Source organism: Cryptomeria japonica, chromosome 7 (assembly GCF_030272615.1).
Source record: "Cryptomeria japonica chromosome 7, Sugi_1.0, whole genome shotgun sequence".
In the NCBI taxonomy this organism is placed as follows: domain Eukaryota; kingdom Viridiplantae; phylum Streptophyta; class Pinopsida; order Cupressales; family Cupressaceae; genus Cryptomeria; species Cryptomeria japonica.
The window spans coordinates 166,459,420-166,603,598 of record NC_081411.1 but is presented as its reverse complement, the minus strand read 5'-3'; the positions used below and the strand labels follow the sequence as shown (position 1 = coordinate 166,603,598).

General features: G+C 38.2%; 1 protein-coding gene across 3 annotated transcripts; it reads left to right on the top strand.

The window, feature by feature from the left end:
* Positions 1–58,244: 58,244 nt before the first annotated feature.
* LOC131068805 (oleosin) lies at positions 58,245–139,631 on the top strand. 3 transcript variants are annotated; one of them, XM_059207989.1, is made up of 2 exons: positions 58,245–58,866; positions 92,539–93,833. In XM_059207989.1, exon 2 carries the CDS (start codon positions 92,659–92,661, stop codon positions 93,382–93,384), a length of 726 nt encoding a protein of 241 aa, XP_059063972.1. In that variant the 5' UTR covers positions 58,245–58,866; positions 92,539–92,658; the 3' UTR covers positions 93,385–93,833. The 3 variants fall into 3 exon arrangements, 2 of the variants coding, with proteins under 2 accessions (XP_059063972.1, XP_057860060.1); XR_009112070.2 differs by lacking the exon at positions 92,539–93,833 and adding an exon at positions 139,498–139,631 and having other exon boundaries at positions 58,292–58,866; XM_058004077.2 differs by lacking the exon at positions 92,539–93,833 and having other exon boundaries at positions 58,292–60,008.
* Positions 139,632–144,179: the final 4,548 nt, after the last annotated feature.

Sequence of the window (144,179 nt, the reverse complement as noted above, 5' to 3'; positions counted from 1 at the left end):
TTGAGGTTGTTGGATTGTCTTTGTCTTTGTGTTTTAATTGATCATTAATGGTATCTTGTTCTTATTTATACCAACATGTATTGCATATTCCTAAATCTCTTATCTATGTCCATAGTAGTCCTTTAACATCTATGTCTCTTCTTACAAGATTTCTAACTTTGGCACTAGTTTGAAAGTTCATAGTGGCAGAGCCTCTTGACTATGTGATTGCTTGATGAGATTGATGAAACTATCATTTTCACTTTTATTACACAATCCTCTACTTAATATCTATCTAGAGCCTCTATGTGCCTTTCATTTGATCCCTATCCACTTCTATCTATTTTATTCCAAACGTTATAGCATTACCCTTATATATTCATTGTCCCTTTGTCTTTTTGGTATCTCTATCTTTTACTTTAAAGGGGTCTTGTAGATTCACACACAAACTTTCATATACATTGGATGACATGATAATAGTATTAGGTATCATTTCCTTGAAATATTGATAAATTTGATTGAAATGCCAACAAAGATGACTAAGACATAGTGGTTGGAAAGAAAACTCACGATTCAAGCTCCTCAATGCCAAGAATGGATTCACTTTCCCAACCACTCTTCCTACTGACCCTAATGCTAAGAAGGAATATAAGCACAATGCCAAAGCAAATCATGCAATCCTCAGTGGACTATCAAACACATAGTTTGTCAAAGTCATGCACTGCACATCCACCAAAAAAACATGGGACAAGCTGCAAAGGATATATGAATGAGATGTTAAGGTAAAATAAACCAAATTGCAAAATCTTAGAGCTCAATTTGATGGTTTGAAAATGAAAGAGGAAGAGAAAATAGTTGATTATCTACAAATGGTAGATGAGACTGTCAATGCAATAAGAGGTCTTGGAGAAGACACTCCAAATGCAGTCATAGTAAAAAAGGTGATAAGATCACTTATATCTAAGTGTGACACTAAGGTCTCTGCTATTGAAGAAGCTAAATATTTAAAGACTCTCTCCATGGATGAGCTATTTGGTTTCTTTTCAGCTTATGAAATGAGAACAATGAGTGGTGAAACTTCAAAGAGAGAGGATTCCTTCAATACTACCAAGAAAGGGAAGGAGTTAGATACTAGTGCAAAAGAAGATGACTCCGATACTACTGAAGCTAACTTTGTTAGGGAGCTCAAGAAAGGATCAGGGAAATACAAAGGTAAACTTCCATTTAAATGTTTCAATTGTGGTAAGATTGGACATTTTGCTGCTAAATATCCATATGGAGAAAAGGGAGACGATGAGAATCAAAATGTGAAGAGCTCTGGTAAAGGAAAGGTGAAGAAATCTTTTAAACCAAGGAGAAGAAATTTTAGAAGGGAGAGCAACCTCTACACAATGGAAAGTGATGTCATTGATGAAGAAAGTGTGTTTGATGAGTGTTGCAGTGAGGATGAAAGAGAAGTCAACATGTTTATGGCACAAGAGGATTTGGATAAAGAACATATGAGTAGGGATGATGAAGAGGAATTTGAAGCTAAGGTATATCTTGAGGGTGAACTTGTGAGTGCACTTGAAGAACTCAGAAAGGTGAGGAAAGAATACAAAATGTGTAGGAATGTTACTTCTTAGGAACAAGACCGTTTGAATAAGTGTATTGAGGAATCTAAGAAAAACATTAAAAATATAAGAACGCAATTGGAATAAGCCAAGAGAATTCTTTAAGTGACAAAATAAGATTTAGAGGCCAAAGAAAATGAATGCCAAAATTTGAAGCAAGAAATTGTGAGTCTTAGAAAAGAGCTTGAGAGATGCAATGATGAGCTCAAGGTGAGAATCACGTATGAGGGCAACACCAACATATTGGATAAGATGTTGAACAAGAAAAAACACTCCAAGGATATCGAAGGTGTTGGATATGATATTGGTAAATGTTCTACAAGTAAGGACTCATCAAGAAAAAAAAATACACTTTACCTCTTCAAATGAAAATGACAAAGGACAAACTTTCACTGTCAGCAAGCCCACTGAGAAGAAGATATATGATGTTGCTATAAAGAGAAAACATGCTAACCCAAAACAAAAAGCCAAAGTGGATGATAGAGGCTTCTTAAAGGTCAAGGACATGAGGAAGAGCTCAAAAATACCTAGTTATGTTGCTTCAAGGAGACCAATGAGGAACAACTTCAACAATTATTGGTATGTACCTAAATTCCATGGCTACTGTTACAAATGTAATACTTATGGTCATAAAATTGTAGAATGTAGGCTTATGCATAGGTATCCTAGTTTTGAAAGTAGAAATCCTTTTACTGCATTTAGAGATGTAAATGCCATTTTCTATCACTGTAATGGGATTGATCATAGAAGTCACGAGTGTAAGAGAAAGTTTTTTCATTCATATAGTAGTTATCCCATTTCATCCTTCAATAGAAATGTAAGATGTTATTATTGTCAAAACCTTGGTCATATTACCAAACATTGCAAATTAAGAACTGTCAAACATAAAAAGACAACTGCAGTTGAACCAAAAGCTACATCAAATCATATTAATACAACAGAGAAAAGAAATGAACACAAACAAAGATGGGCAGAAAAGAAGAATGATCAAAAGGAATCAGGTCTAATAGTTTAAACAACCTTGCATGTTGAAAGAAAAAATCTCTAGGTTCTAGATAGTGGTTATTCCAATCGTATGACTGGAGATAAGAAAAAATTCACTAAGTTTGAGGATTGGAATGGAGGCTTGGTGAGGTTTGAAGACAATTATTCCATTAAAGATTGAAGAGGATAAAATCGTGAAAGGTGAGATTAGATGGTTAGAAATCCAAAGAAACATTCAAAATGCAAACAAAACCATTTTATACCTTGCAAGCTATCATCTCCCTCGAATTGAGCTTGATGAAGTGAAGGCCCCCCTTGATGATGCTCCACTTGATGTGCTCCTTTGATTGATTTGGATGTGGATTGCTCTCCATGTGCTCAACAAGATAGGTCGGATCAATATTTGGATTGGATTGTGATAGATAGATGATGATTTGGATTAGAAGAGGATGAGGGAAGAAATAGGCAACATGACAATGCATGAGAAGTGGATTATTTGTGAGGAGAATAGGCTCCAATTTATAGATTGGAGAAGGTCAATGGAGGGCCAAGATTGATTTGATCATGAAGGGTTGAGATTGATTTGAGATAGAAGGCATGGATGAAGGGTGCCTTTGGAAAATAAACAGGAATAAAAATTCCTTGAGAAAAGGGGGGAAAGGAAATTTGAATTCAAAATGAGGAATTAAAAATTCCAAAATAAGGATGCTTTGAGGGATTCAAAGAAATTTGAATTTCTTTGAGAGACTCAATGTTGATGTGACATGAGTGGGAATTAAAAATTGAGGGATAATGATAAGCATGATTATGAGAGATTCTAGAAGGATTAATTAGGTTGAGTGGGATTAGAAAAAGTGATTTGTAGGAATCACATGACTAGAATTAATTAACTGAGTGGGGTTTAGAGGAAATAATTATTGAGATGACTTTAGAAGAATAGGGGAATAATTAATTTATTTGATAAATTAATTATTGGATAATAGTGATAGAATTAATTAAATTAGATTTAATTAATACTGAGAAGAATAAGGATAACACAATTAAGTCAATTAATTGTGTTGATAGGCTTAAATTAATTAAATATTAATTTTAGGTGTCTACAAAGATAAAAGGTAAAGGTACATTGAATATAGATGGTAATATGAAAGCTCACAATGTGTATTATATGGAGGGACTAAAACATAACCTGCTAAGTGTGAGCCAAATGTGTGATAGCAGATACGAGTTTACTTTTGACTCAAAAGGCCGTGAAATCAGAAAAGAGAGCAATGGACAATTAGTTGTAGAGGGAAAAAGAACTGATGGAAATGTATATAATTTGAAGGAATGTTTTGAATCTCATTGCATGATGGGTCAAGTTTATGAAAGTTGGCTATGGAATAGGAGGTTAGGACACATTAATTTTGACAACTTGGCTAAGGTGAGTAATAAAGGGTATGTACGTAAGACACATACCTCAGATTATCAAGCCAACTAATACCTTATATGATGAATGCCAAAGAGGAAAGAAAACCAAGGTGATTTCAAAGCAAATAAGTACTCAACAACAAGACCTTAAGAACTTATGCATATTGACTTGTGTGGTCCAACCGAAACAAGAGCTCTCAATGGTGAGAAATACTTTATGTTGCTCATTGGCGGCTTCTCAAGAATGACATGGGTTACCTTCCTTCAAGACAAGTCACAAGCCTTTGAAAGATTTAAAATATTTAGAAAAATGGTTGAAAGAGAGAGAGTGGTTACAAGTTGAAATGCCTCTGATCAAACTGAGGGGGAGAATTCACATCAAATGAATTTGAAGGCTATTGTGAAAGGCATGGAATCAAAAGACAATATCCATCTCTTAGGACACCACGACAAATGGTATTGTGGAGAGAAAGGATACAATTGTCAAGGAGATGGCTAGAACCATGCTAAATGAATCAAATTTACTTGATGTATATTAGAAAGAGGTAGTCCACACTATCATATACACACTAAACAAGGTGCAACTAAGAGTTAATAGAAAAATGACTCCCTATGAACTTTGGTATGACAAGAAGCCCTCAATAAAATACTTCAACATGTTTGGAAGTAAATGTTTCATAAAAAGAGATGAAGTTGTTTTGGGTAGATTTGAGTCAAGATGTGATGAAGTTATCTTCTTAGGGTACTCAACTCACAACAAGGCCTACGAATGTTTCAAAAAGAGGTTGAATAAAGTGATTGAAAGTCTACATGTGAGAGTGGATGAGGATTTGCATAAAGGAAAGTAAAACACAATAAATCATATTGAAGAACCATATGTAGAAGATGAAGAGCAATCTGAAAATAAAGAAGAAGTGCCTAGTAAGGAACCAAATAGGTATGTACAAAAGAACCACCCTAAAGGTCAGATTATTGGCAACAAGAATGAAGGTGTGCAAACAAGAGAAGACATGCAAGGAACAATGAGAAAGTAATTTTTTTCCTCATGACTGAGATGAAACCAAGGAATTATGATAAAGCTAGCAAGAGTGAGAAGTGGATAGAGGCTATGGAGGAAGAGTTGTTGTAGATTGAGAAAAACAAAACCTGGAAACTTGTACCAAGACTAGCAGACAAAAATGTCATTGGAACTAAATGGGTGTATAGAAAAAAAATTAATGAAGAAGGTAAGGCCATAAGAAACAAATCAAGGCTTGTATGCAAGGGGTATGCCCAAGTTGAGGGGATTGATTTTGAAGAAATATTTGCTCAAATTGTAAGACTTGAAGCAATCAAAATCTTTTTAACATTTTCAGAATATAAGGGATATAAAGTATATCGAATGAATGTCAATTATGCCTTCTTAAATAGAAATCTTGAGGTATACATAGAGAAACCTGAAGGATTTCAGCTACATGAGGAACAGAACTTTGTATGTAGATTGAAGAAAGCATTGTATGGTCTAAAGAAGGCTCCAAGAGCATTATTTTCGAGGTTGGATAAGTATCTACATCAACAAGGTTTCAAAAAGGGGTGTGTTGATAACAACTTGTATATAAAAATTGATGGCAATCTTATGATCATAGTGGTTGTATATGTAGATGACATCATCTTTGGGGGCAACAAGGATGCTCTATGCAAGCAGTTTGTTGATCAAATGCAATCCGAGTTTGAGATGTCCATGCTTGGTGAGCTATCACACTTTCTTGGTTTTCAAATATCATAGTTGAACAAAGGTATGCTCATCTCTCAAACCAAGTATGCTAAGGATATGTTGAAGAAATTCCAAATGGAAGATAACAAGCATGTTAGTACCCCCATGGTTACATGATGCAAACTAAGTAAAGATGATGAGCCGCCCAATGTAGATTAGACTTTGTATAGATCCATGATTGGAAGCCTATTGTATCTCTTAGCCTCAAGGTCGGATATAGTTCAGGCAGCGTGCATGGTTTCAAACAACTCCTAAGCAATCACATGTCAGTGTTGTAAGGAGAATCTTCAAGTATCTGCAAGGGACACTCGATTATGGCATATGATATCCAAATAATGGTGAGCTCACTCTACAAGCCTACACTGATGCTAGTTGGGTTGGTTGTATTGATGATAGAAAAAGTACCGGTGGTGGAGCCTTCTTCCTTGGAAATAGGTTGGTTTCATGGCATAGCAAGAAGAAAGAGTCGATATCCTTATCCATTGCTGAAGTTGAATATATAGCAGTTGCAACATGTTGTTCTCAAGTATTATGGATGAAGCAAATACTTAAAGATATTCAGGTAGAATTTTCAGACACTATTTTTATTATGTGTGACAACTCAAGTGCTATCAATATTTCAAAAAATCCAATTATGCACTCAAGGACTAAGCACATTTCCATTAAATATCACTTCTTGAGGGAAAAGGTTGTTGATAAGGAAGTGAGAGTTGAATATGTATGGGTAGGAGAGTGGGTTGTAGATATATTTACCAAGCCATTGCCCAAAGATATATTTGAATATCTCATACTCAAATTGGGTGTTGTCCCACCTTCCTTCGACACTTGAGCGTTTTATTAGGATTGTGGTTCAAGGGGAGCATATTGTTTTATTATTTTCATTCTTGAACCTCATGCTTGTTCTCAAGGGGAGATCTGAATTTTTTATAAGCACTATTGGTACTACTTTTTATATTGTAATAATGGTTCATCTTGCTCAGCTCTATAGTGTCACAAGTGCAAAAAGCATGTTCCCATTAGAATCAAGCCCAACAGAGCCTATAATGAAAATCAGTATGTTATCACAGGGGGAGAGAGATATCAGACCCTTTGCCATTGTTGTCAAAGGGGGAGAAGAAGTTTGCGTGTGTTGACATCAATGCCAAAGGGGGGGATTGTTGGCAGATGTTGTCATTGTTGTCAACTAGGTCAAGCAATTGCAGGTTGCAGAAGTATTAATATGCATGTGTTGTAGAGGTAAAAATGGTTTGGGCTCACACTTTACATAGACTTCACAATCTGTTGGATCCATCACTTTTATGTTGCAGATTGAAAAATCCTTATGTTTACCAGTGTTTGCGATTTTGCTAGTCAGGTTTTTGGTTGACCCAACTCCTCGCGATTTAGTGAAATGGTAGATTTGTGACCGCAAGAAGAGGATTATTGTTTTAACCATTTCACAGTCAACATTTTTGTTAACCTAACTCTTGTGCAAAATCACGAAATGCTTTTATGTCTGTCGGGCCCAATTCCCTCATGCCTTTGCAAGTATTCACATGTTTCAGATGGCGATCGCTCATTGGTCCTGTTGGTCCACCTTGGTAGTGATGTGTTGACTGCGTGTGGGCCCTCCTCTTTTTATGCGCTCAAATTTTTTTGCCATTTCACAGCTAAATAGTTCAAAAGGTGACTATGGCCCGCGACACTGTGAAAAGAGAAATGTGACCATGAAGAAAACAAAAGATTTTTTGGTGAGGGTTTAATGGCTGTTCTCTCCATTTCTCGACAGTGACCACCAAATATAGTAAACCATATGTGAAATGGAAATGAATGTTGTGTTTTCACTGGATCACAGGTCAAACCTTCCTGTTGACCCGACTTGCTACAAAACTGTGAAAGGCTTAAGGCTTTCGCCATTATGCAAAGATGACTGCCAAAATAATTTAGCTGCTAGAGATTGAGCGAAGGGTTTTAGGCTGGTATGACCTTTAAACCTCTTAGCGATAAAACCCTACTTGTGGGTTTTGACCAAATGTGAAGATTTTAGCGACACGTCTACATGTCGATAGGAAAAATAATCCATGTGGTGGTTGACCATGTTTGATCAGATGATTTAGATGACAAATATTAAGGCACACAATCATTCAGATGTTCAAAAGACAATTCAAATATGTAGATGTCGGTGTTCATAATGCACTTAAATTAGGTGGTTGTCAATCCAATTAAACTAGGTCGAGAAAGGATGGAGAATGCATTAATGACATCCATGTTGTAGATAATTGTGTGGCTCGAGATGATCAACAGAGAGAATATTAGATCTTATGGGTAGATGAAGATTACTAATTTTTGTAATCTGAGTACAGAGAATGATCAAGAGACAGGTAGGATGTATTTAATATGGGTGGCCAATCTGAGAACATTTTAAGGACAGAGAATAAAATCTTCAGTGGTGATGATCTCTAAGATGTAAAAAGAAAAAAATATTTTAAATTCTAATTGGAGGGAAAATGTTGTTGTTGATTGAACAAAGGAGATGTTATGAGATTTGACAAGGGCAGTTGAGGTAGTTGAATTGGCAGAGATAATGTGTATAGTAAATATACAGAGGTGTGTATTTAGAGGAGTGAAGAATGTTGAAAAAGAGATAGTTGTAGAGTAGACAAGAGTGAATTTAGTAGAGTGAGAGATAGAGTGCATTCAACAGAGGTAGAGAATTAAGAAAATCAAGAAAAGAAGAAGTGTAGAAGATGGAGAAGGACAGAGAGGAGACTTCAAGCAGAGAAATTGAAGTCTACAACAATAAAAAGACTAATTTGTAAAGATTAGAAAGCAAAATAGAAACATTCAAGAGCAGCAATGCATGTGTGTCCATTAGAGTCCAAGGGTTACAAAATTCATTTCATTTGTAACAAGGTTATTCATTGTAATTGTTTATTGTAGTCACATAAATCTGTCCACTTAATTAAATGAATACTTAGTATTTATTTGATTATTTAACCATCACTTAATAATTAATTAAATTAATATTTAATTAATTCATCTTAACCCTCTTCTCCTATTAATTAAATAAATCATTCAATTTATTTGATTTAATTCACTTAACCAAATTCAGACCATTAATTAAATAAATAAATCATATTTATTTAATTAAATATTCTCTCACATTTAAATAAATTAATATTTATTTAAATCCCCCAAAATCCCACCTCTCACATTTAAATAAATTAACATTTATTTAAATCACCTTTATCCTCTACCCACTTGCATTTTCCTACAAATGCAAGTTGCACAATTATTTTAAATAAATAATTTATTTAAATCACCTTTATCCTCCACCCACTTGTATTTTCCTACAAAAGCAAGTTGCACAACTATTTTAAATAAATTATTTATTTAAACTCCTATTTATCCTCACCCACTTGAAACCTTTAATGGTTTCCCTTAAAGTCTTCAAACTTGATGGCTTTAAAGTCTTCAAACTTGATGGCTTCCTTCTATAGTCTTCTTAAGCCTTTAATGGTTTCCCTTAAAGTCTTCAAACTTAATGGCTTCCCTTAAAGTCTTCTTAAGACTTTAATGGTTTTCCTTAAAGTCTTCAAGCCTTTAATGGTTTCCCTCAAAGTCTTCAAGCATTTTAATGCTTTATCTTCCTTTTTCTCATTTAAATAAATTAATATTTATTTGAATATTTATCCAAATGCAAATTACACCATTTAATTGAAATAAATGATTTTATTTTAATTCAAAATACCAAAATTCCTCCCACTTGCATTTTCCTACAAAATCCACTTGCATGCCTAAAACCCCTTCTAGATTCTTCTAAACCTTTCCTAATTAACCTAATCCATCCCCTAAATATTGTCACATTCCTAAGCAAATTGGAGTCACTTCTCAAAGACTCCAAAGTCTTTAAAAAGCAATTAATGCTTTGTGTATTCAACAAATTAACCTCTAAAGTCTTCCAAACCACTTATGGCTCTTACATGACCATTAATGGTTAATTCCACTTGCACCCATGGTTAAGGACTTTGACCCCTAACTTAACCCTCATGTAACCCATGTGTCTCTTCAAAGCATTTATTTCTTTGACTAGGGTAACCATCATGTCCCCTCAAGCATTTAATGCTCCTTATCACTCCTCTCAAGCCTCCTCATGGTGACACTTGTCAACATGGGATTGGGTTGAAAGTCTCATAGAGATTGAATATCTTTCAATCCTAACCCTTGTTAAGATTACTCAATCTTAACCCTTCATTTCCCCATTTCTTCTATAAATAGAACCCTTCTCCTCAAGCAAAGGAGGAAGCATTAGAGTATTGTTGTTATACTGGCATTAGCATAGAGCTTTCTCATAGCATCACTATCTACACTTGCATAGCATTTGCTTATCATATTCAACCATCTTGAATCTCCATATGGCATCCATGGCTAGTGCTAAAAGCTGAGAGCTACACTCATTTGGGACTTGGAGAGGAGAGGAACAAGGGAGGAGCAACTATGAGCATCTTGATTAGCTATTTTATTATATGTTTAGATGCTTTCTATTTTATGCTTAATATCTCTCTTGATATGCCTGTTTAGGATAATCTTTTGTTGCTAACACTAATGTTTGTTTCTTGTGCCTCTGTGTGTGTTGCCATCAAATAGATTTTCTAATCCTTTTTGCAGAGCATCATTTGGTGAGCCTGACGTGAATCCAAACACCAAAAAGATCAACTTTTTTTTTTTAACCAATAACATGTTTGAATGTTGAAAATGTCACACAGGTTGCACTTTTGACACTGTTTTGGTGCGTTTGACATTATTTTGGCGCTATTCACCCTGTTTCAGTGCTTTTGCCTTCTCTGTCTTTCCCTTTCTTTTAGTGCGTTTGTGTTAAATAGCGCCTCTGTTCAAACGCAGACTAGCGCTATTGTAACAGAACGTTGTACAAATCACCTTGTAACCAAAAAAAAAAAACTAAAAAAAAAATTAGGCTTGTAGAAGCCCACCAAATAGGCAGATTTTACTAACTATTTTTCTCTTTTGTGTAGATTTAAATTAGATTAAAAAGTAGATTTATATTTTTTTACTAACTTGTTTTTTAAGTTGGTTTTAAAAATGAATTCACTTTTTATTTTGGTTTAAAATTAACTTCACATTTCAAATTTGGGCTTTTAAAAAAGAATCACACATTTGTTTGGGGCTCTTAAAAAGAATTTCATTGTTCCAAGGTAAAAAGAACCACAAACTTATACAAAACAACTTTATTTCTTGCAAGTTAGGAAACAAACTTCGTTTTGGTGCTTAAAATCAACAAAACAAAATTTATTTTCTTGCATCAACTTAAAAGAAATTTACAATCAACACTTTGTTTTGGGCGATCTAAAAAGAACAAGCCATTTTTCCTTCAAGCTCAAAAACAATTTTACTTCAAGCAAGACGTGTTTTCAATTCAGTTGACTAGGATTTCAAAGTTCCTAGTTTACAAAATATTTTGCCTTTGAAGTTAAAAAGAACACCATGACTGTTGGAGCAACATCTCCAAATAGTTAGATCACATTGCAATGACAGATTAAAAAGAACAAGTGAATTTTGTGTTTGGCACACTTGTGCAAAAGAGTCAGTCGAGTGGTCCTACCTCTAACACACACTATCCTCTCCCTTGGCTTTCGTGGTCCTAGGTGCAAGAGAAAAGTGTTAGTAACACTCAAAATTTTATCTTTTAAGAGAGGCCTGCCAAGGGATCGATACTCTTGGGAATGACCTCGAGCGGTAAATCCTTCGAGCCGCTATAGAAATCAGGTGAGAGCGAAAGCTGTAGCCTTGGGTATAGCTGTTCCTACAGTGTAACTAGCCGAAAGGAAAAATGGGCCCCACCACCAGTTACAAGGCTCTTAAGTGAGTCACTGCAGAATGAACTTATGTCCAAAAACATCGAACATGACTAAACACCTTTAAGTAGTAGCCCACCCGTTCTATTGATTGAGGATATTTGCGATATAATTTAGTGCAAGAGCATAGATGGTTTTGCTCCCAAGATACTCACCATACATATTTCCTTGAGTAGAAACATAGCTTTTTGAAAAGTCAATTGTGGCTTGATAAAAGTGGTGACTCCCCCATCATAGGGATCATCTATTTGTTATGCTCGTGCAAGACTTAGTATATCACATCCTTACCTGCCACGGCAGGATTCATAAGGTATGTAGTACCAAAGTCGAAGAAATATCAAGATGTGGGCTAAATTTATCACAACTGGCCATTTGACCTTAGGGATAAAAAGTGTTTGAAGTGTGTTCGTTTTAGTCAAGACCAAGTGCAAATTGAGCCGACTTCAGGCTTTGGAAATACACCTTAAAATACATCTAAAGGAAGGGTTATATAAAAGTCCAAGGATTGGGTTGATCTAGACCCATACTCATTTGTGCCTTTGGGGCAACATTCTTGTGTTTGTGTGCTTGCTTTGTTTTCTTGTCAAAGAAAAATCAGAAAATCACTTCCCAAAAACAAAGTATTCATCCAACCAAACATCTGTCAAAACAACCAAAAACATCAAAAAACAAGGTACAAACAACAAAAAGTCAAATTTTATGACCATTCTTCACATCTTGCAAAAGAAGAAGCGTCATCAGAATATCAACTTGAAAAGAAGACCATTGAGCTCAAAGGCTTTGATCAAAAGGAGGAAATTCTTCTATATAAATAGACAAATCTTTGTCTCACATAGAGTCTTTCTGCGTCACATGCGTCTCTACCTTCAAGGAAAAACAAACGAATTTGATTCCGAATCATTGAACCGCAGAGCTTTTATGCAATATAGAGCTCTGAGTTATCACAAAAACCAAGGAGGAAAGATTAATCCCAACTTCTTCCCAAATGTCTGTATCACATACAACACAGCTCGAGAAATACCACCAACACTCGAAAGGGAAGAGATAGAGTTTGTCCCATTTGTAACACAAAGTTTTTATTGAAGTTGAAAAAATTTTCATCCATCATCTCACTCATACATCATCACTTCATCATCAATCTGTCCCAACTCTCAAAACATTAAGAGGTTCTTGTCCCAAGTTCTCTTTTAGATATTGCTTGAAATCAAACACATCACATCACTTTTTAGATTGTTTCTACATCTAGGATAAGCTCATCCTAAGAGACACATCTACGCAGGTTAAAACTAGTTCATGAGTGAATCCTCTCATTACTAGGTAGTTAAATCTGTAACACATCTCAGATTTCTCTACACCTTATCACATCAAAACTTATCAAACAAACAAGCAATTCAAAGAAGGAATTTCGGTTACATCCACCTTAAAGGTGCTAGAGATCCACGTGCAACACAATTCACCAACCATCAATCTCTCATTTCAACAAAAACTCATCATCATTTTCACACAACTTCAACAAAAAAACTTATAAACAAAATGGCCCAAACCCGATCACAGTCCAGGCAACGAGAAATAGAAATAGAAGAAGAAGAAGAAGAAAATCTCAATGAATTTCAAGAAGCATTCGGTGGAAATACGAATGATGAAAACCCAAGTACTCCCACTCTCGCAACAATAGAAAGGGCTCAGCATAACCCTCTCTTTAATAGACTGTTTGACGAAATACTCAGGAGCAATGCGGATGCTCACTTCTTAAGACTCGCTCAAGAAGGAGCAAAACTCCCCTCTGACTTTGATCTTGCCCAATTAAGACAAGCATCAGAAAGACAAAGTCGCCATGAAGAGGAAAGAGGTAGAGATCCCATCAGATATAACATTCCTCGAGGTAACCCACCACCTCCTCCTCCAAATGAAATGGAGGTGTTGCAGCAACAAGTCGAGAATCTCGCCCAACAGCTTCATAGTGGTCTCAAGACTAACCAATTCTCACTCAATGACATTTGTCCCTATCCTTTTGATAGGAATCTTTATATGCCACCCTTTCCACGAGTATTCGAAACACCCAAATTTGAAAAATATAGAGGAAAGGGGGATCCCCGCGATCATGTCCGAGAATTTCATTATGCTTGTCTCGAAGTAGCATATGAAGACACATACCTAATGCGCCTTTTTCCTCAAAGCTTGGGAGGAACAACCACATCATGGTTTTCCCGACTACCAGGTGGCATTAGAACATTTGAGGAACTTATCCAAAAATTCCTCGCTCATTACTCTCATAACATTGAATGTGACATCACCATGGCTATTCTGTGCAACACCAAACAAAAACCAGGTGAACTATTCTCAGTATTCCTGCAACGATGGCGCCAAATGTCTAGCAGACGTTCTCTTCAGTTACCTGAACGAGAACTAGTGGAAATATTCATTTCCAACTTAAACGAAGAAATGGAATTTCACCTGGATGTCAAAGACACAGACTCTTTTAATGATATGATCACCAAGGGTTTAAAATGTGAACGGGCATTCATCAAGAATGGACTCATCAAAAATTTTAATGAACCAAAAGATGGTCCTCACCCGCGCTTCAATAGTGATAAACCAAGCTTCTGGAATAAAAACAAGAATATCATCAACGATGGGGTTGTGGATGCCCGGACTATCCAAAACGCACAACCTGTGGTTCGGTTTGCAGGACAAAATCCTCCACCTCAAAACAACACAAATGTTCTTTCTAGTCAAGGTCGCATCACATCTCACAATGAACCTAGACCTCATCAGCAAAAACAGAAACGCACATACACTCCCTTAGGGGAACCCATTGAAACAATATTGCGACAACTCATTTCTCAAAATTTGGTCACTCTACCTAAACTATCAAACTATGAGCCTCAGGTCAAACCGGCATGGTGGAGAGATACTGAACACTGTGAATTCCATCAAGGAAGAGGACACAAGACAAGTAATTGTCACCGATTAAAAGATCTTATTCAGGATCTTATTGATCGAGGAGAAATTGAAATTGAAGGACATGACCCAAAACAACCAATAATGACATCTGATGTTCAAAAATCCACTTCCATCACAAGATCAAAGGGGTCCTTCCACTTCCAGGCGTGGCACTGATACCACTGATTATACATAGGCTGCATATAATTACACTGTAAATCATCTGTATGATGCCAATGAACAAGTTGCAACTATAACCTTCAAAAATCCCAACTCGAATTGCAATGTTGTTACGCGTCGCGGCAAAGTTACCATAAAGGCAGCTCCACAAGGCACCACCTCCATCCCAAAGCAGTACAATCTTGTGGAACAATTAGACAAAACCCCTGCGCTTATATCCATTTTAGAGCTTTTGCGTCTATCGCCATCTCATAAAACTATCTTGGATCAAGCACTCCAAGAGGCGTCAGTCCCTGCAAACCTGAATACAGACCAATTTCAAGCAATGGTTGGAAGTCTAAAGTCATCACCTTGTCTCACTTTTTCCGAAAGTGACAACTCTTCCTTCCAGCAACCTCATAACACTTTGCTACACATTGAAGGCTTTATCAACCAACACAGGATCAAGCGAGTCTTGATCGATAATGGAGCAAGCCTGAACATTTGTACACTACAGTTGGTCACAGCATTGGGATATGCAGTAGAATCAGTGGATCCTCGTAAGAAGATCACAATCAAATCCTATGACGATGCAGAGCGTTCATCCAAAGGAGTTGTGGTACTACCAATCCGCGTGGGCCTTGTGGTAAAGCACATCATCTGTCAAGTTCTGGACCTTCCTCTGCCATACAATCTATTATTAGGGAGACCTTGGATACATGCCATGCAAACCATTCCATCTACCTACCATCAATGTATCAAGTTCCCACATAACGGTGTAGAGATCACAATTCTGGGCAATGCAAACCCCTTTGCATTTTGCCATAATATCAACCATCAACCAGAGATTACTGTTCCTAATAATAGAGAAGCCAGTTCCTCCACATCATATATAAGTCCAGCCTCTCTTGCCAGTTCAAACACCACTATACCCAAGTAAGAAAAGCTTAAGATGAAAATAGCAGAGGAAGGTCCTGGGGAATACAACTTGAGTCAACTCTTTTGTGAAGGACAAATGCCCACTTCTCCTCGAACACATGGTAAACCACAGCAATTACTCTAGCAACCACTGATCACGTCAGCATGTGCTTTGACGCCTTTCATCCTTGGAAAGAGTCAAGAGGAAGAAACCCAAGATGAGGACCTAGCGGAATGGATCTATAAAGATCCCATCACCACTGATATACCGCAAGTTAAGCTTCCTACAGAACAGTATGGCAAAGGTCTCCTCATTATGCAAAGAATGGGATATGATGGTCAGAGTGCTTTGGGATATTGCAAACAAGGACGACATGAACCTCTGCTGCCAGAATTAAAGCCCAAAGGTAATACAGGCCTAGGCTTTGAAAAAGAAATCTTTCCTAAAATCAAATTCAAAGGAAAACCCAGCAAACCATTATGTCAGCCTACTGCAAAAAGGACACCTTTCATCATCAAAGCAGCATCAAGCACCATCACAACTTCCCCATCGAGGCTCAGAATCCCAACACAACCATCACCAATGTCACTCATCCCACCAAACGAACCAATAATCCCATCAGCAACACCATTAGCAGCAGCAGCTGTATCAGAACCCGCAGCAGCATCTATGGCACCAGCAGTTCCAGCAGAAGCAACTGAGTCAACACTACCAATACTCCCCGTATTGGATTCCTTAATCCCCATCGGCCTTCCTGCAGCACCAATCACTACAAAGGTACATCAACCAATCACACCTGCAATATTTAACTCCAAAGACATCCCAGTATGGTATAGTAATCGGATGCTAGAAAGTGACTCAAAGACCGACTCACATGAGTGGGAATTTGATTCTGTAAAGCTTAACACTTCAGATGAGGAAGACACATCACCGCCTCCACCACGCAAAGACATCCCTATTTACGGAGAAGCACAGATAAAGACCACTTGGGTTCCTGAACTGGAAACATCTTCCACAGACCCTACGTCTCATCCTACGCCTGATTCTGATAGGGAGAGTACCATTAACGACCTTCACCATAACGTCTTAACCCTCACTGATACATCTAATGCACTTAACCTAATCGATGAAGTAATGCCCATTATCCACCCTAAACTCATTGAATGGAACCAACCAAATCCCCCATGTCTTGACTTCTTCCAAAACGATGAGGCTATCATTGACTTTTTGGAATTAAGGGATAACCTACCAAGCGGGGATCACAAAGCTGGATTCGCCATTGAACTTAATAGCGCAGCATACTTCGGGGCGGATGCCAAACCTTTCAGCTGCAAAAATATAACAATAAAACATGGATCTTCCAGTGAAAACCACACTATGGCACTGTTTGATCCGACAAAAGTAAAAAGAAAGAGCGTATCCAATGGTGAAAACCTCTCTGAGGCGCTTGAGGATGAAGGGTTTGACATTCTCCCTGATAGTACACAACAGGAATGATCAACGATTCTCATCGAGGAAACCAAAGAATATAATGTGGGGACTCCTGAAAATTCTCACTTCGTACATCTGGCATCTCTTCTCACTCCAGAGGAACAACCTAAATTTATAGAGTTCTTTCAATAGCGTCAGATCAACTTTGCATGGTCATATGCAGACATGCCTGGGCTTGATCCTGATTTAGTCATGCATCACCTTACCGTAGCAGACGGAGCCAAACCTGTCAAGCAAAAGCTTTGTAAGATGCATCCTCATATTGCAGTACTAGTCAAAACAGAACTCAAGAAACTCCTAGATGTTGGTTTCATTAGACCAATTGATTATGCAGAATGGATCTCCAACATTGTTCCTGTTGGCAAACCAAAAGGGGGCATCTGCATTTGTACTGACTTTAGAGATCTGAATAAGGCCTGTCCTAAGGATGACTTCCCCCTTCCAAATATTGACATCATAGTGGATCTGACAGCGGGACATGCCATGCTTTCACTTATGGATGGCTTTTCAGGATACAATCAAATAAAGATCGCACTACAAGATCAACATAAGACAGCCTTCACATGTCCATGGGGCACATATTGCTGGAATGTAATGCCCTTCGGTCTAAAGAATGTAGGAGCAACCTATCAAAGAGAAATGACCACCATCTTCCATGACATAATGCATACCATGATGGAAGATTATGTTGATGACTTACTAGAAAAATCACTCACCAGAGAAGGGCATCTCCACATCTTAGATAAAATCTTTGATAGACTGGAACAATACCATGTTCGACTCAACCCAAAGAAATGTGTCTTTGGAGTGACCTCCGGGAAACTTCTAGGATACATTGTCTCAAGCAAAGGTATTGAGGTCGACCCAGCAAAGGTAAAAGCAATCATGGACATGCCACCTCCAAAGAATATCAGTCAGCTAAGGACATTACAAGGACGGCTCCAATCTATCCAAAGATTCATTGCACAATTGGCTGATAAGTGTCACCCATTCACACACCTGCTACACAAGAACATCCGCTTTCAGTGGGATGCCCGATGCCAACAAGCATTTCAGACACTTAAAGACTATCTCATGAATCCACCATTGCTGATGCCACCAGATCCAAGTAGACCATTGTTACTCTATATCTCAGCAACAAGTACAACATTGGGTGTACTACTGGCACAACATAATGCAGAAGGAAAAGAGTGTGCTATTTACTACATCTCTCGCACACTGGTGGGCTATGAACTCAATTACACACCTATTGAGCGAGCTTGCTTAGCAGTAATCTTAGCAGCCACTAAACTGAGGCACTATCTGTTAACACATAAGGTACAACTCATTGCAAAGATTGATCCACTCAAGTATTTACTCAGCAAAGCAGCATTGACAGGCCGCTTGGCCAAATGGGTGATGATTCTAAGTGAATTTGACATCGAGTATGTGGACCGTAAAGCTATCAAAGGTCAAGTCATTGCAGATCAGTTGGCCGATGCACCTCTCATAGGTGATCATCCTCTCATTTCCAATTTTCCAGATGAAGAGATATTCATGATCACAACAACACAACCATGGAAACTTTACTTTGATGGCTCATACACTAGGCATGGCTCGGGGGCAGGCATTCTGTTTATCACACCCCAAGGTGACAGCATCCCAAAGTCTTACAGGCTCACATTTCCATGCACCAACAACATCGTAGAGTATGAGGCCTTGATTACAGGACTCAGGCTAGCCGTACAATGGAAATTACAAGAACTACAAGTATATGGCGACTCACAACTGGTCATTCGACAAGCAACTGATGAATATCAGACCAAAGATGATAAACTCATGCCATATAAGCAAATGGTGGACACTCTAAAGACATCATTTACTACTATCACTTTTGAGCAGATACCAAGAGGTCAGAATCGAACTGCTAACGCTATGGCTACCATCACATCTCTCCTAGATCTTCCACAAAATTCAACACGCTACGAGTTCTTGGTAGAACAGCTTTGGATCCCCGCTTATGATATCCTTGAATCCGAGATGATATGTCGCCTTGTCGGTTCTGAATCCCCATGGTACGATGAGTTCTACACCTATCTCCGCGATCACACCCTTCCTCCCAACCAATCAAATAACCAATGTAAAACTTTCATTCGCCAAACTGCTCGATATACCATTATTGCCGAAACCCTATATCGACGCGGTCTTGATGGTACTCTCCTTCGATGTCTAGAACAAGATGAGATAACAAAGGCTTTGGAAGAGGTACATGAAGGAATTTGCGTGACTCACTCAAGTGGTCCGTCACTAGCCAAGAAACTCCTGCGCAATGGATACTATTGGCCATCTATGGAAAAAGACTCATACTACTTTGTCAGAAAGTGCAAGAAATGCCAAGTTCATGGCGACCTGATACATGCACCGACACAGGAACTGCAACCAATCACGACACCATGGCCTTTTTGTCAATGGGGTCTTGACCTTGTGGGTAAGATCCATCCATCTTCATCCAATGGCCACAAATTCATTATTACTGCCACCGAATATTTCACAAAGTGGATCGAAGCTGTTCCACTTACCCAAGTCACCGGCAAGCAGATCGCCTCATTCATCCTCAACTACATCATCTATCGGTATGGTGTGCCCATGTCCATCATCACAGATAACGGTCTTCCTTTCAAAAATCAGGATGTCCGTGAACTTTATGAGAAATTTCATATCCAACATCGCTTTTCCACCCCCTATTACCCACAAGGCAATGGTCAGGCCGAAGCATCCAATAAAAACATATTAAGAATCCTAAAGAAGATAGTCAATGATGTCGGCCGTGATTGGCATGTTCAACTGAATCCAGCACTATGGGCATATCGAACTAGCATTCGGACCCCTACAGGTGCAACTCCTTATTCATTAGTCTATGGTGCCGAAGCTATCTTACCTATTGAGGTGGAGATACCATCACTACGGGTTTCCTTGCATAATCTAATAGATGATGAAGCCTACAGAGTATCCCGTCTTCAGGACTTAGAGTTAGTAGATGAGAAGCGACAAGCTGCATACAACCATCTCAAAGCCTATCAGCAGCGCATGAGCAGAAGCTACAATCACCGAGTTAGACCTCGTACATTTGAGGTAGGTGATCTTGTTCTACGAGAGAATCCTCGCAATCAACCAAACAGAGAACATCAGGGCAAGTTTGAATCAAATTGGCTAGGCCCATATGTTGTCACTGCTGTATTTGGGTCCGGGGCATATCAGTTGGCTACATCAGAAGGAGAACCGCTCGCAGATCCAATCAACAGCATGCACCTCAAACGGTTTTATACCTAAGCTGTACAGAGCATCAGGCTCCCCTGCATACCGGAAAATACCAAAAACATTCAAAAATGTCTCACAAAAATCAAAAAAAAAAAAACATTCAAAAATGTCTCACAAAATCCACAAACATTCAAAACAATTCAAAAATCCAAAAACATTCAAAAATGTCTCACAAAAATCCAAAAACATTCAAAAATGTCTCACAAAATCCAAAAACATCAAAAAACATCAAAAATAAAACAAAAACATGGCAACATGTTGTACATACTCATCCGCACAGATACCAAAACAAACATTGACATAATACTCACACAATGACCATTTATCAATCAAACCACACAATCAACATCAACACTCAAAAACTGTCTTCAACAAGGATGCATCCTTCCTTACCAAAACAAAGACAAAAGTGACGTTTTCTTTGACAAGAAAATTATGTTAAGCTATCAAATACTTGGTTGATTTGTGAGTACAATCATTCGTTTATCTGTATCGGGATCTTTCAGCATTGTTTTGTATCGTTTGCGCATTATTCCGATGAAGTTCTGGGGCATGTACTAATGGTGTCTACGTGGGAAGTTCACTAAGCTATGTGATCATAGGCAAAAATACAGTCATAGATCACTACGGCTTGCTGACTACAGCGTATACCTCAACCATATGAGCATGAACCATTACCAAGGATCCATATTCTTTATTCTTTATGTATCTATTGTTTGTTTGCAGGTACAATTCTCTTTCTTTGGTTCCTCCTACCTCATCCAAACTGGATAAAGGTTTTTATCTCTTAGTACGGTATGCACTTGTCTCAAGATATGATCAGTCTAAGATCAAGGAGGACGTTCCAAGTCATGCATGAAAGGAGATAATCCTTATCTGTTCCACAAGCAATACTCAGGTCAACTTGATCCATTATATCAAGTTGCTTGTATTAACTTGCTATATAAAATCCATGTAAGAAATACTCTGGTCATCTTGAATCTTTATGTCAAGTTGCTTGTATTTTCTTACAACATTTTAAAGCTCAATGATGAAAAAAGCACCATGGATCGTCATTCCATCTCATCTGTATATATTGCATTTCGTTGCATTCCACCCATCCATACATTCATAATAGCTGCATATCATGCATACATAGTCATAATAATGCATACTCTATTTTACTCATCTTCTTCCATAGGACTCGGTCCTAGTCCTCCATATCTTCTATCTAACATCGAATCCCCCCTCACCCTCCCTATCTTGATCATCAACATCATCCTCATCCCTTCATCGCTTCCCATCCTCACTCATCCACAAAATTAAGCCAGTTACTTTGTCTACACAGATACATCGACTCCCACACACCTAGACTATCAACAGATACTCTAATCAAGTATCTTCGAGTCTCAACAGGTAATCGATCATGGTAATCCTAGACTACATCAGGCATTTATCATAATGACCTAGTCTCAATGGGGCTGCCATGATTCCCCACAACCATCCATCACACGCACACACTATCAATTGATCAACCACTCAAACACAATCACATCGGACAATTACATCAATTGTCTACGTCTCAATGAGTATTTTGCTTCATATACCTTGACTTCATCGGGCAATTACATCAATTGTCTAAGTCACATCAGGTCACTTTGATTCACTTACTCAAACTTTATCATGTCCAAGCGACCAATTGACATCAACTGTCACGCTTTGACTTGACCGGGGCAATTAAACCGATTGCACCAGATTGTCCAACCAATTTTGATCAATTGTATAGCATCCATCCAAACCCCACACTACATCTGCTATGTATCTCTTGCATGACCTCAGGGTACTCGCTGGCTTGTTATTTCTTCATAGTCACTCCATTTTCTCTCATTCTTTCATCATTAGTTCTAATTTCTTCTATTCTACCTCCCCTCCACTTTTCATTCTTTTTCGAGAGATTGCCCGATTTTTCAAAAAAAATTCAGCCCATCTCTCGAGGGGGCATACCACCCATTAAATTTACATTTTGAGGCATTTCTTCACACCTATTTTTCTTTCTTTGAAACGATGCGATAAACTGCACCATCTCAAAGAGGGGCAAATGTAGTCACATAAATCGGTCCACTTAATTAAATGAATACTTAGTATTTATTTGATTATTTAACCATCAATTAATATTTAATTAATTCATCTTAACCCTCTTCTCCTATTAATTAAATAAATCATTCAATTTATTTGATTTAATTCACTTAACCAAATTCAGACCATTAATTAAATAAATAAATCATATTTATTTAATTAAATATTCTCTCACATTTAAATAAATTAATATTTATTTAAATCCCCCAAAATCCCACCTCTCACATTTAAATAAATTAACATTTATTTAAATCACCTTTATCCTCTACCCACTTGCATTTTCCTACAAATGCAAGTTGCACAATTATTTTAAATAAATAATTTATTTAAATCACCTTTATCCTCCACCCACTTGTATTTTCCTACAAAAGCAAGTTGCACAACTATTTTAAATAAATTATTTATTTAAAATCCTATTTATCCTCACCCACTTGAAACCTTTAATGGTTTCCCTTAAAGTCTTCAAACTTGATGGCTTTAAAGTCTTCAAACTTGATGGCTTCCTTCTATAGTCTTCTTAAGCCTTTAATGGTTTCCCTTAAAGTCTTCAAACTTAATGGCTTCCCTTAAAGTCTTCTTAAGACTTTAATGGTTTTCCTTAAAGTCTTCAAGCCTTTAATGGTTTCCCTCAAAGTCTTCAAGCATTTTAATGCTTTATCTTCCTTTTTCTCATTTAAATAAATTAATATTTATTTGAATATTTATCCAAATGCAAATTACACCATTTAATTGAAATAAATGATTTTATTTTAATTGAAAATACCAAAATTCCTCCCACTTGCATTTTCCTACAAAATCCACTTGCATGCCTAAAACCCCTTCTAGATTCTTCTAAACCTTTCCTAATTAACCTAATCCATCCCCTAAATATTGTCACATTCCTAAGAAAATTGGAGTCACTTCTCAAAGACTCCAAAGTCTTTGAAAAGCAATTAATGTTTTGTGTGTTCAACAAATTAACCTCTAAAGTCTTCCAAACCACGTATGGCTCTTACATGACTATTAATGGTTAATTCCACTTGCACCCATGGTTAAGGACTTTGACCCCTAACTTAACCCTCATGTAACCCATGTGTCTCTTCAAAGCATTTATTTCTTTGACTAGGGTAACCATCATGTCCCCTCAAGCATTTAATGCTCCTTATCACTCCTCTCAAGCCTCCTCATGGTGACACTTGTCAACATGGGATTGGGTTGAAAGTCTCACAGGGATTGAATATCTTTCAATCCTAACCCTTGTTAAGATTACTCAATCCTAACCCTTCATTTCCCCATTTCTTCTATAAATAGAACTCTTCTCCTCAAGCAAAGGAGGAAGCATTAGAGTATTGTTGTTATACTGGCATTAGCATAGAGCTTTCTCATAGCATCACTATCTACACTTGCATAGCATTTGTTTATCATATTCAACCATCTTGAATCTCCATATGGCATCCATGGCTAGTGCTAAAAGCTGAGAGCTACACTCATTTGGGACTTGGAGAGGAGAAGAACAAGGGAGGAGCAACTATGAGCATCTTGATTAGCTATTTTATTATATGTTTATATGCTTTCTATTTTATGCTTAATATCTCTCTTGATATGCCTGTTTAGGATAATCTTTTGTTGCTAACACTAATGTTTGTTTCTTGTGCCTGTATGTGTGTTGCCATCAAACAGATTTTCTAATCCTTTTTGCAGAGCATCATTTATTATTGAGTCATTGTAATTCTCTAAGTGGGTGCTCAGAGCAGGGGTAGGTGCTCAAAATTTAGGGGTTGGTGCCCAAAAAAATATTGTAATCAAATTATCATTTGTGATTGGATTGGAGCAGTAGACTTCAGCGGCTATTCTCATCGAGGTTTTTCCCACATTGGGTTTTCCTCATAAATCCCTGTGTTATATGATCTGTTCTTGTGTGTGTGTGTGTGCTCTTAATCTATTTGTATTCTTATTTGTGTTTGCACACCTTGATTGAAAATTTTAGAATATCACTGATTCAACCCCCCCCCCCCCCCTCTCAATGATCACTTGTGTTCTTTAGTTGAAATCTGCAATATGATTTTTTTTAATATAGTTCTCACTTGCAATGATCTTCTTATAGGTTTACCTGGTCAATTTTTAAATAAAAAATTAATTTTATTTTATTTGGAATATTTTTGGGTGATGTTAAATTCTTGTAGTTTTGGAATTCATATAAAAGAAATTAGAGCTTTAACATTGAAAATAATAATCTACCCGTTACATTGAAGGTATGAAATTTTGCCAACTGACCAATATTTACATGGTCTTTTAAAATGGAGAAATACGGTCTAAATTAGTATCGTGCGGTGTATTTATGAATGCTATTACAATTTAGCATTGAGCTGCAATTATTGCATATGCCACTTATTGTTAGTTGAATTAAACATATGAATAGTATAGTATAGGACTAGTATTAAATAAATTTAAAAAATGTAAAATTGAATATTGAATCTATTGAAATCAATAATAGACAAGAAAAACAATATTTTAAAATTATTTAAAATAAAAATTAAACATAAATATTAGAATTTTTATTCAAATTTTTTAAATCTATTTAGTGGTTAAACAAATAGAAAAACATAATTCAATGAATGCAATAGTATCCTGCCTCGACAGGAACTAATAAACTTCTTATTTGAATTAACATAGTCAAAAGTTGAAATAATGACAACACAATTTAAAATGAGTCTTTAAATGTTATAATAAATTGTCATTTTTAAATGTTTGATTTTTTATTTAAGAATTAGTGGAATTTACAAATATTTTTGGAGAAACTATTGAATTGTAATTGTTATGTTCTCTTTAATCACCACTTGGTAGTTTAATAACCAAGTTTAATACAAACTTGCAAGGATTGTACAAGAAAGTGTATAATAGATGTGGGACTTAGATGTATGTTGATGTAATTCTTTAATGCCACTACAATAAATAATTGTCAATAATTTGTAGCATGTAGTTTTGCATATTTTCAAGTGAATGAACGAGGGTATTTAAGCATTGAGACTACTATTCTATGGATGAGTGATAATCACACCAATATTGGATAATGTCATGATTGGAACTCATACTAGAATCCACAACTTTTTGATTAGTCATTGTATTACAAAAGATATAATCAAAATAGACTCAAAACACAAGGTTAAAAGGACTGCATGTGCTATATTTACTGGTTTGTTTATACCTCACTTAAGTGTGTATGAAAAAATATTTGAATCTACTCATAGTATAGAATTCATTTCCATAAAAACAAAATAGAAAACACAAAAAAAAAACATGTGATAAGTACAATGTTTCAAATTTAAAATAGACACTAACTTAAACTCGTTTGAAAAATATTAAATGTCTCAAAAATTAATAGTAAGGAAGAAGAAATATAAGATGTTTTTCTAAATATGTAAACCATTGAAGATCTAACTAAGAATAAAAAATTTAACCAAAGAAAATTATTAATGTTTCCACAGACTTAAAAAAATTATAATTCACAAAATACAACATTAGTTACACATGTATATTGCTTTAATTGGTTGTATAATAATGATATAAAGAGTGGGGGATGAGAAACATATAATAATGATATAAGACATGCAATTATGTTACAATACATCATATAATTATGAATATAGGTATAATAAGGTACAAGAAATATGTCCTTAATGCTTTCTAATAGAAAGAAAATGACAAAATAGTGATAGACATAAATGCTAGATAAGGTTTATGTAAACATAAATAAGATTTAAAAGATATGAGCATGGAAAGGATCATAAGATATATAACTATGATAAGGTTAAATATCATAAAATAAAATTTATAAGTGTGATAACTACAAAGAAACATGTAAATTCTATAAACACGTAGAATAAGATGTTTAAACATGATAGACATCATAAGCATATAATATAATAAGAACAATAGGAAACATATTAATAATTCTAAATTATACAACATATGAATATGTTGAGGAGATATATCATCGAAACTATAAGTGGTAAACAGGAAACATAAGGACATATTAGAACAAACACATATATAAAGAGCACAGGATCTAGATAATGATCATAAGAGAATAGGGGAACGAAATATTTAGAAGATGGGAAATAATAAAACCATATAAAAATATAACATGGGTAACGTAGGAACTAAATGGAATGATTATATAACATAAGAGGTTAAAGAAACACATAAAAACCATATGATATGTGATCCCAAGTGGAGAAATCCATTCAATTACATGATGTAGAAGGTGAAATTAGAATGGGAAAAACAAAACAAACATGAGATAAACCAAAGGTCAAAGTGTAAGAGCATATGAAAAAATAAAAATTAAATGTAATATGTATATAAATAAATCATGGAAATGCTAGAAGATACCATATAATATTATTAGCAAGATCATTATACAAGATCTCATCCTCATCCTAATATATTTCTTTATCATGAATTGCATGGATTCCTTCTTGATAGGTAGTATTTTTCTGAACGAATTGGTTAGAGGAATAGTTGTAATAATGGAAAAGTTCTTCTTCATTCATTTTCTTTATTTATTTAGAGATGGCCTCATAGATATAATTTATATTTGTTGAATCATTATGTTTTTTAGTTGGTAATAATGAATAAATAACACATTTAGCTAGATGACATTTATCTTTTTATATATATTTCACTTATTCTTTTCTTGATTACTTTCAGTATATAACTAACTTTTGACATGGTGGATTGAGTTGAACATCTTCCCTATGGTTAGGTAAAGGTTGGATGAATAGGATCAAGTCAACATTTATCGTCTTTGAGGAGGAAATGGTTTGGGAAGCAAGTTCATGAGCCTTGGCATGACATCTTCGTCAACATTCTCTTGCACTATGATTTCTCTTAGTTGGACTTGAAACTTGTGAAGGTTGAGGGTCAATTGACATAGGATTCTTTACTTCCCTTGTAGGAGGGGAAATGAAAGAAACCTCACTAGGATGAGAGATACAAGATGTTGAGTGTTTTCCTTTATACGATGTAGGGGGTGGGACCACAAAATATAGAGGAGGAATATGAGTAGGAAGAAATCTAGGTCTAAGATGAGGAGGAATATACAGAGGTAAGGATTTCTAGGTTTACTCAAGGCTGATATCATCTCATTTTTTATTTTTTTTGATAGCATAGGAAATGAATATTTGTTCAAGGATTCAAAGGTGCAGGTTGTTGAGGCCAAAAGTAATCAAGGGTGAAATTTCCACGTCTTGTTGTGGGTTGATAATTTTGGGTATTTAATACACTCAAGACACAAGTATTGTGTGAGTGTATTTGATACAGTTAGACATTTATTATTGTTTGAATTCACTTTTTTCTCAACTACAAGCTGGGAGAGATTGAGAAGAATTAAAAAGAAAATTCTCCAAACTCAACAAATCAAACTTTAGGTCAAGCGTTCGCTCAATATAAAGAAGGTTGTCATAACATTGGGCTTAAGGTCTTCTTTTCATGATTGCTAATATCATTGCCAATAAAACTTAAAATTAATTTTGTATTGCCTCTACTACAAATGCTCTCACAATCTTCCTAAAATATTTATATGTAAAATCACTCTTATTAAACTAATTTAATTCCACACAACAAAATATTTCTACAATACATATTCATCCCCGATAAACTTAAATTTAAGCCAATAGACATTCATTTACACATCTAATGATTGAATTCTACATATAATTAAAAGGATTGTCATTCCCTTACAATACCCATTTCTTTATTTTTATGTCTATAATTGACTATCAACTAGCAATTGTGCCATGGTGTGCAATAGGTACGCCAAATAGGTATGCAAGGTCGATTAGAGATAAATTTGGTTTGTTTATTGCATCAATTTGTGCAATACATGAGTTCAATGGGAGAGAGAGAGGGGGGGGTGGGGAGGGTAAGGAGATATAGAGGAAGATGAAGATGGAGATGGAGAATAGGGATGTGGAGAGAAGGGGATAGAGAGGAGAGGGGATAAAGATGAAAGAGATAAATATATAGAGAGGGAGATATAGAAAGATAAGATACAGATAATATGTGAGGGTAGAGAGATCGAGAGATAATAAGAGTTCATCACTAATAGACTCATGTTATGTTTGCAACAGTTAGAGAGGAGAAATAGAGAGATATAGAGAGATAAAGAGGGGTAAAGAGAAAGAGAGAGGAGGTTAGAAGATAGAGATAGAGAGGGAGGATGATAGGGAGATACAAAGAGAGAGAGGATAGAGGGATAGATAGAAATGGAATAAATAAATATATATAGAGGGAGAGATCAAAAGATAAAAATAGAGATAGGAAGTGATGTAAAGAGAGGGGTAGAAAAAGGGAAAGATATAGGGATAGAGAGAGATGAAGAGATAACAGGATAGAAATAGAGTGAGATAGAAGGGCAAAGACGCCCATGAAGAGGGATATATGTAGAGAGGAAGACATGTTTCGAGATAGAGGGATAGAGATGAAGATCAAGTACAATAGGATAATGAAGATAAATAGAAAGAGGTAGAGAGATATATATAGGGAGATAGAGATATGAGAAGAAAAAGAGAGATATTAAATGGTGTACCAATTATACAATGTATGCACAAAATAGACCAATTTTTTTCCTAATTTACCCTCCACGCCTCTTAAGCATACCCATTTCATACCAAAGTATAATTATTATGGCAAGAGAAGTCTATAATGACCTTATTATTCCATGTACATAAAAACACTTATTTCGACATGCATTTAACTATTTCACATCTAAAGGCATTAGGTGGTGTTAGAATCACATTGGCAGAGAAGCAGGAGAGTGGAATAGTACCGCTAGTGGAAGGTGATTAGACGTGATTAAGTCAAACATAATAAGTAGAAGTGAAAGAGTCATGTGTTGTGTTTAAGCGAACCGTGGAAGGAGCGTTGTTGGGTGGGTATCAACTATTGGCCACAAAGGATGCTCACAAATTTGTGAATGCCGAGGAGTTTATCCCTAGGAAGTTTCTTAGAGAAGAAGGTAAAAATCTATTGGAGCGTGTATTGAACATGATTGGCAATCGTTGTAGACAAGTCATCCTCAAGATGTAGACCTTATCATGCATTCACATATGTTTGTACTTGTGGTTAATGGTATCATTCACCTTAAATAAAAAAATTATGTACGCCAAAAAAGTATGGAAGGTCAAATTGTGGTTAATGGTATCATTCGCATATGTTTGTACTTGTGGTTAATGGTACGCCGAAAAAATATGGAAGGTCAATTAAGAAAAAAATTGGTCTAATTATTGCATACATTGTGTACAGTGATAGATTCAAATAAACTATGCATCCAATTATACAAAACCAAACATAAATAAAATAAAATGTTTGAATCAAGAAGATAATTAGACTCCATTACCAACAAGATCATGTTATGTTTGTAATAAGGAGAGATGGAAAGAGAATCAGAAGGAAAGATAAACATAGGAAGACATAGAGAAGATGGAGTTGAAGAAGAGGGATATGGAGATAAAGGGATGGGGATGTAAAGAGAGTGAGGAGAGGGATAGATAGAGATGGAAGATGTACATATTTTGACAAGGAGAGAGAGAGAGGGAGAAAACAATAGGAGATATAGAAAGATAAAGATAAGAAGTGATATATATATAGTGAGAGAGGTAGAGAGATATAAAAGTAGAGATAGATGGATAGATAATGATAGATAGATATATAGAGGGAGATATGAAAGAAGAAGTATGGAGGGATAGAGATAGAGAGGCACGATATGTAGATATAGAGGTATAGGAAGAGGGAGTGTGTGTGTGTGTGTGTGTGTATGTGAGAGAGAGAGAGAGTGAAGCAGGGAGAGGTGAAAGGGACAAAATGAAGGAGACAGACAAAAAGAGAGAGAAGGGGGGAGAGTGAGATTGATAAAGAATAGAGAAAGAGAGAATAAGATATATATTATATTTATTTAATTTTTATTATAGAACTAGGTAATGTATAATAATAAATTTAACTTTAATATTATTTTAAAATAAATTTAATAATTTGCATTACATAAATATAATTAATCATTTTGATTGTGTTATTATATAATAATAAATATAAATTTTGAAATATTATAAATTAATTAAATTTTAATTAATATAATAATATAGAAATATATAATATTAATATTTTTTTAAAAATTTGGTTTTACAATTTGGAAGACAACAAATCTTTTTGACCTTGTATGAAAGAGCTAGTCCTTTCTCTTAAAAGTAAATACAACAATCCACATGTAGATCAAACAAGAAAATCCAAGTTAAGATTGTTACAAGAATAAAGACAATTCTCAAATACCAAACAAAAAAATAGGAAAAGTGCAAATCATCAAAAGAAAAGGAAACAACCTAGGTACATGAACGTAGAGTATCTAGGAAATAACCTAGGTACTTAATTTTAATATTTTTTTTTATATAAAGGGATAAAAACTTTATTGAAAATCAGACACAAGAATTACAAAGAGACCCAAGGCCCCAAGGCCCTAGAAAAGAACCACAAGCCCAACCCAAACTCAGCCAATTTCATACCCATCCATGTCCTCAGCAAGAATCTTCTACAAGTCTTGACAATAATCTAGGGAAAGGTGTTCCCACCCTTCAACTTTCCAATCACTACCATGTTCCAAGGCCCACTTAGCCAAACAATCTGCCACTCTATTCCACTCACGAGGAATATGGATGAAAGACACCTGCTCCATAGCCGAGCTAATATGAAGAATCTGACGAATAATCTCTGCCAACTGCCAATGAACCCCACTCACCTTCTGCTCTGTCAACAAGTTCACCACAATTTGTGAGTCTGATTCACAGATAACCTTTCTTCGACCCAACTCCCAGGCATGCTCCAAGGCATAGAGAATAGAAAATCCCTCCATAAATTTATTAGAATGCCACCCTTTATGAACCGAAAATAAGAGGACCACCTCCCCCATACAATTCCTACCAACACCACCAATCCCAGCAGGGCCTGGGTTACCCCTAGAGGAGCCATCGGTATTGATTTTGATAAGCTCATCTTGAGGAGGTATCCATCTCCCTGTCCTTTGAACCTTCTTCAAAGTACGTCTACCTCTCCTAACACAAGTTGAGGCAGGGAACAATTCTTGCAGCCCCAACCTACTCACAATATCCACCTCGTCTCTATTCAGAGGAAAATGCAGCTCACATTTAGTTTCCATCGTCTCCCTGATCATAACTATGATTATATTCTACACTTGTTGAACCATCAATCTAACCTCACGAAAGATCCTCTTGTTCCTCTCGAGCCAGATCTGCCATAGTATGAAGATGGGCCCAATGTACCAGACAGTCTAGAGAAAGGAGGAGAAGATAGGAGGTCCGCCCAAACTGCTCCAAAACTCCACCAGTGAATCCACTTGAACACAAGGATGCTTCCACACCCCCACCAATAGTGCCAAATAAGCATAGAGAAGGGGCATCTGAAGAACAGATGTGAGGAGTCTTCCTCCCCATTACCACACAAGGCACAAATGGAAGGCCCCAAAAATCCTCGCTTGTGGATATTGTCCCAGGTTAGGCATCTGTTCAAAGCCAAAGTCTAAGCGAAGCAGTTGCACTTTGGCCAAGAAAGATTATTCCACACCTGTTTCCACTAGGGAACCTCTCTTCCCTCAAGTCTTTGGTTCAACAGAACTCGATATCCACTAGCACTAGTAAAGAAGCCCTTAGGATTTGGAAATCAAGCAAGTCCATCCCTACCCTTGAAAGAACTACAGTGTCTGAAGAGGGAAAAATAGATTTGAAGGTCAAATGATCAAAACATAATGAAATAAACATGCAGAATGCTAAAATATCATTAAAAGACCATTTCACCTTGCTATTTTACCTTCTCCTTTGGATTGAGCTTGATGAAGTGAAGGCACCCCTTGATAATGCTCCACTTGATGTGCTCCTTTGATTGTTGGATGTGGATGGCTCTCCAATGTTGTGCACAAATGGATTGGATTTGAAAAATGATAAGGATGAGATGATCAAGTTGCCAAGATGATTTCTCGGGCTCAAAAGGGCAGCATAAACTTACTGGATTTCAAGATGTTTTGAATGAAGGGATGGAGCCCTATTTTATAGGAAGAGGAGAGGAAAATAGATGGCTAGGATGAATTCGAGATGAAGGGCTAAGATTTACTTGTGAGCTCACACAAGGTCCAAGAGAGGGTGTAGAGACCAAGAAATATGCCTTAAAGGCATTTCGTATCTCCACACTCCACAAGATGCATTGGAGGAATTAAAAATTCTCCAAAAAAGGATATCATGGGGATTGGAGGAATAAAAAGGAATTAAAAATTCCTTGGGAGAGGGGATGCCTAGAGGAATGTGTGATTTTGAAAATCTTACATTCATCTAGGAAAAGAGCATTTAAAGCTAGTGGCTGGATGAAAAGGACAAAGAGTTGACTTTGTGGCTAATCATGATGATTAACCATTAACGACTCATTAGGAGGGGGATTAGAGGAAATGTTAGGTGGGATTAATATTTGTAGAAGAATTTGACTAGGAGAGAGAATGAGTGGATGGAATAAAAAATTAGAAGAATAATGTTAAGTGAGTTTAGGGAGTTTCTAGAAGAATGAATTAAGAAGATGATTTGTAGGAATCATGTAGGTTAACTAATTAATTGAAATTAATTAGCTAAGAGGAAGATTTGTGAGGATTTGGTTTTTTTAGAAGAATAAAGAAAGGGATTGATTTATTAAATAAATCAATCATATGTTATAGTGACAATATTAATTATATTTAATTAATATTGAGAGGAATTTGAATTAACATAATTAATTAATTAATTATGCGAGGAATAATTAAAATAATTATTTTTAAGTGTCTACATTTTGCCCCTCTTTGAAGCGAGGTGTGATGACACATTGATTCAAAGAATAATCTTATTTTGATGTTGATATTGGTTTGATAGGATGCCCTGGCTCTTGATTGATAGATTATTGTATGGTGATGCCCCCTCGGGAGATCAATTGAGGTATTTGATCTTTGGAGTTTTTCCGAAATTGATATCCAGATAGATTTGATTTGATTTGATTGATAAGATCTAGATTCAGTCTGGTTTCAAGAAGAATTCATTCTGTATAAGACAAAGATGATCAAAGTGTCTAGTTTCAAGAAGGATACATCCTGTATAAGACATGACTGATCACAACATCTGGTTTCAGGAAGGATTCATCCTGTATAAGACATGATCAGATCACAACGTCTGGTTTCAAGAAGGATTCATCTTGTATAAGACATGATCGGAGTGTCTGGTTTCAGGAAGGATACATCCTATATAAGACATGACTGATCACAACGTCTGGTTTCAGGAAGGATTCATCTTGTATAAGACATGATCAGATCACAACGTCTGGTTTCAGGAAGGATTCATCTTGTATAAGACATGATCAGATCACAACGTCTGGTTTCAGGAAGGATTCATCTTGTATAAGACATGATCAAAGCATCTGGTTTCAGGAAGGATACATCCTGTATAAGACATGAATCAGGATCAGAATTGATTATGTGAGGAAAAAAAAATAGAGGAAGAAAAATTAAGGTGGAAGGGATAGATGAGGAACAAATATGAAGCAGTCGTGAGGTATTTGGAAAGAAGAATACGAGATGCGAGACCGCGGAGGAAAATGGGGGCAATTGAGAACTCCATGGGATTATTGAGTTTAGGATTTGATGGAATGATGGTGAGATTTTGTGCACAACAAATGTGGAGAGCCAACCTAGTTTGATGTTGCCCTGAGTGACTTGCACCATTGATTATAGAAATCAGGATGCCATGAGAAACGCAGGGCGTGGACTGACTCTGTAAACAAACGGGAATTTCTTGCATACAACAATGTGAGTGTTAAGAAACACTAATACAGAGTTGTGGGTTCGTGCAAGGAAACCCTCAAACACACTGATACCTCTTGTACACGAGAAGGTAAGTGTTGATAAACACTAGTACCATGTCGCCGATTTATACAAGAAGGATCCAAAACATGTCATACTATGAAATATGCCCCAGTATGCACCTATCATAATGTACCTCGATATGGAAGAACCCAAGAAGTTGTAAATAGTGGCAGTCGTAGGGCAAAAGATGCAAGCCTATATGAAAAGATCTAACAAAATCTAACAAATCTCTTCCTTGTGACCACATGATACCTCTTGCCAAGAGTAGAACTAGGATGGACTTGGGATTGTTTCTCAAGACTTCTTGAAGCTTACACACAGAGGCATAAAATCTCAGTTTCAATGGGACATTCCTTGTTCATGACTCAGGTGAAGACTTCATCATCATACGCATGTTTTATTGGGAGGCGGAAAAGAAGGAATGTTGTGCATGGGTGGGCTGGATGGCAAATGATTTGTAGTATCGACATGATAGAAAGTGGATCTAGTTATTTACCTTGGTGTCTGCATAGAGGTTTTCACCAAGGTACTTGTCCATAGCACCACCAAGTGGTTTTCACTAATGGACGAATTGTTTTTTCTTTCTTTTTCTTTCTTTTTTAATTTTTTTCTGTCATAAGGTGCCTGTTTGCCAGGTTTTCACCAAAGTGATGATTTTTTCAGGATCTTTTTCTCATTTTTTTTTAAAAAAATTTTTCTTGATTTTTTTTTTTTTTTGACAATTTAAGACTTTCTGAGGACTAAGCATAAAATCTTTTGAGGTGCATGATATTCATTGGATCATCCAAAGGATCGCCTTCAGGAGTAGCCAACTGATAAGCTCTTGATCCACATTTCGCTGTGATTACATATGGTCCAAGCCAATTAGGCTCGAACTTGCCTTTCTTTTCTCTTTCTTGTAGATTTTTTTGATTTTCCATGAGGACAAGATCACCAACTTGGAATTCTCGGGTTCCGACTTTTTTATGATAACTCATGCGCAGACGGTTTTGATATACCCGAAGATGATTCAAGGCCTTGAGGTGCCTTTCATCTAACAATTCTAGCTCTTGTAAGTGGGCAATTTTGTATTCTTCCTCTGGTAGGATGTTTTGTAGCGATACCCTTAGAGAGGGGATCTCGATCTCAAGGGGAAGTGGCTTTGGAACCACATACTAGGGAATAAGAAGTGGCACCTGTGGGGGTGCGGATGGAGGTGCGGTAGGCCCACAATGTAGGATGGATTTGGAGGTGCCAATCATAACTTGATTCATTGACTATCTTTTTGAGGATTTTTATTAGGGTTTTATTAGAAGCCTCAGCTTGGCCATTGCCTTGGGGGTAATATGGAGTGGAGAAGCAGTGTTGGATGTTGAATTTTTGACAGAGTTCTTTGACATCCTGGTTCTTAAAATGTTTACCATTAACTGTGATGATAACTTTTGGGATGCCATATCGGCAGATTAGGTAGTTCAGGATGAATTTGGATATTTGCTTGCCGGTGGTGAAAGTAAGAGGGATAGCCTCTACCCACTTGGTGAAGTATTCGGTGGCGGTGATAATGAATTTATGTCCATTGGAAGATGAAGGGTGGATTTTCCCAATGAGATCGAGCCCCCACTGTGAGAAGGGCCATGGTGTAATGAATGGCTGCAATTCTTGTGACGATGCATGAATCTTGTCGCCATGCTGCTGGCAAGGGATGCATTTCTTCACATAATTGTATGCATCTTCTTCCATTTTAGGCCAATAGTATCCTATTCTCAAAAGTTTTTTAGCCAATGTGAGTCCACTTGAGTGTGCTCCATAGATACCCTCATGTACTTCGCGTAATGCCCATTCTGCTTCTTGTTTATCTAAACACCTTAGGAGAGAACCATCAAAATGCCTTTTGAACAAGGTGTCTACAAGGATGGTGTAATGGGCACATTGGCGGATGAAGGTTTGCTGTTGGGTTTTGGTGAGGTGTGGGGGAATGGTGTTGTCTTTGAGGAAAGCGAAGGTTTCTTGGTACCAAGGGGACTCAGGACCAATGAGAACACACACCATTTCAGACTCTGGTAGGTTGTATGCCGGTATAAACAATTGCTTGACCAAGAACTCACATTTCTGATTGTGTGCTGGCATTTGAGGAGAGAGCCAATGGTGGCCATTGTATCTACAGCCATGTTGTTTGTTCGTGGGATTTGGTCAAACTTGATTGCTGTGAAATGTTGCTTAAGATCTTCAACCATGGTACGGTAGGGAAGGAGTTTATCATCTTTTGTCTAGTATTCATCATTGACTTGTTTTATGGTGAGTTGGGAATCGCCATAAACTTGTAATTCCTTTATTTTTCAGTGGATAGCCAAACGTAAACCTATGATGAGGGTCTCGTATCCTGCTATGTTATTGGTACATACGAAGGCTATCTTGTATGATTTGGGGATGCCATCTCCTTGAGGTGTGACCAATAATATTCCTGCCCCTGATCCATTTTGAGTGTAAGAGCCATCAAAATACAATTTCCATGTGGAGGATGTGGTAACAGTCATAATGAACTCATCTAGTAATTCTATGAGAAGAGGATGGTCGCCTAGAAGTGGAGCTTCAGCCAACTGATCTGCAATGACTTGTCCCTTGATTGCCTTTCTGTCCACATATTCAATGTCAAACTCGCTTAAGAGCATGACCCATTTGGTGGTTCTACCAGTGAGAGTAGCTTTGGACAAGAGATATTTAAGTGGATCAATTTTAGCAATTAATTTTGTCTTATTATTTAGCATATAGTGTTGTAGTTTCTGTGTGCTGAACACTAATGCCAAACATGCTCTTTCAATGGGGGTTTAATTGAGTTCATATCCTACCAACGTCCAACTGACGTAGTAAATGGCGTGTTCCTTCCCTTGATCATTTGTTTGCGCCAATAATGCCCCCAATGCCACTGCAGTAGCACATGTATATAAAATAAGGGGTTTTCCAAGAGTAGGAGGCATCAATACGGGAGGTGATGCTAGATATTCTTTTAATTTCTCAAAGGCCTTTTGACATAGGCAATCCCATTTAAATTTTGTGTCTTTACGCAACAGGTGTGCAAATGGATGGCACTTGTCTGCTAGCTGTGAAATGAAACGCCTAACAAACTGGAGTTTTCCCTTGAGACTGCGCAGTTGTCTGAGAGTTTTTGGTGGAGGCATTTCTATAATAGCTTTTACCTTTGCGGGATCAACCTCGATGCCTCTGCGGGAAACAATGAATCCCAGTAGTTTTCCCGATGTAATGCCAAACACACACTTTTTGGGATTTAGGCGCAGCTTGTATTTTTCCAATCTTTCGAAGATCTGTTTTAGAATGGGGATGTGTTCTTGTCTTGTCTTGGATTTTCCTAGCAGATCATCCATGTAGTCCTCCATAATTTTGTGCAGGAGGTCATGAAAAATTGTTGTCATTGCCTGTTGATACGTAGCTCCAGCATTTTTAAGGCCAAAAGGCATGACCCGATAACGGAAGGTACCCCATGGTGTTGTGAATGCAGTTTTATGTTGATCCTCATCTGCTATCCTGATTTGGTTGTATCCAGAAAACCCATCCATTAGCGATAACATTTCATGTCCTGTTGTAAGGTCCACAATCATGTCTATATTGGGGAGCGGGAAATCATCTTTAGGACAAGCTATATTTACATCTCGGAAATCTGTGTAGATGCAGATGCCCCCAGCAGGTTTGCCGACAAGTACAATGTTGGAGACCCATTCAGCATAATCTATTGGTTTCATAAATTATGCGTCTAACAACTTTTGGAGTTCCGCCTTGACCAAGAGTGCAATATGTGGGTGCATTTTGCGCAATTTTTGTTTTACAGGTTTTGAATCTTGGTGGATGGCGAGATTGTGAACCACCAAGGCAGGGTCCAACCCTGGCATATTGGAATAGGACCATGCAAAATTGATTTTTACCTCTGTAAGGAAGTTGATGAAGTCTTGTTTCTTGATTTCTGTGAGGGATTTGGCAATGAGCACATTTTTCAGAATGACCTCGGTGCCCATGTTGATGTTGTCTATTTCTTCTATCAAGAAATTTGATTTGTCCTGTGGAAGGTAACCAATGGTAGGGAGGTCAAATCCCTCATCGTCAAGTGTCTTTTCTAGGTTTTCACTTTCAGATACGCCCTTTGTTTTTATTTCTTGTTCATCCAAAGGCGCCTCAGGGAGGTTTTCACCTAGGGAATCATATCTTTTTCTTTTATTATCTTTTTTGTGGCTAAGGGCATTGACTTGACTACCAAAGTATCCCTTTTCGTGTAGTTGAATACCCTCGATTCTACTACAATCTTCCATAGTTTGCGTTGTTAAGAGAGCAATGAGAGCATTATCGTCAGCGCAAATATCTAAAGTCGGTTTGTCTCGTTGGCCCCAATCAATGAGTTCAAGATGGACAAGATGTAGCTCATGTGAAGTGGGAGGGGTTACAGGGGTGATGGTATTGATGTAAGCATCCAAGAAGATATCTTTCTCATATTCATAAGGCATTTCGTGGAATTCCTCTTCGTTAGTGCTTTCGATATCCGAAGAAGGACTAGAAGGGGCACCAGTGATAGTAATTTAAGGCACCGGGGTGTACCCCAAGCCTCTATTGTATCTGTAGGAGATAGGATTTATGGGTGTTTTTCTTCCTTTCTCCTCTAGTCCTAGGCCGTGTCCTTTGTAACCCATTTTTTCAACTATGGCAGATGCTTTTGGGTACATTTCTTTGGATATTCTTGTTGGATCTTCATCTTCTTCCCGGTACAACCATGAAGAGATATCTGCTTCGAGGCTCTCATTATCAAGTGGGCCCCATTGCTGAAAGGTGGTGTTTTGGCATTGCATGACTGGTTTTGGGTCCTTTTTTATCTCTTTTGGTTTGCCAAATGACTTAGGAGAGAGAGGGAGGTTGGCTATTAATAAAATATCCTCCAATTTGTATTCTCCATAGCCATTGTCCAAGATCTTGATTTGATTATCTGGTTGGGATGATGTGGAGGCAACATTTGATGTGTCAGATGGAGGCATTGGCGAGGGTCTATTTAGTGGGCAATGATACAGATGCTCCCCCTCTAATAGTTTGCAATATTGAAAAGGTTGGGGATCACCTTTGATAGTGATCTCTCTTCCGTTATAGGAGAATTTGATGCATTGGTGATAGGTGGAGGGTACAGCCTGCAAGGAATGAATCCATAGCCTCCCGAAGAGAATGTTATAGGGGAGGTCAAGATCTAGTATTTGGCAAGGGATTTCAATTATAATGGGGCCCACTTGAAGATGTAAGGTGACCACGCCCTTTAAAATTCTTTCAGCATCATCATATGCCTTTATTGTGATCCTTCCTGATGTGTCTATCAGATCCTCAGAAAGTCCCAATTGTTTTATTAATTTGTATGTACACAGATTAAGCCCAGATCCACCATCTATTAGGATACGTTTGACCTTGTGCTTGTGGATAAGAGCTTCAATGTGCAAAGGTTTGTTATGGTCTTCATCTGCGGGAGCATCTTTGGAGTTAAATACAATGTGCTGCTAGGCAGCAAGGTTTCCAATGAGGGCTTGGAATTGGGTGGTGTTGATGCTATCTGGAACGCGTGATTGGAGAAGGGCTTATTCCAAAATTTCTTTATGGACTAGGGAGGTCTTAAGAAGTTCCAAAATGGAGATCTGCGCGGGTGTCTTCCCAAGTTGATCAAGGAGGTCATATCAGCGGGTGGAAGACATGGGTGGGGGGTTTGGTGGGGGAGGAACTCCTTGGATGGTGACTCTTCCTCGGCGTGTAGTTGCATTGCAGTCATTTTGGAAATGGGAGGTGGAAGGCATGGTGCCTTGAATGACTATCCTAGTAGGATTTGGTCTGCTTTGGGAAGAAGGAGAATTGACTCCTTGGATGGTTATGACATTGACATGATTGTCTGCAAGTTCAATGTGACCTACAAAAAATCAAAACCAGTTATGTGATTAGCGTAGTCATAACCCATTGCGTTAAATGATGAGCCTTTTCCTTTATCATGCTTCGGGAAGGGTTCCTAGTACATTTTGAGTTTGTCATTGTTATTACCAGGTTTTGTATTTGCTATCTCAATCTCACCTCTATCAATAAGATCTTGTATGTAGATCTTCAGTTTCATACACTTTCGTGTATCATGTCCCTTGATACGATGGTATTATACCATCTTGGTTTAGGTTGATTGGGGTCAAATGAGCGAGTGATTGGAAAAACCACTATACCTGCTTGGACAAGTTTTTGAAACACCACTTCAATAGGCTCAGCCAGAGCAGTGAAATCTCTTGGAGTCATGTTATTCGAACGGGGTGGTCGTCCCTGGATTGAGACATTGTTGTGAGGTTTTTGGGATTGATTTTGGTTGTTGAATTGATGATTGTTGGTGGTGGATTTTGGGGGAGCGGCCACAGTTTGGACCCACTTTGCATCAGTTATACCATCATTGACCACATTTTTGTTTTTGGACCAGAATTTTGGCTTGTCGTTATAATAAGAGGAAGAACTTTGTGTTGATTTCTGGTAATGTTTCAAGGTTCCTTCCTCCAACAAGACACATTCGAGGGCGAGACCCTTATCTGTCAATTTTTGGAAGGATTTGATACATTGAGATATTAAAGGTCTTGAAAGTTCAGGCACCAAGTTCTTTTGGAATAGCTCAATTTGATGTTGTTCTAGCATGTCCCACTGGAATTTCTTGATAAGATGTCGCCATCTTTGTAGGAAATTGGCGAAGGTTTCTCTGGGCATTTGTTTTGTATTACATAAGTCCATCATAGATAAATCATTACCCATGTTGTATGCATAGTGGGCCACAAATTTTTCTACCAAGTCTGGAAAAGAGACAATGGAACCTCGTGGTAAAGATGAGAACCATGCCAAGGTGTCTCCTATGAGACTCTTGTGAAAGAGTCTACGAAGATAAAGGTCACTATAGGAGACTTCTTGGCATAAGATGTGGAATTCTCGGACATGGTTGTGGGGATCTCCTTTGCCTTCATACTTGGTGAATTTAAGGATCTCAAATCCCGGGGGATATGGTGCAACTGATATAGACGAGTCGTAAGGACAAGGGAAAAACTCTTCGAATGAGTAATTTTTTCTTTTATTAGTCCTTTGTTTCATGTCTTTGATGATATTCTTCATGTCTTGAATTTCCTTGATGAGGTCTTGTTGTGGACTTTGATATTGATGAATTGTATTTGCCCCAAGAATTGGATGAACCAAAGAAGGTGCACCACCACCAATATATTGATATGATGAGGAGGTGGGAACGTGGGATGTGATGACCGATGTTGCTGGGGTTTAAGGGACAGTTGGTTGCGGTCCGCCAACTTTTGTGATGGGATTGAATACGGCCTGGATAAAATTTGCGACATTGTTGGGAGGAAGGGAAGTTTGTGGAATAGAAATTTGTGGTTGAATAGAAGGAGGTGGTATAGAAGTTTGTTGGAGAATGAATGAGATCGGATTTGATAGTGGTATGGATGGTAAGGAGGAAGAAGGTGGGATGGAGACCATGGTGGGAGGTACCGCTTGTGGCATTGATTGAGCCTGGATGATTGATGGGGCTGCAATTGATTGAGTTTGAATAGTAGGTGCAGCACTTTGTGTGGGAGCGAGGTCTCCTTGTGGTTGTTGGGTGAGAGCGGATCTATTAAATTCAGGCGGAAGTTGAGCTCCATGTTCAAGAAGAGTTTTTAGAAGTGCAGTAGGATTGTGTTTAATAAACTTTTCCATCATCTCTTGGTTATAAGAATCCGCTAGGAAAGTTTGCACTTCTGGACAAAGTTCATCTTGGTTAACCATGTCAAGATTTTGACTTTGATCTTGATTGCTAGGTTGCCCACTTTATGTATGATCTTGCATGGGATCTTCATATAGAACATCAATATCCGACATGCCATATTGTTGTTCAACCATCTTTTTCTTTTGGGATCGAGTTGCGACCATACACGATATTTGTGATGAAAGGACTTAAGAAATTTATGATGAAAGGACTTAGGAAATTTGAGGATGATTGATGGAGGAGGTATAGTAGTGATGGTTTAGAAGAAATTTGATGACTAGGTTGTCTTTGGTATGAACATGAAGGATCGATTCGAATGACAAGTTGTATGAAGGGATACGACCACCCTGATTTGGATGATAGTTGGTGTTTCAAAGGACAAACTTGAATGTTGATGGAGATGACGGACTCTTAGCTTCTCTCTGAGGCTTATGAAAAATGGGACAGACAGAGTTTTGACGCAATTTTGGACTTTGTGTGGGTAATGACTTGGACAATTGTTTGTGTCTTGACAAATGTTTTTGCAAAGTGTTTGGGGATAGTGATGTGTTTTTAGTCTACTCTTGGCAAGTATGTATCAAACAAAGCAAACACAGTGATCAAATGCATATTATATCAAAGACACTCATGCTCATATACAACATTCTTAAGGCTGGCAAGGACAATAGTCATTGAATCCCAATTGGTTTCCCATCTACGCTTACCTAGAGTGGACACTTAGATGCTTGACCCCACTGGCTCCCCTCCACGGCACTCACTTCTCGGGGCAGCCAAGCATCAATTCCCATGAAAACTCCTCATGGCGAACTTTGTGTCTCTACTAAGGGTCGTAAGAATATGGGCCGCTTCAGAGGTCCGACCTCCTGCACCAATGACTAGAAGGTTTTTGGCCACTATGAACAAGGTATTTAGTAAGTCTTCCCGGTAGGAGCTACCCTTCGAAGTTGCGCAAGCACAATTGAGGCCTATAGCCCAACGAAGCACCAAGAACATAGTAGTCACACAAGCGTGATTAAGATCTCTAGGATCCTACTAAGCACCCAATGTGAGAGTGAACTCTCATATAGCCCCAACCATTAACCCTTTCGTAGTCAATGACCTATTTATTATAGTGAGTTGGGAACCCCAGGTCCAAGTGTACTCACTTGGGTCGTTCCCCTCCTACCTTCTCAAAGAGCAAGTTGGGAGGGCAGGCCCGCTAGAGATAAACACACAATCAAACAAGAAAAGGTTGGAGGGTTTGGATTTATGATCATCTAGTAAGACGAGAGCATAATTTCCTACCTTTACGCTTTTCTTAAAGACACATAAGACAATGGTTCATTCCATTTTAATTAATATCTAGGTGCCTAGTTTAAATAAATGCACAAGATTTAGTTGGATCAGCTAGGCAACCTGCAAAACAACTTGATTAGTAGTTTTGAAAAATGGAGTCTTCAACAAGCGTCCTGCAAAACAACTTGATTAGTAGTTTGAAAAAAATGGAGTCTTCAACAAGCGACCTGCAAAACAATTTGATTAGTTTGGAAAAATAGAGTCTTCAACAAGCGTCCTGCAAAAAACAACAAAATGACAAAAATATTAATTTTTTTTATTTTTTGGGAATGAATAGAAAAACATGAATAAAAACTTTTTTACTAATGACAAATGTGGATTTGAAGAAAGCTTTGATGGGTAAATGGGGTTTGACTAGGTTTTTGCCACTTTCCAAGGGATAGGCAAGTGAAAAATGGGGATTTTGGAGGAGAGATGAAGGAATGAGAAAATTTGTCAAAGAGGGGCAAAGAAGCAAAAGTTGGAGATGGATAATATGGGAAAAATTTGGAGATGATTGGATAAAAGGGGAAGAAGTTATGGCAAACCCTAAAAATAGCGAAATATGGGATTTAGGCTTCAAAAAGTGGATTTTTGGGATAAGGCCCCCAAGGAAGAAAATGTGGAAAATGGCAATGTGGAGAATCTGGTGGAGTTTGGAGGAAAATGGAGTCAAGATAAAGAAGATATGGTGAAAAAACAGAAAAATTTAACCGTAGATTTAACAAAGCAGACAGAAACCCTAGATTTAACAGAGCAGAAACCCTAAATTTAACAGAATAAAAAAAATGTCAAAGGTCTGGATTTCTGATTGTCTAGATAGACGAGCATAATCTCCTACTTTCACACTTTCCTGTGGTCAGACAGATTATATTTAAATAGAGCAGATAACAGGAAATGAAAAAAAAATTAAAAAAATGCAGACTATAGTTAGCGCCTAAAACTTTCAGACAGATTAACAGAGCAGACAGTAGCACTAAACAAATAGAAAAGTGTCAAAGGTCCGGATTTCTGATTGTCTAGATAGAGAAGAGCATACTCTCCTATTTTCACATTTTCCTACGGTCAGAGCATATGGTCGCGCTAAACAGAATAGAAAAGTGAAAGATCTGGATTTCTGATTGTCTATATAGACAAGAGCATACTCTCCTACTTTCACACAGATTATAATTAAACAGAGCAAATAACAGAGCGGATAATAGGAATTCAAGTTCCCACAAAAACGCTCGTGCTAATCGCAAAGCTATCATACTGAAACTGAAACTGAAACTGAAAAAGAACAGAAACAAAAACGAAACAGAAACAGAAAAGAAGCTGTTGCGTAGAAATACAGAGCCGCTATTCTGGAACCTGCAAAAAAAAGATTTTTTTTTCTGCAGTCGCGCTATTCTGGAACTTGCCTCTCACAACTCACAAAAACCTTAAAAAAAAAAACATTAGTTCTTAGGGACGTGGGTCCCACCAAACGTGCCAAAATGAAGAGGGGAAAACAAATTTGAAGGTCAAATGATCAAAACATAACGAAATAAACATGTAGAATGCTAAAATATCATTAAAAGACCATTTCACCTTGCTATTTTACCTTCTCCTTCGGATTGAGCTTGATGAAGTGAAGGCACCCCTTGATAATGCTCCACTTGATGTACTCCTTTGATTGATGGATGTGGATGACTCTCCAATGTTGTGCACAAATGGAATGGATTTGAAAAATGATAAGGATAAGATGATCAAGTTGCCAAGATGATTTCCTGGGCTCAAAAGGGCAGCATAAACTTACTGGATTTCAAGATGTTTTGAATGAAGGGATGGAGCCCTATTTTATAGGAAGAGGAGAGGGAAATGGATGGCTAGGATGAATTCGAGATGAAGGGTTAAGATTTACTTGTGAGCTCACACAAGGTCCAAGAGAGGGTGTGGAGACCAAGAAATATGCCTTAAAGACATTTCGTATCTCCACACTCCACAAGATGCATTGGAGGAATTAAAAATTCCTTGGGAGAGGGGATGCCTAGAGGAATGTGTGATTTCAAAAATCTTACATTCACCTAGGAAAAGAGTATTTAAAGCTAGTGGCTGGATGAAAAGGACAAAGAGTTGACTTTGTGGCTAATCATGATGATTAACCATTAACGACTCATTAGGAGGGGGATTAGAGGAAATGTTAGGTGGGATTAATATTTGTAGGAGAATTTGACCAGGAGAGAGAATGAGTGGAGGGAATAAAAAATTAGAAGAATAATGTTAAGTGAGTTTAGGGAGTTTCTAGAAGAATGAATTAAGAAGATGATTTGTAGGAATCATGTAGGTTAACTAATTAATTGAAATTAATTAGCTAAGAGGAAGATTTGTGAGGATTTGATTTTTTTAGAAGAATAAAGAAAGGGATTGATTTAATCAATCATATGCTATAGTGACAATATTAATTATATTTAATTAATATTGAGAGGAATTTGAATTAACATAATTAATTAATTAATTATGCGAGGAATAATTAAAATAATTATTTTTAAGTGTCTACAGTGTCTATTCGTCAGAATGCCATACAACTCTGCACACTCTTCCTCCATTCCAGCAACCAACCACTCATTAGGGGCCTTCCATCTCTCCATCTCCAGCCGCCCACACCTATACACAGCCTTGAAGTCACTCACCCTAGACCACCCCGCCTCCAAAAACCTTTGGCAGAGATTCCCAAGGTTGGGAAACTGATCCAGGATGGGGGGTAACCATCCCAAGAGTCATTCCAGAATAGGACCTCTTCCCCACTCCTGCAAATCCAAAAGAGACCTTCCTTGATAAGACAAGCCCCCTTCTTAAGAGTTTTCCAAATCGTTGAACCTTTACCATCAAGCGGATATCTTGGAATTTCCTCCATTGGGATCCTGTGCATATATTTGTAGCCAAAATCCTAGCCCAACCATGATCCTGCTCAACACACCACCTCCAATATAATTTAGCCATCAAAGCCTCCCCAAATAAAATAAACTGCCTTAAACCAAGCCCCCCTGATTGCTTCGAGCTACACACCAACTCTCAATTGACAAGACACCATTTGGAGGAGGAGAGGCTACCTGCCCATAAGAATTGTGTAGCCAGAGAGTCCAATCCCTTCAAGAACCACTTAGGAGCCACTTGAAGCATACATCAATTAGTCGGAAGAGCCTAAACCACCGACTGAATCAGCTGAACCCTCCCAGCAAAGCATAACCATCTATTAGTCTAGTGATCAACCTTCGTGCGAAATTTATCCAAGATACCCTGCTAGGATTTCTTAGGAGGGTTACCAGGAGAAATAGGAATACCCAAATAAGTCAAGAGCAAAGAGCCAACTTGGAATCTCAGGATAAGAGAAATCCTCCTTTAAATAGAACTAGGAGTATTGAAAAAGAGGATATAAGATTTATCCTCATTAATCATCTAGCTCAAAGCTACAAGATAAACATCCAAAACCTTTCTCAAATTAGTGGCCTCTCTGATCCGAGCAAGACCCATCAGGTCCGTGTCATCAATGTACTACAAGTGAGACTATGGTTGCAAGTCATTACCCCAACTTTATCCCTGAATAAATCCCCGACCCACATTATGTTTGATCAACCTCCCTAGGCCCTCACCTAGAAGAATGAATAGGTATGAGGATAGGGGGTCCTCCTGGCGAAGACCCCTAGATGCACCGAACAGCTCGATATGATCTCCATTGATTAGCACCGAGAAAGATGTAGACATTACACAGCTCATTACCCATTGGATCCATTCATCAACAAAGCCAAACGCCCTGAGAATCTTCTGCAGGAAGGACCAATGAACTCTATCATAAGCCTTAGTCAAATCAAACTTAATAAACATAGCTTTTTCCTTGGAAATTACCATAGAGTGAATAGTCTCCGTAGCAATGACCACCCCGTCCAAGATTTGGCGCCCTTCCACAAACCCACTCTGCTCCTCAGAGTGTACATAGCAGTGTCGAAGACTAGCCTCCCTTGTCTCCACCACTCTGCAACAAGAGTCTGCAAAGAAGGATCCTGAAGCCACATAAGTTGGAATTTGAATGAAGGAGAGGGATCGACCTGAGCAGAAGAAGGAACCAACTTGATGGGCCAGTGATCGGATCCTCTCCAGTCTAGAATCTCCGAGCTTGTGGACCACTCCCCATCAATCCAAAAACTAGAAACCAGAAAATGATCCAGCCTTTCCGCAATCCAATACTCCCCTATCCTCCTATTGTTCTAGGTGAGCAGACCATTACCAGGCTTAATGTCAACAAGATGCAACGAAGCTATATTATCTCAAAAAAGGAAAGACGAAGGTTTTAACCGCATAACACCCCCTTCTTCTCACTCAACTCAAGGATGGCATTGAAATCGCCCACCATAATCGAAGGATGAAAGGGGACCAACCTCTACATACCAGAGATATGGGACCATAAATTTTTCTTACCCTAAAGATCAGTGGGGGCATAGATGTTAGTAACCAAGATATATTCCCTAGTCTCAAGACTAGAGACAACCCTGGACAACGAAGATCTGGAGGCCACCCACTAGTCAAGATGAATCCTTAGAGGGTTCCAAAGACAGGCCACCCCTCTCGAGGAGCCCATAGCCCCAATACACTGACACTGGCATCTCCCCCAAATCTTTGGCACTAGATCCATCATACTTTCCACAGAAAGTTTTGTCTCCTGCAAAAATAGGATATCAGGAGCATGGCTCCTTATTAACTCCCGAACAACTTTTTGTCTAGGGCCACTGTTCAAGCCCCTCACATTCCATGATAAAATAATCATTTAGGGGGATTGGAAAAATGAGAATCCAGAGTCTTTACTAACCCCGACTCAACCAAATTCTCCCCCATCAATTTGATCTTCTCTAAGTCCTTTTTTCTGCTAGCCTTTGAACTCTTCTCTGATGATCCTTTCTTAATGTCCTTCTGGTGGATACCCAAATGTACTCCCAACTTGTTACTTTTGGCCCCAATAGATTCCAATTTTTGAGCTGAAGGAGAGCCCTCCCACCCAGCCAACTCCACTACAATACTAGGTATGGACCCCAATTGAGCTACACCTAGCTGATCCATCTCCATTTGCTAGCTCCCAACAATTTGCAAAGCCTGGGTCGAGTCCCAAATCACACTATCATTGGCCAACCCTAGAGCACCCTGATCCAAAGGAGTAAGCCCAGGGTTCACCTCCTATTGGGTGAGGTCGTCCAGGGCTTCAAACCTGTTGCAAGTATCCTCTTCCTGTCTCTCCTATAAGGGCCTCTTTCGTCCCTGATTCCTGTTCTTTGTCTTAACTGGGACAAAACCATCAGTACCCACAGCTTCCCCAGTCATGGTGGTTTTTCCTTTATCAACCCCATATGTGTTACAGGTTGGCTATTGAGATTGGCGCACCATCAGTTTATACCTAGGACACTTGTGTTGCAAGTGACCGTACTCATGACATAGGCGACATCGGAAAGGTAAAGTCTAATAATCCAGTTGCTGAACCTGGGAATAAGAACCCGCACACATAACAATAGCATCTAGAAAAGGCTTACTAAGATCAATCTCAACATAGATGCGAGTGAAGGTCATTACCCTTCTCCCCAGGATTTGCGAGGATACTCCAACTGGCCTCCCAAGCACTGAAGCGAGCATCTGTAGCACATCCTCCCGACAACATTCCACTGGAAGTCATGGTAAGCGGACCCACACTGGGACCCTATTTGGGAGTTCCTCTGAAGGGTTGAACCCTGCATGCCAAGGTTTGATAAACAATCTAACCTGGTTGTAAAAATATGGCCCTCCTTTAAAAACCCTACTTCGGTCCTCCATGCAATTGAAGGTAACCATAAAGTAGTTGTTTGCCAGTAACATAATCTCCATCTCCCCTTCCAGAGCCCAGTTTTCCAAAAATTGTAGAGAGACCCTCATCCCCCAAAACTTGCAATATAACAAATGTTTGGAAAAGTAATCAACATCTTTATGATGAATACTAAGAGGGGGGGTGAATTAGTATGCCAAAAATTACTGTACTTAAACACTTTACTAGACTACCAGTAAACCAGTAAAACAATTTAGCAAACAAACTGGTTAGCACACATGCAAACCAAATAGCAAATAATGCATTCACCCACAGAAGCACAAACACCATAACACAAGAGATTTTGACGTGGAAACCCAAATGGGAAAAACCATGGTGAGATGAAACTCACAAGTAACTATCTGCAGAATAGGAACTAGTTTGGTTAAAGTCAGACCAGTTAAGGTCATACAATGTTCTTTACCAGAACAGATCCTGTTAGGAATATCAATCTCTGTTAGGAGATAAGTCCGGTTAAAGACTACCTTGCTAGAGGATTTTAGATCCACAAATGTGAACCACCTTGTTAGAGGATTTACAAAAGGCTTTTTGGGCCTACCCGGTTAAGGGCTTCACACTTGTCGAAGATGTGAGTAATCAACAAGTGAGTGATCTATCAAATAGCACGGATTGTTTGGTTAGATCCTTGATAGCTCGTTTCTAATGCATTCCGGCATTACTTCAGTCTTCAACACATTCACATTCTACCTCTTCACGCAGGCCTTAACTTCTCTTCTATATTCACACTGACAAAAACACATCAACCACCTTAAACCCTAGCAACCACCTAAAACCCTAGACATGATGTCCTTATCAAGGAATTTAATTTCATGTCGGTCCAATAGGATTACAATGCAATTTCCTAGGTTCAATGCATCTAGACATATTTGGTAACACGACACAAAAAGCACCGCCAGAGTGTCGGCACCGCCAAACAATCGGTGGATGGTAACTCATCACAAAATGTCGGTTGGTAACTCATCACAGAGTATTACCGATTCATACAGAATATCTATTTAAGTAAAAACCGGTTGCCGGTTTGACAAAATGAAGACTGGGAAATATGAGTTGTGCCGCTTCATTCCTTCGTACCGCTTGAGATCCTCGAACCGCTTGGGGTCTTCATACCACTTCTGATCGGTAAACACTTTCTGCAAAACACCGATAGTCTAAAGACTATAATACATCATACCGGTTGGAACAAATATCGGTTGAGCTTTAACTAATACATATAAAGAGTAATCTCAAATCAAGTGTGTGTCCATCAATGACAATCACAACATCAATCATCAAAAATGCACATAGAGAGATAGAGGAAGGGGGAGAGAAATAAATAGAGAGATAAAATGAGGTATATGGAGAGATAAAAATAGAGAGATAGGGATGTACATAGGGAGTGATAGAGAGGAAGAGATAGAGATATATAGATGAAGAGGGAGATGGAGAGATATAAAGAGATAAATATTGAGACACCTCCCACCCCTTGCAGCCACCACTCCACCTACCCCCGCAGCCCTGGCGCCAACCCTTCCCACAACAACACCCTCGTCTGCAGCCTCCACCCTCACGCCGCCACACTAGCATGCAGGCCCTCCTACGAGATAGGGCTATGATGCCCTAGCCCACGCTCGGCTCCCTCCACGTGCAACGCCGCAATCAGGTTTTTCGCCAATTCTCTTCAGGCAAACTCAGTACTTAATTTTAATTGAGTATTACTTTAGAGTGATAATAAAAATTTTATTTGAGCATTACTAACAAAGTAATAAAATGGAAAAATTGTCCCCTAAGAAAATATTTTGCACTATATGCTACTAAAGAATCACTCTATATAGATGAGGTATTAAACTTCTTCACTATTTCTTTGGACTCCAAACACATGCATGTTAATTCAATGGAGCTTATATATTATTCAATACAAAACATAACAAATGGCATTGGACTTATAAATATTTGTCATATGTGAAGGCTTGAAATGATGTCATTGTCGATATTTTTATGCATAAAAGGCATGGAAGGTCAAATAACTAGAAAATATTGGTCTCTTTTTAAATACGTAATTTGTATATACGTGAGATCATTTGATAGGCATATGGAAAATGATATTTTTCGTGCAACTAAAGTCTCAATGGAGAAGTGATAGAGTGATATACATGAAGAGATTGTGAAACATAGAGGGAGAGGGAGGGGGAGAGGGAGGGATAGTTAGATAGATAAAGGATGAGATAAATTGATTAAGAGATAGAGATATAAGGATATAGAGAGAGAGAATTGTAGAAGTGGAGATATACAAAGAGGTGGATAAATAGGGAGAAATGGAGATAGAAAAAGGGAGATAGAAAGAAAGAGGAGGGAGAGAGAGGGAGATAGAAAGAAAGAGATAGAGATATATGGGGTGACAAATAGAGAGATAGAGATAAATGGGATGAGAAAGAGAGAGAGTTAGAGATACATGATAAGAAAAGGGAGAGAAAAGTGGAGATAGAGAGATAGAGGAAGAGATGGGTAGAGGGAGAGAAAGAAGAGGAGGGGAGAGGGAGAGATAGCTCAATATATAAAGAGAGAGAGGGAGAGAGAAAGAAAGAGATAGAGATATATGGGGTGACAAAGAGAGAGATAGAGATAAATGGGATGAGAAAGAGAGAGAGTTAGAGATACATGATAAGAAAAGGGAGAGAAAAGTGGAGATAGAGAGATAGAGGAAGATATGGATAGAGGGAGAGAAAGAAGAGGAGGGGAGAGGGAGAGATAGCTCAATTTATAAAGAGAGAGAGGGAAAGATGGATATATATATATATATATATATATATATAGAGAGAGAGAGAGAGAGAGAGGTGGAGAGATAGAGGAAGGGGGAGAGAAATAAATAGAGAGATAAAAAGAGGTATATGGAGAGATAAAAGTAAATTGATAGGGATGTACATAGGGAGTGATAGAGAGGAAGAGATAGAGATATATAGATGAAGAGGGAGATGGAGAGATATGAAGAGATAAATATTTAGACACCTCCCACCCCCCGCAACCACCACTCCACCTACCCCCACAGCCACGACGCCAACCCTTCCCACAACAACACCCCCGTCTATAGCCTCCACCCTCACGCCACCGCACCAGCATGTAGGCCCTCCTACGAGATAGGGCTGCGATGCCCTAGCCCGCGCTCGGCTCCCTCCACGCGTAGCGCCACCATTAGGTTTTTTGCCAATTCTCTTAAGGCAAACTCAATACTTAATTTTAATTGAGTATTACTTTACAGTGATAATAAAATTTTTATTTGAGCATTACTAACAAAGTAATAAAATGGAAAAAATGTCCCCTAAGAAAATATTTTGCACTATATGCTACTAAAGAATCACTCTATATAGATGAGGTATTAAAATTCTTCACTATTTCTTTGGACTCCAAACACATGCATGTTAATTCAATGGAGCTTATATATTATTCAATTCAAAACATAACAAATGGCATTGGACTTATAAATATTTGTCGTATGTGAAGTCTTGAAATGATATCATTGTCGATATTTGTATGCATAAAAGGCATGGAAGGTTAAATAACTAGAAAATCTTGGTCTCTTTTTAAATACGTAATTTGTATATACGTGAGATCATTTGATAGGCATATGGAAAATGATATTTTTCATGCAACTAAAGTCTCAATGGAGAAGTGATAGAGTGATATATATGAAGAGATTGTGAAACATAGAGGGAGAGGGAGGGGGAGAGGGAGGGATAGTTAGATAGATAAAGGATGAGATAAAGTGATTGAGAGATAGAGATATAAGGAGATATATAGAGAGAATTGTAGAAGTGGAGATATACAAAGAGGTGGATAAATAGGGAGAAATGGAGATAGAAAAAGGGAGATAGAAAGAAAGAGGAGGGAGAGAGAGAGAGGGAGAGAGAAATAAAGAGATAGAGATATATGGGGTGACAAAGAGAGAGATAGAGATAAATGGGATGAGAAAGAGAGAGAGTTAGAGATACATGATAAGAAAAGGGAGAGAAAAGTGGAGATAGAGAGATAGAGGAAGAGATGGGTAGAGGGAGAGAAAGAAGAGGAGGTGAGAGGGAGAGATAGCTCAATATATAAAGAGAGAGAGGGAGAGAGAAAGAAAGAGATAGAGATATATGGGGTGACAAAGAGAGAGATAGAGATAAATGGGATGAGAAAGAGAGAGAGTTAGAGATACATGATAAGAAAAGGGAGAGAAAAGTGGAGATAGAGAGATAGAGGAAGATATGGGTAGAGGGAGAGAAAGAAGAGTAGGGGAGAGGGAGAGATAGCTCAATATATAAAGAGAGAGAGGGAAAGCTGGATATATATATAGAGAGAGAGAGAGAGGTAGGGAGAAAGAGGAAGATAGAGGTAAAGATGAAGGTGGAGAGACAGAGGAAGGGGGAGATAAATAAATAGAGAGATAAAAAGAGGTATATGGAGAGATAAAAATAGAGAGATAGGGATGTACATAGGGAGTGATAGAGAGGAAGAGATAGAGATATATAGATGAAGAGGGAGATGGAGAGATATAAAGAGATAAATATTTAGACACCTCCCACCCCCTGCAACCACCACTCCACCTACCCTTGCAACCCCGATGCCAACCCTTCCCACAACAACACCCCTGTTTGCAGCCTCCACCCTCACGCCACCGCACCAGCATGTAGGCCCTCCTACGAGATAGGGCTATGATGACCTAGCCCATGCTCGACTCCCTCCACGCACAACGCCACAATCAGGTTTTTCGCCAATTCTCTTCAGGCAAACTTAGTACTTAATTTTAATTGAGTATTACTTTAGAGTGATAATAAATTTTTTATTTGAGCATTACTAACAAAGTAATAAAATGGAAAAATTTTCCCCTAAGAAAATATTTTGCACTATATGCTACTAAAGAATCACTCTATATAGATGAGGTATTAAACTTCTTCACTATTTCTTTGGACTCCAAACACATGCATGTTAATTCAATGGAGCTTATATATTATTCAATTCAAAACATAACAAATGGCATTGGACTTAAAAATATTTGTCATATGTGAAGGCTTGAAATGATGTCATTGCCAATATTTGTATGCATAAAAGGCATGGAAGGTAAAATACCTAGAAAATCTTGGTCTCTTTTTAAATACGTAATTTGTATATATGTGAGATCATTTGATAAGCATATAGAAAATGATATTTTTCATGCAACTAAAGTCTCAATGGAGAAGTGATAGAGAGATATAAAGAGTGATATACATGAAGAGATTGTGAAACATAGAGGGAGAGGGAGGGGGAGAGGGAGGGATAGTTAGATAGATAAAGGATGAGATAAAGTGATTGAGAGATAGAGATATAAGGAGATATATAGAGAGAATTGTAGAAGTAGAGATATACAAAGAGGTGGATAAATAGGGAGAAATGGAGATAGAAAAGTAGAGATAGCAAGAAAGAGGAGGGAGAGAGAGGGAGAGAGAAAGAAAGAGATAGAGATATATGGGGTGACAAAGAGATAGATAGAGATAAATGGGATGAGAAAGAGACAGAGTTAGAGATACATGATAAGAAAAGGGAGAGAAAAGTGGAGATAGGGAGATAGAGGAAGAGATGGGTAGAGGAAGAGAAAGAAGAGGAGGGGAGAGGGAGAGATAGGTCAATATATAAAGAGAGAGAGATAAAGATGGATATATATATGTAGAGAGGGAGGGAGAAAGAGGTAAAGATGAAGGTGGAGAGACAGAGGAAGGGGGAGATAAATAAATAGAGAGATAAAAAGAGGTGTATGGAGAGATACAAATAAAGAGATAGCGATGTACATAGGGAGTGATAGAGAGGAAGAGATAGAGATATATAGATGAAGAGGGAGATGGAGAGATATAAATAGATAAATATTTAGATACAGTGATAGAGAGATAGAGATATAAGGACATATAGAGAGAGGATGATATGAAGAGAGGTATATAGAGATAGGAAAAAATATAGAGAGAGGAGGATAAGTAGAGAGGGAAGAGAAAGCGAGAGATTGAGATATATGGGAAGAAAAAGAGAGAGGGAGGTAGAGATGGAGACTTATAGATGGGGATAGATAAAGAGGGAGCAAGGGATGGGAGAGAGAGAGAGAGAGAGAGAGAGAGAGAGAGAGAGAGAGAGAGAGAGAGAGAGAGAGAGAGAGAGAGAGAGAGAGAGAGAGAGAGAGAGAATGAGAGAGAGCTTAATATATAGAGAGGGAGAGGGAGAGGAGAGATATATATAGATGGAAAGAGATAGGGAAAGATATAGAGATATATAGAGATAGATGGAGAGATATACACAAAGAAATATATAGATTAAAAGAGATAGAGAAAAGTGAGAGGGAGTGATAAAGAGAAAAGGAGATATATTGATAGATAACGAGGGGTTTGAAGAGAGATATAGATTACAAGTAGAGAGATATAGATAGAAAGAGAGAGGGGAATAAACAGATAGATATATAGAGTAGAAGAGATGGAGTAAAGAGGGGGAGGTCAAATAGAGATAAATAGAGTGGAGAGGAGATGCAAAGAGGGAGTGATAGGGAGAGAGAGGTAGAGATGGAAGTAGAGAGGGAGAGGGAGAAATAAAGATATAAAGAGAGAGAGATAGAAAGATATGATATTTTAAGTGATATATAAAGAGGGGTAGAGTGAGGGATATATAGAGTGGAAAAGTATGAGAGATAAAGGAGGTGATAAAGAAAAGTAACAAAGAAAGAGAGAGGGAGAGAGATAAAGAAAGGTGAGAGAGATAGGTAGAGAGAAAAGGGAGTGTGTGTGAGTGAGAAGGATAGAGAGAGAGATATGGAGGAAGAAACAATTTGTGTATGTGAGAGAGAGTGAGAGAGAGAGACAATTCTCTCCTTAATTTGTCCAAATATGTGTCTCCATTAAAATAAGTTACAACTTGAAATTGATTTTTATTTTGGAAACACAAACATGTCACACAGAAATGTAGTACTTAATTATTGATATTTTAGAAATTTGAACTACGAATCTCCATCTTGAAATGTTCATTAGACCTTACAAATATATTGAAAGATATATATGAGTAAGACAATATTACAACTTAAAAAATAGATTGTATATGTATAAATATATAAGTAAGAAGGTATCACACCTTAAAAATAGATTGAAAGATATATATATATATAAGTAAGAAGGTAAGTGTGATTGTAGAACTGAGATAGTCACATATAAGGCTATGTAATAGATTATTTTGGTATTAAGAGATGAAATTATCCATTTTCCTCTTAAAAAAATGATTTTTGCATAAATTTTTCACATGCTATTTGAGACATTTCATAAATTTCACATGCTATTTGAGAAACTAAATATATTCCATAAAAGAAACACAAAATATTTTGATGCAATGTATGAGATTTGTATTGGATTCAATTGTTTAAAGGATTTTTGCATTAACATTTTAGGGCACTCTATGTAAACCATCAAATTGTTTAGCATTTAGCTTTTTATTTCCTTTCTTTGTTCATTTCCCTTTTATTTTCTCCTTTTCAATTATTCCCCCCTTTTAACTATTACTTCTAACCTTTTTCTATTTCTTTTAATTTATGGTTTTCTTTTTCTTATTTCTTTTATTTCCATTGACTTTGAACTTTGTGCTCCTCATCTTTCCATGTCATCTATTTAATCAAACTAAGTCTACTTACTTTCATTTTTCTCATGTAGTTTCTCTCTTACATCGTGATGATGGTTCATGTAGTGTGACGAGAAATTGCAAAAATCATTTACACAGTTGAATCCAAAAAATTTCATAATATCGTATTTATAATAATAAATAAAGCGACATACAGTAAATGACATTAAAGATAATTATAATATAAAATTATATAAATTAAATATAAAATCAATAATAAGTATTTAAATAAAAATATATGCAATAGAAATCTATAAATATAAAACTTACTTTTAAATCTTATGTGTATAATCAATCCCCTTTCAATTGTGATGCTTCTCCAAAAAATAAATAAATTATAATTCACATTTTAATTTAGTTCTTCCTTGTGTATTCAATAAAATTATTTTAAGTTTTTTTTCATCATTCCTTTAACTTTGATACTGTAGCATATATATAAAAACAAAGTTAATGTGATTCTCATGCCTCATATTAATGTCATGTCAAAGTGAGTTAACCCTAGTAAACCATATTCATTCGTGCACGTGGCTTCACTAACTCCTGTTTTGAATAAGTTATGAGAGATAATTTCTAAAAGGAATTCCTCCTGTATTTTCCTATTACCGTCCATTCCTCTTAACCGTAAAGTGTGTTGTTATAGTTGAATAGCCTAATATACTATAGAGATTCCTTGGAGATAACTGTTCGAATAATATGCAATGCACATTAACAATAATTGAAGTCAATATGAAGACTTGAATCCCCCTTACAAATCGGATTTTTGAGCTCCTTAATCGATGTCTTTTATGAAGCATACATCGCATACGTGTCTTTTAAATTAAAATGATAACAGTTGGAACTTGGCACGAAATTAAAATGATAACTACAAATATGTGCTACACAGACACTGACGATAAATGATCCTTGTACGAACACGTGGGAATAAAAATTTAAAAAATGAATGCTCACGAAAAACGAACAAAGCACGGTGTTATAATAAAGTATGGGACATTCGCGTATTGTCAAAAAGATTTACACAAATATAAATCGATGACGTGTTAAATGGTACTGATAAAATTGGACGCATACGATCGTTTCGATGGTCTTGCTTCCCTTCTACAAAATTATCCACCGTTCGATGAAAAACCGAGGTCGTCTCTTTCAAATAAGAGACGCTCTTCAGCGTAATTAAATATCTGCAAAAATCAAAAAACTGAATCGACGACATTTATCTAGAAGTGGGTAAATTGGTAAAAGTAAATATTTTTCGCCTACATTCAAAGCTTCAATTATCGCGTCCTCCTTTATTAACATAAAAAGTTTGTGGATCTACAAAGGGAAGTCTTTAAAGCTTTTTATGGGCTTGAAGATGGCTGAAGGATATCACGGAATGGGGAATAAAAGCCATGACTACGCATCAAATTCCACCCAGGTTTTGGGTGCTGCAGCCCTGGTGACATCTGGGGTAATTGTGCTGTTTCTGGCAGGCCTATCTGCAGTGGCTCTGGTGCTTTTGGCCCCTGTATTGGTCCTTTTAAGCCCCATATTGATTCCTGTAGGAGCCCTGATATTTGGAACAGTTGTTGGGCTTCTTTCTGCTGTCTGTTTTGGGCGAGCATTAGGTTTTTGTGTTAGATGGTTTTACAACTATGTGAATGGCAGGCGTCCTTCTGGTTCCGATCAGGTAGAATATGCGCGTATGAGGGTAATTGATACAGCAAGTCATGCTAAGGACAAGGCGAAGCTGCGGCATGCTGCCCCTGGAGCTTAAGGAAGATTCTTGTTGTATTGCACAGCCCTGGTTGCATCTAGATCTGTCATTTATCTTTTGATGGGGGAACATCAGATGATTGGAGTATACTGGGGCAGGCGGTACGCCCATTTCAGGTATCTTCTCTTGGTTCTTGCATCTGTTTCTTTTCAATCCCATTTCTATGCATTTAGACAGAACAGTGTCCTTTGAAGTTATCCTATAGATGCTATTATGAATTCATGGCTGATGTCTTTATACTGGACCAAGTTGTTCAGATTAGATTTTTATCCCCTGTATATCTTTCTTCTCAATCTCTTTTCCACATTGCTCAGAACAGTATCTTTTGAAGTTACCCTATAGATGTTTTTATGAATTCATGTTGGATGTCTCTATGTTGGACCAAGTTGTTCAGGTTACATTTGTATTCCCTATATATCTCCTCTGTATACAGGGGATTACAGGGAACAATTTCTTCTCAATATCTTTTCTGCATTGCTCAGAACAGTATCTTTTGAAGTTATCCTATAGATGTTATTATGAATTCATGGCTGATGTCTTTATGCTGGACCATGTTGTCCGGATTAGATTTGTATCCCCTGTATATCTCCTCTGTATAGTAGTATACAGGGGATGATAGAGAGCAGTTCTTCTCAATCTCTTTTTCTTAGAACAGTATCTTTTGAAGGTATCTGTAGATGATTTTATTTATTTATGGCGGATGTCTTTATGCATGACCAATTTTTCTAGACTAGATTTGTATCCCCTGTATATCTCCTCTGTAACAGAGTATGACAGAAGACATTCTCAATTTTTTTTCTACATTGCTCAGAACAGTATCTTTTGAAGTTATCCTATAAGTGTTATTGTGAATTCATGGTGGATATCTTTATGCTGAACCAATTTGTCTAGAATAGATTTGTATCTCCTGTATATCTCCTCTGTAACAGGGTATGATAGAAGACATTTCTTCTTAATCTCTTTTCTACATTGCTCAGAACAGTATCTTTTGAAGTTACCCTATAGGTGTTATTGTGAATTCATAGCGGATATCTTTATGCTGGACCAAGTTGTCTAGAGTAGATTTATATCCTCTGTATATGCCCTGTGTATACAGAGGATGACAGAGAACATTCTCATTGTGTGTATCCATCTTGTGCCATGTGTATATATTCCCTCTGTATACAGGAGATGACATGAACATTCTCATTGTTTGTATCCATCTTGTACCTCCTCTATATGGAAATTGGAATGCATAACCAATGAATTGTGTTTATCAGATTTCTTTTAATCCCTTATCCTTTCCAAATATATCTAAGTTTTAGTGTAACTTATTTCCTTCTGGTTTACTGTAACTTTTTCTTCTTCTGGTTTCTGTAACCAAAATGTGATGTAAATTTTTCTATTAGCTAATTATATTAAGTATTCGATATCTGTTCTTTGTATGTCAATCTCATAAATGGCCTACTTTAATTACATGTCAAATGTGTTAATAAATTCATATCATAATTGTCCTACTTCAATGAGCAATGAGCAAGTGATCCAAATGTTTGCAAAATGAGTTCTTTGATACCAATTTTTTAAACGTATTGTTATTATTATAGTGTTAGAAATAACATTAAAGTAAATATAATTTGATAAAAATGTTATTAGACTTTTATAGTGTTATTGAAAGATGGTATATTGATTTTTAATGATGAAAATAGAAATGGAGGATCAATAAGGAGATTAAACATTATCTTCTACTTTAATAAGAAAAGAATAGGCGATCCATATCTTTCAATAATAAACATTCTAGATATTGTAACAAAAATTATTTTGTTGTTACAAATTCTATTTTTATTAAATCTCTGGAGAAACTTCAAAATGGCTCCTTAACTTCATCCTATATGAACATTGTCCTAGTTAAATCCATTCAATGGTAACATTTTCATCATCAAGTAATTATACCACCTTCTAGACTAACATTCTCATCATTAATTAATTGAATAATTATATTAGTTAATTAATCTAAAGTCTATCATTAATTGATTAGATAATTATATTGTTTGATCTAGTTCATCTCACACCTTATATAATTAGTTTAACTTGCATCTCACACCTAATTAATTGAATTTCCACCTCATATTACTACTTAATTAAATAATTGCTACTATTTAAAATAACTCATTTTCTTCCTCTCACCCCAAAATAAATGTTCAATTAATTGTTGTTCTCTCCCATTTTGAAATATTAGTCAATTTAATATCATCCATCCATTTTGAACAAAATGAATCATGGTCATCCAAGGAAAGTCATCCCAAACAATCTCCATTGTAGATTCTCCAAACAAATCTCTACTATCTATCTTCTCAACTAAAATAGTATAAATAGAGCTTCAAAAGCTTCCAAAAGGAATCAATGTGGAGGCATAGGTACACATTGCTCATGTTTTAAAGCAAGTTTGTTGAGCAACCACATGAACAAATCCATTTGTAACAATGAAGTTTGTATTTGGAAACATGTTTTAGTCAAGCATTATTAATTTCATTATGCTTTATCATAGGGTTTGTATTTGATTCAAAATAGGATTCAATTTTATTATTGTTGAGTATTTAGTTATGAATTTGTACAATACATTTTGGTGACTATAGTAGGACTAGTATCCACAATCTCATGTTGTTTTTTATATTAAAAGCAACAAAAAACGAGGGGGTTGACCCATAGAAACAACAAGAAGGCCAGTGGCAGAACCACTGATTGCAAATTATCAGCAGAGTAACAGCCTTTTATCTCTATCAAAAACAAAAACTATTCTACGAGAGTTTATCAGAGTTAAAGTATTACTGCTCAGAGTTTTAGCCATTTGCCACACAGGGCAATAAACAGAGATATATAAACAAAAGCATAAACTAATCCTATCTGCCCAAGGGTTGTTAGACATAGACAAAAAACTAGTAATTCTCCACATGCAGAAAGTTATTTCTTTTTCCCATGGCTCTTCTTGGGGAGCAGCTTTCTAGCCCATTCCTTGGTGAGGAATTTGAACACGGCTTTGTAGTCTTTGTTGTCTTTGCCTTTCCCTTTGGTCGTGCTTTCCTGCATGAGGCACAAAGTGGTAGCTGAGTATCGCATAACATTCAGAGCAAATTTAGAAACATCGTGCATCTTGGACTTCGCCGCCTCCAGTCTGCTAGTGATCAACATTATCAGAGAGGACCTCTATTTTTTTCTCTAGCTCCACTAGGTTGGTTTCCTCCTCTTTCACGCTACTGGCCTCTACCATGACCATCATCTTATCCAGCCTGAAGGTTGGGGAGGGTAAATTTGATGGCTCCGGACTCTTGGATGAAGTGGGGCTTTTTGAAACCCGGGTGGAGCTCACAGAATGAGGGGTTGGGTTATGATGGGGCAGGGCCATTTTATTAGTTGGAATGGAATTGTCAGTGTCATGCGAAGAGGAGGGGTCTCTCAGCGATTTTTTCGAGGGTTTAGAAGCCAACGTGCTAGAACGACGGGGGGTATTGGCTTCTTCTGTAAATTCCATATCAGAGTCAATCTCTTGAATTTTGACTTTCTTGGGAGTTTTGACCTCCTCCGGGGAGTGTTTTTTGATTTTCTTGCTGCAACATCCTATTTTCGGGAGCCGAGGAGGGCTAGCATCATTAATAGCAGGAGGGTGGGTCGAAGGGCTAGTATTAGTCACGTTCTGGACAAAGATGGAATGAGGTGGGCAGAGGGCGAGGTGAAAGTTATACAGGCGGAGAATGAGGCCCTGGTAAATGATGGGAAAATCTTTCCCTTTTTTCTTAGCTTCGGCTATATCCTCAACATTAGTGCCTATAGAATGCAGCAAGAAGAATAGAATGGAAATGTAGTCTTTATTCCTCAAATGATCTAGGAAGGGGATATGGTAGTAATAGAATATGCCATACCTTCCCTCCAGCGTAAAATACTTCATCACGATATAGCAGACCTCGTCCCAAGGGTGAGGGAGCTCCTCCCTGTTGAAGTCGCCTGCCCTCTTGATAGGGTTTTCGCCTTGGCGGAAGAACTGATTGAGGCTAGTGGAATCTGCAATACGGCTCTGTTTTTTCCATTTCCTTCCCTCCATAGAAAGACCCGTCGCCTAGGCAATAACTTCTTCATTAATTTCGAAAGAGATCCCCCCATGGCCACCCTTCTATCTTCCAGGAAGTCACAAATTGTTTGGATAATCTTTCGTCATTTCCCTTCATACTCTCCATGAATTTATCAATGCCGCCTTCCGAGCAGACAAACCACATGGTCATTTTTGCTTTGAACTCATCCACTTTATTGGGTTGTAATTTGAGCCTGTCCCCCCATTCTTGAATCCTCCAGCTTAATAGGTTGAAAGTGACTTCCAGAAAAAACGCAGAGCCGAGGTAGGCTTAAGGCAGAGTTGATAAATAAACTGTGCTGAACTTGAGCTAAGAGAACGTAATAATCGGCGTGATTATTATCTCTTATGTCCGAGTAGATATCAAAAATAGAAAATCTACTCGGAACGTGCGAACCTTCAATCGGGCCAATGTGATTTGACATTTCCCCGTCGTCGCCTTTATCATCGACAATTGGCTCTGTCCGGGTAATAATTAGGGGATAATCATTCGCGATGTTTGTACTGTCATCATAACTCCATTCCTTGTGGTAGTGGTGACTTAGGTTGCCTTTGATACGTGGTCGTCTGGTATAATTGGTGGGATTCCTGTGCCAATTTAAAATTTGAACAAAGGTTTCCTTCATCTTTGGGTGGATGAAACAGTCCCTTCTTGGGTGTAGGCCCTTTCCTTTTCCAAGATTACCTTGGTGGTGACTGGCAACAGACTGGGGTCCCTCCAACATCGTAAGTCGCTTTGCAGCCTTCCCACCGCCGCCATGGAATTGGTAGCTTCGTTTCCTTCTCTGAAGATGTGGCGGATGGTGAAGTCCTCTAGGTTGGTCATAAGGCTCCTGATATCCCTCAGAATGGATTCCACTCTCCAACCCGCCAATGAGTTCCCTTTCACCGATTCCATAATAATCCGAGAGTCTCCTTCAATTTCTAGTTGTTTAATTCCTATGGAGTTAGCCAGTTTCAGACCCCATAGGAGGGCCATTCCTTCATCTTGAGTGACCGTGTTTTTCTTTAGGTTGCCTGCATAGGCTGCTACAGTGCTCCCCAAATGATCACGAACGATTCCACCCCCCGCTTGATAATTGCTTTGGGCTGAACCATCAAAATTCAGCTTAAACTGGTGCAACTTAGGGGTTGACCATCTTGTCATCCTTCTTTTGTTTTTGGCGCTGTTGTTGAAGATTTCGAAACCAGGGGGGAGCTTCTAATTATCAACAATTTTTTTCTCTATCCAATTAGGAGGATAAGGGGGGGGTTTCCACTTTTTCACCTCTAAGTTTTCAGAGATCATCTTAAAGCAAATGTGAGCCACACTATCAAGGGGGTCTCAGTGTCTCTGAAAATTTTGTTGTTTCTTTCTCTCCATAAGGCCCAGCAAATGTGTGGCGGTATTTGTTTCCATAACTGAATGATGAGGGGGTGGTGGGAGGGGGGGTCTCGTCAAAGACACATTTTTTGATGTCCTTCTGGAAGACCCATTGAAAACCACATTTCTGAAGAGTTTTAGTCCATAGATGTTCAACAAAGGGCCAAAGGACAAATAGGTGTTCAATAGTTTCCTCGCTAGCTTTACATAGACTACATCTGTTGGGAAATGGAACCCACTCTTTTTCAAGTTATCCATAGTGAGGGTTTTACCATGCATGAGAGACCACCAGAAGAAATTGATTTTAGGGATGAGCCGAGGGTTCCATATTTTCTTCCAGCACTCAACATCCACAAGGGGTTTCAAAAGCTAACTGTAAGAAAACTTTACCGAGAAAGAGCCTGATTGGGTCTCTTTCCAAATAAATATGTCTTCATGAGAGGACAGGGGGATTCTAGTTTCCAACAAAATGTTCTGTAGGTCTTGAGCCAGAGGGACCAGGTTAGGCTTGTTCTTGAAGACTTGGACAATGTCCTTCCAACAATTTCTTCCTGGTTCCAAATAATCCGCTATATACTCCCCCAGGAGGTCTTTTCGGTGGTGCATAATTTGATGGAAACGGGTGTTAGCTAAGGGCCTGTCCTCTGTCCAAAAGTCTTCCCAGAATCTCACTTTCCTACCATTTCCCAGTTGCCATTTCAGTCCCTCTCTCACAATCAATCTGCTCTTCAGGATGTTGTTCCATAACTTGGATCCTTGGGGGAGATTGGTTGTACTCAAATTGTAGTAGAAATGCTCACAGTCCAGGTACTTAGCTTTAATTATGTTACACCAGTCCGCCTTACCTTTAGCCAGGGTCCATTTGATCTTTGCAATTAGCGCCTTATTGAGGGTATTTATCTTTCTTATACCCAAGCCTCCCATTGATTTGGGTAAGCACATGCTATCCCAATTGACCAAAGCAAGGCGCTTTTTCTTTTCCAGACCAGTCCATAAGAAGGTTCTTTGGATATTCTCAAGTTTTTCCCCCATGGCACCTGATATTTTAAACATGGAAAGGAAGTACACAGGAATTCCCTGTAGGGAAGCAGTAAGGAGCTGGAGCTTCCTTGCACTATTGAGGAACTTCCCTTTCCATCCAACTGGATTTTTTTGCATCCGTTCTAGGATAGTGTTCCAGAAGGTGGGAGTGACTTACTTGACCGTGAGGGGGAGTCCCAAGTAGGTCCCCGGAAGAGCCGCCACCTTGCAGCTGAGGATAGAGAGGATTCTAAGTTGGAGGTCATTAGGAGTGTTAAAGAAGAAGAGGTTACTCTTCTCATAGTTGATACATTGTCTTGATGCCTTGGCATAGTTAGCAAGTGCCATCCACGAATTGTTGAATATTAGAGGGGGGAGCGTGGAAGCAGCTATGAACCCTTGGAGCCTACCATTGGTGACCAGGTCGGCCACATTCCTGCTCAAGGCTTCCGCTATCATGATAAAAAGATAATATCATGATAAAAAGATAAGGGGACAAAGGGTCACCCTGTCGGATGCCTTTTATAGCTTTGAAGTAGCCCCTAGGATTCCCATTAATCAAAACCGAGAACTGGACCGTATAACACATTCTCGAATCATATTCACCACCTTTTGGTTGAAGCCCAGTTTTGAGAGAGATTTGAAAAGAAAATCCCAATTAACCTTGTCATAAGCTTTAGAAATATCAAGTTTAAAAGCCATACCTGGTATTTTGCTTCTATCCATGGAGTGGATTATCTCATGAGTGGCAATGGCAGCATCCAAAATTTGGCGACCCAGAACAAAACCTTTATGGGATAGGTTGATAAATTTCACCAGGAGGGGTTTAATTCTATTAACAAGGACCTTGGAGATTATCTTGCAAATGGTATTGCAAAGACTTATGGGTCGAAACTCCTTCAAGCAACTGGGATTAGTAGTCTTTGGGATAAGAACAATGTAAGTGGTGTTGATCTTCTTTAGCAATCTCCATGTCTTAAAGAAGTCTTGCACTGCTTTGGTGACATCACAACTAACAATGTCCCAGGTAATCCTGAAAGAAGGCTGGGGGGAAGCCATCTGGGCCCGGGGTCTTATAGGCCCCCATAGCAAAGACGACCAGGTGGACTTCATCCATAGAGATGGGGGCAGTTAGTTGTCATCCTCATTAATGACAGTCGGGAGCTTACTCACAAGGACATCCTGGAGAGCAGTACCACTTCCACCATCATCTAAATATAACCTTATGAAAAAGTCAGATGCACTCTGTCCAATTAGGGAGTCTCTAGTGATCTCCTGGTCAGCTTCATCCTTGATTCTTTTGATGTAGTTCCTTCTTTTGTGGACACAGGTCGATATATGGAAGAAGGCAAAAATTTTGTCCCCTTCCTTCAGCCACTGGATTCTGGATCTTTGCTTCCAGTACACCTCCTCCTTAGAGAGGATATCCTTCCAATTCTTGCAGCAGTCTTCCTCCTTCAAAAGGGGATCCTGGGGGTTACCTGTAGCCATGATATTTTGAAGTTGTTCCAATTTGGAACCTAGGTCCTTCTTTCTTTTGAAGATATCCCCGAAGGTGGTCCTATTCCAACCTTTGACTTCCTTGTTGATTAGCTTTAGTTTCTCCATAATTCTGAGCATAGTAGTCCCTTGGATCGAGGTAGCCCACCAAAGTCTAACCAGATCCCTGAAGTCGAGATGTGAGGCCCACATGATCTCATAGCGAAAGGTGGGGGGGGGGGCTGGTAGGGTCTATCCTTCCAATGGAATAGAAGGGGGTTGTGATCAAAAGCAGTCCTTGGGAGCTTTTTTAGGTAGGAGTTATGGTCGATGTCCCAGTTGGTGGATATCAGGAATCTATCCAGTCTGACTTGGATAAGATGTTTGCCTTTCCTATTGTTCGACCAAGTGAAAGGAGAACCCTGGAGGTCAATATCCATAAAACTAGAAGCATTGATGAAGCTGACTAGGTCACCCATGCTGTCAATAAATTTTTCAAGGCCTCCACACTTCTCAGAGGGGTAGAGGGCGGATTTGAAGTCTCCCGCAAGCACATACTGAGCCTTCTAATTAGCCACGATTAGATCAGAAATTTCCTCCCAAATAAGTCGTCTTCCCAACTTGGAGTTGGGAGCATAGATATTGAACAACTGCCAGCAGTGTTCACCATAATGAAGAGTGACCACTAGGAAATTCTGGGAGTTAGCAAAAAAAATACCGTTCACATTTCGGGGGTCCCAAAGGGTGGCAATACCCTCGGAGGCACCCAAAGAATCAACATACAGAAAATACGCTCCAGGCTAGAGTTTACTAGCAACAGTAGCAAAGGTTTGGTAGGGCATCTTGACTTCCTGAAGGAGGCATATATCAATTTTCATCTCCAGAATGAGTTGTTTTATGATGAACTGCTTCTGGGGGTTGTTCAGACCCCTTATGTTCCAGGAGAGGAACATCATTTCTTACTTTTGTTGAGTCCATCTAGGGTCAGTTGTCTGCCCTTTGCAATGTCCCTGACCATAACCTTGTGTCTCATGACTCTTTCTGAGGGTCTGCCAACTTTATTTTCAGTACCCCCCACATTCGCTTTCTTGGCCTTGGCTTTCTTCTTCTGGGTTATCCATTCTTCATTATCCACAAGAGGGTATCCCGAAAGAGACTCCTTCAACGGAGTTGCCAGGGAGTTCCTTGGGTGAGCAGGTCTATCCACCATAGCAGGGGAGCAAGGGGGGATTGAGGTAGGATACTTAACCTCAGCTACAGGAGGCATAGCCACATCCGAATTGGAGGCATGAAGGGATGAGTGAGTGGGGGAGGGCATGATGGGGATGCCATCCGACAAATCAGTGGGTGGGTGGGGGGAGGTTAGGGGAAAGGTTGAGATTCATCACCGATGGGATTTCACCTTCTTCCAAGGGAATGATTGGGTTAACAGTCTTAACAGGATCCATAGGGGATTTTAGTATTTCAAGGATCTTATCTGTGTGGGGGTAGTCCTCAGAGAGTTCATTCACACTGGTCAGCTCTAGTGGAGCCGATGATGATGGGGCACTAGGGTTGATGGGTTCAACCTAGATAGCCTTATCTTTGAGCTTGGGTTCAACAACCACGGGGGCTTTACACTCATTATAGGAATGGCCTTGTTTATTTCACTTCTGGTCAAAAAGGGTAGCATTTTCATACACAATAGCCTGGGACCATTTTCCCCATTTTGAATTTAGGGAAATAAAATTTGGGAGAGCCTTGTTAATTGTAACATTAACACAAAAGCGAGCATACACCAACCTAGATTTGTTGAGAGTGACCGAGTCTGTTGAGACATAGCTGCCAAACAAGTTCCCTATCCAGCGGAAAATTTGCTCATCCCAGAACTCCAGCGGGAGGCCAGGGAGCCTAACCCAGACCGGTGTCATGCGATTTAGTTCTGCAAAGGGGTCAAAACCAGGCTTCCATTTAGCTAGAGTTAGAAAATGCTTTCCATAAGCCCATGAGCCTGACAGGGCATAGATCAGATCCTCCTCAGTGTTGAATTTGAACAGAAAGAGTCCCCCTAGCATTGCTAAGATGTCGAGGCTTCTTTTAAGCTTCCATCGAGAGTTTGCCTATCGCTTGCCATGTCAATGGATGGTCAAAAGGATAAGAACCGACCAATGATTGCTAGGTGAAGGGAAGAGGCGATTTTGTCCATAAGACTGCTCGGGAGCTTGATCTTCGTTTCGTCTTCCGTTTGGGAAAAAATGGCCAATGCAGCTTCAGGGGTCGAATTTGTGGACCCAAGGAGGGCGTTCTTCTAGCTGGACTTAGGATTCTTCTTTCCATGCTCCACATCCGCCAGTCCGGCAGAAGTTTCTAGTTCAGAATGTGGTATATTCCTCCCTTCGCCATCCAGGTCAGAATCAGTCAGAACTGGCAAAGTGGAAGGGGTTGCAAACTTGGCGTTATCTTTCATATGACCCACAGACCGTGGGGTCCCCGCAACTGGAACAACAACATGCATTCCGACCATGGTCACGTGTATGGGGTCCAGTTGCATGGAGGGGGGGACCTCCCCAGAGGGAGCAGTCATCCAGGAGAGCAGATTCAAACGAGGAAAAGGTGGGAGAGTTGAAGAGCTCTAGGCGGGACTTTGTATCTCATGTTGTTATGTTGATATGAATTCTTCTATTTTTATAAATGCATATGTATTTCCTTACAATATAAAAAAAAAAATTAAAAAGATTTTTGTCACTAATACTCTTGGATGCATTGAATTTTGCATTGTTGATCTTCATTCAAATACTATGTTGTGGAATATTTCTTTTTGAGATGCAATGGAATTGGTGAAGAAATTATTGAAAGTTATTGTGTTTGTGCTTAAACTAGCTTGCTATAAACTTTTTGGTAGCCACATTTAACTTACAATTTTATTTTATTTTGTTCCCCAATCTAGCACTTTATAATACCTTCTATTTCTCTCTTTTGATAACATTAATTTATGTTTATTATTTATGGAAGTATAGTGTATGTAGAAGTTGCATTGCCTGTAATTTAGTCCTTTTGGAAAATATTTAAACTTACAAGAATCATTTTAATATACATGTGTGGCTTTAAAATTATGAAGATGTAATGTCCCCAACTCAAACCTTGTTGATTAGCAACACATTGGTTGCCGTTTCCTTGGATTACCTAAGAGGAAGAGGACTTAGAGCATCATTGGGCAAATATTAGAGTCTTTGGTTTGTTCTCGGTTCTAATATTAAGGTGTGTGCACATATTTTTATGTAACTTACGTGAACTTAATCACTTTAAGTTGTGGGCACATCTTTGTGATGCATTATAAGTGACTTCTTGCCAAAAGACTTAAGTTGTCTCACATTTGTGTACTTTAAGTGATTAAAAAAAACATGTGACAAAAAAGAAAAGGGGGTGTGGGTTTTAAAGGAGCCTATCAGCTCATTTTTTAGGGTTTTAATGTGATGCATTGGATATAGAGGTGGAAATCAAGCGCTAAGATTAATTTATCTCTTTGGGAGGTATTGTATAATGATGAACAACAGATACCCCAACTGGTACTGAGAGGGGGGGTGAATCAGTACAAACAAAAACCTTAACAACTTATCTAGTTAAAGCAATTCCAACAGGTTGTTACCATTACTGAACTTAACCACGACAATACCAGTTAAACCCAATAAGATATCAGACACCATAAACTGTTAAGTTTGAACACTTCAAATATGATCAATACTTGATATCAACTTCACCCATAAACATATGCATGTGGTATACCAGTAATACCATAACCTATTAACTCTGCATGCATAATATTTCAACCAAATAATTCATAAACATCACATGAAAAATGCATAACACATAACACACAGATTTTTCATGTGGAAACCCAAATGGGAAAAACCACGGTGGGGATGAATACCCACAAGCTTGTTTTTGAACTCTTCTGAAGCTCGCCTTGTTATGAGTCTTGTCCAGTTAAAGACTTTACAATAGGTTCTGCTAGGAACTGATCCTGTTAGAGATCACTCAGTTAAGGGATGGCTATATACCCTGTTAAAGGTTACCTCGCTAGAGGATTTGAAGAACTCAATGATCTTGAGTCACCTAGTTACAGGTTTTACAATAAGCCTGTTAGAGCTACCCAGTAAAGGGATTTTCCAATTGTTGAAATGATTAGAAGACAACAGGTAAAACTCTGATCTGATAACAACACTACATGCCAAGGCAGATCCTTTTTATTTCCTCTACTCTGCAATCACACTCTGCAGTTTTCCTCTTACTAGTCTGGCAAGTATCTCATCACTCGGATACACACACACAACATTTGCGAACAACTTTACAATAACAAACATCATCGACCTTATAGACAACAGTTAGGTCGGTAGCATAAACCCTAAACCCTAAGCATCTTAGGTTTACAACACAAGCGGGCCAATCCTGACAGTCCAAACACTTTGCATAGAGTATTACAATTTCAAATAGATCACAAGACAATCTGCATCGTTCATTCATCACCGCACATGGGAATCAGTAACCCATCACGCTCTTTTCTCATACTGTTAAAAAGAATGATCATTACCGAGGTAGACTTCAAATGTGGTCGATCTTCTCATGCAAGATCCTCTAGGAAATCCTTCACATGCACAAAGCTGACGCGACACCTCGATCTCATTCACATCTCTTAGCTAACTCATCACAAAGTATCATTGGTTGCATCGCACAAGCTGGATCATCAAACCGATACCCCTAGAGCTGAGACTACTAACCGGTAGTCACAGTTAATGAAACCCTGATATCGGTTCACTGCATCTCCTCATACCTCTTCATACCGGTTCACTTGAACTTATTGACATCAATGACAACATACATTATCATCATATCAACATGTCGGTTCATCATATGCCAATGATATCCAACATATAATTCTCTAGAGTCCATTATGTTGTAATTTTTCTTTCTACTGTTGTTCCAATCTTGGCTTAAGGTTTGAAATACTTGAGTATCTCTGGTTTCATAAAGACATATGGGCTCCCACTAATTAGAAGGGTTTGTTTCAGTAGAAGAGCTTTTGTTTGTGAAATCCTAGCACATCATTTTTCAAGGTTGCAATCGTTTATCAGCTTTAAAGACCAATTTAGAGGTGAAATTCAGAGTTATAGGTTCATATTTGGAATAACTACAAGTTATCCTCATATTTTTTAGCATGATTGAAGATAGCAATGAAAAGGACAAGTTTATTAAACCTAGCGTTGGTTTATTGGGGGTTTGACAAGGTCGTTAGGGTTTGAAGCCTTTTCTAAGGACGAGGGTTTGAAGATAAATTTTGAGGTATTTTGTATCTAAAATATGCGTACTTATTTTTTTTATCTCAGAATTATAAGAGAAAAAGCATTGTGGTTATTTTTAGAATTTCTAGACAAGTAAAAAAAAAAATTCTACTTTTTCTAGGATTAGTATTACTCAAACATTTATTTATTCTAGCAAAAAAAAAATAGTTTCGTAATTTGATTCTAAATTTGAGCTTATGGTAAAAAATTTGTATGCAAATATAGTTTCAGATTTAGATTTTGTGTGCCCTAGTTTTGCAAATATTGTTATTTTTATGATATCCCTTTTTTGGGATATTACAAAAGATAAATTTTCTAAGTTACTTTCAGATTAAATAAGATTTCTATAACTTCTTCAAAATCTTAAGAAATTTATACATTTTCTTTAATACTTGTTAATCTGTATTTTGATTTATTTATGATATATTCCATGAATGAAGTTTTTTGTCTTCTCAACAATGCTTTGCTTAGGGGTTGTTTAATACTTGTTAATCTTTATTTTGATTTATTCCTATGGGCTTTAATTATTGAGTCATTTTATTTATTAGTTAATATATAAATTTATATAGTTTGAAAAACATGGTAAAAGCATTAAGATGATTTCTTAGAGCCTCCACAACTTTCATCATGATTTATTCCAAAATTTATTAGTATTCTTCTATGCCTTTTCCTAGAAGTAGGGCATAGAAAAGTTTGATAAGGAAGTTTGAGCATTCTCAAGTATGATTCATACTTTGAGTGCTTGGCCTTTTAAGGATGATGTCATATTTGTATACTTGGGATACATGAATAGTGTTAATGTTCAATAGATATCAATTTTAGCCTAACAGGGCCACCATCATCAGAGGCAATGCCAGACCCACCAACAGTCGAGGGGGTGTGTGGAGGAAAGGGTAGGGGAGGCACAAACCCTGACGAACCCCAAAGAAGGCCACAAGGAGTGACAACAGCACCAGGTGAAGCATGAACAACCCCAAAACCATCCCCGTGCAGAATACCCACAATAGAGAGTTGAGACACAGAAAGGCAACCCCCAAGAGTAGCAGAAGGTGCAACATCATTGTTTGAAATTTGTTGAGTGGGAAACACAAGCGGGATGACAGGTGCAACGATAGGCATCGTGAATGAGTTCTTATAGTTGTTATTTAATATGTATTGATTTTCTTTGTATCTATACTAGTATACCTATATTTTAAAAATATATGTAAATTACGTCGAGAGATATTAAATTTCAAATTAGAAACTTTAAATATTAGGTATTAATCAAGTTTAACTGGAATATAATCAAAATTGAAGAGACCCATCTCCTATGATTTAAATGTAGTCATACCACAAAATTAATAGAAACAATGAACCCCAAAATTCACTAAATGAACAAGAAACTTGAACTAAATAGATAGAATAAAGACTCTTATAACTATTGCTTTATGTCCTCACCATCATCACATGACATTCTCAAATTGTTGAAAACCAACTTAAAAACATTAAATTTGAATGTTTTATAATGATTGTATACTCTTAAAACTTGCACAAAACCAATAAATTTAATTGTATGATTGTGATTGATTTACTTTATGTAGACTATGATTCTTTGAAATAACCCTTCTTTAATTTCTTTTCTTTTGTAAATCAATTGCAACCATGGCTGGATTTTCTTTAGCCAATTGTAACTTAAGTAATGATTCAATAAAGAACATTAAATTGTGTAGAATGTAACCATAATATAAATTCTTAAATATATTAAAAGAAAAGCATTTCCATGCTTTGGTCCAATAAGAATCAGACCACCTTACAAACAATCCATCAAACAATATTAAAAAGATATTATGAACATCTTTTAAAAAGAAATCAGCAACATCATCACAAGATCCAAAAGGTATAAGACGAAGATTTGAACCTCTGGTGAGATAATCTTTGATTAGTGATTAGTATTTCTAATACTCATATTTTTTCTAAATCCATGTTTGAATGTTAGTTACAAACAATACGCAGAGCGTAGAAATTACAGGGGAAAACGTATTTCTTAATTTATACAATTGGAAAGCTCGTTTGTTGGGCGTAGTGAATCATGGTAATAGAAAGGGAATTAAGAGGAAATGCAAAGGATCTGCTCATTAACATCATTTCTTAAGTGAGCATTTGTTTGTTCATATTGCATGACAGAGTACTTGTGGGTTCATTCATTATACTTTGTGTATTGAATACTGCCACCACGAGACGATTTGTTGTCTTCAACCTGGTCACAAAAAATGTTTCCAAGCCAAAAAAATGCTAGGAAAGATCGCTGGAAAATCACATAATATTGCATATTCTATTCGGAGTTCATACAGACCTGTCATGTAGGCCGTCATTAACGGAGAAATTCAAAAGCTTGCTCGAACCACAAAAATCCTCGGAAGAACGCAAAATGAAATCTTGTGAAAACCCTTTGAAATGTAACGGTTCTGCGCGACAAACATGCAAAATGTAACGGCTCTATCCACAGCTGAAAATGAATGGAGAAATTTGGCAACATCTGCAAACCCTCAACTGAAGAACGCCTCTCAGTGTAATCACTACGTCAGTTACAAAAAATTTAAATACATGCAATGTTGGGGGGATATCAATACAATCACTATATTTGCCATTTTTTATTGAAGTGTGCAACAGGTTTGCAGTGCAGTAGAAGTTGTGCTCTTGCTAGACTGCAGAGATTCTTCTCAAAAATATTATTTTTGGAAGATGGAATTTCAACTACAGGGATTTCACAACCACTAAAGGGCGGTGATATCTAGTCTAGATTATTTAAACAGGCATGCGACTATCAATTTTTTCTTGAAAGCATTTCGTGTTTATGGACAACAACAATCCCATTTTCAACTTGAATTTGATCAGCAAGCCTCATATTAGCACAAACTTTGTGTGCTAGTGGGGGTGTATAAATTTGAGGAAGGCATTATAAAAAATTTGTTTAGACAACACCCTCCTCAAGGAGAAATTATCATTTTTAGTGCAATGTTTCTCTAGAGGATAAAATGAAGTGAGGGACTTGACCTTGACCACACACCTTAGACAAGCTCCCTAATTTCATAGACTTGGGAGTCTCATATACCATTAGCTATATAGAGAGATTCCTTAGTTGGACTATGCAAGCCTACCTTGTGAACCTTTTAGCCATTTGGTTTTTGTGATGCACTATAAGTGGTTAGCCCAAGATACTTGCATTATATGTTTGAGAATGAAATAGTAGGCCATGTGTGCTCTCCTCTTGTAACTTCAAGCAATCTTGAGAATCAAAAGTGGTTATTACCTTGAGAAAATGGTTCACATTATCTATGACCTAGTCCTCTGACTTCTCCTTGGTTTGAAATCAATGGTACAACCTTTAAATGTCTAAAAACAAAAATTTAAAAAGTAAAAATCAACCTAAAATTAAAGGGACCAAACCCATGTTCCAAAACATGTTTTCATGTCATCTCCAAGTAGACATAAAACAAAGCATGACATGGAATTCCTTGAAGGAAATCCCTTTCTTTTAAAGAATCCATGCATCCAAAACTCATACCAAGTTGGATAATTCTTTCATCAATTCCTACATGAAAACCAATAAGATATGATTAGTGATAATGATAAACTTTCTTATAAAAACTATTGTTCTCATGACTATCACGATTTCAATTACTTTGTACAAGAATGCACCCAAATAAACCCATTCATACATCAAAATACTGATGACATACTTAGGATTCTTATGGAAGAACCAAATTACCTCCCAATTATAACTTGTATAATATCAATAAAATCATAAATCAAGAGTCATGTGGTTGAAATCTCACCAAGACCAATGTTGATCAAAATTGTGTTTAACATGAAAATGTTAATCCAAAGGTGCCTACCCTTAATATAAAGTAAGAATCACCATATGATCTCAAACATCAAGAGAAAAAGGAACCAACCTTGTCACCCAAGTTTCAACATCAACTCAATCCATTATTCCAATTCAATCCTAGTCATCAATAAAATTTGTCCAACCAAAATAAGCAACAATCTAATCAAAGTAGACAACACGACTATCAAAACAATCTGTAGAATTCATACAATCCGAATCACCAGATCAATCCAATATACCTACAATAAATACACAATCAACACAAGCAAAATAACCCATCACTTACTCTCAATATTCCATTCAATCGAGAATAGAAGTCCAAGAAAGACACAATAAGAGGCCTATAAGTGGCAAACCGAAATCAATGCAAGGGTACACATTTGAAGAATTATGTTCCTATCCACTAAACAAATCCATAAAACATGGTATATTCCCTCCACATTTCAAAGTTCTAAAATTTGATAAATATATGAGAAAGAGATCCTTGAGAGCATGTTACCTTACTACTTTCAAGTCCATTGAGGAAGGCTTGGAGATTTATTAAGGACTTCCTCACATCATTATTATCACTATAGTCAAACCAAAAATCCTTCAAATGTAGTGCACATGTCTCATGTATTATCTTGCATACTTTTTAATCCTCTCTTTTGGATCAAATGGTTTCTACTTAAGTGAACCTGCAAATTGTATCTTTAGATTTCAATATCTAAGTTTTTGTGGAATACTTCCAAGGTTTGACACCCCTAAAACTTCATAAATTATACATCCATAGGGATTTAGTGGTTATAGCTTCGAACACCAAAAAAATGGCATCATCGCTAGGGACAATTTAATTTAGCTTCTAATTTTCAGATTTTGGTCAATCAAATAAGTGGTATAGACAATTAAACTAACATTTGCTTAAAAAATTTGAAAGACATTTTGTTATACAAATCTATTTCTCCTAATTTAAGGATTGGTAACTCTATCAAGGAAGAAAAAATTAGTTACAAGAAATACAAGTGAGAAATAGAAAAAGGGAAGCAATTTGGAGGTCAAAGATAACCTAATGTGATTTTGTTAGAAGGAGACAATAAGTTGATTGGAGAGCTAAAAGCATGGGTATATTGCTTGAACATGATTCCCAAAGTATTGAATCAGTAGGCGTATCAAGTATGGGAAGAGTAGTTGGGAAATAATATCAATACACCTCACACATAATTCTACTTAAAATACATGGCTAGTCAAGAAGTTATAATTTTTTATGACAAGAAATAAGAATGTTTGTCAAATCTATCTAGAAAATTAGGTCATAAATTGTTAGTTCTGATTAATTAAAAAAACAGGTTTTCAGGACCCGAAACCTTTAACATAAGATATTAAAATAAGACACCAAAAAGATCAGTGCTTAAGAACTGCATACAAAAAGACTGACAAAAAGCCAATGAACAGAAAGGACAACAAAACTAACAACAAAAAAGAAACTAAGAAGGCGCTACACATAAATTTTCTTCAACAAGTCCTCCGCTTTTGTCACCAGCTCATTGTAAGTAGCCCCGACAGCTTTAAGGTCTTCCAGATCCTTGTTAGGTTTTTTGTACTTCTTTTTGCTTCTGGTGCGGGTTCTGGGGCCTTGAGCTTCCCCTGTTCCTTCCATTTCCGGGTCAATGTCCAGGATTTCCTTTTTCATCATCCAGTTTGCTGATGAGAGTATTGGTGTTGTTGTCTGAAATCTTCAGGATGCTAAGGCTTTGTTCATCAATGTTCTTCAGACACTCCTCAATTTTACCGATTTTGCTGACAGTTTCCGTGAGAGTGTGGTCATTAGTCTCAGCAAGATTCTTTCTTTCCAGCAAATCCTTCTCAATTTTTTCGAACCTGGGGTTGAAAGCATCTCCTATGTCTTCAGCTTTGGTGATGGTACTTTTCAGGTCCTCTATGAAGTTGGCCATGGTCTTCCCTTCCCCTGTATTGATGGTTTCCAGGATCAAGATTATGTTACATAGTTTTTTATTTTCGTCCACAACTTTCTTGTAACCATTGATGAGCCACTCCATAGTTTCCATGAAACCTTGCAAACCCTTAGGGGGAGGGTTAGAGGGGGGGTCAACTTTTCTAGGGGTTGTCATTTCCTCTTTAGGGGTGTGCTGGATGGTTGTGTCAACAGCCCTAAGAGCCTCTTCCATGGTCTCCTTTTTCAGATTCTGATCATCTTCCAGTGCCCTTACCTGCTTGTGGGCTTCCGGTTCCTAATAGTCTCCTCTTTCTTCTTGTGCATTTTCCTGGCCTGGGTGTGAGCTTTTGTCTTCTTCTTCAGTCACCCTTGAGGGTACTCCTCCTCAGAGTCGTCCGAAGTCTCCTCTTCCGAAAAAATACTAATCAAGGCTCTACCTTTAGGCTTTTTGCCCTTAGAGGATGAGGGTCTAGTTTTGATGTATTTCCTCTTCTTCCCACTTTCATAATCTGAGACATCCATGTTGCCCTCAGTATCAGTGGAAGGGTCACTTTCAGACTCCTCTTTCGAAGAAATGCTAATCAAGGCTCTACCTTTACGCTTTTTGCCCTTAGAGGATGAGTGTCTAGTTTTGATGTATTTCTGCTTCTTCCCACTTTCATAATTCGAGACATCCATGTTGCCCTCAGTATCAGTCGAAGGGTCACTTTCAGACTCCTCTTCCTTTGAGAAGGTAGGGTCAGACCCCTCATCCTCAGAATCCGCAGAGGGCTGCATTCGAGCAATTTGGTTGGCCTTAAGATGGTCATGAATTAGTACCATAAGGCCTTGGTGCATGGACGTATCACCCCGTGGGTTCTCTTTGTAGGCCTTGAGGGACACATTCATCGAACAGAGCAGAAAATAAGGGAAGTTAACCTTATCATTGTGCCTAAACTAATTCAGTAGAACAAAGTGATAACCATAAAATTTAGTGAACCTACCATTTAGAGTGATGTATCGCATTAAAACAAAGAGGACTTCTTGCTAGGGTTTGGCAAAAGCCCTGGGTGGGTAGTAGGTTTTGCTCAACTTTACCAGTCGTTTCTTCTCTTTCTCAATGTCCGGGTATCTTTCAATAGCTTCCCTATTGACTTTCCTATATCTGTAGAAGTTGCACCCTTCTCTTGTGAGGCCCATAGCTTGAGCAATTAAATCTTTATCGATTTCTACAGTCTGGTCTCCCATTTTCAGCATGCCCTTTTTCCAATTTTTACAGAAAAAACTGGTGACCATGTCGTCTCGACCGTGGAGTCTCTCCATGAATTTCGAGAAGCCACCTTTCTGCAGAATACCCCAAACCTCCTCCTTCTATTTCCATTCTTTACAGCTACTTGGTTCATATCGCCTCCTATTACCACCCATATTGTCGTTGTTCAACACAAAATTTTGAAACTTGTAGAGCAGATTAGCCAGTGAGCTTTTCAAAACTATCAAAGTCGCCCAGAAAGCATGGGAACTTATGGCATTGGTAATATAATAAATGAGTCTCTCATTATTATAATGACTCGAAGTACTCAAGTCAGTTCTTTTCATAATTATCTTGTCCATCAAGTATCTTAGGAGTACTTCTATAACGATCATAGCAAATGATTTGCCTGACATCTTTGGGGAGTCCTTGTTCTCTTGTCCACGTGGTAATTTCTTCCTTGTTAACCGCCGCAATGGCAGCCCAATCAGCAGAGCCATTGGCCTCTCGGTAAATGTAGCTTTTTTTAAAGGTATTAATAAGGTCTCTGGTAGAGGTGATAATGTTGTTGATCGACCATGAAGGTTTTGAGACCCCCTTAAGACAATTTATAATATTGTTTGAGTCCCCTTCAATCCATAGGTGGGGACAATTCCTTTTTTTAGCTAGGAGGATACCTTGGAGAGCAGCCATAGCTTCGGCTTTATGATTAGTTTAAATTCCAATAGGGACAACAACCATTTCCTTGCACATTCCTTTGTCATCTCTTAGAACAGCTCCACAACCTAAAGGACCCGGGTTACCTTTGGCAGCATCGTCAAAATTAACTTTGAACCAACCATGGGGGGGGGTTGCCATTCGAAAAACAAGGACCCTTAATGATCTCTACATTTTCCTGAATCGCCCATTGGATTTTTTGGAACACAATATCCTAATTGAGGGAAACGTCCCTGAAGATTCGATTATTTCTTTCTTTCCATAGTCCCCATAGGATGTGAGGAAGCGAGAGCTACCACAAAGATCTCAAAAAAGAATTAGTCCATTTTATGTTCCAAGAGGAAAACAGATTTGTGATGGTGTTGGGAAACACCCAGGCAATACTAAAACTATTGAGAAATCTTTCCCATATTGAGGCTGAGAAGGGGCAGTGAATGGTAAGGTGGTCCACAGACTCTTCTTCCTGAAGGCATAGAGCACATCTATTAGGGATAGCAAAGCCTCTGCATTTCAGGTTGTCAAGGGTCAAGATTTTATTATGGAGGACGGTCCAGAAGAAGAAATTGACCTTGGGGGTAAGGCCTCTAATCCAAACTTTAGACCAAAAGGGATTACCTAAAGGATCAGGGGATAGAACACAATACATAGAGGAAACAGTAAGGGTACCTTTGGGATCATGTTTCCAGATCAGGGAGTCAACCTCTTTGTTCAACCAAATGCAGACAAATGGATCTTGAGCTTAGAGAGGCTTGGGTGGATGCTTTCAATATTCTGCCATTCGTTACCAGTCCAGTACTCAGCAACTAAGGAGCCAAAAGATCTTATACAAGAGGGAGCATAGGAGGCCCATTCATTGATTTCTATGAAAGGTTTATCAAAAAGTCAGGGATCCTCCCAAAATTTAACTTTCCTACCATTTCCAACTTTCCAGATCACTCCTTTAGCTATACTTTCTTTACATTTAGAGGCATAATTCCATATGTGGGAACCATTAATACTAATATCTGAATTGATAAAAGAAGAAAGGGAAGAGGACTGAAGAGAGTACTTACTTCGCCAAATTTCACACCATTCGATATCAAGATAAAACATTCTCCATACTTGTTTGGACAGAAGAGATTCATTTAGGCTTATGATCCTCCTCAGGCCCAAACCGCCATGGCTCTTCGATTTACAGACCTGGTCCCAAGCCATCAAGGACATTCTTTTCTTGTTCTCAACCCCAGACCAAAGGAATCTTCTTTGGATTTTCTTGATAGCATCAGCATACTTAACTGGAATTCTGAAAAGGCTAAGAGCGTATATCAGAATACTTAGAAGAGAAGCTTTAAGAAGTTGGAGATTTCCAGCCTGATTAGGAGGGCTCCTTTCCATCCAACTAACTTTTTCTGGAATTTGTCCACTAGAGAACTCCAAAAGGAGTCAGGAGGAGCAATGTCCATAGGGAGACCAAGGTAGTTTGCAGGAAGATCAACAATCCTACACTCCAGGATTCTACTGATTCTCTGTTGTCTTTTCTCTGGGGTATTGATGAAAAAAACTTCACTTTTAGTCCAATTGATAAGCTGACCCGACGCAGAGGCAAACTTACAAAGAGTACTCTTGAAAATTTTAGCTTCAGAAATACTAGATTCCCCCATGATAATAGTATCATTGAAAAATTGTTGATGAGAACAAACAAGATCTACAAAGGAAGGGTGGAGGCCCTTAAAGGAGCCTTGCAAAACTAAATTTTCCATACTCCTTCCAAAACATTCTGCCATAATAATGAAGAGGATGGGGGAAATAGGATCCCCTTGCCTAAGACATCTAGAAGCTTGGAAAAAAGGAGAAGGTGAATGATTGATAATGACAGCAAAAGAAGCAAAGGTGATAAGTTGGGTGATGAGATCCAAAACTCTGGGTGAGAAACCAAAAGATATGAGAACCTTCAAGAGAAAAGATCAGTCAACCCTATCATAGGTTTTGGAGAGATCAAGCTTAAGGATGAGACCCTTCTTCTTAGCTTTAACAAGAGAGTGGATGTTCTCATGGACAGTAATAATAGAGTCAAGAATTTGACGACTAGGGACAAAACCATTTTGCTGGTGATTAATAAGAGCAGGAAGGACATAAAGCAATATGGAAGTAAGAACCTTAGAGATAATTTTATAAAAGGAATTGCAAAGACTGATAGGTCTTAATTTTGTCGATAGAGTCAACGCCTTGAGATTTGGGAATGAGAGCCAGAAATATGCCATTGATTTCTTTCAAAAGTTTCCTAGCCCCAAAAAATTCCTTGACTCCATTGGTAACATCTTTCCCGACAATGTCCCATAAATCTTGAAAAAAGAACATTGGAAAACCATCTGGGTCCGGCGCTTTATTACCATCAAAGGAGAAGACAACATTTTTGATTTCCTGATTAGAAGGAATGGAAGAAAGGGAGGCATTCTTATGATCATCAATGAGACAAGGGATGTTAAGAAGAAAAGAAGATTGAGCTTTAGCATCCAATCTATTATCCCTCATTAGCAATTCCGAAAAAAACCTTTTAGTTTGCTTTCTAATTTCCTCCTCCTTGTTAATCTCCCCTTTATCCACCACAAGTTTGGTAACCCTATTAACTGCTTTATGCTTGATAGTCGACATGTGGAAGAATCTTATGTTCCTATCTCCTTTGTTAAGCCAGATGCATCTTGATCTCTGCTTCCAAAAGGATTCCTCTTTGGCAATGATATCATGATATTTTTTGAGAGTCTCATTTTCATAAGCAATGGACACAGTTCTGAAACCATCTTTCTGGATTTGAGTTTGTATTTCTTTGAGGTCTTCCTGGACTTTGCTTTTGGCCTAAAAAATGTTCCCAAAGCTGGATTTATTCCAGATTCTTATGTTGTCCTTTACACTCTTAAGCTTCTTAACAACTCTATACATAGCAGTTCCCTCAACTTGAATGCTCCACCATTTCTGGATATTACTTTTGATGTCTGGGTGGAGGGTCCACATTTTTTCAAATCTGAAGGGGAAGTTTCTCCTTCTTTTGATGGCGTCAGCAATAAAGGTGATGGAAAAATGATCCAAACCAACCCGAATGTGGGCCAACAGAGAACAAAAATAATGACTAAACCAGTCATCGGAAATGAGAGTCTTATCAAGACAAACTTGGATAAGATCAGTACCAGTTCTCTTGTTAGTCCAAGTATAATTACATCCTTGTATTTCCAATTCATTGAGGGCCTGAGAGTTAATGAAATCCATAAGGGCCAACCTTTTTTCCAGCTGAGGGGGGCTTCCTCCATATTTTTCCTCCTCTCTCAAAGGAGTATTGAAGTCTCCCATAACCAGACAATTAAGATTCCTGAAGCTGTCCCTAGTTTGAATAAGTTTTTTCCAGAAGGAATTTCTAGCCTTCAAGGTGTCGGGAGCATAAATGCTAGTGAGGACCCATGAAGTACCATCTTTTAGGTGCTCAAATTTGATACACGAGAAATTGTTGTCCTAGATGATAACTTGCTCTTTGACAGAATTAAGAGTCCAAATGGTTGCTATGCCTCCTGAAGCACCTTCAGAGCTGCCACCACTGACATTTCCGTTTTTGAAAACCTTCAATGATTCAACTTTCTCTATACTCATTTTGGTTTCTTGAATCAGAAAGATATCAGGTTTACTATCCCTTATTATATTCCTGATAATGTCATGCTTATGGGGGTTATTAAGTCCCCTAATATTCCAAGAAATAATCTTCATAGATACTTGCCAATTCCTAACTCCTTAAGAGTCTTCTGGGTTCCATATGCAATGTTCTTGCTGGCCTCCTTGATTCTAACTGTGTGATTAGAGGGACGACTTGGGGAGGAGGAGGTATGCTGGACATTCACTTGAGCTATTCTGCTAGATTTCCTAAGAAGAGAAGTCGAGGGAGTAGTTCCTTTCTTATTCATTTGCTTTGGTATTTTCTATTCAACGTCTATCTTAGGAGCCGCTACCGGGTTGTTTAGGATTTTGGAAATTTCTTTTTCATTTCCCCAGTTAGGGGTTCTAGAAGCATTTGAATCATTTAAATCACTGTTAGTTGATTTTGAACTCCAGACTGAGTCCGAGAGGTTCAGGCCCAAAATTGAACATTTTTGGGCTTCTTGTATTTCAAGACTAGGCTTGAGCAAAGAAGAATCAGTCTTTTCTTCTTGGGAAATTGGGATTTCCCCTTCCTCTGGTTGATCATTTTTCTCTTGCAGTTCATTTCCTTCACATGTATCAGCCACCACTTCAACTATATAATTTGGGTAATCATTCTGATCTTTCTGCTCCCCTGTTTGAGAAGTAATCGAGAGGTTGACTTTGGTTGGATCATTTCTTAGAGCTTCCTGGGTTGTAGGACTAGAGATAGAGGCTAAGGGCACTTCCTTATTCTCCCCCAAGGGATTAAAATGATTTGATTTTTCTCTTTACTATCTGATTTTTTAACTTGCCATACCTTTTTTCTGGTACCCTTTGGTTCTTAGAATGGGGCTTAGGCTACCTGGATTCTACCTTGGGTTTGGTGGGATAGGACTTCGCCCAGTGCCTTGGTTTTTTACAATGGAAGCAGACAAAGGGAATAGATTCATATTCAATATGTTGCTTCCATGTTCTTAGCTTTGAAACTAGATCAATCTGATCCGGCATATCTGCATCATGGGATACCCCTACGTAAAACCTAGCATGAGTGAATCTCGTTTTCAAAGTTGTTACTGGGTCTATAGAAAGTAGTTCACCAAAAGAGTTTGCAATTCCAGAGAAGATACTTTCAGCCCAATATTCTAGAGGCAAGCCTGACAGCTTTACCCAAACTGGAACTTGTGTTAAGAGAGAGTCTTTCATATTCAGATCCGGTTGCCATTTACGAAGAACCAAGGTTGTCTTTCCTACCATCTAAGGACTTCCACAAAGAATCACGAGTTTGTCTTCTTCACAAGAGAAAGAAAAGGATAGAAGGCCTTTGGGTAGGGCCGAAATTTCAACATTACCCTTAAGGGCCCATTTTCGTTTGACATAGGCCCTAACAACTTCAATGTTAGGACGCAGTCCCATAAATTTGCCTACCAAAGAGTTCGACATACTATTTATATTGTGATCCAAAACCAGATCAGGGATAGAGATAGTGAACTTACCTCCAGAAGGAGGATCAGATATATTCTTGACAGGAGGAAATGAGGATTTACCAGTTGGTCTAGTTCCAAATTGGGAAGACCATTTTTTTTATTCTTTTTCGCTCTCCCCGGAGCCGTCACGTGGAATGGGCCCCCCACTGATCCCTTCCCCCAAGGGCCCAGAGGAACCCTTTTTCTTCTTTGGTAGAGTACCACCAGTTTGCTGAATAGCAGTAGCTTCCGGAAAGTCTGGAGGCTTATCCTTCTCTCCTATGTGACTAGTTACAATCTAGCCGCTCCCATTATTGGAACCAGAATTCCCGCCTTGCAGAGAGTTTGAAATTTGAATTCTCCCATTGCCGCTTCCCGCTCCTTCCCCCATTGCCGCTTGGCTGAGTTGGTCTACAACCTATTTTGAATTTCTTGTTGTTTTCTAATCACTACAATTATAGAATGTCATAAATTGTTAGTTATATTGTAGCATGATGGTTACTTAAACCCACTATATATCACCAATAATTAATAATCATTTTTATTCTCTTAAAAATTCTTCTGGTATCAAAGAAGGATGGGGAGTTGTTGTGTCTATCAACTAGGCTAGGGTCGTCGTGCCCTAGCCTTTGTTTCTTTTCCTTATGTGTGTGGGTGTGGCAGAGTGCTACACCAGAGGTGGGGGTTGGATTTTTTCGGTGGTTTTGTAGGTTTTTGCTGAGAGGGGTTGGGGTATCGATGGTGTTGGGGTTTGTTGTGGTTCGCTGGGATAGTGTTGTTGAGTAGTGGCCCCATTCAGTTGGTTATTTTGGGTGCGGGTTCTTTTCTCTTTTCTTTTAAGTCTGGATGGCAGAGATGGTGGTATCTAACTCTTTGGTGTTTGTTGGTGCTGCTCCACCCCACGGATCTTCTTCAGGCTTGCATGCATCAGGGTCTAATTCCTTTTATGTTGGGGCGAGCTCTAAATTATATAAAGTGAATGGTTGTTATCCAAGGAATCAAGATCATCCCATCATTATCATTCCTTCTAAATAAATTATGGAGGATGTCGAGTACCGGTGATTTTTAAGTTTCTTAGGATTCATATTTCCTTTTTAGCTTTGGAATCTTGGAGTCATTGTTCATGGCAGGTGGACAACAATATGGAGATTATGCTTCTTGCGAATAACTACTTCGCGGTGGTGTTCTCTTGTATGTCTGATCACAATCGAGTCTTTGAGGGGAGACCTTATTTTTATAATCATGTGGGCTTGTTTGTTAAACCCTGGCATGTGGGTTTCAATTATGTCGAGGAATCACCCTCAAAGGTTCCTATTTGGGTTCGCTTGTCGAGGCTCCCTTTAGAGTTTTGGAGGGAATATATTTTGTGTTAGGTTACTGCTTTGCTTGGGAATCCAACATCAATTTCTTAATAGTCCCTTAATAAGAAGGTAATTTCCTTTGCCTCTATTTGTGTTGAAGTTGATTTAAATAATTTGTTGCCAGATTCTTTGGAAATCTGTTTTGGTTCTTCCAAGTGGGTACAACAACTAGATTATGAATCTCTCCCCTCCTGTTGTTGGATATGTCATGAATATGGTCATCTTCAGTGTCAATGCCCTCGAGTTAATAAAGGGACTGGAGGCTCTGCCATTGGTCATGGGGGATCTCCTTATTCCTCTACCCAGAAGGCAGATAATGTGAGAAAAGGTGGATCTCCTTCTTCCTCTGCTCCAATGCAAACAGATGGCCCTGATAAGGATAGTTTTTTGCTTGTTAAGTCTCAGACTAAGAGTCGAGGATAGAAGAGGCCCTATAGGGATAGGTAGGTCAATGAAGGCTTTAATTGATTTGAGGCATTGGATACTATGGCCTTAGAGGAAGGGATTCCAAGTGAGGTCTCCTATGGTGCAGTTGGTTTGGATAGGGAGGTTATGCAATAGGAACCTTCTCTCATGAGTCAGGGTGTTGGGCAACAACAGGGTAAGTCTCCTATAGGTCCTAACTTAAGGGCTTTAGGTGACCCCGCAAATCAAGCTTCTGGAAGAAGTAAGGTGTCTTCTCAGACTTTGGGGCTACAAAAAAGGCCCTTCAAGGAAGTCTCTTTTGATGCTTCCTCAAAAGGGGGGCGCAAAAAGGATAAAGAGAAGATTAAGCTAGCTAAGGAGTTGTTGGTGGATTCTGGGCGTATCGGGCCCATCAAGGCCCATTTCTCCCACTCTTCTCAATTATTATTCTCTCATGGAATGTAAGGGGATTGAATAGCATCCCTAGACATAAGGCTATTCATGAGTTGGTGGTTGTCCACTCTTTGTCTATCATTTGTATTTAGGAGACTAAGCTCTCAGTTGACTCTATGTTTCTATGTGCTTCTAGTATTTGGCGTCATGGGAAATGTCGCTATATTGGATCTCTGGGGAATTATACAGGTTTGGCTCTCTTTTGGGATCTAAGGAATATTGTTCCTCTTTGGTGGATTTCTAGCCCTTCCGCTCTCTCCATGGGTGCCTCTAGCTTGGAGATAGAAGAAACGATTTTGGTTTCTAATGTGTATGCTCTAGTTGATCTTAATGTTAAAATTAGGTTTTGGTCTCACATTCCTTCTTTTTAGAACAGACGCTCCTTTCCTTCCTTGGGTTTTAGTGGGTGATTTTAATTTGGTGTTAAGCTTGGAGGAGAAAAGGGGTGGGCTTTCTCATTTGGGTCCTTCCTCTGATCTTTTTCGAGAGAATGTGGACCTCCTGCATCTAATCAATATCAAGCCCGCTAATGGGATTTTTACATGGAATAACTCGTGAATAGCCTTATGTCTTACACCTACCAAAGAACACCATCACCATATTCAAAGATTTACATAAAATATTTTTTATAATTTCTCATACAATTGAGAACATGAACACGCCGTGATAGAACTTTGTAATGTGAAACAATGCAATGGGGAAATCTTCTCTTCTTTTTTATAGTCATGGTCATGTCTACAAAGTTGGTTCCCTTAGATAGTACTTCCAAATTAATTAGTCAGTATCTTTATTGCAAATCCTAACTGAGGAATGGCATTTCACCTACAAGTGCATTGTGTTGCTACTATTGAGAAACCTATAAAAAAGGTGTACAATTTGAAAGGACCCCCATAGCTAAAGAACTTGTGAAATACATTCCAATGATCAAAATTAATCTAACAAACCCAAATCCTTTAGCAAAAATAAGCATTTATTTGGTGATGGTGTTATAAATTCAAAGCATACTCAAATTGTTCAAATTAATGGTAATATAACACTACTCATTGGATAACCGAAAATAGGACATGAAATGTAGATGATGCACACCTCTTGGTGAGTCATTAGAGTTAGTTTTTCATAAATTGGTCAAATAAAACATAATTATCTTTCCATCTACCAAACCATTTGATGAAAGTGAACACAAGACAACATGATATAAGGAAATGGAATATTGTAGGTACCACGAGATTAAAGGACACTCTACTAGCAAATAAAAGAAATTGAAAAATCATGTCCAAGACCTCATTGACAATGGGGTTATTGAGATAGAAGGAGAACATCTTTATTGCAAAATAAACAACCATAAATATATTAAGACCATTTTTTTCAAGTATGATCAAATATATCAATTGGCTTGAATCAAACTTAAAATACTTATCCTAACAATTTATTATAATCCCATACATATGAAGTTGTAGTAGGTCATATTTTGTTATGATTTTGGCAAACCAAAACAATAAAGAATAACTATAATGTAAAATAAAAAGGCAAAAATAACAATTCACACCAGCACACAACATTGATGTGGTCAACACAATGTGTGCTACACCCTTAGAGAAACAACCATTCACTTGTTTTTATTATCTAGGGAAAAAATATTACAATCTTGCAGCAAAACCAATTTTTTGTGTGCTATATCAATGCACTAAAGTTATCTCAAATCTCTTGGCTTTTCACATTCCATAGCCACTTATTTATCAATTATTTTTGGTAGTTCGCAAAGGTTGGTTTACGTACCAAACTAACAAGCAACTCGGGTTTATTAAATAATGAGGATTTTTTCTTCAAGGGTGTTGCCCCCTCTACACTCCCCCGTTAATTGATTTGGGTTGAAAATCTAATTGTAAGAGTCACCAAAAAATTAAGCACAACCATATGATCAATTGTCACATACCAACAGTCTCCCACTCAAAGATTGATCAAACTCCACACCAAACAATTTCCCACTTGGAAGTTGATCCTAGAGTAAAATTGCTACACTTGTAGCTCCCACGAGATTGATGCATCTAGACTTGGCTTGTTTCTCCTGTCCACTATTATCACTCTTAAAGGCAAATATAAACAAAGTAGGAAATCATTTTCTCTCGGCTTACTATCTTTAGTAACATATTTGTAGGTTTTTTGATAATATATCTTTTTTAGCATCAATTGACATCTTCTAAAATAGATTGTATGAAATAGTATTTGAGTTATATATGTTTAGTCTTAGAATAAATGGTTGATTTCTTTGCAAGATGAATGACACTCTAAGTATCACTATACAACCTATTGTTCTTCTAGTACTTTTCCAATTTCTCCATAAAAATTTATAACAAAATCATTTCTTTACTAGCCTTCATAGCAAAAACATATATGCTTTTGTTGTTGAAAGTGAAACAACCTTTTGCAATCATGAAATCAAACTAACTATTGTTCTACCTGTATGCGGGAAAAGCGGTGCAATGAAACAAGAATATTGAAATCATGACTAGTCCACAGACCAATGGGACTCTTGGTGCAAGTTATGGAGCTATGTGGAATAGCTCAACTTCCCAAGGGATGTTCCATTGTTCTCTATCTCACAAGACCCCTTAAGCCAATGTCTTTTCTCTCAGATCACTGAGCAAAGTGACTTAGGGATGACAATCATGAGAATGAGGGATGTTTTGATCAATCTAATATGAATGCAATCTTAATTATGCATGATTTTAACAAATATGAGTTAAACTAGTATGTATATGATGATAAGATGAAAAGATTAGTCAAGAACTATCTTAACATGATATACTAGCTTAATGTGATTATTATGATGAAAAGAAAATACCTCTAAAATGCTTATTAGATTGTTTCTATTCAAAGAGGGATTGAAATGCTTAGTAAAAATGAGTATAAGGGTGATACTAAAGACTTGGATTATGATAATGAGGAAATGAGGGCTCTATTTATAGGAAAAACATGACAATGGATGGTCAAGATTGGATGATCCTATCAAGGGTCAGGATTGAAAGTTAATCGACCCATATTTACAATTCTCACCAATGAAATGGTGACAATTGTCAACATAAGACTGCTTGAGAGGATGTGTAAGAAGAATTAAATGCTTGAGAAGACCTCATGGTTACCCTAGGAGGTAAGGGTTAAGGTTAGGTTAATATTACCCATTGGATAAAGCTTTTATCCAAGGGATAAACTCTTGTGCAAGGGTTAAAGGGATAAACTCTTGTGCAAGGGTTAAAGGAAAAACCATGGTCAAAGCAATGAATGCTTGATGAGACCCTATGGTTAGATGAGGGTTGAGCTAGGCAAAAAGTCTCTAACCATGCCGTAAAGGGTTAGTTAAGCATTAATGGTTTGGAAGACTTTGGGGACAAATTTGTAAGAGTCCTTCTAAATTTGGGGGAACTCAACAAGTTAGCTTGTTGAAGGCATAAAGGCTTTAATGCCTTTGGAAGACTTTACTCCAAATTTGAGAAGTGACATCCTCAAATTTAGGGAAAGGGGATAATTGAAGGGTTTAGGCTAATTGATTAGGATTAGATAGGTTCTAGAAGAATCTAGAAAGGGGGTTAGAAGGCAAGTGGGAGATGTAGGAGAATGCAAGTGGGTATTTTTATACGTCTACATTTGGCCCCTCTTTGAAGTGGCGTGTGTGCACATGTTGATTCAAAGAAAATTGATGTGTCTTCAAAATTTGATGTGATATCGAAATGTCGATGTCGTGCCCCAGATTTGATAAATGATATTGATAATGCCCCCTCAGGAGATGAATCAAAAAAATTGAAAATTTGGGTATGATTGATAATTATTATAGATTTGATCGAATGTTAAAATGTCGTGTGTGTTTAATGTGTGTCAATTGATTCATCACCCGATAATGATGTTTGCTAGGGTTATAAGCGAGAGCACTTTCAAAATACATGCCCCTCTTACTAACCCTAATTTTCTTTTACCTTATAAAAAGGTAAAAAGTGATTTTATTTTATTATTTGTGCTTGTTGACTTTTGGAGATAATGACATTTGGAGAGTGACAAAATGTCGGTTCCCTATGCTTCACACCGATTCGAGTGCGTTTGTCAATACCGGAGGCCCGCCACGTATGGTCCACTTGTAAGTCATCTAAATTTTGCCTCTTTTATTTTTTGTTTCATCAATTTTAAGCACGTTTTTCATTTTTTGTGTCGGATTTTCACGTGTTAGCGCATAGGGTCAATTTCGTAGCGCATATGATAAAATCTTTAGCGCATAGGGTTAATGAATTAGGGTAGTGTCAATGGGATGTTGGGTAGTGTGCCGCGGGTTTAGGCTAGCGCATAGGGGTAGTTTAGCGCAGAAGGCTAACAGGATAGCGCATAGAGGGAAAAAGGTAGCGCATAAAGTAGACCTAGTGCGTATGGCTAACAAGATAGTGCCTAGAGGGAAAAGGGTAGCGCCTAGAGTAGACCTAGTGCGTATGGGAAAGATGATGGCGTATAGGGGCAGTCTAGCACGTAGGGTAAAGTCTGTAGCGCGTAGCGGAGTTTAGCTAGCGCATAGGTGACAACTGAGCGCATAGGGAAGGTGTCTTAGCACGTGGGCAAAAAATTCAGTGATTTAGGAGGAAAATATGATGTTGCGGGGTAAAATTAGAGGAAGGGAGATAGGTTGGGGTGAGTAGGTGTCTGCCAAGTGCTCCTGGATGGGTTCGGTAGCCAATATGCGTGTCTGTTGTGCTGATGTGTGTTTTGTTTTGATAAATTTGGATTTTGTCTTTGTTGAACTTCCAAGCTGATTTTTTGAATGATGATCTTGATTTGTCTATTGTTTTAGATTTTTTATTTTTGCGTCGTAAATATGATGTCCAATATGAGGTCTGATATGGTGTCTGATATGAGTTTTGTGATATGGATTGGATTTGATTTCTTGATATGGATTGGATAGATAAAACTTGATTTGATTTTCGTTGTTTCAAGTTGATATGAAATTTGTGATTTTGATATGGATTGGTTTTGATATGAAACTTGATTTGATTTGCGTTGTTTCAAGTTGATATGAATTTTGTGATTGGATATGGTTTCGATTTGATGTGAAACTTGATTTGATTTGCGTTGTTTCAAATTGATATGAATTTTGTGATTGGATATGGTTTTGATTTGATGCGAAACTTGATTTGATTTGCGTTGTTTCAAGTTGATATGAATTTTGTGATTCGATGTGGTTTTGATTTGATGTGAAACTTGATTTGATTTGCGTTGTTTCAAGTTGATATGGATTTTTGATTTGGATATGGATTGGTGTTGATATGAAACTTGATTTGATTTGTGTTGTTTCAAGTTGATATGAAATTTGTGATTTTGATATGGATTGGTGTTGATATGAAACTTGATTTGATTTGTGTTGTTTCAAGTTGATATGGGAACTGATATTTGGACATGTTTTGCTTGCAACAGGAGCGGATTGGGGTTCTTTAGTCACGAGAGCGATTTTCGAGGCCATGGTCTCTGATTCCACGATTGACACAGGCAGATAGAGATATTATTGAGAGATGTGGGTTGTCCTCCTTGTTGGACATGCTTCGATATATCATTAACTGGGGTTTACTGATAACATTGTCAGAGAGGTGGCATAGTGACACCAACACCTTTCACTTGGCTACAGGCGAGATCACAGTCACACCAGAGGACTATTATCGGATTTTACAGATTCTTGTGGTAGGTGCACTATTGCCTTATGAGCAGACCGAGGAGGGTGGGACAGAGGCGCTTCGGTGGATTTTGCAGGATGATCTGATTTGTGGGTATGAGATCCCTTGGCAGGGGTTCATAGATTTTGATTATGCCCCACTACCATTAGTACTGACAGGTTTTGTAGGTGGCTTATTGTGTCTCGACCGTAGGTCGAAGGGACTGGCAGTGGGATGGGGGTTGGTTCTAGAGGATATGGTGACACAGGGTCGTCAGTTTGCATGGGGGTCTTGTATGTTGGCCCATTTATACAAAGATTTGCATCAGGTGGTGTACTTAGGCTACAACATCTTATTAGCTGGGGTCACATTGTTACAGGTATGGGCTTGGGAGCACATTCCCGTAGTGAGGCCACTTGCAGACAAAGATAGGCCAGTTGGGCGCGCCTATGCATATGGATATACAGGGATAGTTGTCCAATGTAAGCTAGGCAAGCTAGAGCATTGGAGGAGGGTGGTAGATGATATTGATACGGTTGTCTGGAGACCGTATATGGAGTGTGAGGTGTGGGTTGAGGATGGGATAGAGATGTCCTATGTATATATGTTCTAATTCCTGATAGGGCAGACGTCGTTTGTGATTGAGAGGTTCCTGCATAGCTGAGTTCAGCGGCAGTACGGTCGACAACAGGGTATACCACAGGGAGCATGCTTATATGCTCATCAGAGGCAGGATGTGTCGGAGTGGGGTCCAACTATTGATAGTGTTGCCGTGGTGGATGAGTACATGCATTTGGCTGGCCAAATATGGTATTATGCCTACGGGGTAGTAGATGTGGGGATGTCTGAGGAGTTTGTAGTGCTCATCGTGGCTCATGTTGTAGCCCGAATATCAGATCTAGCATAGATGATTTCTACTTTTGATGATGATGAGGATGAGTAGCCTGAGAGGCTAGGGAGACGGAGAGAGGAGGGAGAGGAGATTGAGGAGGGATTTTGGGATGGTGGAGGTGATGACGGGGGAGATGGGAGGGGAGGTGGTCGAGGGAGGCATGGTGATAGAGAAGGGAGAGGAGATAGAGGGAGGAGAGGAGATAGAGGAGGGGATGGTGGGAGGAGAGGAGATAGAGGGAGGGGAGTTTTGGCGATCGGAACTGGTGTAGTTGGCCGAGCAGGTGATGTTATAGTAACTGTGGGTGGGATGGATGAGTTTAGGCGGCCTACCCAGAAGAGGAGATTACATGTGTTACCCCCACTAGTGTCGAGGACAGGGACATGGACAGGGGGTACCATGACACAGGTACCCCTCTAGATTCGGATACCCACCCATCGAGAGGATGCACATATTAGATCCTTACAGTTGTCAGTGCAGCAAATTCAAACACAGGTATTGGCGCAATAGCGTCAGATTACGCAGATTACCGTAGAGCGGGATATAGTGTTGGAGTGCTTAGGTTGAGCAGAGGCTCGAGCGAATAGTCTGGAGAGAGTGGCGGCTGGTGGTTTGATGAGAGACACATTGAGAGAGATGCAGTATGTAGCCAAGGAGGCTGAGTACTACTGGCGTCTGTATGAGGAGGTGGTTTTTAGAGATCACAGAGCTCCTAGCTATGCTGCAATGAGATCTAGTCGATCCAGGTAGACTCTTTCGGGGACAGAGAGCAGAGGTGTGACTGGGTCGCCTCGCCATGATCCACCCAGAGATCCAGGTGTTGAGACATCTACTGCAAGACCATCACCGTTAGGAGATAGTCATACCTAAGAGAGCTTGTCTCCATTTTATTTTGATCATTGTGTTGTATTTGGGACATACATGACATCTTTTGTATACTTGACCATTTTTGAGATATATGTATATATGACACTGATTTTTTGGATCCACATGTGATGTGTTTTTATGGATGATGTTTTATATATTAATGTGAATGTTCAATGATGATGATACAATGTTTAGATAAATGCTTTATGATTTGATATGATTGGATGATGCATGATGTAATGATATGATGTTTGAGATGATGTGAGATGTATGATAATGATAATGATGTGAGATGTATCTTGAAAATGAGATGTATGATAATGATATGTTGTGAGATGTATCTTGAAAATGAGACGTATGATAATAATATGCTATGAGATGTATCTTGAAAATGAGATGTATGATAATGATATGCAACTATTTGTAAAATGATATGCAGCTAATTGATCGTCCTCATTTTTCCATTTGTCATTCCTGTATAGTTACATGTTGCTGCTTTCTTTGTGTTTTATCATCATGGAGTTGTTTTGATATATTGAAAATTTATACAAGCATAATGGTATATTTGAACCATAATGACTTGAGAAAAATTTACATGAATTTTGATATTGCAAGATGGCACAAGCATCGAGGTATAATTGAACCAAGACGACATGAGTGTTGCTTGCATATAAATAGAAAAGATTTAACCATTTGTATGTGCAAATTGGAACCATGTCTTCAGTGATATGTTTTGAATCACTTCTCGAGACAAGTCTTTGCACAGTATAAGTGATCGCCTCACAGACATAAAACTAAAAAAATATTGGAGTCTCCAATCACTTTCTCTAGCTCAATGCATCGTTGAGAACATTTAGGGGATCCAATAGTTCAAAAAGTTCAAGTGCAAAAATAGTCAAAACTTCATGCAAGATGCAAACAAATTATACTTTAGAAAATCATCCATTATGTGTTTTTAAGTTGTTAAGTGCATCATTGTTTTGGTCTATTGACTGTTGAATTTGTGCTTGACATGATTCTCTTGGCCTGTTGTGATTCTTGATTTATTGACATGATGGAATTTAGATGAATGTTGCCTCTAGCTAGATTTACCTATCGATGTGGATATGTACAGTGATTACCAAGCCATGGTGGGATATGATGAAATGATATTCAGAGAAACAAGGACAGTGACTACGCTAAGTATGTCCTGGATAATGCTATTTTGATAAAGTGTTGGGCGATGGCCAGGGACTTTTGATAAAAGATATGATTAAAGATAGATATACTAGTTGTTCTCTCACAAGTAGCACCTGTTGCCAGGTTTTCACCATTTTTTTTATTGCACTTCTTTGTTTTTTGTATTTTTTTGATTTTTTGATTTTTTGATTTTTTTTTACTTTTTTTGTGCATTAGACTGCTCAAGTATAGTATTTCTTCAGATGGATGTTGTTGTTTGGTTCATCGAGCACATCGCCTTCTGAAGTTGTTAGCTGATAGGCACTTGATCCATAGGCTGAGATGATAACATAGGGACCCAACCAGTTAGGTTCAAACTTCCCTTTCTTTTCTTGATCTTGTTGATTTCTGGGATTTTCCTTGAGTACAAGATCACTGACTTTAAAAATCCTAGGGATGACCTTGTGGTTGTAGCTTCTGCACATGCACTATTGGTATACTTTGAGGTGATTATAGGCATGTTGTCGCTTTTCATCTAGAAGTTCTAGCTCTTGCAGTCTTTTTACTCGATACTCTTCATCTGGAATGAGGCCTTTCAAAGATACTCTGAGTGATGGAATTTCTACCTCAAGAGGTAAAATTGCTTCTGATCCATACACTAATGAATATGGCGTAGCTCTTGTAGGTGTTCGGATGCTAGTTCTGTATGCCCAAAGTGTCGGATTGAGTTGCACATGCCAATCCTTTCCTGCATCATTTACCGTTTTCTTGAGGATTTTTAATATTGTTTTATTTGATGCCTCTGCTTGACCATTCCCCTATGGGTAGTAAGGTGTAGAGAAACGATGTTGGATTTTGAATCATTCACATAGTTCTCGCACATCCTGGTTTTTGAAAGGACGTCCATTATCAGTGATGATGGAACTGAGAATATTGTATCTGCAGATCAGATAATTAAGAATAAAAGAGGCAATTTGTTTTCCAATTACTGTGGTCATGGGGACCGCTTCGATCCATTTTGTAAAATATTATGTTGCAGTGATAATGAACTTGTGTCCATTTGAAGATGAAGGGTGTATTTTGCCTATTAAATCCAGTCCCCACTAATAGAAAGACCAAGATGTGGTAAATGGCTGCAATTTATTTGTTGCTTCATGTATAAGATTGCCATGGATTTGGCATTTAGGACATTTCTTTGCAAAAATGATAAGAGTTTGTTTCCATTGTCGGCTAGTAATATCCCATTCTTAGAAGTTTTTTAGCAAGAGTAGGACCACTTGAATGTGCGCCACAAATACCTTCATGAAGCTCGTGTAAAGTAGAGTCAGATTCATTACGATCAAGGCAATGAAGAAGAGTACCATCTAGACCTCGACGGTAAGAGTATCAACAGTTAGAGTGTAACAGGCGGCTTGTCGGATAAAGTTGCATTTTTTATTTCGAGATAAGTCAATGGGTAGGGTATTGGTTTTGAGATATTCATATAATGTTCTGTATAACAGAGAGTCTGAACCGGTTAAGGTATAGATAACATGGGATGCAGAATTGTCATAGGCTGGGAAAAACAGTTGCTCTACTAGAAACTCATAACGACTCTATTGCTCTAGAATTTGTAGTGGTAAAGCAATAGTAGCCATTGCATCTGTTGCTCGGTTGTCCAACCTTGTTATTTCCTCAAAGGTGATGTGTACAAAATACTGTTTGAAATCATCCACCATTCATTTGTATGGCAACAGCTTGTCATCTTTTGTCTGATAGTCATTGTTGATCCGATTTATGACTAGTTGGGAATCTCCATAGACTTAATTCTGTGATTCTCCATTCTACGACCATTTTGATCCCTGTGACCAGTGCCTCATACTCAACAATGTTATTTGTGCATGGAAACATGAGTCTATATGATCTTGGTATGGTGTGTCCTTTAGGAGTGACGAACAAGATGTCGGCACTTGAGCCATGTTGAGTGTAGGAACCATCAAAGTACAGGGTCCATTGCTTGGTGGTAACATTAATGACATCCCTATCTAGAAATTTGACCTCCATTGGCTGTTTATTTGATAGTGGTGCGTTAGCTAATTGATCTGCAATTACCCGTCCTTTGATAGATCAGCACTCGGTGTAGTGGATATCAAACTCGTTGAGGATCATGACCCATTTAGCTAATTTGCCTGTGAGAGTCGCTTTTCTTAGCTAATCTTTCCCGTGAGAGGATATTTTAGAGGATCAATTTTTTTTATTAGCTTGATTGTGTGAGCTAGCATGTAGTGTCGAAACTTTTGAGAAGTGAATACCACTGTTAAACAAGCCTTCTCAATGAATGTATAATTCAACTCATATCCATTTAAAGTTTTGCTGATGTAATAAATAGCCCATTCCTTGCCTTCTTGGTCTTCTTGTGCTAATAGTGCCCCCACTGATATGTCTGTTGTTGATATGTAGAGAATAAGTGGCTTTCCAAATATTGGGGGTACTAGGACTGGTGGGTTCATTAGGTATTGCTTGATTTGATAGAATGATTCTGCACATTTGGCTTGCCATCTAAATGGTACATTCTGTGTAGCAAATGATTGAATGGTAGACTTTTATCTATGAGTTGGGCGATGAACCACCTGATTGACTATAGTCATCTTTGTAGAGATCCGAGTTGGCTAATGTTCTTAGGAGGTGGCATCTCCATGATGGCTTGTACCTTTGTTGGATCTACTTCAATACCTTTGGCTGACACGATGTAGCCTAATAATTTTCATGATGTTACCCCGAAGACACACTTCTTAGGGTTGAGCCTAACTTGGAATTTCTCCAATCTTTCAAAAAAATTCTCGAGTATGCCCAAATGTTCTCCCCGGGTAAATGGCTTAGCCAGTAAATCATCCACAATCTTCAATGAAAGTTTGCATCATGTCATGAAATATTGTCGTCATTGCTCGTTGATAAGTCGATCCAGCATTCTTTAAGCCAAAAAGCATGACATTCCAACAATACGTTCTCCAAGGACAGATAAATGTTGTTTTATCTTGATCTTCTGGAACTACCTTGATTTGATTATAGCCAGAAAAACCATCCATTAATGATAGCATTGCATGGCCTGTTGTGAGGTCTACAATTATGTCAATACTCGACAAAGAAAAGTCATCCTTTGGACAGGCTTTGTTGACATCCCTAAAATTGGTGCATATCCTGATGTTTCCATCTAGTTTTGAAACTGACACAATGTTGGAAATCCATTCGGCATAGTCTATAGGTCGGATAAATCTGACGTCTAATAGTTTATTTAGTTCAGCTTTGACCATGAGTGCTACATGTGGATTCATCTTTCTCAATTTTTGCTTAACAGTCTTAGCTCCTGGAGCAATAGATAAGTGATGCATGATTAGGTGTGGATCAATCCCGGGCATATCTACATAGGAACAAGCAAAATTGGTTTACTTTTCTTTGAAGAATTTGATAAACTCTATTTTTTCTTCCTCTGTCAGGGACTCTGCTAGGTGTATGTTTTTTCTTGCTTCTGTTGTATCAATGTTGATTGATTGAGTGGGCTCAATCAATATGGGTGATCGCTCCTGATAGTGTTCAGGAAGAGTGTCAAGTCTCTCATCTTTAGGTGCCTTAAAAAGGTTTTCACCCTCAGATGCGTTCTTTATTTTGACTTTTTTGTGATCTAGTGCTGCCATTGACTGGTTTTCAGTAGTAGATCCTTTTCTTTCATTTTTGCAAATGAGAGACTTGGCACCCCCTGATTATAGATGTCATTACTTTGTTTGCTGGTAGAGTTTGTTTCCGGGTTGACTGTACATAAGTAATGGATAATAGAATCATTATTTGGGAAAATAGGTATGTCATGATTTTCAGGTTCATCCCAGTCTATGAGATCAGGAAAGACAAGTGGTAGAGAGTCATTGGGTGGGTCGAGTTCAGTTGTTGTAAGTGTCATGATGATGTATCATCAAGTTTGGTTGGGATATTAAATAAGTTAATGATTTTGTCGAGGTCTTTGATGGTATCATCTTCTGTGTAGACTTGCTCGTAATGTCATTGTTCATTTTCTTTGGCATCATAGATATTTTGTGGACCAAATTCAAGTAATCTAGGCTCTGTGTCTTGTCCTTCTTGAGAAAGGGGTGTATGGCTAGCATTTTCAGCAATATCTTCAGTAATATTTGAACAGCTGCCCCATTCATAATCATTTAAATCAGTCTTAGAAGTATTGTCCCAGATTCTTTCAGTGTTGTGGACAGGTATGTTGTAGGGTGAAAACAAGCCCTTGATGATTGATACTAGTCTGATAGTTTTTTCTAATTCCGTATCAGATCCCGCTTCTACTCTTTGCATCTTCTCATATACTGTCTCTCTTCGGGGAGTAGTGATGTTGTCAGGGGGTGAGTCTTCCTTGTGTGGAACAGGTGCTTGAACATGATGTACTTCCGCATAAGATGCTTCTTCTCTTTGAATGGCCAATTCCTCTTGTTGTTTTTCTTTTTCCTGGTATTATCGTGCTTTCCTTATTGTTTCTGTTGATTCATGTAGCGCCTCCTGACATGAGTCCTCCTTGTATTTCTTCTTTGCTTTCCACTAAGGTTTTTGGTTTTTATTTGGTTTCTTCTTTGGGGGTAGAGTGTGTTCATAGCCCAATCATGTTTTGTCTTTAGAAAACTGTGAAGGAGGATCCAATGGTTCTGTGACACCTTCTTGACGCTTGCCAATAGGTCCTTTGCCATTGTATCCCATTCGTTGCGTGATCAGGTAGCCTTTTCCATACAGTTGCGTTGCTATAGCTACTTTTATAGTAGCATCTCTGACTTCTTCTGCATCCTTGTATAGCCAACTAAGGGTGTCATTTTCTTCTGATTCATGTGCTAGTGTGCCTAATTGGATAAATTTGCCATCAAACTTGGTGATGGGCTATGTTGATTGATGTGTTGATGCAGAAGGTTGTCCGTAATAATTTGGCGATGCTGGTAAGTTGGTTAGACACATGGGTTCAAAAGAGTATTCTCTGATGCCTTGCTCTTTGATTTTCATCTTCTATGTAAAATCCATGGATAAAGATTTAAGCTTTTCTTGCTAAGGATCTGGTGCTGAGGAAGTTTGTTTTTTCCTTTTATGTGGAACCAAGTTGTCTTGGGCTGCCCCCATAGCATTACAATGTTGAAAAGGGTTATTATCTGTTGATATAGAAATCTCATGTCCGTTGTACGAGAATTTAACACACTGGTGGTAAGTTGAGGGTACTGCTTGTATTTCATGTATCTAAGGTCGACCCAATAAAATATTATATGTGAGGTCTATGTCTAAGACTTGGCACATAGTGTCCCTTTGTATCAATCCCACTTGAATTGGAAATATCACGGTTCCCTTGGATAATATTTCATCATCATCATATGCTTTGGTGGTGATCTTTTATGTGGATCAATAGACTGCTCAGAGAAGCCTAATGCACGGATAGGTTTTAAGGTACAGATATTGAGCCCAACTCCTCCATCTATCAATACTCTTTTAACTTGATGTTTGTAGACCAAGACTTCAATGTGAAGGGGAGTATTATGTGGATGACTTAATGAGATATTATCTTGCTCATAAAAGGTGAGATTATGAGGCCCTGTCATGTGAGCTACCATGGCTTGAAATTTGTCAATGTCTAGATCTTGAGGTAAATTGTTTCCAATAGCGCCTGTTCCAAGATGTCTTTATGCTTTGGTGAAAGTTTTAGTAACTCATGTATGAATATTTGAGCAGGAGTTATGCTAATTTGATTGACCAGATCATATTGAGGTTTGGGGATAGTGTTTGTAGCGGATGTATTCCCTTTCAAGACATATTTTTGAGCTCTAGTGGTTACATTGATCGATTCATGTTCGCGTTTGTCTTTGATTTTAATGGCATTGACTTGATTGTCATCTGTTGATATATGATTGATGGTGTTATTGTATATGTGATTGATGCGAGCTCTGCGTGTATCGTTTGATGTTGATGCTCCATCTTTGTTGTAATTTGGAAGAGGATTTTTAAAAGGCATTGTGATCACCATTTGTTTTGAGACCATCAACTGTTAAATCACCTCTATCAATCATGTCTTGAACAATGTTTTTAATCCTCATGCAATCATTTGTTTGATGTCCTTTGTTTCGATGAAAATCACAAAAGTGTGAGTCATTCCACCAAGGTGGCTTGACTTGTGATTCAAAGTTGTTTATAGTTGGTAATGAGACAATCTTGTTTTCCAGGAGTTCTCTGAATGCTAACTCTAATGATTGGCCTAATGGTGTATAAATGCGTTTAGGAAAGTTGTTGGTGTTACCTCGTGAATTTGTATTAGGTCCTCGATTTGTGTTGTTGTTTTGGGTATTGTTGGTGTTGCTTGTATTTGGAGGTTATGGATTGGTATTTGGTGCATAAGCGTTAGTGCCTTGGTTAGAACCCTTTTGATTCTTGGTAACCTGAGGATTACCTGATGTTAAGCGGAAAAATCGAACCCTAGGTGTTCTCCCCCACTCCAAGGAGAAAGGGGGTCACTAAGATTGACGGTTTTTACTTAGGAGGGACTTTACATTCAAAAGAGGGGTTGAAACCCATAAGATCCAATCCCACACAATGCAAGACTGGATTCTTAATGAGTTTCAAGGGTTGAGACATCAAGGATACCCTCTTTTGTAAAGAATGTAGATAGAAAGATTGAACTAAGAATGCATGTAAAGTAAGAAAGATTTGCTTATAAATAGAGATAGGGATATGGGATGAAGCTGCGGACCTGGAATTAGCAGTAAAACATCGAGATGATGTTGTTCTACAAATTTGAGCGAAAGTTGACGGGATGATGGCACCCGGCGTGCACACGGTCCTCCGAAAAATCCGCAAAACGAAGGGGGATCTGTTCGTCTCTGCACAAGGGTTCCAGATTTTCAATTACAGCCGCGTACCTGCAACCTACACACAGAAAAGAGAGGACGATTGCGGGGTTAGGGATTAGGGGTTTGCCTTTAGGTCAAACCCTGGTTTTGGAATTAACCAAGAAATGAGAATGCTGTAAATGTAAATGTTTGTAATGTAAACAAGTATTGATACCTTGTTGTAAGAATGTTTGTATTCTTACATGCGAAGGTGTAATGAATGTTATATTTTGTATGTTGTATGTGATCTCCTCTTCAATGGTTGAATCCTTGTCTTGAATGCAACACTTAGCCTTGAATGGAGACTTAGAATGCTCAATTGCTTGAAGGAATGCTTGAATGCTTGAATGTTTGAATGTTTGAATATCGCTTCCGCCTCTTGCTTGCATATATTTTCCTCTTTTTCCTTTCCCTCCTCAAATGGGAGGGGAAATGTAGTTTATATACTTGTCAATTAGGGCTGATAGACTGATTTTTTCGACCTTGGGCCGACCAGGAAACATTATTTCTCGAATTGCAAACTTAAAGACCCGATGCTCAAAAGAGACTGGGCCCAAAATAGGGCCAGGGACCAGGGCGCTGGGCACCATGGTCCCACCTCCTGGGACAGCAGGGTGCAAGGAAGGATCAGGCCAAGATGCAAAAAGATGCAGTTTTTGGTGTCGTAAATAGCTTTCGGGGTCTCCATTCAGGTTCAACGTTGCGCCGCCATCGTGAAGACCCAAATGCAGTCGAAATTGCAAGTGTCGCAATTTTAGGACGCTACACCTAATAAAGCCAATACTGATTGTTTGGACTTTATATCATTACCATCGTTTCCTCCATCATTTCCAGTATTTTTGTTTCTGGTCCAGAACCTGGATTTGTCTAGGTTGTTGTTCTAGTTAATGTAATGAGAGTTGGATGAAGTAGTTCCTTCTTTAAAGACCTTGAATGTTCTCTTCTTAATACATGCCTCCTCTACTTGAATGCCATTTTCAATTAATTTGGCAAAATAGGGTATGCATTGGAGCTTGAGTATGTAACTCATCTTGTTATTCAAATTGTCGATGAAAATTTCCATCTTTTCCTTTTCGGGCACATCTCAAGGATATCTCAAAACCATCTGTCTCCAACATTGAAGAAACACCATGAATGTTTCATTGTTTTTCTGTTTGGTATTGCAGACATCTAGCATGGTGATTGCATGTTGAATATTGTAGGAGTATTAAGTGATAAATTTGTTGACTAATTCATCAAAGGATCTGACAGGAGGTGTGATTTTGGATAACCATTCCATTGTTTGTCCTCCCAAGCTTCTCAAGAATAGCCTCATCAAATAGGTGTCATCATGGGAAAATTCCAGGCTCATGGTACAAAATTCCTGAACATGATCGTGAGGATCATTTTTTCCATCATATTTGTCAAATTTTGGAATGTATGAATTCGGGGGAAAAGTTATCATGTTTAACCTTCTATCAAAAGGGTAAGGGCAAATTTCGTTTAGGGAATACCGCATTGTCATCCCCTATTGCATATCCTACATTTGTCTTTGTAGCATTTGTATTTGTTGGGTGATAGCAACCAAGGGTGCATTTGGTTGCCAAGGGAAGAGTTCTTCCCTCTTGTTATCCCTAGTTCGAGTATGTGTGGGTTCTGGCATGTTTTGTTTAGGTATGTTTTGCTCAGGTATGTTTTGCTCAGGGTCACATGTGTCTTCTTCTCTTTGTTGTTCCTGATAAGTATAATGTCGAGACCTTGTTCTAAAGGCGTTAGCATCGAAGTCTTTAGGAATCCTAACTCCTTTGCTTGTTAGCATGAGTAGGTATTTTTCTTTGTCGGCCTCTATGAGTCTTTCCATAAGTCTTTGAAATGAGGCACTTTCTTGACATTCTTGGAGGAGCTCTTCAGTAATCTTTGTGTCTTCTAGATTTGGATACTCGAAAGGATTTGATAATCTTCGACCCATGCTGGACTCTGGTTGTGGTTCATTTTTCTTGTTTCATTGAGAGCGAATGACAGCGGGCATCTAGTAGAAACTTTCTGTGACAAAGGGGATGAATTCCTCTTCTATGTTTTGCTTGGGGGTTGGTGGTTCAAATTGAGGTATGTTGTAAGTGATGCAAACTTCTAGGAAGAAAGCTAGATTGATCTTTCCTCCACAATTTAAGCGTTGGTTGAATGTTGCTTTTTGGCAAAATGTTCTACTTCTCAATGGCTCCTTGTCAAATTCGTTTGTCTTGTTTTGAAGATATAAGCGCATTTGATGGAGAAATCTGTGATGAGATTTGAAGAGTTGGTGATTGATGTAGAGAAATCTATTCCTTTTAGCAAGTTTCTGGGAACTGGGTTGTTGTTTCCTTAACTTAGTGTCATGATGAAGACTTTTTCTTCTCAAAATATGAGGATTAGTCATACACAAGTGATCAATGGTTTCCTTTGATGTTTGGATTGAGATACTTTATTTGGAAACTTAAGTCTACTTTTATCAAATGAAGGTTTAGATGCCCCCTCACGACAAAGTGCGTCGAATGTTACGGAATATGAGTTGTCCCGATATGGAAACTCGATTTGACAACTTAAGTTTAAACTATGTATGTTCTGATGATAGAATCTGTTTGATTGGAAGACCTTTTGATTAGTGTGATGATGTTACCTGATTTTGATAGGAAAGAGTGTTTATCTTTAGCTGGTTTTGGACTTGACAATTTTTATTCTAAGACTAACTTGTTTTGATTGTTTTGGAATAATTTTGATGTTTTAATTCGAGTTTTTCCTGATGAAGTCGATTAGGGATCAAAAGGGTTTTCCAAACTGTTGTTTTAAATTTTTCAAAAAAGTTTATTTGCTCTTTGCTTTCTCAGTTTTTGACCATGCGCTAAGTCAAAGACTAGATGCGCTAAAGAAATACCTCAATGTGCTAAGCTGCCTTTTCTACGCACTAACTTGAACTGTTTGATTTCGACTGGGTTGGATGGGTTATGCGCTAATATGTTCCAATTACACACTATTGTTTGAGCTCAAAGCGCTACTAATTGCCTTTAATGTGCTAAGTTGTTGCTCCAAAGCACTGATATGTTTTCAAGAAGTGCTAAGTTTTAGCTACCAAATGTTAAAATTGATTATGCGTTGTTTCTTAGAATGGTTGCACTATTTTGAAGCTTGTACGCTCTAAGGATGGTTTCAAAGTGCTAAGTTTTGCTCTAGATGCACTAGGATGTTGTTTTTACGCGCTAAACTACCCTGTTTGCTTTGATTTGCTGATTTTTCTGTGAATTTTATCCTTTTCTCAACTTTTATGGATGATTTTCTGAAGAATGAAATGCAAACATAGCATGAAAAAGATAACCATTTTTGCCTATTCTAAACAAAGAGTGTATATTCTGCGAGGATGTGTTCAAACCCCCAATGTTTTAACTGGTTTGGATATAGATAATACAATTCAATCAGACTCTTTATTCAAGGGTCACAAACAATATCATATCCCATTAGTCTGGATACTCTGTCAGCTCAAACAACCTTGTCATCCCCTAGGGGCGCCCTTTTTTTTGTCTTTTGCTAGAAATTAACTCGAAGTGAATTGCTTCACAGTTGAGTAGCTATCTTGGGAGATATGTGGTGAGTAATCTTGGGGGGCGGATTCTTCCCCACCCTTGCACTATGATATTGCCAATGTCTGGATACTGACTCAACTTAAAGCTTCTAATACTAAGGTTCATAATCAGGCTTCCTGCTCGGCCATCAGTAATAAACTCCCTCAAGAGGCTTCCCAATCTTTAGAACAAAGGCTTTATGTATAGTAAAGATACCGGGGGAAGGCTAATCGTTGCGCGAAACCGTTGAAAGGGACTTTCATCACCCTCCACTTTTGATTATAGTGGGTTGGAACATTTGGCATTAAAGTCATTCCCCACTTAGGTCATTCCTCTCACATCGGCCAAAAATGGCTTTAAGAGTTTTTAGCTCCTCGGGAGGACAGGCCTGCTAAAGGACTTAAATACATGAAAAAGAAGAAAGCATAAGAGTGGTTTGTCTTTTTGATCACCCAATTAAGGGGAGAGCATATAACTTCCACTTTTGATACAAGGAAAATAATCTTCTTTTTAACCTTTAAAACAATGATTTTGCTAACTTCTATTTGGAGATGTTGCTCCAAAAAGCACAGTGTTCGTTTTAGTTCCCAAATCAGTGATTTTCTAAGTTAAGTAATAAAATCCTGGTCAACAAAGCAAAGTGTTCAGGTTGGTCAACAAAATGAAATCGATAAAAGGGAAGGACTTCCCCCTTTTGGTTTGCCTCAAAAACTCTTAAAAAAAATGAGGTTCTTTTGATTTGCAAAATAAAGTGAATCCTTTTAAACACCAAAAGATGGTGAGGTTCTTTTTAAAACATTTGCCAAAGTAAATATTGTTGGTTCTTTTTATAGCTTCCAAAATGAAGTGTTTTTCTTCCTAAGAAAGCACGAAATGATTCTTAGTTGTTGTTCTTTTTAAGTACCCCAAAATGAAAGGTGAGTTCAATTTTACTCAACAAAGAAATGAAGGAAATTTAATACAACTAACTTAACAAAGTTAGAAATACAAAATAAAACTCCAAGCCTAAACTTTAGTAAAATAAAAGAAACACATCTTCCAAGCCTTGCAAAGAATTTGTTAGTGACCTGCAGTAAAACCAGTTAGCAATAAAAAAAAGTGTTTTTGTGGACTTCTACAAGTCTAATTTAAGCCTCGGTTACAAATTTTATTTTCTGTCTGTGTCTGTTATGCGCTACAGAATGGAACCGATACGCTACAAAAAGGCACTGATGTGCTAGACGAAGGCCTTGGTACGCTAAATTGTTATCTGGGTGTGCTAGATCGTTTTATTAAAGCGCTGAGATCTACTGGAAACAACAAAACTTTTATGTGCTAAAGTTAAGCTTTGACGCACTAAAAGGTGGTTTTAATGCACTAAACAGTCTGCCATATGTGCTAAAGTATAGACCGAATGCACTAGAGGATGCTCGTCACGCACTAATTCAGGTTTTCTACATACCTGCAGAGTTAGTCCTATATCAAAAATGATTTGATAAATGGGGTTATGCCCCACGGTAGGCGCCAGAAATGTATGAGGGAAAAATGATGCAATGAAACGATAATTTCGAAATTATGACTAGTCCACACACCAATGGGACTCTTGGTGCAAGTTATGGAGCTATGCAGAATAGCTCAACTTCCCAAGGGATGTTCTATTGTTCTCTATCTCACAAGACGCCTTAAGCCAATGCCTTTGCTCTCAGATCACTGAACAAAGTGACTTAGGGATGACAATCATGAGAATGAGGGATGTTTTGATCAATCTAACATGAGTGTAATCCTAATTCTGCATGATTTTAACAAATATGAGTTAAACTAGTATGTATATGATGATAAGATGAAAAGATTAGTCAAGAACTATCCTAACATGATATACTAGCTTAATGTGATTATTATGATGAAAAGAAAATACCTCTAAAATACTTATTAGATTATTTCTATTCAAAGAGGGATTGAAATGTTTAGTAAAAATGAGTATAAGTGTGATACTAAAGACTTGGATTATGATAATGAGGAAATGAGGGCTCTATTTATAGGAAAAACATGACAATGGATGGTCAAGATTGGATGATCCTATTAAGGGCCAAGATTGAAAGTTAATCAATCCATGTTTACAATTCTCACCAATGAACTGGTGACAATTGTCAACATAAGACTTCTTGAGAGGAGATGTAAGAAGCATTAAATGCTTGAGAAGATGTCATGGTTACCCTAGGAGATAAGGGTTAAGGTTAGGTTAAGATTACCCATTGGATAAAGCTTTTACCCAAGGGATAAACTCTTGTGCAAGAGTTAAATGAATAACCATGGTCAAAGCAATGAATGCTTGATGAGACCCTATGGTTAGATGAGGGTTGAGTTAGGCAAAAAGTCTCTAACCATGCCACAAAGGGTTAGTTAACCATTAATGGTTTGGAAGACTTTGGGGACAAATTTGTAAGAGTCCTTCTAAATTTGGGGGAACTCAACAAGTTAGCTTGTTGAAGGCATAAAGGCTTTAATGCCTTTGGAAGACTTTACTCCAAATTTGAGAAGTGACATCCTCAAATTTAGGGAAAGGTGATAATTGAAGGGTTTAGGCTAATTGATTAGGATTAGATAAGTTCTAAAAGAATCTAGAAAGAGGGTTAGGATGCAAGTGGGAGATGTAGGAGAATGCAAGTGGGTGGGGAAAATAGAATTTAATTAAAATAAATTGTTTTATTTCAATAAAATAGATGCAATTGGGGGATTTAAATAAATTAGATTTATTTATTTGAAGTGAACAATTTAATTAAATGTAAATTTAATTAAAAGGAGAGAGAAGGGATTTAATTAAATAAAATGATTTATTCAATTATATGACATGAAAGGCTAAGTTGAATTTAAATAAATAAATTGAATAATTTATTTAATCAAATAGAGGAATGTGGATGATTTAATTAAATTAGATTTAACTAAACAAAAGAATGAGAATAAAATGAACATTAAATATTCATTTAGGAAAGTGGTCATTTTTATACGTCTACACCACCTATAGTAGACTAATACCCTATGGTGCTCCTTTTGCTATCGGTATCACTTGCTAGATTTGAATGAACATCTCCGTTTAGAGTGGAAAGGGAGCCTCCAAAACATAATGTATGTGTAATAGTACCTCTCAAATACTTGATAATTCACTTTACTACATTCCAATGCTCCTTTTTAGGATTATTGATACGCTTGCTCATAGCTCCCATTGCATGTGCAATATATGGCCTTGTACACACCAATGACATACATTAGGCTGCCAACTATTTGAGAGTATGGAATTTTAGACATGTAGTTCGTCTCTTCTTGTGTCTTGGGACACATATCCGTAGTCAATTTAAAATGATTGGGAAAATTAATACTAACTAGTTTTTCATCCTACATTTGAAATGTTTTCAACACTTTCTCTATGTACTCACTTGAGACAATGTTAATGTGTTACTTTTCTCGTCTTTTGTTATTTTCATGCCAGGGATTTTCTTTGCACTACTCAAATCCTTCATTGCAAATGAGTTAGCTTATTTTGTGTTGTCTACATTTATATCCTACATGTTAGACCCTACAATAAGCATGCCATGAACATACAATAACAAGATAATACAACTGCCATTAGCTAGTCTTTTGAAATGAACACAATGGTCAAAATGATATCTACTTTAACTTTCTTATGTTATACACATCTCAAATTTCAAATGCCACTACCTTGGATCTTGCTTTAGGCAATGGAATCTCTTTTTCAACTTGCATACTATGTTCTCCTTCTCTTTGACCTCATACCCTTATGGATGTTGCATATAAATCTCTTCCTCCAAATTCCCATAGAGAAAGGTTGTTTTTACATTTGGTTGTTCAAAATGCAAATCTTATATTGCCCCCAGACTTAAAATAGTTCTAATTGAAGTCATTTCTGTAGACACCTAAAATTGTCCAGTCTAATTAAATAAATATTTTATTTATTTAATTATCTAAGCCTAATTCTTCTATTAATTAAATAAATCCTTATTTATTTAATTAATTCATCTATCCTCTTCTAGCCTTATTTCTTATGTAAATAAATACATTTATTTATTTAAATTATCCTTTTCCTAAATTAAATAAATATCTTATTTATTTAATTATCCTACTTCTTCTATTAATTAAATAAATCTTTATTTATTTAATTAATTCATTAGCCTTTTCTACCCATGACACATGTCATTCATCTCTTAATTCATACACTACCTACCCCTTTCATTATTTTATTATTTCTTTTACCTACCCTCTAATCATAGCCGACCTCCTTTTACACCTCTCAATCTTATCCCTCCATTTCATATAGTGTCTTCTATATAAGGAGATGCTTCCTTCATTATCAAACCCTAATCATCCTAATCATCCTAATGATCCTAAGGAGCTAACTACTTGATCAATTGACTACACTACGATCCTACTTGCAACCACATTTCGTTCTTTGTTGAGCTCTTGTGCATATAAAATCTGAGAGCAAATATATCAAGCAAGATCAATGGAGATAGGAAGAATGGAGATCCAAACCCTATTGGACATGTGATGGTATAATCTTTGTGATTTCATGTGATTTGCATTGTCTTAGGTAATCTTCATATGTTATGGTGGATCTTTGTTGATTGTTAGGCTAGGGTTTTGTGGTTGGATTCATTTAGTCTTTCAATATTGTTATTATTGTTATCCATTTTCACCATATACATTTTGGCACGCCCGGTGGAACTCTTGTCCTTTTTTGCATTTAACCTTTTGTTGCAGATTTTGTGTTTGAAGTTGCAGATCTGGCATTTCCGACAACATTTTCGACATTTTCGCGTCTGCATACTTTTGGATCGCTTTTTTGATCTTCTGGAGCGTCTGCGACATCTTGAATCGCGTTCATGTTTTTGACAAAATTTTATTTTGCAGGTTTCCAAAAGGCGTGTCTGTGTTATGGAAACGTGTCTGCGTCCTTTTTATCCGCGTCTATGTTTGGAAAGCATGTCTGTGGTTTTTATCCGCGTCTGTGTCTCACAGAACCGCGTCTGTGTCGCAAAATTGTGTCTGTGTCAAGGGTAATCGCGTCTGTGTATCACTTGTTTCAAAATTTTGAAGTTTTATTGATTCAGTTTTCAGATTTTGCATTTAGGGTTTCAGATCTAGTTTATTTTTGGACTAACATTTTCAGATCTAGCTAACAAAATCGGTGCAGCTTGTCTTGAAAGAAAAATCGTTTGGTTGAAGGCCCCTATTTTCACAAAGTCTTTTGGGTTTTAAAATTTACCTAACTTGTGTGCATGCAGGAAGGGGTGATTATTTCAAACAAATCCAAACTACTAACAACTCTTTATTGCAGATCCTCGGCGAGGGTTTTGGATTTTTATTGTGTGCCTTGTTTTCATAGACTAGCAAACACTTCCATTGGTGCACTAAAATTGAGTCATTGTTTTTTGTGTCTTGAGCAATAGGCTCTTTTTGTTTAATCTTTAGAGGGCCTGTCTTCCCGTGTGGTCATTAGGACTACTAGTGAGAAGAGATCGACCCAAGTGGTAGCGAGAAAAACCCACCTCTTCCGAACCACTATAAACAAATGTATTCATGGTGAAAACTATGAATAACGTGTGCTGATTAGTTCATACCGACACTATGTCTCCCCATAAACCCGTTTGATCAAATTTATTTGATCAGTTGTAGGGTGTAACCTCTACCGGCTGGGAGCCTTCTGTATTTACAGAGCTAAAAGTGCCGCATGTATGGCCACATGAGCGGATGCCCTTACTAGCACCTTTTTGTTTTAGAAGCCCAAATCCTTCTAGTTGTTGGGGTAGGAGGTCGGACCTCTGGTAGCAGCCCACACACATACGGTTCTTAGTAGAGATACAAAGTTCACCACGGGGAGTTTTCGTGGGGACTGATGCTTGGTTGACCCGAGAAGTGAGTGCCAAGGGTGGAGCCAGTGAGGTCAAGCATCTAAGTATCCGCTCTGAATAGCGTAGCCTCGGGGGTAAAACCCCATGTGGGATCAACAACTATTGTCTTGGCCAGCCATAAGAATTGTGCTTGACTTATTTTAAACATTCAAGACCAAACAGCAAAACATTGTGTCTTTTGTATCTTCAAGTGTATGCAAAAACATTTTTACATCAAACAACACACTTTCTTGGAGTCGTTTTGGAATCTAGAAACTTGCAAACATCGAGTCCTCATCAACACTGTGTCCTCTTGTCACGAAAAATAGTCAAACAGTCAGATTTGGTCACAACAAAACAACTTCACAGATTGGAAAAATTGCACAAAATTTGCAGAAACGCGTCTGTGTCGGGCATAATAGCATCTGTGTTGTCTAGCCGTGTCTATGCAGGACAGAATCACGTCTGTGCTCCAATAGAAAACATTACATTTGACAGAAAATCACAGAGGCGCATCTGTGTTAAACAGAGTAGCGTCTGTGTCGGGAAGCGGCGTCTGTGAAGTATACAGGCGCGTCTGTGTCCAGAATTGAAAAACTGTTACAGTCTAGCAAGCAAACACAGTCAGTTTCAGAAATCTTGAGCTTCCTAGGTCATCTCTCTAGGGTTTCATTTAGCGTTCAACCTGTCCTTGGGTCTCACAGAATTTATCATTGTTTTACACCTTACATTACATTCACATTTGTCTAAACTTGAGTCAAAAGGTCACTTGCTTTTCCTCATCATACTTTGTCAACACACTACATACAACAACACTTTGCTAAGTGGTCCCTCATCAAGGTTTCTTACCTTTGGGTCTCATTTGGTTTTACTTAGAGTCAAGGTCAACTTACCTCATCAAGAGAAACTATCCTCTCTTTGGAAGTCACACCTACTCTACTACATACATACTTGGTCTTACACTTTGGGCATTGCAAGTACACTTCAGATTCATTTACATTCCATCCAACTTTTTGTCTTCCATACTCTTTCCATTTTTCATCTAGTCTCACACATCTTGGTCAATACCTAGTTCATGGTTGAAACCCGTCTTCAAAAATCTAGGAGAGAAACTAAAGAGGCTCAAGAGTCCGCAAACATGAGTTCTTATGAGTATGACAATGATATCTTTTTCAATTCTGATCATACTACATTACCTGACATGGATGTCTATAGAAACATTCCAAATGTTGAGAACATGGACACTATAAACAACAATGCTACACAAAATGACAATGTGGACAATTTTTCAGTACATTCAGTAGATGTGGGAGAATCCATTATGAATCCCCATTTCAATCGATTGGTTGAGGAAATAATGAGGAGGGATAGACAATACTTCTTACAAATGATGGCACAAAGTGGAGCCAAGATACCTCATGATTTTGACATGTCTCAAATAATGGAACATAGACCTTTGCAACAACCTCACCCCAATATGGATCAAAGGAGACCTAATAGTGGAGGAAATAGAGGACCACACATGGTACCGGAATCACCATCAGCTTTGCTTCAAAAACCAGAGATCCCACATACACATGGTCAAACATATGATACTTACCTTCGTAGACCATTATGGAAGTCTTATGCAGACAAATATGCTCAATCACATACTAATGCTAAGGATCAACCACCAAAACAATTGGATGTTCAAAGGCATGCTCAAAATTTGGACACAAGGAAACCTCATGTCAAATTTGGGGGCAACACAATGGAACATGACATGCCTGTAGAATATGGTATACATGCGCAAAATAGATATGGGGTTCCTCAACATGAATCTATACCAAGTGGTCCATATACGTAGCGTCATTACAGACCTCCGCCATATGTACATGTGTATGATCAATATCATCCATATATGCAACATGCTCTTCCTCCAATTGGTACGTCAAGCATGGGGTATGGTCCAAGAAGTCGATCTCCACCTAAGAGCAATTTGGAGCAACAAATCAGGGACTTACAAAAGAAAATGGAGGACATAAATACACCAAAGCCAACATACACAATCAGAGACATATGTCCTTATCCATTTGACAAGAGCATTCCAATGCCTCCATTTCCTACACACTTTGTGACGCCTAAATTTGATAAGTATAGAGGAAAAGGGGATCCTAAGGCACACATAAGACAGTTTTTCACAGCTTGCATTGAGGTAGCAGCAGAAGAGACATATTTGATGAGATTATTCCCACAAAGCTTAGGTGATCAAGCTATGGAATGGTTCTTCCAACTTCCACCTGGAATTAAGTCATGGGGTGACTTAGCAGAGACATTTATTCAACATTTCTCCTACAACATAGAGACAGACATATCAGTCACTACTTTGTGCAATACTAAGCAAAAAGAGGGAGAATCTTTTGCATCATTTTTACAAAGATGGAGAAATCTAGCTAGCAGATGCTCTTGTGAAATTTCACAAAAACAAATGGTAGAAATGTTCACACAAAATGTTAACAAAGACATTGGCTATGATCTAAGAAAAGCTTGTTTGTCCACCTTCAAGGATGTCATTGAAAAAGGCTTAGCAACAAAGAAGGTCCTAATTGAACAAGGAGTCATTAAAATATTCAAGGAAAACAAAGATGACTTTAAAGGAAAAGACAAGCCAAGATTTTGGAATAAAAACAAGAACACAGTCAATGATGGTGTTGTTGATGCCAACACAGTGCGGCCCAAAGTCATCTTTTCGGGATCAAGTTCTACAAACAATCAAGTGAATACTCAAACAACTTCCAGATCATGAAGGAAGTATACCCCATTGGGAGAACCACTTGAGTTAGTTTTCAAAAAGCTAGTGGCAAACAAAGTGATCACAGTTCGAGATTTTCCTCCATATGAACCAAAGGTTAAACCAAATTGGTGGAATGATGATGAGTATTGTGAATTTCATAAGAACAAGGGTCATAAGACAGGAAATTGTCATCGACTGAAGAACATCATACAAGATCTCATTGATAGAGGTGACATTGAGATTGAGGGACATTCATCCAATCAAGAACATGAGATGTTTAAGGAACCATTCCCAAAACATGACAAGGGAAAAGCTAAAGCCACAGAGGATCAAACCAACTATACCAGAGCATCCTATAACTATGATTCAACTATCAATCACATATCAATGGACAATTACGTCTCTACTATTATCATCAAGGACAAAAACCCTGAGAATCCTACTCAGAGACCCAAGATTGTCCTAAAAGGTGTTGGATCTTCTTCCGAACCTACCTCTGAATGTCATGTTACAACCCGCCGAGGTAAAATCACTTTGCAAGGTGCTTCAACTAAAAACACCACTTCTTCATCAACCAAACCTGAGTATGACCTTGTAGAACAATTAGGGAAGACACCCGCGCTCATTTCAATCCTTGAACTATTATGCATATCTCCCGCACATAAAGCCATTCTTGATAAAATCTTGAGAGATACTGTTGTTCCTACTGATCTAAACGTGGACCAATTTCAAGCCATGATGGGATACCTTTCCATTCCACATTCACTTACTTTCACGGAAGCCGATGACGCCTCCGTAAGTCAGCCACATAATGCGCCATTACACATTGAAGCCTTCATACACAAACATCGAATAAAATGAGTCCTGATAGATGGAGGAGCAGGTCTAAACATTTGCACATTAAGCACTATCACACAATTGGGATATTCTGATAAAGCTGTGAATTCTACAAACAAGATCACCATTAAGGCATATGATGATGAAGAGCGTTCATCCAAGGGTACAGTCATCTTACCTCTCAAAGTTGGGCCAGTTACAAAGGATGTGGTCTGTCAAGTCCTGGATTTAAATCTCACTTATAACATATTATTAGGACGTCCTTGGATCCATGAAATGAGGGTAGTCCCATCCACATATCACCAATGCATTAAGTTTCCTCATAAAGGAGTGGAAGTAACAGTTAACGGCAATCCTAATCCATTCATATATTGCAATAACCTGAAATCAAAGACTGAGACCATCATTCCTAGTAATCGGGAAGTTGTTCCTTCATCGGCATACATTGATCCTGAGTCATTAAAACCTTCGACATCCAAACAAGGTGAGCTTAAAGGCAAGTTTCAGGACAAAGGCATGGGGGAATATACTTTCAATCAGACCATGTGCTTAAGACAAGTCATGAGTTCCCCAAAAGAATATGGAAGACCACATCCTAACAAGCAAATCTCCATCATGAAACTCAAATGGGATCCCACTACCTTTCAAAGATGGGGCGAACTAGAAGAGGAAGATTTATACCAAATGCTTTTCAGGGACAATGAAGAGGAAACAAGAAACCACATCAATCTTCCATGTGAGAAATATGGCAAAGGCTTCAAAATTCTACAAAAATTCGGGTATGATGGAAAAAGCCCTCTGGGGTTACGAAAGGAAGGCATCATTGAACTTTTACAACCTGAATTGACTTTCAAAAAGGAACGCTCGAAAGGACTTGGTTTCTTAACTTCCAAGGTCCACACCCAAAGGACAGAAGAAGCCTTACAAATCAAAGTTACCAAAATTCAACAAGAGAATCGCTATTCCACAGATTCCAACGAATGGGAATGGGGTTCCGACAAGTCTTCGAGTGACTACGAGCTCACTGAGACATTTAGAGAGCCAGGCGAACCCATAGAAGAGGAGGACTTTTATAACAAATTCAGAGTTGGTCAAGAAACAACCTATGAGGAGTCTACACAGTCCTTGTCTCAAGGTTCTAGGTTGAAATCACATAGGATGAGAACACCTGTTTCGGAACGCGCTACTAGTGACGATAATTTGGATTCGCTCGTGATCGAGACTGATGAGGAGAGTGCCATCGATGACCTCGATAATTACCTTGACATACCCAAATATAACCACATCTTCACTCTTAGCCCCACTAACTTCGAGGGCATTAACAACCTTCCCCTTGTTCACCATCAACTCATTGATTGGGATCATGAAGGACCTACACAGTTGGATACATTCCAAAACGATGAAGCCTTTATTGACTATCTAGGCATACGAGATGATCTTCCCCCTGGAGACCATAAAGCAGGATACACCATAGAACTCAATAGCGTGGCATATTTTGGTGAGGGTGTCAGACCTTCCAGTCGCAAAAATGTGAAAATAAGAACAAATCAAGGGTCTTATGGTGAAAACCACATTGTAGCGCTATCTGACCCCAAAAAAGTAAAAAGAAAGGACGTATCTGAGGGTGAAAACCTCTCTGAGGCGCCCGAAGATGGAAGGCTCGACATTCTCCCAGCATCATATGAGGAAAAATCATCCATGTTGGTAAAGAAGACTATCAAAACAAACATCGGTACAGAAGAGGTTCCACACAACATATTCCTAGCTCAATCACTGACAGAGTCTGAAAGGTCAAAATTCATAAGTTTCTTCAAAGAACGACAAATCAACTTCGCCTGGTCATACGCTAATATGCCTGGATTGGATCCGGATTTGGTAATGCATCATCTGACAGTCAAACCGGGGGCAAAACCAGTAAAACAAAAATTAAGAAAAATGCATCCACAAGTGGCATTACTAGTCAAAGTAGAACTTGAGAAAGTACAAGATGTCGGATTCATACGTCCAATTGATTACCCTGAATGGATCTCCAACTTGGTACCTGTTAGTAAACCAGATCGCAGCATCAGGATATGTACAGATTTCAGAGACATCAACAAAGCTTGTCCAAAGGATGACTTCCCATTACCAAATATTGACTTGATTGTTGATCTCACAACAGGTCATGAAATGCTATCATTAATGGATGGATTCTCTGGTTATAATCAGATAAGGATCGCACCCGAGGATCAACACAAAACATCATTTACTTGTCCATGGGGAACTTTCTACTGGAATGTCATGCCTTTCGGGCTAAAGAATGCAGGTGCTATATATCAAATAGCCATGACTACTATCTTTCATGATCTCATGCATGTAACAGTGGAAGATTATGTTGATGACCTCTTGGTCAAATCAATAGACAGAAATACACATTTGGACATACTTTCAGTTGCCTTTGATCGGTTGGAAAAATACAAAGTAAGATTAAACCCTAAGAAATGTGTCTTTGGAGTAACCTCTGGGAAGCTCCTAGGATTCATTGTATCCAAAAGAGGAATTGAAGTGGATCCAGCAAAAGTCAAAGCTATTTTGGAAATGCAACCACCAAGAAATATCAGTCAACTTCGATCCTTACAAGGCAGACTCCAGTCCATTCGAAGATTCATAACACAACTGGTAGATAAGTGTAATCCATTTCAGCACCTGCTACATAAAAACATCAAATTCAAATGGGATGACAACTGTCAACAGGCTTTCCAGACGCTCAAAGATTATCTTCTAAATCTGCCAGTTCTGATGCCACCAGTTCCAGATCAACCACTGTTATTATACATTTCAGCTACTCCAATAACATTGGGGGCACTCTTAGCGCAACAAATTGCTGAAGGCAAGGAACAAGCAGTATATTATATCAGTCGCACATTGGTGGGATATGAGCTAAACTAAACACCAATTGAGCGCGCATGCCTCGCTATGGTCTTTGCTTCACAGAAATTATGACATTACATGCTTACTCATAAAACAAAGTTAGTTGCAAGGATAGATCCATTGAAATACCTTCTCAATAAGGCAACACTTACTGGGCGACTGGCCAAATGGGTAATGATACTGAGTGAATTCGACATCGAGTATGTGGACAGAAAAACAATAAAAGGACAAGCCATCGCAGATCAATTAGCAGATGCTCCCATGATAGATGATGTTCCTCTAAGTTCAAAATTTCCAGATGAATCCATTTTGACAATGTCACATGCAAAGCCATGGCAACTATACTTTGACGGTTCATATACACAGCATGAGGCAGGAGCTGACATCCTCTTTATAACTCCTCAAGGAGATTCTATACCAAAATCATACCGCTTATCATTTCCTTGCACTAACAATATAGCGGAATATGAGGCATTAACAACAGGATTACGAATTGCAGTTCAATGGAAGATCCAGGAACTTCGTGTTTTTGGGGACTCCCAACTTGTCATCTGTCAAGCAACTGATGATTACGAAACAAAAGACGAAAAGTTAACTGCCTTATAAACAAATGGTGGATGACCTGAAACTGTGTAGGGGAAAAAGCGAGACTAGGTTAACATGCCCTAATCTTACCTTTTGACACACATTACGGAATACGAAAGAGCCTAGAGATATCGCACAATTGGCTACTTCTTTTTGTGAAAGAGAGAGCCACGGGATATCTATTAGGATTTCTATTCCCTTGTTGAAATTGTAAGATCAAATGATGTAAGTTCAAACCCTAATCCCAAAATGCAAGTATGAACTAATAACAAGATTGCAGAATTGAGATTAAACAATGAACAGCTGTAAATACAAGGATGAAATAAGAATGCAGATGTGTACCCGGAGTCAAAATCGGACTGAAAATGTTCGGGACGGGGGCGCGAGCACCACTATCCCGAAAACTGCACCGGAAACTGTCGTTTTGCACTCTGAAACATTATTGGAAAGCTGTCTGAAAGCTGTCTGTCCGGAGGACCAGGGTGCCCAGCGCCCTTGTCCCAGGGACCAGGGTGCCCAGCGCCCCTGTCCTGGCAGGACCAGGGCGCCCAGCGCCCCTGTCCCAGTCTTCTGCTCTGCAATTTGATACAGAGTGTTGTCTCGACCTGTTCTCTCCGGATCTGTATCCTGCGGCGTCGTCCGAGTCCCGAACCTGAATTGATATCTGAAAAAGGGTGTATGGGCAGCTATATAAGGTTTTGTCTTAGTCAAACCCCCACTTCGGTGATTTCCACCTCCATGAATAGTCAAGTTGTTTTGTAAAATGTATTGTGTGTGCAGACCTAGTGTGTGTGCAAGGTCCTAAAAATGCAAGAAAGCAAACTAGAGCAACCTAGAAAGTAAACCCTAATTGCTTGTAAATGATAATGTAAATGCTCTAAATCAAGATGCAAAGTGATCTAAAGCATGAATAAATGATATATTGAAGCTTATGCAAAGACATGAAAACAACATGAAATCATACCCAACCCTCAAGGGAGGAGTACAAGCCAATCTTCAGTTGGTAATCTCCTATTGTTCTTCAATGTCTTCCAAGCCCTAAGTGAAGGAATGAAATTGATAGATGCTTGATAGAAGGATGTTGAATGTTGTTGAAGTCTTCAAAGATCTGCTCTTTCGTTGCATATGAGGTTCCTGAAAACAAGAATTGGATCCCTTCAAATGAAGAAAGAGAGCTTTTATGTAGGAAACCCTAGATCGTAATTTCGTCTTTTGGCCGACCTAGAGATTGAATATCCCGCCAATTTCTTGGGGTTAAACTTTATTTTATGATTGGATTGTGCTCCCAAAATTTCAAGAAAAATGTCCGGGACCATGTGCACTCCGGGCACCACGGTCCCGACAACTTTTCACCAAATTTTCAGGGCCGTCGGATATGATGATTTTAGAGAGAATCCCGAAGTTACAGGTGATTTCGAGATGTTTTGACCCCGAAACCAAGCCCCCAAGTTCGAAATAGGACTTAATTAGGGTTTTTGATTGAGTGATGTATTGGAAGAATAAAATGCAAAGGGCACACTTTAGCGAAAGGGCCCAACTTTATGATGCAAAGGATGATGAAATAGGACCTTAGACCTAATTAATTTGATTAATTAAGTGCTAAAGGAGAAATGCAATGCAAAATGCAAAATGCACTAAGGCGGGTGCTAAACTAGGTGTGAAATTGTACCACCCTAGCAAGTGCGTACAATTTACGATGCTACATTTAGCTCTCACTTTAGCGGTCATATGAGTACTACGTGCATATGCAAACTAAAGTACAGAAAAGTAAATATCATTTGAAAAAGGATATATCCATAAGTTGTCAGACGAAGCCCCCAGCGGTATCTGCAATACACAGTTAGGAACCGCACCCTACAAAACACACGTTAGATCACAAAATCACCTAATGCTCACTAAGGAAGGTGATGAAATCTGTGAGTAGCTATATGCCCCCCCCTGTTTCGACTTGCTTATTAGGGAGGTGAAACAGGGTAGCATGTTTACTTGCGACAAATTGTGTAAGAGAGTATTGATGAGGGGTGTTCACTAAATAGGCTTCATCAGAGCACTTTTTGGAACATCCCGAGAGTAGGGGAAGGAAAATACAATTCCAACGCAACAAACGGCTCGAAAATCGCATCTCCCAAACCCAAGTTATGATAAAATGAATGATAGAGGAAAATTAGGGTTTCAAAAGTAAAGATAAACAAATGAAAGTATATACCTTGAAAGTGACACTTGCATTTCTCACTTTGTTGATTTCAGAATACTATTCATTGCAGCGGAGCCCACATAGCCATCATCATGCCTTCACAACGACCGGAGCGTCCCACGAGGATTGAGATCCTGCGCCAGGCCGTGATCAACGACGACCCACTGGACGAGGTGAGTTGACGGAACGTTTGACTTTTGATTTTTTCGCATTTTGACTTTTCTGTGATCGTATGCGGGCCTTAAATGCTGACCCGGGGCCCACCCAGGGCGCCATGGTCCCTGTGGAGCGCCCTGGTCCCCCCAAGGCGCCATGGTCCCTGACAGGGGCGCCATGGTCCCTTCAGGTTGCCATGGTCCCTGACAGGGCGCCATGGTCCCAATCAAGGCGCCATGGTCCCAATCAGGGCGCCATGGTCCCAATCAGGGCTTGGCGAGGGGTTTTAGGGTTGGCATATGATGTTCGACAGTTTGCATGAGCGATTTTGCTGATCGAGTACTGATTACGGTTATGTTTTTGTGTTGCAGGGTCTCCCATACATGAGAGAGCATACAGCGGGACATATTCTTCGCAGTTTGTGAGATCAGATTCCGTGGCTGACTCAGGCAGAGAGAGACACATTGTTGATTGTGGGATTGTGGTATGTGATCCTCATGCCAACCATTCGGTTCCATCCTGCGATGCTGATGGCATTGATGGAGCGATGGGATCCTGACACATGCACTTTTCACCTTCCAGTAGGAGAGCTGACGGTTACACTCGAGGATGTATACCGTATACTTCGTCTTCCTATCAGAGGAGCGACTGTTACATACGTGACCGATCGATCAACGGAGGATCATCAGAGAGAGCAGGTGTATTGCATAGGGAGAGTCATGCCGAGCGAGACGTGAGGTCGCATTATGGTCAGTTGGCTCTTACATCCTACAGGGGAGGTACCCCTTCTGAGACGCCTTATGATCGCCATCATAGCACTAGTTGTCTGTCCTAATGGGCGAGGGACGCACATGCATGGGGGTCTCACATGGTGTATCAGAGCGATGGAGAGACACAGGAGAGTATATGCTTGGGGTCGGAGTATGCTTGCACATCTCTATCACGACCTTGAGGAGTATGTATTTGGACAGGGTTGCAGTTTGATGACATGCACACTTCTGCAGGTGTGAATTTTAGAGCACTTCACATGCACCAGGCCTGTCGGCTTTCCGCTGAGTACGACTAGCGAGCGACCTAGGGTGTTTGCTTATCCACTTACCAGCGAGTGGAGATTTGGAGACTTGTTATATTGGAGAGTGATTTTTGATAGACTGACAGCCGAGGTGATAGTGTGGAGACCCTACCTACGGATGCACAGATGGGATGGGATGGAGAGACAGTTAGCATGTCTACAGAGGAACCGCCTACTGCAGGGATGATATTCACACATCATAGTCCCATTCTACTTCGATCGAGTACGGAGGCAGTTTGGGCTAGAGCAGTGTGTTCCAGCCGATGTGCCCATCTATACTCGACACTCATGGGTCCTTCCCAGACCTAGAGCAGTAGCGAGACCGACGATAGATGACATCGAGACTACAGACTTAGAGGGATCTGATCAGGATGTAGTCACTGATTATTCTGCAGAGCCTGGAGCACAGCGCAGGTATGTCTCATGGTTTATGAAATCATATCTAGGTCCTATCTTTCCACCAGATCATCCGACAGGCTATCCAGGCCCATGGAGACATGGAGACCGAGACGAGGACTAGGGATCCAGGTTAGAGGAGCCAGAGGAGGGAGAGGGTCATGAAAAGGCAGGAGATCCTGATCCACCTACAGGCGATCAGCCCAGCGCCAAGGAGGAGGAGGAGGATACAGATAGAGATGAGGACGAGGAGGATGCAGGTGATGATGCGGATGAGGATGAGGATGAGGATGACGAGGAGGACGACGAAGAGGAGGATAGGGATGATGAGGAGGAGTCAGATGCAGCTCCCCACCATTCAGGAGACGATACCATAGCGCTGGATCCTCCTCTTATTCCCCAACAGGGGGAACATGAGGCGATACGGAGACCTGTTCCTAGTACCGTCCAGCTTACACCTGTCGTGCACAGATTAGTCGAGCGAGGGGAGCCTAGTAGATCCCAATCACAGATACTACCGTATCATGATCCCTACTGGCGTGAGGGAGACCCAAGTATAGTAGGTTTATATTGATTGATTAATGCTTTGATGATATAGAATGGTACTAGCAAAAAATCTATTCTACTGCTACAGCTAATGTGCAGGAGTGGCGTTCCCTGATTCAGCAGGCAGTGACAGACATTTCCACGATAGCACAGATCCCTAGTTCCTCACAGATTGCTTATAGGTCTCAGGGGAACGCGGGTTGGCATGAGGACTTGTTTTCCCCATTCCGAGTACAGGTAGACATATGGAGGGAGAGAGAGAGTCCTATCAGAGGACCTTCAGTGGGCGCGGCGAGATCTAGCAGCAGCTCAGGCCGAGGCTACCACCTATCGCGCGATCCTTATGGATAGGGATCGTAGGAGTTCCTCTCGGAGTCACTCACGGTCTGTATCCCGCTACACACCCATGGGTCCGCCTTCACGGTCAGATCAGGAGGGAGCGTCCAGTCGACACTCTCTAGCCACTAGCCCTAGGGATAGGAGATGATTTTATGATGTAGGAGAGGTCACATTTTGGATGTATAGTGACCTATATTTGTATACGATCCACATATATATGTATATATACATGCTTCTCTTTTATCTCAAATGTGTTATCTTTAATTCTTAAAACAATGTATATTTTGTTTTGATTAAATCTAATACATTTGGTAAATGTACATATATGTTCAGAATTTAATTTCCATGTGATTGATTTCTCAATGCTCCATGATTAAATTGATACATGTGTGACTTAATTAAAATATTTAATCAAGTACTACATTGATGATAAGGAAGAAATATGCATTAAGTCTAAGAATCATATAACTAATGTGATTTAATTTTGAACTTAAACACAACATGATACGATTCTACTTAACACATAAAGACACTGTATAATATGCTAGCATAATGGAAATGTAAATCTTTTACAATTTACATAAATGAATTCAAGACAAACTATAAAGTAAAGAGACGCGCTTGTCAGGAACGAAGCAATATAAATTAAACACCATAACATTTAATTCTATTTTGCTCTAATTAGGAGATACTAACATATTATCCAATGTTGAAGAATTGAAAAGAAGATAGATGAGGAACGAAGAATTAAGTATAATATCTACGCAAGTGCATAGCATTGATAGGTTCTTTAAGAGGCATACCATCTACATCCGCTATTTTGTAAGCACCTGATCCATAATCTTCAATAACGATATATGGTCCAAGCCAATTAGGACTAAATTTTCCCTTTTCTACAGGTAAGGCATTCACATTGCGCTGATTCTCATAAAGGACTAAGTCACCTACTGAGAAAGAACGTTGAATAACCTTATCATTATAGCTTCGTTGTAGAGTTTTGTGATACGCTTGAATATGCTTGAGAGCATTTATACGCTGTTCATCAAGCATCTCAAGCTGTTGAAGTCGTTGTTCTCTATAAGAGTCATCATCTACTATACCTTTGAGAGAAACCCTAAGTGATGGAATCTCTAACTCTAAGGGCATAATAGCGTCAGCACCATAAACAAGATTATAAGGAGTAGTTCCCGTAGCAATTCGTACACTCGTTCGGTAGGCCCAAAGAGCATAGATTAGCTGGTTACTCCAATCCTTACCATGCTTATTCATAGTTTTGCGAAGAATTTGTTCAATTATTTTATTGGATGACTCGGCTTGACCATTTGACTGAGGATAGTATGGTGTAGAAAATCGATGTTTGATATGATACTTCTCGAGGAATTTCTTCACGTCCTTGTTCTTAAATGATGTCCCATTATCTGAGATAATAGTGGAAGGTATCCTAAATCGAGAAATGATGTTTTCTAGAAGAAATTGACAAATCACTTCAGCAGTGGTAGAGCGAAGGGGAATAGCCTCTACCCACTTCGTAAAGTAATCTGTTGCGGTTATAATGAAGGTGTGTCCTTGAGATGAAGGAGGAGAGATTTTACCAATAAGATCCAAACCCCATGCGGAGAAAGGCCAAGAAGCTACTTGAGAACGAAGTTCTTGGGCAGGAGCATGAATCAGATTATTGTGTTGTTGACATTGATGACATTTTTTAACAAATGAAAAGGAATCCTTCTGCATAGTTTGCCAATAGTATCCCATACGAAGCAATCTATGAACCAAGGATTTGCCCCCAAAATGCCCCCCACAGGCACCTGAATGTGCCTCTTCAAGAGCAACAGGGATTTTCGACTTGTTAAGACAACGAAGGAGAAGACCATCATAACCCCTTCGGTAAAGGACATTAGAAAGAATGATATATCTAGCAGACAGCTTGCGGATTTTAGCCCTAGTGTTCCTATTAGCGGAATCAGGAAAGGTACCATCGGTCAAATATCTTACGATATGCGAGAACCATTCATTTGAATCTACAAAGTCACAACATTTTACCAAGCTAGAATCGTCTACAATAGCTGGAGAAATAAGGTTGTGAATAACAAATTTAAGATCAACCACAGGGTCCTCTAAAGATACAAGAGAAGCCACATATGCCATTGCGTCCGCATGTCGATTATCTTTTCGAGGAACCGGTTCCATGGTATAAGAATCAAATTTTTGTAATAAAGAGATGGCAAGGTCTTTATATTGTGATAATTTGTCTTGTTTTGCTTGATACAGTCCTGTTACTTGTCTTATAATCAATTGCAAATCTCCATAGATATGTATGTGTTTTATGTTCAGAGCGAAGGCTGCTTTTATTCCTGCTATAAGAGCCTCATACTCAGCAATGTTATTGGTACACAGGAAATTTAGACGATAGGATAAGGGAATAGATTTCTTTGTAGGAGAAATCAGAACAACACCTGCCCCCGATCCCATACGACACTTAGAGCCATCAAAGTATAACTCCCAAGTTTCATCTTTCTCTATAGAAAGAATGAAGTCACCGGGAAAAGACTCAGGGTTAGGAAAGGAGAAAGGTGAAGGGGCCTCAACTAAGTGATCGATCAACGCTTGTCCTTTAATTGCTCTTTGTGAAACAAATTTAAGGTCAAATTCAGTTAACATCATAACCCACTTAGCTAGGCGTCCTGATAAATCAGTTTTAAAGAAAAGATGCTTCAAAGGATCAAACTTTACCATGACGTGGATTTCTGAATTTAAAAGATAATGTCTCAATTTCTGAGTCGCAAACACCAAGGCCAAGCATTGTCTTTCTATCGCAGAATATCGGGTCTCATAATCGAGTAAGGTACGACTTATGTAATAAACCAGACATTCCCTACCATCTTTATCATGTTGTGCCAACAATGCTGTGAGAGCATGAGAGGAAGCAGCTGTATACAGAAGGAAAGGTTTAGAAGGTTCGGCAGGTTAAAGAATAGGAGGACTAGCCAAATACACTTTTAAATCTTCAAATGCTCGCTGACAATCCTCATTCCATTGAAAAGTGATATCCTTTTTAAGAAGTTGAGTAAAAGGAAAGGTACGATCCGCAAGCTGAGACACGAACCTATGAATAGCTTTAATCTTTCCTTGTAAGCTTTTAAGTTGAGACACATTTCTAGGAGGTGGCATGTTGACAATAGCATCTATTTTCTTAGTGTCCACCTCAATCCCACGATGCGAAACTATGAATCCTAATAGTTTTCCACTATCCACACCAAAAACACATTTTCGAGGATTCAAGCGCATGTGATATTTACGAATTCTTTCAAAGATCTGACGAAGGATTTTAACATGATCCATGCGAAGAAAGGATTTGGCTAAAATATCATCAACATAGTCCTCTAAAATCTTATGCATATAATCATGAAAGATAAGGGTCATCGCTCGTTGATAAGTTGCACCGGCATTTTTAAGTCCAAAAGGCATCATTATCCAACAAAACGTACCCCAAGGAGTTGTGAAAGCGGTTTTGAATTGATCTTGAGGGTTAATGAAAATTTGATTGTATCCTAAGAAACCATCCATGAAGGATAACAAGGCATGTTCTGCCGTAGAATCCACTATCATGTCAATGTTTGGAAGAGGAAAATCATCTTTTAAAGAAGCCTTATTTAGATCCCGAAAGTCGGTACACATTCTTATTTTGTTGTCTGGTTTAGCCACAGCGACAATATTTGAAATCCATGGGGAATAGTCAATAGGGCGGATAAATCCAGCCTCCAATAATTTTTCAATCTCAGCCTTAACAAGCAAAGCCACCTTGGGATTCATTTTTCGAATCTTTTGTTTCACGGGCTTAGCATCAGGAACTAAGATAATGTTATGAGTAACAATCTTAGGATCTATACCAGGCATGTCAGAGTATGTCCAAGCAAAGATCTCAGGGAATTCATGCAATAAATCTTCATATTGTTTTTGTTCCTCTTCATCCAAACATTTCCCAATTTTAATAACTTTCTCTTTATTGCAAGGGTTCATCTTAACATCAGTGGTTTCACTTATGAGAAGATTACTTTGTTGAGGAGTATCCTTTAACTGAGGGAATTCTTTCACAATCTCGTCATTATCAATCTCTTTTCCAAAATAGGCTTCAGTGTTCAAACAATAAGGGAGTCCCCTATTGTGATGATAACGAGGAAGAGTGTCATAGGCTCCCAAGAACTCAGCTAAAGCATCGTCAATAGGGAAGATATCCAAAGCACAGTCACCCAAAGGATCCCCATCAATATACTCAGGGTGTTGTATTGAGAGAGATGTAGAGATAGCATTAACACTAATGCATGGTCTTTTAGAAGCTTTAGTACGTTTGCAAGGATTATAGCCAAGTCCAAAGGCATAATTGTGAAAATTAGTCTCTAGAGGAACTCTTATCCCTTGTTCATGAGCACCACAACCTTTTCCATGATACCCATGCTTAGCAAAAATGCGAAAACCATGACCATAACGATCAGCCATTTCAGGAAGAGAAGGCGGTTTTTCATAAGACAAGGAATCAAACTCTTCATAATTAGAGGTGTGAGGAGAAGAAGTTTGAGAAGCGGCCACAAAATTATTACTCATAGATTCAGGTAAGGTCGATTGATTTTTAGCTTCTTCCTTCTTTTCAACTTTAAGCTCTCTAGAAGGAACCTTATATTCACCTACAAAAGTGGGATTGAAATCAAGGGATCCCCAATCATCTTCTTCGAGGATCTTCTCAGGATCAAAATCCTTCTTATGTGTAGTTTCAAATCGAGAAGAATCTTCTTCAGGAGCTCCAGACTCATCCAAAGAATTTTGATCATCGAAGAGCGAGGATTCATCGATAGGTTTCTTGTTTAAAGAGTCATCACTAGACGAGGATGGCTTAGAAGAATATCCTTTGGAATTAAATGTTTGTAGACAAGCTTGAAAATTAGTATCACCTATCAAAGTATATGTCTTATTGTTATAAACAAATTTAACTTGTCTATGTAATGTAGAGGGGACAGCTTGCATGCTGTGAATCCAAGGCCTCCCTAATAACAAGTTATATGTTAAATTTCCCGACATAACATGGATAGGAGTAGGCAAAGTAACAGGTCCTACTGTGAGAGGTAAGGTGATGATACCCAATGAAGTCTTAGCCACATTGTCAAAGCCACGAATGGGATGAGAATCAGGCTCAATAAGAGACGTATCCACATTCATCTTATGCAATAGATTAATACTACACACATTAAGGCCAGAGCCATTATCTACTAGTGTTCGTCTTATAGCTGTGTCTTTCATGATAACCACAATCATCAAGGGATCATATTGTTGTTGAATTTCACTAGTAGGCAACTCATCTTGGGTAAACACAATTTGAGCTTTGGGATTCATCACAGAGTTAACCAAAGATGCTATATTACTAGATGTGTTCGGTGGAGGAACATTCAAATCTTTCAAGGCACCTTGTAACATTCCATGATGAGCGGAAGAAGTTCGAATCAAATCCCAAAGGGATATCTTAGCAGGGGTAGCTTTAAGTTGTTCTATGAGATCATATTCCTTACCCATAACTTGCGAAATACGGGGAGCTTGTGGAAGAATTGGTTGAGGATTAGGAAGAGAAACTGGAATAACAGGAGGAGGATTAGGTTGCCTATTATTTCTAGTGTGATAAGTATGGGCAACCGCATGATAACTCTCTCTAGTTATTTGCTTGGCATAACTATAAGGACTTATAGGTTTTCTTCCTTGTACGGTGATAATTGGTTTATTTGGAGTACAAAAGGAATCATGATCATATCTTCCTTGGACAGTAAGGAGAGGTGACTTAGGAACTTGAAAGGTGGGAGAAGGATAAGCACCTTGGATTTCAAAAAGAGGCTTGTTATGTTCATTCAAGTTTATCATGTTAACTAATTTAGAAGTCTTGTTCTTGTTTAAAGATTTCGATAAAGCCACAAAGTCATCAAGAGCATCATCCAACAAAGCATGATCATATCGGTTAAAAGGCTTGTCTTTTGATTCAAAAGGAGACATCTCCTCATAGAGGGGATTATTGAAAACAACCATGTTACTAGATTTAGGGGAAGAGTTGATAGGAATGTATCCTTGAGAGGAATCATTCGACTTATCTTTCTCATCACACCTAAATGGCATAGTAACAAGGTTTATGAGTTTTTGGTAAAATGAAGGTTTAGCATCCTTAGGGTTTAAAAACTCATCTAAAGCTTCATCTAATTCGTCTTGGCTATACTCATAATAATCATCGAAAGTATGAACATTTTGCAACTAAAAATCTGACATTTTGAAAAGATTGCATAAAATTTAAACACACAATGCAAAGAAACACACTCTTCTCTTTTTTTCTTCTTTTTCTTTTTTTTTTCTTTTTAATGAAAATGAAATGAAAACACACTAAATCTAGATCTAGATCTAACAAATGCAATGCAAGAGGAAGCAATGATAGTTTCACGTCGGATTCACCAAAATGTGTAGGGGAAAAAGCGAGACTAGGTTAACATGCCCTAATCCTACCTTTTGACACACATTACGGAATACGAAAGAGCCTAGAGATATCGCACAATTGGCTACTTCTTTTTGTGAAAGAGAGAGCCACAGAATATCTATTAGGATTTCTATTCCCTTGTTGAAATTGTAAGATCAAATGATGTAAGTTCAAACCCTAATCCCAAAATGCAAGTATGAACTAATAACAAGATTGCAGAATCGAGATTAAACAATGAACAGCTGTAAATACAAGGATGAAATAAGAATGCAGATGTGTACCCGGAGTCAAAATCGGACTGAAAATGTGCGGGACGGGGGCGCGGGCGCCACTGTCCTAAAAACTGCACCAGAAACTATCGTTTTGCACTCTGAAACACTGTCAGAAGCTGTCTGAAAGCTGTCTGTTCGGAGGACCAGGGCGCCCAGCGCCTCTGTCCCAGGGACCAGGGCGCCCAGGGCCCCTGTCCTGGTAGGACCAGGGCGCCCAGCGCCCCTGTCCCAGTCTTCTGCTCTGCAATTTGATACAGAGTGTTGTCCCGACTTGTTCTCTCCGGATCTGTATCCTGCGGCGTCGTCCGAGTCCTGAACCTGCACTGATATTTGAAAAAGGGTGTATGGGTGGCTATATAGGGTTTTGCCTTAGTCAAACCCCCGCTTCGGTGATTTCCACCTCCATGAATAGCCAAGTTGTTTTGTAAAATGTATTGTGTGTGCAGACCTAGTGTGTGTGCAAGGTCCTAAAAATGCAAGAAAGCAAACTAGAGCAACCTAGAAAGTAAACCCTAATTGCTTGTAAATGATAATGTAAATGCTCTAAATCAAGATGCAAAGTGATCTAAAGCATGAATAAATGATATATTGAAGCTTATGCAAAGACATGAAAACAACATGAAATCATACCCAACCCTCAAGGGAGGAGTACAAGCCAATCTTCAGTCGGTAATCTCCTATTGTTCTTCAATGTCTTCCAAGCCCTAAGTGAAGGAATGAAATTGATAGATGCTTGATAGAAGGATGTTGAATGTTGTTGAAGTCTTCAAAGATCTGCTCTTTCACTGCATATGAGGTTCCTAAAAACAAGAATCAGATCCCTTCAAATGAAGAAAGAGAGCTCTTATGTAGGAAACCCTAGATCGTAATTTCGTCTTTTGGTTGACCTAGAGATTGAATATCCCGCCAATTTCTTGGGGTTAAGCTTTATTTTATGATTGGATTGTGCTCCCAAAATTTTGAGAAAAATGTCTGGGACCATGTGCACTCCGGGCGCCACGGTCCCGACAACTTTTCACCAAATTTTCAGGGTCATCGAATATGATGATTTTAGAGAGAATCCCGAAGTTACAGGGGATTTCGAGATGTTTTGACCCCGAAACCAAGCCCCCAAGTTCGAAATAGGACTTAATTAGGGTTTTTGATTGAGTGATGTATTGGAGGAATAAAATGCAAAGGGCACGCTTGAGCGAAAGGGCCCAACTTTATGATGCAAAGGATGATGAAATAGGACCTTAGACCTAATTAATTTGATTAATTAAGTGCTAAAGGATAAATGCAATGCAAAATGCAAAATGCACTAAGGCGGGTGCTAAACTAGGTGTGAAATTGTACCACCCTAGCAAGTGCGTACAATTTACGACGCTACAGAAACAATACTTCACAAAGATAGACTTTGAACAGATACCAAGAGAGCAGAATCGCGCCGCAAATGCCATGGCTACAATTGCTTCACTGATCGATCTACCTCCAAACGAGACCCGCTATGAGTTCTTGGTGGATAACCTTTTGGTCCCTTCATATGAGATCATGCCTACTGAGACGTTATGCGTTGTCGATCTCGAATCCCAGTTATATGGTTCCATTTTCACATACCTACGAGACAATACTTTACCTCCTGATCTATCAAATAACCAACGTTGCACTTTCATTCGCCAATCTCTCGATATGTCATTTTAGCTGATATCTTATATCGACGAGGTCTAGATGGCACTCTTCTTAGATGTTTAGAAAGCAACGAAGCTTAGATTGCGTTACGGGAAGTGCATGAAGGGATATGTGGTCCAAATGCTAGTGGTTCTACCTTGGCCAAGAAACTCATCAGGACTGGATATTACTGGCCCAATATGGAGAAAGACTCATATCAGTTTGTCAAGAAATGTAAGCAATGTCAAATTCATGGAGATCTCATACATGCGCCAGCACAAGAACTTCAACCGCTTACGTCTCCTTGGCCCTTTTGTCAATGGGGACTCGATCTCATAGGCAAGATTCACCCTCCTTCTTCCAATGGTCATAAATTCATTATCACTGCCACAAAGTATTTTACAAAATGGATTGAAGCCGTGCCTCTCACACAAGTTACTGGAAAACAAATTGCTACATTCATCCTCAACTATATCATTTGCCGATACGGTATTCTTGTTTCCATTATCACTGATAACGGACGTCCCTTCAAAAATCAGGATGTTTGTGAACTCTGTGACTGCTTCCATATCTCCCATCGTTTTTCCACACCATATTATCCCTAAAGCAATGGCCAAGCTAAGGCGTCCAATAAGACAATCCTTAAAATCCTAAAGAAGACAGTCGATGATGCTGGCCGTAATTGGCATATCCAACTTAATCCTACACTTTGGGCCTACTGCACAAGTGTCCGTACACCCACAGGAGCTACACCCTATTCACTAGTCTATGGTTCTGAAGCCATCTTGCCTATTGAGGTCGAGCTACCCTCTTTATGGGTTTCTTTGCAAAACATCATCAGTGATGAAGACTACAGGGTTTCTCGCTTATAAGAACTGGAACTACTGGATGAACGAAGACAAATTGCTTTTAGTCATCTCAAAGCTTACCAACAATGAATGAGTCGCAGCTATAATCACAAGGTCAAGCCTCGCACATTTGAGGTGGGTGATTTAGTTCTCAGAGAAAATCCTAAAAATCAATAAGACAGAGAGAAGAAGTGCAAGTTCGAACCAAACTGGCTTGGACCTTACATTATTACAGCAGCATATGGATCTGGAGCATATCAGCTCTTAACTACAGAAGGTGAACCTTTGGAGGATCCTATCAATAGCATGCACCTTCGCAGGTTCTACACATAGCTCTTCAGAGTATCCTAATTCAAAAATACAAAAAAAATAATAAAACAAAAAAATCGTTACTTGGTGAAAACCTGGCAAACAGGCACCTTGTGACACAAAAACATTGAAAAATCAGAAAAGTAAAAAGAAATAATTTCGTCCAACAGTGAAAACCACTTTGGTGGCGCCTTGGGAAAGTACCATGGTGAAAACTGGGTCACCAACGCCATGTGTAGAGACATTGCTCCTCCCTCCTTCAGGATTCTCTTTCATCATTTCACTTTGCACACACTCACAACCTATTCGTTCATAATAAACTTACTCATTCCCATCATGGCTTGTTATTGATCTACCTAAGATTGGTTAGCCATTCATAACAAATCCCCCTTTCCATTCATAATAAATCAGATCCTATCTATGGCTAAGGCAAATCCTACGTCTAATAATGGGTGTGGAACTGAGAACATCACATGTTTCGAGGAGTACAGTTTCTTCCAGCTTTCTTCAATCTATCCGCGCACAATTCGCAATAAAGCAGCATTTGCATCACAGATCCACAATAAAGTTTCGTCTTCTCCACAATAAAGTATCAGTTTCATGGATTCAGTCAGTTTCAGATGAGACACAGCAGGAACAATGGGCTTCAACAAATCAAATCTTTCAACAGACTCAGACAACATTATGGTTCAGTGCTATCTATCCTTTCTGTGAAAGTAAACATTGTGACCACAATCAAATAAGACTTATACAAGTGACAAGAGACACTAAACTTGAGGACTACAGTGGATGTTGGTGTCAAGTCTTGGTTTTCTTTTGATTTCATCTTCTTTTTTTTGGTGACATGTCTTTTAGCTTTTTTGGGATGTCTTTGACTAGAGATTCTATTTCCAGGATGTCTTTGACTAGAAAGGCGAGGATGGGGTATCGTCACTTATTTGTATTTGTTGTCTGTGGATTGTCTCTTAGTAATGCTATGACTTGTCCAAGGATATGAGGACACTATGAGTCTAGTGTGAACTGGGGCATTCCTTGTTTGTGACTGTCTTATGTCCATGCAAACAGGTACAATGACTTTCTGGGTCAAACATATGCCTCGATTGTCATAACCTATTTTGCCATAATAAATCTCAATGATGATAACGCACAAGAAGCTCTTTCACTTTCATATCTTTTGTCTTCCATCCCCCTTTTTTGATTGACTTCCATCATCCTTCTCGAGTCCGCGTAGCCTGCTATCACATGACTGAGTATAATGACACACCAAAAACATTTGCATTTCATGTAGTTGCACCTGCATTACCACATATAAGCATTTCATACATACATATAGATATCACAACTGCATCACATCCTGCACACAACACATATTAGCACATTTTATATTTTCATCATGTAAATAATTATTTGCATTATCATATTCATTTGCATTTCATACATTCACATTTGCATTGGCATAACATATAAAACATAAAAGAACAAAATATATATATATATATATATTGCATTGTATCATATACATATTTGCATCCATATCATAAGCATCACACAGAAACATACATCACATAGGTACGCATGCATATAGCTGCCGCAAAGATGAATCATCTCATATATATATATATATATATATATATATATATATAATGTCATGATACAATGATGTCAAAATCATATGGCTACAATCACCCGTAGGTGTCTACATCATCATACAAAATGGTACAAAACTGATACAGAGGAACTCACTGATCACTCCTGCCAACACTATTGGTAGTGCTAATCCTATCCATGTCATGGTATCCCATGCCACTTGTCCCACCCTCATCTCCAATCCCGGATCCTAGAACACTCGTCTAAGGGCATCCCTATCTCTGTCTCGATCGTACAAAATCAACTCCCCATCAATTCGTACCCGCAGAATCTTGTATACATCCTCCAGGGTGACTGTCATCTCACCCATCGACAAATGGAATGTGCACGTCTCAAAGTGCCATCTCTTAGCCAGTGCAGTCAGCAGTCCCATGTTCATCCGAAACTCAGGCACATACAACACGTCTCAGACCCATCTCCTCAATGGCAGCTCTGACCTCCAGTGACAACTCAAGTCGCAACCTCTCAGTCGATGGGAATCTCTCCCGTGACTCCAACATAGGCAAATACTCCTGCAGTCAAGCAAATCAATCATGTCAGTCATAGTGGCATTCACTGTTTATCACAAAATGCTATCTAAATGCATATGGCTATCTACCCTAGTGACACTCACTGTTCATCACAAAGTGTTGCTATTTATCCTAGTGGTACTCACTGTTCATCACAAAGTACTACGTGTGTGACACTCACTATTCATCACAAAGTGTTACTCACATTTTGCACTTCCTGTTCATCACAAAGTGCTGCTCGCATTTGCACTCCCTGTTCATCACAAAGTGCTGCTCGTATTTCAGTACTCCTTGTTCATCACAAAGTATTCTATCTTGGTACTCACTGTTCATCACAAAGTGCCTTGATCTGTCCTAGTCTTCCTAGAGGACCTGCTTGAGTGTATCCTCTCAGTAGCTTATCCAATCGACAAGGTATGTTCATCACAGAACTGCCAATTTGACCTAGAAGATGCAAATTCATACTTTTCAAACGCAAACGTGCTTACATGACACAAACGCTCTTAGAGACTGCACAGACGCGTCTGTCTGACACAGACGCGCCTTCCTGACACAGACGTGCCTATGCTCTTCATAGACGTGCCTTCTTGGCACAAACGCGCCTGAACAGCACAGATGCGGTCGCATTTGACACAGACGCGGGTCCAGACATAGATGCGCTTGGCACAAACACAGACGCGCTTGGCACCAACGCAGACGCGCCTAAACATTTTTTGACACTTTTTGGACCCTAGTCTGAGTGCATTTATTACCCTATTCGACATGCATTAATGACAAAATTAAATGCGTCAAAGTACGAGGAGGTTTGGTGGTACTAACCGGCTCTCTTGCCTCTACTGGCCTCTGAAATTGGCGAACGCGGTCGAATCTGTGAGTGAAAGCCATCGCTGCTGACTGCTCCTGCTCTATTTTCGCTCTACAATATGCTCTTGTGGATGTGTAGATGACAATGAGGATGTATTTTCCCCCGTGGTCTATCTTATAGCCTACCCTAGCCCTCGCCTTCATTTTTTGAGTCAGTCTTCATTATCCCGTGACTTTGTCACTTTATCCGACCATTCCATTCTAGCCTTTCTTTCTTATCAAGAGATTGTCTGCAATCTTTTCAGACATTTTCATCCAATCTCTCGAGGGGGCATATCATTCCCATTCTGGGGCAACTCTGTATCAGTTCATCTTATCTTCTTTGAAACAACGCGACAAGATGCATTGTCTCAAAGAGGGGCAAAATGTAGACACCTAAAATTGTCCGGTCTAATTAAATAAATATTTAAATATCTAAGCCTAATTCTTCTATTAATTAAATAAATCCTTATTTATTTAATTAATTTATTTATCCTCTTCTAGCCTTATTTCTCATTTAAATAAATACATTTATTTATTTAAATTATCCTTTTCCTAAATTAAATAAATATCTTATTTATTTAATTATCCTACTTCTTCTAATAATTAAATAAATCTTTATTTATTTAATTAATTCATTAGCCTTTTCTACCCATGACACATGTCATTCATCTCTTAATTCATACACTACCTACCCCTTTCATTATTTTATTATTTCTTTTATCTACCCTCTAATCATAGCCGACCTCCTTTTACACCTCTCAATCTTATCCCTCCATTTCATATAGTGTCTTCTATATAAGGAGATGCTTCCTTCATTATCAAACCCTAATCATCCTAATCATCCTAATGATCCTAAGGAGCTAACTACTTGATCAATTGACTACACTACGATCCTACTTGCAACCACACTCCGTTCTTTGTTGAGCTCTTGTGCATATAAAATCTGAGAGCAAATATATCAAGCAAGATCAATGGAGATAGGAAGAATGGAGTTCCAAACCCTATTGGACATGTGATGGTATAATCTTTGTGATCTCATGTGATTTGCATTGTCTTAGGTAATCTTCATATGTTATGGTGGATCTTTGTTGATTGTTAGGCTAGGGTTTTGTGGTTGGATTCATTTAGCCTTTCAATATTGTTATTATTGTTATCCATTTTCACCATATACAATTTCAACAATAGGAATTTTTTTTAATCAAAATATATATCTTTCTTCAGTGCAAAACCCTTTACAATAAGTCTTTCCTTGTACCTCCTTTTTCCTCCATCTTCTTCTTTCATCCTAAAAACCCATTTGTTTTGCAATTTTATTTTACCTTTAGGCAATTGAACCAAGTCCCAAGTCTAGTTTTGTATAAGTATTCCATCTCCTCATTCTTGTCTTGCTCCCACTTCTTGTTTCTACCGGGATTGTTTCTTCATAACTTTCTAGTTCACCAAATCAGTCAACAATACATAATATAATGAAGGAGAACTTATTGTTCATAGTGTCTACATAACCTAGTGGATCTTCTTATAGGAGTTTGAGATACTTCTATTGTTCTAGTTGTTGAATATTTTGATTTTTTGAAACATTTAGAACTACATTTTCAATGATTTCACCAAGCACCATATAGTTTGTGTTTTTTTCATGTTTCTTTCCCTACAACTATTCTTTGTACATGAAATTCTCATTGAATAGCAAATCTCTACTCCTAATGATTTTGTGATTTTCATAATTTCATAAACAATAACCAAAATCGTGAACTCTATATCCAATAAAACTACATTTCTTGTATTTTGCCTTAAGATTTGTTCTTTTTTCTATGTCAATGTGGACAAATTCTTTACAACAAAAAGTTTAAAAATTGAAGTTCAAATTCATGATGCCAACTCAATTCCATACATTGATTTAAGTTCAAGTTCACAATTTTAGAGATTAATTCCACACTAGTCATTCACCACCTTTGTTAAAATCTATGGGTGTGGGATTGACCAAATTCATTCCCCTATGCATAGATTTGAACTCTAATTTTTTTTATTTGGGCTCATGTTTGCTTTCTTTACTAGTAATGTTAGGAGCTATTTAAAGCACAAATTATATTGAATTGAATGTTAGGGCTTTGCATATAAGGAATAACCCTAATTCATGTGAATGGCTTAAGATTTTCATGAGAGAATTCAAATGAAAGAATCATATCAGTATCAAATCAATGCATTATTATTTATGACACATTAGAGGTTTGCTCCTTATCTTTACTCTTGATTTATCACCATTGAATCAATTTATGTAAGAGCTTACTCGAAGAACTCATGAAACTCAATTAGCAAGTTCTATCATGTTAATTATAAAAACCATTTTCATTGATATAAATCACAAACATAGAAAAACACATGTATTACAAAAACCTTAAAACAAAAAAGTCCAGATTGATGACTCCATGTCAATTTCACTCATTGATTTAGGTTCACAAATCCTAGAGATCACTTTCGCACTTGCAATATCATAATCATCCCAAATGACCTAATTCTTTATACTATAATGAATTGATCTTTGACAATTACTTTATGACATCTATACCAATTATATCTTAATCAAATCTAATACTAAATTACTTTTTAATTATTGCATTTAGTTTCTATATCAATTACATCATTGAAATCAGCTCCAACTCTGAAAAAAAATAAGGACATCCTTTATTTTTAAGGATGAAACAAGGAAGCTAGTGAAAAGTGATTCTTCGGGTCCAGGCTTAAATACCACAGCTGCCTATATTAACTTATATTACTTGTCCTTTTCCTAGGCTCAAATATCCCATTTACCTTTATTAACACAAGATTGAAGAAACCCAGATCTACAAAGTAGAATTTTCTAGCTGATCTGGTATTTGCACCAAACTCCACGCAGGTTTTGGGTGCTATAGCCCTGGTCACATTGGGAGCAATTTTGTTGTTTATGATAGAGCTAACTGCAATGACCATGGTGATTTTGGCCCCTGTTTTGATACTTTTAAGCCCCATATTGATACCTGTAGGAGCCCTGCTGTTTGTGACAGTTTCAGGGCTTTTTTTGGTGCTTTGTGGCTTTATAACTATTTGAATGGCAGGCGTCCCCCTGGTTCTGATCAGATAGTTGCCGATACTGGAAGACATGTGAAGGATTATGGGAGACCTGGTGGTTCGATGCCGATTTTTTATGTTGTAAAGTTTTTGGGTTAGATTGTGTAGAAGTTTTTGTAAAAGTTTTGGATCATTGGCTAAAAAATTTTGCAAATATTTTAGATCTCATTTCATGATCTATCATCAAGATGAAGAGAAGAAAAAGAATCGAAATGAAAATCATGCTCTCATCTTTTATAAAAAATGAATTTGGTTAGTGTTGAGATTTCTGCTGATTATTTTAAATAAATAATAAATTTGTATTTCCTTAAGATATGTTTTATTGATCTCTCTATATATGAGCCATTAGATGTACATGTTTGTAATTTATTTTGTAATTTATCATTGACAATCCCTAATTCTGCTTCATCTAAATGCTTGGACTTAGTTTCCTTTCTTCCTTTCTTTTTGGTTGATAAAAAACACTTAAATGCATTAATTTTTTTAAAAGGATAACTTTGTAATGATGGAGAGTGTTATAATTTGATATTCAAAATATGACATACAATTCAAAGAATAAATTTAAATAAGGTATCAGGTTACAATTATTATCATGACTCTTAAAAAAAAAATTAAGTCAAACAATTTTTAAAAAAAAAATTTCAATTCAAAAAAGTGGAAAAACTCAACTTTCTTTTGAAGAACAATTAGAAGCAGTCGTCCAAGGGGTTGAGCTTAACTGGTTAAAACACTGGGTTCTCACTGTGGAGACCCAAGTTCAATTCCCAATAGGGACATTTGGAGTGGAATTATAAGTTGCGACTCTTGGCCTTCCATAGGATGGGGAAGGTCTGGGGCCCCCTACTGTGTCCCCACTGGTTCATCGCAAGACCAAGTCATTGTTCTATGCTCCTTACACCATTTTGTATATTGTTAGAGAAAATTCTTTTGTTCACGATTTTTCACAATACTTGGGGTATATAACTCATGGAATTATTCATACCATATTTTTCTCCACTATCGAAGCTTACTCAGTCTCAACATCCTATAGAATTGAACCCTACTTATGTCCATTAAATTCTAAAGAATGAGATAATTGACACCATGGTGACATACTAACTGCCATCAACTATTTTGCATAGTCAAGGCTTGACAATATGCAAACCAAGCTAAGTGGTACAACTTATTGCAACTTTGCATGTAATGTTCTCAACTCAACACAAATGTGATGGAGATAATTTATCTTAAAGAAGGGGTGTAATCTAACCATATTCTTGACCTTGAGAATATTGAGCAAGATTGCACTTCAATGCATACTTATATACCTAAGCTTTCTTGTATGCACACTCACTTTTGGATAACAAACACCCTTGATGAGTGGAAACATCATCTCTACAAGGATTCCTAATCCTATGTGCATGCCACTTGGCACCTTTTATTCTCATCTTGTATGCACATGGGTTCGCTTAACTCACCTATCTTACTATGTGACAACTTTTATAACACGCTTGTGAGACTAGATTGGTATGATACTCATCAATACTCATGTGGGATGCATCCTTATATACTCTCTTATAAATATTTACATCATATAGTGTATAGGTAGAGATGAATAAACCAAAATGCATGTTACATATTTGTATAAACCTTCTATGATTAAATAAATCAATTTATTCTATTCAAAGTATTCCCGATTTGAAGGCAAATTTGTAATTTAGCTCAATGTTTCATTTCCATATTCTATAAACTTGTAACCAAATAATTTGCAAGTTTACCCTCCAATCCACCTTATCTAACAATATCAACAAGTGGGACTTCACTATGGAGACATGTATTAGCAAAAGTTCACTTTGTTTAATTTATTTTTTAGGGTTATTAATATTTGTAGTCACCATTGAGTTATCTTATGTTGGCTTATTAATTTTTGGGCACTTATAACCTCATCATCAACATCCTTAGGATTCAGATCCTACTCCACACCTAGTCATTCACCACCTTGGTTCAAATCCATGGGTGTAGGATAAACTAAATTCATTTCTACATGCATAGATTTGAACCCTAAACTTTTAAATATGTATTTGATTATTTGGGCTCATGTTTTCTTTATTTACTAGTAATATAAAGAACTAATTATAGCACAACTTATCTTGAATTGAATGTTAAGGCTTTGTATATAAGTAATAACCCTAATTCATGTGAAACGTCTAAGATTATCATGGGAGCATATATATGAGAGCATCATGGCATATGATCAATGCATCATAGAGTTGCATCATCATCCATGACACACTACATGCTTGCTTGTTATTTTTAATCTTGATTAATCATCATCACCATTGAATCAATTTGCTTAAGGGCTAAAGAAAGTGTGACACTCAATTAGCAAGCTCTGTGATGTTATTTGCAAACACCGTTTTTCTAAATATAAATCATAAGCATAAAAAGACACATGTACTGCAAAATAAAGAAGTTCAAATTCACCACTCCAACTCAATTCCATATATTGGTTTAACTTACAATTTAGAAATCACTTTCACGCTTCCAATAAAAAAGTCATCTAGGGGAAAGGACCCAGTAGTTGAGCATGTACCAATTGTTGTGAGGGTTGTTGATACCTTTTGGTCTAAAAATTGAACAAATAAAACCTATTGTTTGAAACAAAAAAAATCAATTTTTGTAGGAAATGTACCAACAGTTAGAAATGTATCAATAGTTGTTAAGAAATGTACTAATACTGTAAAAAGTAACCAATCAGGTGATGCCATGTCAGCTGCACAACTATTGGGGTCTCTTTTGCATGCCTATTGGTCTCACTTTTTAGGGGGGCTGTTTTGGACACCTTGGCAAAAAGCATGCTGATGTGGCATCATATTTGATGATGTGGCCCTAAAACCTTAGTTATAAGTAGGGGACTTGGCAAGTAAGCTGCTGTAAAAAAATCGGAGTGATTTGAAATTTCCAAGTAAGATTTTGAGAAGTGCGAAGTTAGGGTGCACAACTACTGGGTCCTTTCCCCTATCACAATTATATCCTCGTTAAATCTAAAACTTAACTGTTTTTTATTATTCTATATAATTTATGCTATAATGAATCAATTTTTGACAATTAATTTATGACATCTGTCACAACTATATCTTCATCATATCCAAAACTGAATTGCTTTTTATTATTCTATTCAATTTCCATATTAATTACATTAACCATATCAATCCCAAACAGGAAATGCTATATTTTAAAGCAGAAACAAGGATTCTTCTGGTTCTAGGTTTAAAAACCGCAGCTGCCCATATTAACTATATTGCTTCTCTGTTTCCCAGGCCCCAATATCCCATCCACCTATATTAACGCAGGATTGAAGAAACCCAGATCTACAAAGTAGAGTTTTGTATCTTATCTGGTATTTGCAGATGGCTGAAGGATATCACAGATTCATGCACAAAATCCATGAATTTGCACCAAACTCCACTCAGGTTTTGGGTGCTGCAGCCCTGGTTACATTGGGGGCAGTCTTATTGTTTATGACAGGGCTAACTGCAGTGACCATGGTGGTTTTGGCCCCTGTTTTGATAGTTTTCAGCCCTGTATTTTTTATACCTGTAGGAGCCCTGCTGATTGTGGCAGTTTTGGGGCTTTTTTTGGCTGGGCTTTTTGTTGGGGCAGTGGTTTTTGGTGCTTTATGGTTTTATAATTATTTGAATGGCAGACATCCTCCTGGTTCTGATCAGGTGGATTATGCGCGCATGAGGATTGCTGATACTGCAAACCATGTGAAGGACTATGCAAAGGGATATAGACAGGATGCTGCACCAGGAGCTTGACTGTAATTTTTTTGTTATTGTTTCTGAAAATCCTGCTTTCAGCTCTTGTACATGATGGGTTTGGTTAGTGCAGAGATTGCTGCTGGTTTTTGTAAATAAATCATGTAGTTGTATTTTTTTGTTAGGGTTTGTTGTATTGATCTTTGTATCAGTTTTAAGAGATTTCCACAATCCATCATATAATTAAGAGAGTATTTCTGGATTCGATTGTGTGAAAGATTTTTGCATCTAAAAAAACGTTTAGGATCACACTCCGTGATCCATCATCAGGATGAAGAGAGTCAAATAAGATGGAAAGTTACAGACTTGAAATAAATAGGAAAGATTGAAGAAGGGTGCAGGAAGAACGCAAAACCAAAAAGGTCAAACCTAAACAAAAGAAAATAAAATAAAACCAAAGAAAGAGAGAATAAAGAATCCAGAAATACTCTCTTAATGATCTCTGTATGTTTTGGCCATTAGATGTACATGGGTGTAAATTTCATGCCCTGGTTATTGGTTATGGTATTATCTGTGTAAATACATTGACGATCTCTTCTGTAAATCAATAAAGTGGCTACTTTGCCAAATTCTGATAAACTCTGGGATTTAAGCATGGCTTCATTTAAACTCTCGGACTAACTTTTTTTTTTCGTAAATCACTGATAGGATTCTTAAAAATTTGGTTGAATTTTTTTTTTTTAAATTACTCTTTTAATGATGAAGAGTGTTATATTTTAATATTAAAAATATAATACACAATTTAAACAAAAGATAAATTTAAAACTGCTTGAGGTTATTTTGGTCACAAATATTATCATGATTTAAAAAATTCTATCTTTAAAAGTTAGTATAGACACTAATTAGGTAAAACATTTTTTTTTAGAATGCAA

Excerpts from the sequence above, each read along its gene's own strand:
- LOC131068805 (XM_059207989.1), top strand. The coding sequence starts at position 92,659 with ATGCTTCGATATATCATTAACTGGGGTTTACTGATAACATTGTCAGAG.